Source organism: Gastrolobium bilobum, unplaced genomic scaffold, assembly GCF_033153095.1.
Source record: "Gastrolobium bilobum isolate Gb01-03AN ecotype WA unplaced genomic scaffold, APGP_CSIRO_Gbil_v1 utg26554, whole genome shotgun sequence".
In the NCBI taxonomy this organism is placed as follows: Eukaryota; Viridiplantae; Streptophyta; class Magnoliopsida; order Fabales; family Fabaceae; genus Gastrolobium; species Gastrolobium bilobum.
The window spans coordinates 34,220-146,395 of NW_026897614.1; the positions used below are offsets into that span (position 1 = coordinate 34,220).

General features: G+C 33.5%; 6 protein-coding genes across 6 annotated transcripts; 5 read left to right on the forward strand and 1 right to left on the reverse strand.

Moving 5' to 3' along the window:
• Nucleotides 1-39,990: 39,990 nt before the first annotated feature.
• LOC133308598 (uncharacterized) lies at nucleotides 39,991-45,100 on the forward strand. Its single transcript, XM_061509239.1, has 9 exons — nucleotides 39,991-40,180; nucleotides 41,104-41,184; nucleotides 41,289-41,678; nucleotides 42,192-42,327; nucleotides 42,489-42,651; nucleotides 42,905-43,033; nucleotides 43,207-43,401; nucleotides 44,750-44,872; nucleotides 44,993-45,100. Exons 1-9 carry the CDS (start codon nucleotides 39,991-39,993, stop codon nucleotides 45,098-45,100), a joined length of 1,515 nt encoding a protein of 504 aa, XP_061365223.1.
• Nucleotides 45,101-45,712: 612 nt separating this feature from the next.
• Nucleotides 45,713-47,644, reverse strand: LOC133308596 (LRR receptor-like serine/threonine-protein kinase FLS2). The gene has a single exon (XM_061509237.1). It carries the CDS (start codon nucleotides 47,642-47,644, stop codon nucleotides 45,713-45,715), a length of 1,932 nt encoding a protein of 643 aa, XP_061365221.1.
• Nucleotides 47,645-53,227: 5,583 nt separating this feature from the next.
• On the forward strand, nucleotides 53,228-62,245 carry LOC133308599 (pentatricopeptide repeat-containing protein At1g05670, mitochondrial). The gene is made up of 4 exons (XM_061509240.1): nucleotides 53,228-53,337; nucleotides 53,464-55,808; nucleotides 60,264-60,608; nucleotides 61,744-62,245. Exons 2-4 carry the CDS (start codon nucleotides 53,610-53,612, stop codon nucleotides 62,116-62,118), a joined length of 2,919 nt encoding a protein of 972 aa, XP_061365224.1. The 5' UTR covers nucleotides 53,228-53,337; nucleotides 53,464-53,609; the 3' UTR covers nucleotides 62,119-62,245.
• A 13,393-nt stretch (nucleotides 62,246-75,638) lies between these two features.
• Nucleotides 75,639-77,447, forward strand: LOC133308610 (glutathione S-transferase U17-like). The gene is made up of 2 exons (XM_061509251.1): nucleotides 75,639-76,001; nucleotides 77,051-77,447. The coding sequence occupies exons 1-2, from the start codon at nucleotides 75,684-75,686 to the stop codon at nucleotides 77,423-77,425; spliced, it is 693 nt and encodes a 230-aa protein (XP_061365235.1). The 5' UTR covers nucleotides 75,639-75,683; the 3' UTR covers nucleotides 77,426-77,447.
• A 2,867-nt stretch (nucleotides 77,448-80,314) lies between these two features.
• On the forward strand, nucleotides 80,315-81,723 carry LOC133308605 (glutathione S-transferase U18-like). The gene is made up of 2 exons (XM_061509247.1): nucleotides 80,315-80,648; nucleotides 81,124-81,723. Exons 1-2 carry the CDS (start codon nucleotides 80,325-80,327, stop codon nucleotides 81,502-81,504), a joined length of 705 nt encoding a protein of 234 aa, XP_061365231.1. The 5' UTR covers nucleotides 80,315-80,324; the 3' UTR covers nucleotides 81,505-81,723.
• Nucleotides 81,724-96,201: 14,478 nt separating this feature from the next.
• Nucleotides 96,202-99,665, forward strand: LOC133308600 (uncharacterized). The gene is made up of 3 exons (XM_061509241.1): nucleotides 96,202-96,667; nucleotides 96,885-98,581; nucleotides 99,264-99,665. Exons 1-3 carry the CDS (start codon nucleotides 96,338-96,340, stop codon nucleotides 99,409-99,411), a joined length of 2,175 nt encoding a protein of 724 aa, XP_061365225.1. The 5' UTR covers nucleotides 96,202-96,337; the 3' UTR covers nucleotides 99,412-99,665.
• The last annotated feature ends 12,511 nt before the right edge of the window (nucleotides 99,666-112,176 follow it).

A 112,176-nucleotide genomic window follows, 5' to 3' on the forward strand; every position in this document is an offset into this window, starting at 1 on the left:
TTGTTTTTTTTTCTCTCTCCACGTCAACAGACAGGTTCTGAAAAGTAAATGAGGAGAGAGAGAAAAAAAGTAATTTTTAATGTTATAACTATGTTTTCTTGAGAGAACATAGTTATAAAGGGTAGCTGTAGATAAGCTTATCTAAAATGGCTGCAGAAATGTTTACCCCTATATATATGTGGGAAATATAAGAATCATGTTGCAGGAATGACACTGTTCATTCTTGCAACAAGGATCCGGCAACGTATCTCGAGGATACGGCGCCGTATCCTGATTTTCCTGATTTTGTTTGACTTTTTTTTAAGTGTGGGACCCACACTTGATTTGTGTGTGCAGGAAAATGGTCTTGTCATGTGACATGACAAAAAGCGAACCCTATATATATATATATATATATATATATATATATATATTTATATATATATATATATAGGCAAAATGATTTCTGCCGCCGCTGCACCTGCAGCTAGCCAGGATCTGCGTGCGGATCCTAGGATACGGCACTGGATCCTTGTTTTTTTTAAAAAAAAATGCCGTGGGGCCCACTTTTCTGTGTCAGCTGTAGATAGTGTTATCTACGGCGCTGCAGAAATGATAAGCTCATGGGGCCCACTTTTCTGTGTCAGCTGTAGAGAGTGTTATCTACGGCGCTGCAGAAATGATAACCCCATATATATATATATATATATATATATATATATATATATATATATATATATTATTCACGGTGTTATTTGATGCAATGAAAACATATCTTATTTGATGAAAATGAGATAAAAATCATCGTTCAAATTTTAATTCAATTAAATAATTAATAAAAAAGTACTGTAATCAGTATCCAAAATTATAAAAAATATTATATATTTCAATAGATATTAGCAACTAAAAAAAGATATATAAAACAAGGGGATAGATTATATTTAGTATCACTTTTTTTTATCACTTCTTACTACCAACTTTGTTATTGTTGTATCAAAATCAAATCAACGGTTACAAAGTAACATCAAGCGAGAGCCGTTGATTTGATTTTGATCCAACAATAATAAAATTGAGAGTAAAAAAAAATGAAAAATATAATCTTCCCCTAAAACTAGAATCCAGGAGAAGGGACACATTTTTCACATATATATTTTATTATACTTCGACAATTTTGAAAAGCATAAATTAACAAGCAAAGGAAGAATCATTAAAACAATTTCAAAACCAATTTGCGAGTTTTATTTTTATTTTTTAAAACCCTATTAAACTAAAAGCCATAACAATTTAAATGTGGCCGTAATCCTTCAAAGCTTTATTTATATTTATCCATAATTGCTTTTTACTTAAAGTAATGTTTATTATATATTAGGCATAATCACGTCTTTTGACATCAAAATTAGATGATAAATATCGGTGGAGCAAGAAATTTTTATAAATGGTCTAAAATATGAAAACTCTACATAATAGGATCAATGATTGTTTAATCTCTTTTATTCAAGGGGTGATTGTTCACCCTAACCCCTCCATAACTTCAGCCTTTGATATTAGTAGAGTGTAAGCATTTAGAAGTTTTACTTTGCTGGAAAAGTGGTAAAGATATGGTAAAAATTATACAAATATAAAAAGATCCGTATAAAAAAAATGTGCGACTAACAATAATTTTTTTTCTTGTAAATGAGTTATTACAAAAAAATATTAGTTAATTGTTTAATTCAGTTAATTGTTTGCTTATATTAATGATCACTAAATCAATTTTAAAAAATAGAAAACTCCTGAATTGGTTTCCTAAATATTATACTAAATATTTTTTTTCATTAAATGTGTATATTAGAGATCTACAATATTACCATATTTGTTCTTATAGAGAACTAAAATAGTTGGGACAAATTTAATAATTATATTATACCTTAAAAAAATTGATTTAATGTAAAAAAAATGGAACAATCTTGAAAGAAATGTCTACACCTCAAATTTCAAGTCGTGCTTTCAATATAACTGTCGCAACCACATATTCTGCATGCCTTTACAAATTTAGTTAGAGCCAAAATGTAAAATGCGTTGTACAAATAAATAAATAAATAAATAGAATTTGCATAATTTCTCGTGCACATTTTTCACGTGCTAATAAGTTCATCAACAGGGAAAAGAAAAGCAAAACAAAAAAATGAAAGGCATTTATCAGATGGAAGTGAAAGAAATTAAAAAAAATAATATTTACTCAAAAAAGAAAAAGAAATGGCTTTATCAAAAGAAAGAGAAATACCTAGCTTTATATTTATACCAACAATATGAAAAAGACTAAACACACTATTCACTACTCAGTCAACATCTTGGCTAAGCTTCTTTTGTACTACTCCTATGCTTACCCTATTGGCACGTTTTTAATCTATTTTCTTTTCTAACTCTTCTTTAATTTATGTGTTACTCTTTCATTTGATCCAATTGAACTTGAAGTTTTGGATTTCATTCCTTTTCTTTTTCCCTTTCGCATTTGCGTGTTAGTTTGCACCATTGAAGCTGACCCAATTTGGTCCCTATAGTTATTGCAAAAGTACCATTTTGTCAAAGTGACATTGATTCATGCTTAAGTCACGCCAAAAACTTTGCCATATCTGATATCAAATTCGGTTAGACATAGATAATACCCAGAAAGTTACCTTTTTCCCTCCTTTAAATAACACTCTCCAAATCCTACTCGTGCACTCAATAAGTTTCGGCAGATGTAGGGTGATGATGGTTGCAATCTGTTAAATCCAATGGCTACCCATTTTCAGCACGTTTCACCATTGTTTACGTGTTTTTTTCAAAAAAAAAAAAAATGCATGTGCAAAATACACAACTTGTGTGTGGGGAAATTCACATTTAACATCGGGGTGTTATCATGTAAACACCCCATGTGCTAATTTTCTTCAAATGGCAATAGCTTCGCTCACCGTTGAGTTTGTTTCTAATAACAGTTTTGTGTCATTTTACACCGCAAATTTTCACACCCTTTGAGCTTGGGAAAAGTTGTGCTATGCTGCCTTTAGCATTTATTCTAGTAAAAGATTCTAACAAGTGCAGTATATAGTTGAAACGCGTGGCCACCAATAAAAGTACCTCGAACAATTCATAGCTGCCAGAGGTGTAAATAGGTTGAGCTGAGTTTTGGTTTAAATAGGTCAGATTTGTATAAAAAGTATTGGGTATGGTCTGGCCTATTAGCCTGTGTAGACTCCAAATTACAAGTCTGGCTAGACTTATATTTAAAAAATAAAATCTTCGACCTAGACCTGTTAGCCTGTTTAAACTTATTAAACATTCAACAATTAAAAGAATAACTAAAATAATATTATTTTATTATTCAAAATTATTAAAATAATAATTTTATTTATTATAATTTAAATAAATAATATGATATAAGCCGGCTTGTAGACTTATAGGTTAGACATGTACAAAAAAGTCTATGGCCTATTTTCTAAATAGGTATTTTTAAAAGTCTAAGCCTACTTTATTTTACTATTTATAATAGGTCAAGTTTGACCTAATATAAGCTAGGTCGTAGATCTCTATAGATCGGACTAGCCCATTTACAGCTCTAATAGCTACGTACCATCTATATTGAGCTCTTGGTGGAAGTTTCTCCGAAATGACCAAGCAAATGGATGAATCAAAGTACAAATGCACTATAGAAACCTTAAGTTATGGCATCTTTTTTTTATTTTTTATTTTTTTAATGTTTTCCTTTTTTTCCTATAGGATTTCCTTATGCCCATCTTTTTTCTTTAGTGACTAATGATGTTGTCGAGGCTCAATTATAATTTGTAGTCATAAAACTTTAATGGGTATATGATATCATAAAATCTACAACCTGTTAATGGCTGTGTCCTTAGCTTTGTAGTAAACCTTAATTTAGGTAGAGATTATTCTGTGATTGATACAAAGGGAAGTGACATAACAAGAGTGAAAATGTAACGTTAGGCAGGAATGATATTATTACCAATGACATTTAGGTACTTGAAAGGAAGCTGGTGAACTGCGCCATCTACCATTTATCGTCTTCAATGATAATGAACAAAGTTTTCTTAGCATTGAGTTAGCTGGCAGCTGTCCTATAGACTAACTCGTCAAACACCTAGCCAATGGTCAAAAAGGGTGTCTTGTATCTTAATTACAAGCTGGCGTCGGTGATATATACTTTTAGATTAAGTTACAGAAATCATTATAAGAAAATAGGGAAAAACTATATTTACAAATTTTTTGTTTATAAATTATACTATGTCTGATCGGTAATATATTTTTGAGTAGAATATTACCGGTCAAACATAATGTAATTTGTAAGATTATAAAAAAAAATTTGCAAACGAATCATTTCCCAAGAAAATAATAATGTAAGTTATGTTGGATATATTAGTAATATAGTCCAATAATATATATTCATATACAATCTCAATAGGTGAGAGCATGATTATTTAAGTTTATTTGAGTTAAAATTCAATAGTTTGTATTATTTCGAAGATTTTCTTTCAATTGAAAGTAATACTGTTGGACATTTCAAATTCTGAAGTCTCTTGATAGAATATTTCAAGCACAATCCTTTTCTCTCAAACTCATGACCTCAACAAATTACATGATTCTTATATTTTATAATTGTGTGTGTTCTTACAAACGTTTTGAGTCAAATTGAGTTTTGCTACTATATGTAGTTTTGGTCGATCTCATAATGCTACTTAGCTTTTTTTTTTTTTTGGAAATAATAATGCTACTTAGCTTGTAGTTTTAATTTTATCACTTGCTTCGATACGGTTAGTTTCGTTAGAATAAAGTTAAATGTGATATTATTTTAGGTTCGAAAATGTGATATTTCAGATTTGAACAGTGATTGGTTTTATGCTGTAATATTTCTAATGATTTCAGTTTTGAACCTAAAATTTTGAATAATATTACAAAATCTCCTTAACGGGTCTAACATTACTTACACAGTTGTTATTGGATTTAAGTGATCATAATGTTGGATATATGCTCTTTTGGTCACTAAAGTCCTATTGGGCTTCAGTGACACTTGAGCTCATGAGGCTTAGGGTTGAGTTATGTCTAAGACATAAGCGTATATATTCATAGTTTTCTCCTCTTGTGCCTCCAAGGTGAACAGATCATCAGAAACAAACCCCAAGAGGCAGACGTTCATCATCTGAACGGTTGCCCACACAACCATCTCATCCTCCTCGAGAGATAGTCTGGAAGATCTGCCACAGTCCAGCTTCAAGGAGGTTGTTCGTGCTGCGGTGCTGAGGTGAGCTGTTCGTGAAGAGGAATCCTACAAGGGAAGATTCTACACGAGACCTGCGCACCGAGAGGTAATTGTGAAACAAGGATGATTCGGTAAGCATACCAATATACTAGGTCCTAAACCGCTTCCGCATAAATCTAAGATTTCCTACAATTGGTATCAGAGCCTTGGTTGTACATTGATATGTGAATCTAGTTTCACTATTCATGTAATTAGTTTTGCTTCTTGAAATGTGGCACCTAGGGTTCTAGGATTATGGTATGAATCTAGCATGTGTATTTTATAATTCATTTTCATAAAAGTTTAAATTTTAATCGGTAAAAATGCTTTAATCCATGGTTAGGATCTCTCGTGTATTTCTCGATTTGTAACAAGGAGGCTAATCCCATATGATTAGGTTTCCTCCTTGCTGTTTTTGTTTATTTTTGGAATTTCTGTGTATTTTTCCAATATTTTGTAAAAGTTCAAGATCGAGAAACCGCGAGTAAGATGCGCAGTCAGTACTGTCGGAGACTTTTCGAGATCTTCCCGATCTCGGAATGATGCGATCTATATATGGTTGGAAAGAGGACGGAAAGACGAACGCAACGGTGGGTGGATCACCGCCATAGGAGACTCCACGCTCCACCACGCGCCTCCACAAGAGGCTGAGAGTGGTCTCCACTCTCCGGCAAAGAATTGGAGAGTGAGGGAGCGCCCGGCCACCTTTTTGGGTGGTTCCGGCGGAGGTGCACTCGTCTCTACGTGGCGGTCATTCCCCTTGAGTTTCAACCTGATTTTACTTCGGGTGACGGCGCGGCAGACCTGACGGCTAGGGTTCCTCTTTCGCGTCCTAGGGTTTCTCGCCAAAGGATTGGGTCTTTGGGCTTTGGGCCCATGGAAACCCTAAAGGGGCTTGAGAAAGATACTATGGGCTAGGCGAAAATTGAATTCCAAAGTTGTAACATTTTTTTTATTTTCTTTAAAATAGGAATGTCATGGATTAAAGTAATTATGATTTATTATTTAATGCTTTTATTGATTGGTATAAATTATATGATTGATAACATGCTTTATTGCGATAACATGCCATATAGAATAGGTGGTGCCATATTGTTGCATAACTTGTATGATTGCATGAGCATAATAGCTATTATGTCTTCAGCGACTAGTATGATAGTTATTATGGGATTATTTTGATTTTAAATCATCCTAAGAAATTAATTAATAATTATTATGATTTTTATTAAAAATCTAGATTAATAATTGAATTAATTAATTTTGGATAATTAACATCAAGACAAATAATCGTTATGGAAATTATTTTGATTTCAAATTATCCTCATAAATGATAATTATTATGATTGTTGCAATCTAGATTAATAATTAAGTCAGCTATTTGGATGATTTAAATCTAGAAAAATAATTAGAGAAAGTTTCCTAAGAGAATTCTTTTATTTTGCGAGTAATTTGTGGGTTTTCTGAAATGGTCATGGAATAACACACGCTGCATACAACATTCATGTATCATGATTGTTTGGAGCACACGCTGACGTAAAGTGACCGGATTTCAGGACCTTAATGCTTTCAAAATTATGTTAAGCTTAGTGCACGTTTATCGGCGCTCTTACTTATATAGTTTTTGAAATCAAACAAAGGATACTCTCAATTAAATAATTCTTGGAAATTAGAAAATGTTGCTTATGTTGAATGGAAGGAGATTTAAATTAAGAGATTAATTTAACCTTCAAGCGCATTATAGGACCATTAATAAAATAATCATGTGAAGTCCCATCGAATAAGCATGATTGGATTTTATTAGATTGGACTTAAATATCTATGGGAGGAGATTTAAATTAAGAAATTAATTTAATCTCCAGACGCATTGTGGACCTATCAATAAAATAATCATGTGAGGCCCCAACGGATTAGCATGATTGGATTTTATTGGGCCTTAATAATTTCAAAATTTTAATAAAGTATTGTACGGCCCATCGTCGATAATACTAAGTTATTAAAGATAATTTTGAAATTAAACAATGAATTCGACTGGGCTTATGAAAATTCTCAAACAAAAATGTTGAATGGGTGAAGGTTTTAAAAATTTATTAATTTTAAAACCTGCGGGCTCCATTTGTGGGTTTATTAGTGAAATGGTTATCGCTGAAGCCCCATCGGATAAGGATAATCAGATTTCATTAGATTAAATCTTAATAATTTCAAAATTTTAGTAAAGTATTGTACGACCCATCGTCGGCAATGCTTAGACACTAAGGATAATTTTGAAATTAAACAATGGTTAATTACATTCAATTTTGGTAAAATTGTTAACCCTCCCATCGAGGCTCTGGCAATGGCACTGAAGGCCCAAATAACAATTTTGGTTTTTACAAGTGACTTGCCCATCGTAAGCCTTGTAAAGATAAACTGAAGGATTGTTAACAATAAACAAGAGTAGTTATGAGAATCTACTTGCACTTCGTTTGTTTATTGCATTATTTGTTTGTAATTGTGTGCTTTATATGTTTTTCAAAAAATATCTTAGAAATGATTTTGAGTCGAAAACCTCTAGATGGTACCAACTATGAATAAGTGAAAAGCAAATCTTTGATATTGTTCTAAAACATGGAAGCTAAAATTTGTCCTGACAATGCGAGGGCCATAGCAACCTGCAGAGGATGCGTCTAAGGAAACTAAGATGCATTTCTCAGATTAGGAAAGGGCAAATATGGTAGTTCGCTACTATATTATTGTCAGTCTTTTCAAATACTTGCAGAAGCAAGTGTACATGATTAAGAGTGGAGTAGAAATGTTTCAGACTCTTAATGACATGTTTGCTGCGTCTAACAGCTCTGCTAGACAGAATGCAGTCGGTGCAGGTTTTGCTAAGAGTCTTGTTAAATCCAAAGGGAAACCCAAGGGTGGTAACAAGAACAAAATGACTTGGTTTTCAGTTGTCAAACCAGTTGCTATGAAGAAGCCGCAAGGCAAGTTCTTCAAGTGCAGACTGAAGGGATACTGAAAGAAAAATTTCCCAGAGGTGATGAAAAGAACCTGCCATGGGCATATCAAGGCTTGATCAGTGAATGAATTATTGATTCAGGAATCACTGATTATGTTTGTTACTCTTTGTAGTAGTTCAAACATGGCATACCTGTCAGCAATGGACATAGATATTTTAAGCTTGAAAATGGGAACTTGTGTCTGCATTTGTAGTAGGACAAGTTATTTATAAGACTATGGTTTTGGGTGACTGTTTATTTGTTCCAGATTTCAAGAGAAATTCAATTTTTGTTAGTTGTTTTGGTTAAAACACGGTTTGACAATGCAATTGATTCCTCAGTTACATTTCGAAGTTCATCTTCGTCTTGTTTTGTTCTGGTACATTGTTTAAATAGTCTTTATTACCTTTGTCCTATACCCCCTAAATTTTTGTGTTGAATGGAAAGGATGATGAACAAGGATTTTCACCAAAGAAATAAAAGTTTCAAATGAAACAACTTTGGCCTTTGTGATTGAGTCACATGATCTCAAGTAGCAAACATGTTTTAGTTAAAAGAGGGACTGAAAGTTCAAGAATCTTTTAACTAACAGCTACATGTTAGTCCTATTTGGAAGGTAAAATGGCCAAGCAATCCTACAAGGGTCAAAAAGGTTTTGTGCAACTATTCCACTGGTACTGGTACATACTAAAGTATGTGGACCACTTAGCGTTCAGACCAGAAGAGGTTATGAGTACTTCATTATATGAATGTTTACCCTGGATTTGGACAGATGAACCAAGTGCGCTATAAGTCTAAAGCTTTTGGAAATTTCTAAGAGGTTTAAGTCTGAGGCAGAAAAGCATGTAGGTGTTCAAATCAAACCACTTTGGTCTACTAAAGTATTTGGCTACCTGTCTGGTAATTTCAGGTCTTACCTGATTTAAGAGGGGATAGTTTTCGTAACTGTCAACTCTAAGAACGCGTTAGTTGAATGAAGTTGCAGTATGCAAAAATCAAACATTTCTAGACTTGGTGAAGATCATGTTCAGTTATTCATCTTTGCCAATGTTGTTCAAGGGAGATGCCTAAGAGAAGGAAATCTATCTTCTTAACTTGGTTCCATCAAAGTTTGTTGTAAAGACACCTAAAGAATTATGGAAGGGGTGCAAGCCCAGATCAAACCCTATTCGAATTTAGGGTGCTACGGCACACGTCCTACAACAGCAGTCAAATAAGATGGAATCTTGTATGGAAGAGTGCATATCTTTTGGCTACCCTAAGAGAACTAGGGATGATTTTTATTTAGTCTTAAGGACAAGATAATCTAAGTGAGCACTCACATGATTTTCTTAAAGGAGGACTAGATGAGAAATTATAGGCTCTTAAGTTAGGTTATTCTTGATGAGATTTATCTCAGCTCAAGAATTTCCAAAATCTCTAGAAGCTCATCCACTGTTCCCTTGATTGTTCAAGAGGGGATATATATATCTCTAAGTGAACAAACAAGAGAACCATGATTGGAAATTCAACATAATAATATATAAGTGAAACTAGTAGAAATATTAGTATCACATGTAAAGGAACAATATCAAGTATAAGCGGATCCTCAAGAAATTGAAGATCCATCATTTGACCCATTTTTTGTTTTACTTATAAATACACAAGGTCTAGTGCAGTACATTCGTAGTGGGAGAGAACTTTGTTAACTCTCAAGTTGTCTCTTGTTGAGTGATATTGATCCTACTAGTTACGATAATGCACTAGAAGATGTTGTTGATCAAGTGTTGCTCAGGCTATGAACAATGAGATGAAATACTTGTATTTCAACTCTGTTCGGTCCTAGTAAAGACACCAAGAGGGGTAAAACCCACAAGGTGCATGTGGACATAAAAGGCAAAGAGAGGATGGACAGAAAGGTGAATACCTTTAAAGCTAGCTTGGAGGCATTTTTTGCCAGACGCCATGCTTGAGTCTATCCAGATTCTCTTAGTTGCTATAAGTCTCAATTATGAGATTTCATTTTGGGAGTTGGATGTCAGGATATCTACATACAACAACCAAGAGGGTTTATAGCAAATGAGTAGGAACACACAGTATGCAAGTTGTGAAAGTCTATTTCATAGACTTAAGCAAGCATCCAGGTCTTGAAACATCAGTTTTGATCAGGTTATCAAAATTTTGATTTTGAGAGAACCTTGATGAATGATGTGTATTTGTATGTAAAGGATACAACGGAAGACAGTAGCTTTTCTGGTACTTTATGTAGATGATATGCTCCTTATTAGAAACAATGTGGAGGTAATATCAAGCATAAAGAGTTGGCTAAGTTAGTATTTTGGTATGGAAGTACTGGGGAAGCCAATTATATTCTTGGTATAAAACTCTTATGAGGCCGGAAGAATAAGTTGTTGGCATCACCTCAGGCTACTTACATTGACAAAACCCAAAATTCAACATGAGAATTCTAAGAGAAGAATTATAATTCTCAGATGTGGAATTCATCTTCCTAAGGAGTGACCAAAGACTTCTAAGAAGGAAGAATGCATGAGCAAGATATCTTATGCTTTGGCAAAGGTAGACTCACGCATATCACGTTGGGCGTTAAACCAGGCATCTGTCATGCAGTGGGAGAAGTGAGATAGTATCATTTTGAACCTAGAGGAATACTAGATTATTGTTAAGCATATACTCAAGTATCTTTGGAGAACGAGAGATTATATACTGGTATATTCTAGTGGGAGTCTTGAAAAGCTGAGTTTTCAAATATTCAGTTATTTCAAGTGGATATTGACTCAAGAAAATCAACCTCGAGCTATGAGTTTTTCACTAAACTCAGATAGCATTAGAGGTGGATCTTGCAGACCCAGTTACTAAGAGTTTGCCTGAACTTGTGTTCGAGAAGCATGTTACTTCTTTGGGTCTTAGGAGGATCCCAGACTTGCATTAAGCAAGTGAGAGTTATTGGTTTCATTGTGCTCTTGGAGTAAGACGATGAAACAATAAAATAATTTTCTGAATTTCATAAATAAGGTTTTATTTATTTATTTTGCGCACTATTTACAAACATAAAGGTCCGGATCAAATTGTGGAGTATATGATCATATGGATACGTTCATGGAGGACATGATCATAGGTTCACACAGTTGATGAATGGAGTCACAGCCGTTAAATAAAGTTGGGCACTTTATTCAGGCTGCAATATTTTATGAAATGATTTTGTTCGAATCATTGTAAAATATTGGTGTGAATTAACATTCACATTGAAAGGATCAAGGAGAGATTTGATTAAGGTTGTTTTTCTGTCATAAGGTATCAAATCTCCAGTTAACTATAGTTATTTGATTGCTCTTAATCCTGAGTTTATTATAAATAGGTAATCAAATAGTTTTTATTCTTTGATTTACCAACGGGTGAGGTTCGATCTATTGACGGCCAATAACTCGGTATTTTGGGAGTGAGATTATTTGATTATCGTTATTTATGAGATAAACAACATGGAATTTGTAGGATATGTCCCTTTGATATGTTTTGGTACTTGGATATTAAAGACACTGGCCAGTGCATGTAATCCATTAGAGAAACTATCATAGTCAAGGGAATAAATAATTGATTGAGTTACAGAAAACTTGTCAATCAATTATAGACATTCTACAAAGGGGCGATGCATATTCATGTTATAAAGGTCATTAATCTTGGAGTTCACGTTCGGGCTTTTAGTGGAGTAGCGCCGAATTAGATAATCTTTCAAAGATTATCAGGAGCCTTGATCAATGACAAATGGTAGGTCCCCAGGCTAGCTCGAGACAAGGGATGGGGTATATTATCAGATGATGATAGCTTATGGGCTACATGGCCTTGGGTTTACGAACTCAAGTTTGTATCTTAAAGAGCAAGTGGGAGATTGTTGGATATATGCTCTTTTGGTCACTAAAGTCCTATTGGGCTTCAGTGACACTTGAGCCCATGAGGCTTAGGGTTGAGTTATGTCTAAGACCTAAGCGTATATATTCATAGTTTTCTCCTCTTGTGCCTCCAAGGTGAACAGATCATCAGAAACAAACCCCAAGAGGCAGACGTTCATCATCTGAACGGTTGCCCACACAACCATCTCATCCTCCTCGAGAGATAGTCTGGAAGATCTGCCACAGTCCAGCTTCAAGGAGGTTGTTCGTGCTGCGGTGCTGAGGTGAGCTGTTCGTGAAGAGGAATCCTACAAGGGAAGATTCTACACGAGACCTGCGCACCGAGAGGTAATTGTGAAACAAGGATGATTCGGTAAGCATACCAATGTACTAGGTCCTAAACCGCTTCCGCATAAATCTAAGATTTCCTACACATAATTGCATAAACATTATTTACTTTGTTATTATAATTTTTTTATTAAAATTACAATTATGTATATGAACACACTTCTTGTTTTAGGAGTTTAAATTTGATCTCCTGTCAACGTAGGATTTGTGCTTTATTATCTTATAGTGAATTTGTTATGAAACTAAAGGATAACAAGAATATAGTAAAGAGAAGACAAGTAAGAGAGGAAAAATTAGGACAAGATTAAATAAGGATAACTTTCCACTTTTGTATATATCTTGATTTCTAAGCTCTCAATACATTGTAATTACAATGAAAAAGAATTAATAATTTTGAGAAGTTGCAGTTTGGAATAATTTCTCTAGGGTTTATGGACATCTAAACAGATATATTATTTATAGCACTCCCCTTTTGGATATCCATTAAAATAATATACCTCATTAAAATCTTAGTAGGAAAAAAACCGTATGCGAAAAAAATCCTAGTGAAGGAAAAAGAGTATATATTTCTAGTAATATGTACCACAAGTTGTCTCATTAAAAACCATATCAGGAAAATCTAATAGGACAAAATCTTGGTGAAGGAAAAAATAGTGCAACACATATTTTACTCCCCGTGATAATAACATCATTTGATATCTTTGAGTTTGTGAATCCCAATCTTATATAGTAGGCGATGTCTTAGTAAATAAATCTGTCAAATTCTCTACTGAACAAATTTGTTGAACACCATAAAATAGGTGTGTGTTGTGCAATTTCGCAATCAATTAAATCACACAAGTACGCAAGTGCACGTATCAACAAGTAATAAAGTGGATGTGTGAGTCCAGATATCGTTCCCACAGAGATTATATAATGCTATAGCTTTCGTGAAGCAATCAAGGTAACATAGATGATTTGTTGAGAAACTAATGACTAAATTAACACTTAAGACGTAAAATAAACTAAGACTAATGATTAACTAACAAGGATTCAGTAGCAAAAGAAGTGTTTCAAATGTATCAAGACAGATTGGGATCAATTTCCCCATTTTTGCAATTTCACCAGAATGCAGTAACCATGCTACATCAATTATCCAAACAGTAATCAGAACACCAATGCATGCAAGGGCTCTCACCAACAATACATGTATACTAAGTCCCACATCTCTATGGCCAACAAAGTTATAAATTTATTAAGTTCAAGTTCCATTTGATTTTGTAGTGCAAGTGATTTCTCTACCCACAATTAACTAATTTTACTTAGTTAAACCACAATGCTTAATAACATTCCGGAATTACCTATATCTCTATAGCATAAATCCTAATTACCTTGCAACCCTCTCTCGATGAATCAACAAGATTAAGAAAATATAACACTTTATTAAGCAACCGAAAGGAAAACCATGCAACAAAGTTTAGGCAATACTGTTTACATCACAATAAGGGTACTCTATTACCCAATCCTAACAAGTTATCCCATAATTGGGTGGACAGAAACAACAAGAAAGAATAAGACTCCATAAAACTAAAGTAAAGAAAACAGGGACGTTGCTGTAGCACTGCTCTCGCAGCAACCATTCGCTCCACCACCATCAACCTTTCCTCAGCCGCCAGAATAGTGCAGCAAGTTACTGGGTTCAATGATCTATCAATTGAACTTCAGCTCCCTCCTTTGATCCGCGAGATTTCTCCCAATGAACCCTCAAATTCCTCCCAAGTGTTTCCTTCACTTTCTCTCTCTAAAACTTCCTCCAATTGGGTGTCTCAAAACATATCAGCCTTGTTTTTCTTTGTGTAAGGTTCGTTCTTTTATAAGCTTTGATATTCTGGGCTTCAATCATCTCTTTCTGTCCATGCAAATCATCACTCAAATCTGTCTTGTGATCAATTGAAATTGCTACTCTATTTTGTTGTCATGCTGACAGAGTATGCTGTTGCATATCTTACAGGATTCTTTCCAGATTTACAATTCAGATTCGAATCCGATTTGTAATCGTTGATTTGATGAAGATTATCTTGTGATTTGTTGATGATTTTGAGCGTGTATCCAAATCAAATCTTTTCGTACACGTTCAGAAGCTTCTTCCATCGATGGCTTGGATCCATGGTTTATTGGTGCTGATGTCAACAATATGCACTGCTGACCTCATCTGCATTGCTACAGCACTGCTTCTCGATGCTACAACATTGACCTGCAGTAAAATAACAAGTGCATTTAAAGTTTTCCAAGTCCTCAATTTATGTCCAAATACTCATAATTAACATAATTCTCAATTAAATCATGAAATCATAGAATTCATGCATTAATCATATAAAATTAAGAGAATTATGTGTAATCATAACACCAAAACATCACAATTAAGCCCAAAATAACTCTCTTTTAGAGAGTTATCAGTGTGCTTCCACTTGGGAAAAAATCCTCTTTGGGAATTGGGATATGATCAGTATATATCCTGCATTATTCCAATATCTTCGTGTTGAAAAAGTGTTAGATCCTACTAATAGACTTATAGATAAGAAAGAAAAGATACGAGAATATAAAGTTGAACATCAATTTTATTAATAATTTCATAGCCCCGCTTGGATATATGTTCACCCTTTATTATACACTAAAAAGATTGCCTCAATAAAAACTTTTCCAAGAAAAACCTAGTAGGATAAAAACGTAGTGAAGGGAAAAAGAGTGTAATGTGTATGACTCTCCTTCTGAAAATTCATTCTAGTTATCATATTATAAAAATGCCTTATGAGTACATATCATCGTTAATAATATCTTCCTTTTAATTGAGCCATATAACAACTATTGAAACTAATTAATTTTTTCATTGCGCTATACATTACTGCCTTGATTGAACTGAGGTATAACACTTCAGGACCAAGATATTTTTCATTATTTTTTATTCCCAAAAACTCTTTTCAAAACATCATTGTCAAGATGAGCTTGATTGACATCGTTGCCTCAACTTGGAGGGGGAGTGTTGAAAATATTAGTGGAGATAAATTATAGGATCTGATTAATTGTAATCATGTGTCAAATATAGTCCATAAATAGGGCAACAAATCATTTGATTTTTTTTTATTATGGGCAAAATAATCTGACCCAATTATTGTATCACTTATTATTTATATTGAAAGGAACCCCCTCCTTGACCATCATTGAGAGGGGGAAAAATATTGGTGTGGACGTAGGCGTAATGGTTGAACCACGATAATTTACGTGTGCTTTTTTTTATTGTTTTAACATGGTATCTAGAGCTGGTTAAAATACTTGTTTGCTTTATCTATGTAAAATCTCTTTAAATTATTCTCTTTACAATTCAACTGATAGATAAATATTATATTAAGGCGATTATACACATACACATTTATTTCTTTATTCCATTTGAAACTTACAAATATCCTGGGAATTTTAATACGTCTCAAGCAATTTTAATTCTTCTAAGATTTTTGATACTCTCTGGCAAGTATACCGATCGCACAAGTAATATAGAAAGTAAGTAGAGTATCGTCTCCACATGGATTGTAAACCAAGTACTACAATAACCAGTCCCCTTAAGTTGGAAAACTCGGTTTGTTGTTTGGAAAAATTGCGAAATAATTTTTAGTAACAATAAGAAATAAATGTAAAGACTTGTTTTTGAATTTTTATTCAAGAGAAATAAAACAATAACAAAGAGAATTGATTTTAAAAATATGAGAAAAGCATTGTAGTTAGAGCGCACTCACCTTATGATCCCCATTTCTTACTTTGGATTGATTCACAATACTTATTCATATAATTACTCGGATAAATTATTATCTAAAAATATTTATTAGTTAACCCTCAATTCCTTGCAAGGTTAATCCTTTAATCCCCAATTGGAACCCCAATTCCTTGCAATGTTCCTCATGGTTTTAAGCAATAAATGCAATAATTTAAACATCCGCAATTAAATACACATCTATTCCTAGCATGCATACCAATTGTTATCCTACCCCCTTTCAAGATCAAGACTCCAATATTCCTATCTAGGGTTCTAACCCTCAAACTATTCTCAACTATCAGATTGATCAGTTTTAATAAAGAAAATAGAAAATACGCACAAGGAAGAGACAAAGATAATTATATAAATGAGTAAAACTAAATCAATCCATCGTAACAAGGGTTCACATAGGGCTCGTGACCCTAACTACAATAAAAGATAACTAGCCAAGCATAATCATGGCTAAAAATTCAATATTCGATAAAAGCATAAAATTACAGAGAAATAGATGAAGAAGAAAACTGTTGAAGAATCCTCCTGAGCTCTGCCGTCGGCTTCCTTCTGAATGGAATGAGATATCTCTAGGGTTCTGTCAAGAGGATATATTTATAAACCTCTTTTTCCTCTTCCAAAAATACCCTCGTAACAACACGGTACAATTTCCCGCAACTCGGCGCTAGTTGGCGCCGGTTTGGCGCATGTTTGCGCCACGCTTCTGTCCAATTCAGAAAAGTTGGAACCAAATTCACGTAAAGTGGCACTAGTTGGCGCCATCTTTGTTGCTTTTGGGCGCCACTTGGCGCCATTCTTCCTTGACTTTGGGCGCCTAGTGGCGCCATCCATTTGTGTTATTCTGGCGCTGGTTTGCTTCATGGCGCTAGTTTGCGCCATTTTGGGGCCAACTAGCGCCAATTCTCTGGACTTTGTACTATTCAACATTTCCAATCTGGCGCTGGTCTGTGTCAACAGGCGTTTATAATTTTCGCTTCTTTTCCCTGTAAAAACACAACCAATAGGTAAGAAATATAATTGAAAAGAAAGAATCAATATAATTAGCAAATATGTAATTAAGTTGCTCTTTTATGATTCAATTCTTATCAATTTTAACACAGAAAATCATACTTGCCAGAGGCACATCAATTTTCATATAAATTTCACTATCGGTGGGATAAGCCATATAAATAGCTTATAATAACATCCATTAGATGCATGTCGACTTTTTATGAACTGCCAGACTAATAAGATATCTGAAGGTGATTACATCAACCACGAGAGAATATATTTTCATATAATAAATGCTCAGCTTTTGCAAAATTAGACTCTTATGCATTATGTTATGGATTATTATGAATTGTTATTTCTCTCTATGGATTGTTATGAATTATTATGCTTTAATCTTTGATGTTCTCTATTTGGATTATTATGCTTGTTGAATGGATCTCTTTTTTGGCTGCATTTTTTGTTGAATGGTATCATGCTTTTTGATGTTGCCAAAGGGGGAGACAATGTCTAAATTGAGAAAACTGTCATTATATGAGGAAGGCACATATTAAGGTAAAGAGGGGAGAATGAACTTTAATGAACTTGAAAAATAAAAGTGAGTTATATGTTAGATCCTCACGTTTTATATAGATTAAGGGGATTTTCAATACTATCTTTGTCAAGATACATGCTATGCTAATCATTTTCTCAATTTGAGTTTGTCATCATCAAAAAGGGGGAGATTGTGGAATCAATGCACTATATGAAAAGAATATAAATGTTCAAGAATTTTGATGATAACTAACAAGTATGGAAAGAAAGCTTCAAAGTGAAATAATCAAAAAGAAGCTTAAAGAATCAACCAACATCTATCAAGTTCATCAAGTCAATGAACAAAAGATCAAGACTCAAGCTTCAAAAGAAGATTCTAAGTCTAAGCACCCTCAAAGTAATATATCTTAGGACTTAGAATTAATTGTAAGGGAAATTGATTTCTTGCATAAACAAAGCTCAAAGCATTTTTCAAACACATGCATTAAATCATCATTTACATTTAAATTCGTTCATAGCATGAAAATCTATTTTTTAAATATATATCAAATGATTAAAAGTAATTGAAACTGATTTAGAACATGAGAAAACCATTTTGGGATGAAATCAAACCTTTGGACAAGTTGGTAATTGATTACCTTAGCAATGATAATCGATTACACTTCATGGTAAACGATTATCCACTGTGCAGAAGACAAAAATAACGGCCATAAAACGGTTAGTTTGTGAAAATGGCTGTAAAATCACTCACGGAGGGTCTCTATAAATAGGAATCATTGTTCCATTGATTCGACAACACTTCTTGATCATTGGACAACACTTCTTGATCATTATTCTTCATTTAAATCATATTATTTGTTTATTCTCATTCATCTTGATCATAAACACTCTTTGAGCTTTATTCTTGTGAAAGTGTCAACACCCATAGTTCTTTAACTTGTATAATATGTACTTTGAGAGTACTTAGCCATTGTTAAACACCTCCATTTCATATCTTGAATAGTTAGGGGAGTGAACCCTTTATACTTAAGAGGTCACCAAATTCCTAAGAAAATTTGGAGTGAAAAATTGTAAGGCATCAAAAGTCCGAAGTCTTCAAAAGTTGTAGTGGTTTGTCAAGCATCCTCACAGTGGTGGTGACCGAATCAGAATATATCTAGTTTGCAATTTTTTAACCTTGAACCCCTTACTTTAGTCTTGAAATTGTATTTTTAGATTGTGTTTATTTATTCGCTTACTTAGAATCGGGAAACTTTAGCCAACATTTATGGTAATATTTTTTGGCCTACCAAACAACCTTTTGGTCACATTCCTGAGAATTTCAATTTCTTAGCATATTCTTGATAATCATGATTTCCAAATATAAAATAATTTATCCTCTACCAAACGCTCCCTTAGGGATTTTTTTACAACTTTTTTTGAAGTGTCAAAGACTTAATATAGGCCAACACAATAGAAGAAAAATGGTGTGGTCTGCCCAATATAGTTCAACCCAATGCAGGTTAGCGCCAAGTGGGCTGAACCAACCAGCAAGCCCAGAAATATAATTATTAAAGACAATAATTATTAAGAATTTTTTTTTCAGTTTACTTAAATGTTATTTTAAGTGATAGTAGATTTTAAAATTTTTAATGTAATTTAATTTAAATTTTTTTAATACAATTTAATTAAATAAATTATTTAAGATTAACATTTTGTGAAGCTCTCTTTATATAAATAAGTAAAAGAAATGTGAGATATTAGATCAGCCCAAATAGCTTACATAGGGTCAGGTGAGACTAACAATTTGTCGGCCCAAACTTTAAAATTGTCTAATACCGAGACATTTTGTACAACACTTGCCCTGTCCTCTAGATTATAGATCCCAAAACAAATTATTTGATATAGATTGTCCCACTACTAAAAAACTGGTATTAGGGATGGACAAATTTCTCCCCTAAAAGCTATAAATTCGTTCCTAAATTATTTAGGGACGAAATTTGAGACGGAACAATTTTCTTATACAATATCATGTCAAACGCTGGATATTATTAAAATTTAATCAGGTCTTATACAATCATGTCTTATACTATCAGGTCTTATTCTATACTATGTACCAAATATGCCCTTAATGTTAGAAAATTTGTTAAGTAGCACTGCTTTCCCTAGTCAAATAACTCAAATTTTTCAAGCAGTGGATCCTCTCATGTGGAGTTTTAACATGACCTGGTCATGTTAAACTATCACAGTCATTTATTTTTTTTAACAATAAATCTACGGTCATTATTTTTTTACCATTTCTCTCTCTCCTCAACCACTATCTTAATTTTCTCTCTCCCACTTTTGCTTTTTGGTACACAGCTAAGACACAATGACCTATTTCTCTGACTTCACCTAGACCCATTTCTCTTCGGCGACCATTTCTCTCCGGCGAAGTTGCATCTTGTTCGGTGGAAGTTTGAAGACCACCCCCCGTCTACATTTTCTCATCATTATTCCTTGAGAGCACCATCGTTGAAATAGCACAAGGTAAAAATGCCTTATCCTCTGTAGATCTCTAATCTTTGACCATGATTGTATCTCCTTGAAAAAATCATCTCGTGTTCTTTGGAAAAAACATTTCATTCTTGGATGAAAAATGTGTGCTTCTTCTGTTTTTTTTTCCAGAAATTTCCATTGAAGAAAAAAATGCATAACAAAATTTTTTTGGCACTTGAATGAATCTCATAATGAATTATATGTAAAAGTAGGACTGCTGCACACATACTTCTTGATTATTAGTATTTTGCTTTTTTGGTAAACGATTATTAGTCTTTACTTAGTAATTTTTCTCTTTATTACTAAGTAATACCAAGTCTATTTCAACAAAATTGCTAATAGAAATTACAAATGAAACTAACATAAGGCACCATCGTAATGTTAAAGGAAAATGAAATAAGAGAAATATTAGAACACTATACGATTTGGGACTTATGTTATGCCTGGTTATTTAGGCTAAGTGATTGCTACAATTCCACAAAAACACAAACACAACTCCTATGTTATGTCTTTCTCTTCAGTTATTTGGTTTGGGTATAAGGCTGTATGCTATTGAATAAGAGACCACATTTCCTCTACTGTCTAATCCAAATCACGACATAATTTCTGATATTTTATAGTCATTGCTTAAGAAGTTTAGTATTCTAATATTTCTTTACGTAGTTTTATTTGCCTTTGATGTGGTATTCTTTTTGTTATTTATCATCTGGGTTTTTGATTTTTTAATTTCATCATATGTCCATACAAATTATGTTGTTACTTCGGCTTGTTCCCACTACATGCTGGCTTCCTGCAATTACAGCCGTGAATTCTAAGAAGAATCCCTAGAAAAAAATGTGAACCTGCAATGCATGGTGGTTTGCTTGCATCTCTTCCCTAACTATTTGTCAAGAATATTCAAGTGAGATTCCAGAGGTGCCGGAAGGTTGACGGATTGCACAGCTCCTATTTTTAGGCCATTTAGTGTTGCTTCTTTCCTGAGTTGACTGCAAATGACTGTGTGATATAAAATATAGGCTCCTCTATTGTACATAAATGTTAAATGTGGCAATGACAATCTTGTGTATTCATGTTTTCATATAACATTAATGTGTGAAGTAGTCCAGTTTCCCTACTATGTTACTTGATGAGAATTATCATTGTACACACCGTTTGGTTTAAAAATTTTGATTGACAATATTATGAGTTGCAATGGTTTAAAATTTTTGATTGACAATATTATGAGTTGCAAATGTATTTTTATTCCCGTTTGTTTCTCAATTATTTTTACCTGGTTCCAATTGCTGTCTAAATTTGAAACAGTACACTTACACTTTTATTGCCTGTGTATCATGTTATCAAGCATATATAAATGAAATCTATTGACTAGCATGTGAAAAGTAAAAATTACATATCTCGCTTTTAGATTTCCCAGGACAATACAAATTTAGAAATAATTCCAAAACTAATTGCATGATAGGACAACTTTCATGCAGTACAATATTAATTCCATATGTACAACACAACAAATCTCAAATAAGTGTGTTAAAACTGTCTGCATCACATAGCATGATGGCAGAACTTTCATGCAGTACAATATTAATTCCATACAACACAACAAATCTCAAATAAGTGTGTTGAAACTGTCTGCATAATATTGCATGATAGCATAACTTTCATGTAGTACAATATTAATTCCATACAACACAACAAATCTCAAATAAGTGTGTTGAAACTGTCTGCATCACTTGACATGCAAAAAACAACAAAACCAACACTTTGTGTTGAAACTGTCTGCATCACTTCACATGCAAAAAATTCTGGTTGCTCATTAAGCTTGATACATCACTCAAAGAAACTGATACATGGTTGAACTTGGTGTTTGATGATTGTAATCATGATGTGGCTCCTGCTAAATAACACAATGCAAATTTATTATAAAGACAATATAGAGATTATTTAAATAAATTAAAAAAATTGATTTTGCTTCAAAAAATATATTTAAAGGTGTCAAAGCTCTTACCATTAAAAGTCTATTAAAACCATGGTCATTTTCATGAGAACTTGTAATGTCAGGTATGCCACAAAAAATAGTGTTTTCCTATGCAAAAGCAACAAAGCAAAGAATATGGAAGATGATATCAAATTTGGCAAAGCTAAAACGTTAAATAAAGCAATACTAAATAAAGTACTGAATCAAATAGAAATACCTTCAATTGTTTATTTTGTGAAGCATTGATTCTTTGAACCTTTTTTGTCTTTTTGGGTTGGTTCTCAACCCAACTCTTTGGACGCTTTCTACAATTTTTTATACCATCTTTCTTTTTCAGACCTTTGACTTGAAGGGAATGAGGGTTTTCATTTGGGAAAGAGATGAAAGAATTGACATCATTATTTTCTAGTCCCAAATTTTTATTGCAAATATCATCAACTTGCTTTCTTAATTCTTCTATAGCCTTTTCCATAAAGATGTATGCTTCCTTATAATCAGATGCTTGTGTGGCTATTCTCACAAATTTAGGACAAATTTAGGACAAATTTGCCTATATTGTTGTGTGCTATCTAGATTAACATCTTCTTGAACATTTCTGCCATGTGTATCATTCACAAGTCCATTCTTTGCTTCCCTTGTCCACCTTTTCAAAATATACTGAATGGAATGTGATTTAATATCTTTGACATCAAGAACCTTAATTGCATGACAACACAAAATGCCAAAAGTTTTAAATTTTTAATTTTTACAACTACATGCAAGTGTGTTAATGGAAGGGCAAAATGAAACTTTAAATTCTCCTTCCTCATGCACAACCCAACTAAATATTTATGGCTTAATTCACTCTCATCTTCTTCTTTAATATAACATGCAGAGTATTTGTCATACTCTTTTTGAAAAAGATCAAACAACGGTAAAGTATATAATTGTGCAACTTGTTGCAATAAAGGTGAATTTTCCATCTTCAATCTTGGTTCTTTTTGCCTAGATTCAAATTCACACTGCAACTCGTTATATCTCTTGTCACTGACCACTACGGATACGCATGGAGCGGTTGGGTTTGATTTTTTTTTCAAAAATCAAACCGAACCGATTTTAAATGATTTGGTTTTCAAACCGAACCGATTTTATATTTTAAAAACCGGTTTTAATTTTTCCAAACCGATTTGAAACCGGTTCCAAAACCAGTTTATGGATTATAACCGGTTTTGAACCGATTTTAATTCAAAACCGGTTTTGAATCAAAAATCGGTTATCAAATTAAAACCGATTTTATAATAAATTTAAAACTGATTTTTTATGAGTTGCATTTTTTTAAATAAAATAAAATAATTAATAAAATAAAACATCGAATATTATATCTAAACATCGTTTCATACTTAATAGTAAGTGTCTCTTCCATATTTGAAATGATTTCCATATCAATCATAGACACACTATATTTGATACTACTAGGGTAAAAAAATATATTATTGCATATTCCGATAAAACATTTCTCGACGCAATAGAAAAATGCTTTATGATACGTTTATTTATATAAAAAAGTATTAATTTCCATTTTTTTTGGTAAACATTAATTTCCATTTATTTATTTAAAAGTCTTTTTGTCGTTGCATAAAGCTAAAACAAATATGTCATATATAGTAAGATATAATTCCCCATTAAATGTAAAGGCTAATTATGTTAAATTATAAATAAGTATATTAATCTCTGAAAATCGCTCATAGTAATATATTTTTTTCACGGTCTTTGTTAATTTTGAATAAATTTTTATAGTAATAGTAATACATATCATATTTTCTTTTTTTCACGTTAAAAAAAAAGTAATAAAAAAGTAGAGAGAGAATACGACCCAGTGTCACACAGAGAGGACTCTCCGAACAACGAGGGAAGTGTGAATCACAGCCGCACGTAAACGACACGTGAAAATGTCAAACTCAGCGGATTCAATTGCAACGGTGCAAGACCGTGAGCATGAGCAGAACAAGCAATCACAAGAATGGGAAACCAGGGCTAGAGCATGGCTGTGCTCGTTCCCAGAGGCCAATCATAGATCCGGGTCGAAGTGTTGAAGAGGTGAGATTTGGAAATTTGAGAGCTAGGGTTAGAAATCAGAATATTGAATAGGGTTAAAACATAAAATGATTAAAAAAATGAAATGGATATGATTTGGTTATCCAATATATCCAAACCATTTGATAAATGGATAACCAAACCATATTTAAAATTAAAAAGTGGATATATTTTTTAACCGGTTTTAAAAAAAAATTGGTTTTTTAATTTGGTTTGATTTGGTTTTTGGTTTGGTTTGGATCAATTGGACATTTTGCACATCGCTACTGACCACCCTTTCAAAGTGTTTGAAAAACTGTATTATATTCAAGTCTGGTTTCATGCAAGTTTTCAAATCTGCATTCAAGCTCTCACTAAGCTGTGTACTTTGCATGCCAATAGTGAAAACATTTTTCATGTAACATTTTGCCCATTTCTCCTTTAGTTTGTACACACCTATTAACCATCTATTATCTTGAAGATTATAATCACACAACAATTTATCCCAAGCTGTTTGAAAATCAACTTCCTCTAAGCATTGGTACATGCAAAATTTAAAATCTTTCAAAAAATGAGACCCATTCTTCATCAAATTACCAAGGTGTTTTATGCCATTTTGCATCAAATGCCAAGAACATAGACCATGATATGTTTCAGGCATTACCTCAAGTAAAGCTTTAGCCATTGCATGGTCTTGATAAGTGAAAAGAGTTTGAGGCTTCTTGCTTTTGTGCGCCTTTAAGAATTCTCTAAAAAGCCACTCAAATGATTCTGTAGTTTCATCATAAAGAAGTGCAGCTCCAAAAACTACCACCCCTTTAAAGTGGTTAAATCTTGCAAACACAGCTAGAGGTCTATATACATTATTGGAATTATGTAGTGTCAAGAGTGACCACATCACCAAAAAATTCATAATCCATTAACATTCTTGCATCAGCCCAAAAAAATATTTGTGATTGTTCTTCAACATTTAATTAGACTGAATGATAGAATGATGGGTTTTCAATCGATTCTTGCTGAAAATATCGTAATAAGCTGCCTGCCTCTCCATAAGCCATATTTCTCAATCTTTTACTACGAATATTTTTTTTTTGATCCAAACGTGTGTAACCAAGGTTCTCTCTTCCACCAACTTGCCTGCTCATTAATTCAAATGAAGTTCTTGGCTTAATTCCTGAATCATTAGCTAAATCAATCTTATGAGCTTGAACTTGAGACAATTTCCGCTGACATATTAGCATGTGAATTGTCTCTGGAAGATGCAAAGGATGGTTGTGCTCATCAATAAAATCATAAATTTTATACTTCTCAATTTCATGCATGTACTTCAATCCTAATCTTACAGGACAATTAGTTCTTGTTTCCAGTCGAGGATTAACAGTTAAATAATCTCTTTTGTCTGCTTTACGAACACCTTCTTTGCTACATACATATCAAATATTTAAAATCTTTCCATCTTTGTTTTTATTAAAATACTGCTTTCGGACATTAAATCCAATCTTCCCACCGTAGTCAATCCAAAATTTCCATGCCTCTTCTAAAGTATTGAATGTCTTGTCTATTCTCGGTATCCAATCTAGTTTTGTATCTATACATGGTACATTTGGTGGAAGAATTGAATCATTTCACATCCTAAAATAGGAAAATAATAATTAAAAAATATTAAAAATCTAATTAAAAAAATCAACTTCATCATCAATTAACTTCCAAAATACCTACGATATAAGAAATGTACTTAAATTTACCTAATAGCATTTGATTCCTGTTTCAACCATGGACGCTGAACAAAGTATGTCATTCTATGCAACCTGCATTTTAATTATATATCAATATATAATATTTCAATTTCCAGATTGAATAAAGAAAAATAATCAAATAAGAAAAATGTGAAACATTAAAAAAAAAAAAAAATGCATTCACAGGAAATAAATACAAAATATTTTGTGCAAGTTACAAAAGGAAACTTGTAGATAAATATTTTTGTCAAATGTCATTTCGTGCGCCGATGAGACTCAACATACAGTCATGCATCTATATTGAATCAACAATGTCATTCCCTTAACAACAATGAGACTCAACATGCAGTCATGCAAGTTAGTCTTCCAAAAAAAATAAAACAGAGCAGTGTTTGATGTTACTTTTCTTCACAAGAGGATAAGTCATTTTTACCTTGTGTTATTTCAACGATGGTGCTCTCAAGGAATAGTGATGAGAAAATGTAGAAGGGTGGTTGTCTTCAAACCTCCACCGAACAAGATGCAACTTCGCCAGAGAGAAATGGTCGCCGGAGAGAAATGGGTCTAGGTGAAGTCAGAGAAATAGGTCATGTCTTAGCTGTGTACCAAAAAGAAAAGTGGGAGAGAGAAAATTAAGATAGTGGTTGAGGAGAGAGAGAAGTGGTAAAAAAATAATGACCGTAGATTTATTGTTAAAAAAAATAAATGACTGTGATAGTTTAACATGACCAGTCATGTGAAAACTCCACATGAGAGGATTCACTCCCAATTTTTCATGCTCTAGACTTGATTTGAGAGTCAATTATTGTGATATTAGTATTATAAATCACGTATTATTGCTTTTTTTAATAGATATATCCAATGTACGTATATAATGTAGCAATAACACATAAATACAATCTTAGTCCCTAAATTTTTCCTAATTTGGTGTTGGGAAATCGATTCCCTCAAGCTCAACTCAGAAGCCTTTCGCGGAAGTCAGTCAACAACATCCTGGATCTCGAATCTCGGCAATATTACCTCGGCCTGAACTTCACCAAGTCGGGCAGCGCAGCGGAAAAACGAAAAACACAAAAGTGAAGAAGGAGAACACAAGCAGTTTTAACGTGGGAAAACTTTCTTCAATGAAGAAGTAAAAACCCACGCGACCTAGTCCAGATCAAACGTCCACTATGAAAATAATGGATACAAAGAATCAAAATACACCAATGTGGTGGTTAACACAATCTCTCCAACAATGGTGATAATCAAACTACCCTAGAGATATTTCACTCAAACTCTCTCCAGAGATCTCTCAAATACCAAGCTCAAAGCTTTGCTCACAAATCCCTCAAATAAAATTCTCTCATTCTAACCTAGCATCCACCCACAACTAATGAATATATAGAGGAGGTGAGATCTAGGGTTTAGGGTTTAGAGTTTTTAAGAAATCCCTCAATGGGCTTGGGCTTAGCATTGAAGGAGGAAGCCCAACATGTCAAATTATTTTTTATTTTTCATTCCTATTATTAGGGACGTAATTTGTTCAGTTTTCCATCCCTATTAGGGACAGAACGTTTTTCGTTCCTATTAGAGACGAATTTAGGGACTCCCTATTAGGGACAAATTTAGGAACGAATTTTAGAAACAACATCCTAATTCTATCCCGAGTTGAGACGGAATATTGTCTGTCCCTATTAGGGACGGAATCAGAGACAAATTACAAAAATTAAAAATTTTCCGTCCCTAATAAGGACAGAATATTTTTTCATATCAAAATCTATCCCTATTAGAGACATAATTTATTTCATCACTAGTTCCGTCCCAAATAGGAACAAATTTTTTTTCCGTCCCTAAATTCGTCTCAATTAGAGACGGAATATTTTCCATCTCTAAAATCCGTACCTAATTAATACTTTTTTAGTAGTGTCTTATAAGGTTTTATCAATCGATTTCTAGAATATATTCTCTATGGCATCGTTGAAACCCTGCAAAACTGTCAACACTTGGCCCCCCACCAAGCCAAAACATTGCTCCTTCTTGGGAAATTGGATCACTTTTGTCTAGCAAAAAAAAAAAAAAGAGATCACTTTTCACTTTTTTTTAATCGGCATTGAGCTACCTGGAAGCTGTCCTACAGACTAACTCGTCAAGCACCTTGTCAATAGTCAAAAAGGGTGTCTTGTGTCTTAATTACAAGGTCCAAGCTCCTCGGTGATAGTTTTAGCTTAAACTATAGAAATCAGAATAAGAAAACATGATGAAAGTTACATAATTATTATATTTATAAGTGTGCATGTTGACAAGTTACAAGTACGTCTACTATGTAGTTTTGGATATCATGGTGCTACTTGTAGTTTTAATTTTATCACTTGTTTCGTTATGGTTAGTTTCGTTAGAACAAAGTGCTTAAAAAATATCAAATATAAAAAATAATTATTTTTGAGATAATTATCTTCTATTAAAATATTTAAATACTTTATTAAAAAGTTAATAAATTATCACTACGCTCTATCATGTTATGAGTTTGTTAAAATCTGATTTTTTTTTTTATTTAACAATGATTAAGTCTTTTATTTTTCCCTCTAAAAGAAACTTCTTACTTTAGAGAATTCAAATCTACAATTTCAATATTAGTAAACACGAAAAATATTTATACTTAAATGAACCATACTTTAATATAGAAAAAATAAAAATCTTCACAATCATGCTGCAAATAAATTGTGGTCATTCCAAAAGAAAGAAACATTCTAATTTTATATCGTGACACACTGTAATTAGAGGTTCTAGTTAAATTGGATAAAATATCGGCAACCTTATTATTATGCAATGTTTAATTCTTATTTTATTCATTTTATTAATAATAATTTTTATTTTGACTTCATTTTAAACAATGTATTTTTTTAATTATGATAATTTTCTTACATTTGAAGGTATTTTATATTATTTTATAAAATTCGGTCTAACTTATCTTTTAGAATTTTACCGTGCTTAAACAAATGACACATACCAGTTTTCACCATTTCATAAACAAAGTTCTTTGTTTGAATCTTGGGCCCATCTTCTAACCCGAAATATTGGATGAATGTGGGCTTGGGCTTGGGCTTAGATAATTTGGAAGATGATGTCCAGTGCCCACCATTTCATCATAAACATTACCTAACCCAAAACAAAAAGGCCCAATAAAAGGAGGAACTCTCTTGACAGTGTCTCGCTACTCGCTTTTATGGAGTATATCTTCACTCTCACTCAGGATGCTGCTCAAGGTGTGTGCATGCACTTTATGAAAGATAATATTGTCTTTCATTTAATTTAAATTATTATATTTTAATTTATTAAAATTTACAAATAAATTTTACTTATTTACTTTGAAAATAATTTTGTATTAAAGGAGCTTTTTTCAGGTATCGGTCGTTTAATAATTTGATATATATTTGTATTTTTTTTGTTTTCTCCTTTTGTTGAATTAAATAATGACGTAAGAGAACTGTATATCATGATTCATGGGGAAATAGCGAGGAAATAATTAATAAATGAAAAGTAAATATGATTTTGGATCTGAATGGAAAATACGGAATCTATTTTAATTTCTTAGGAAAAAAAATTAATTTATGATCTCTCTAAAATTTCAATTTTTTAAAATTGTGGTTCCTTAAAAATTTAAATAAAATTTATATTAATCTCTCAAAAAAGATTAATATAAATATTTTTTTCTTCTAAAGAATTAAAATGAATTCCATGTTATTTGTTGAGGATAAAAAAAATATTCATTTATAAATGAAAAAGGTATGAGGCATCGGGTCAAATAAATTAATGCACTGACTAATTAGCCAGTCCACGCATTTAAGAGAAACTTTATCATAATTATGTCCAGGAAGTAATGATGAGAGCTTGCATAATAAATTGAATGTGAAATCCAGAATTGAATGTGGTGAGAAGAAATAGAGGGCTATAGTCATAGTCTCATAGATCAAATGCTTCAATAAAGATTCTAGGAAATTTAGGTGTGACTTGGAGATTCAAATTGAGTTGGAGAAACGTTATAGCTTGCAGCCTGATATTTTATTGAAGGTGTAAAGCATCAATTTGTATCCTGAGTCAATAGTAGATTAACCATTCCTGTTCTTTTTCCAAAGGTTTCCCATCCATCCATGCGCATCTACTATTGTTTTATGAATAATAGGTTCCGTTGTTTTATGTGAAAACCTCAATGTATCAAACTTGCTTCCCAAGTATATATTTGTGACTTATTTTAGGAGTTAAGAAGCATGCCATTCACTTACTGTTCTTTTAGAAAATGTTACATTTGGTAATCTATTAGTTAGCATTCCTTAAACTGTTTTTGGTTTTAACATGAAAAAACCAATTAGTTAGCATTTCTTAAAATATTATTACTCCATTAATATATATATTTTTTATTTCTCAACTGATTGATCAATTGAATCAACTAGTTTAATTCTGATGCTGTTGAACTTATATCGGAAACGACTCTCCAAGATTTTTTTTTTTTTTTTTTTTAATTTTCAAGATTCGAACTTTTTTAATATTCCTTTTCAAATAGAAGAAGACACTTTTTCAAGACTCCCCAAGAAGACACTTTTTTAATATTCCTTTCCAAAATGATTGAAAACATATTTATCAATTTTTTAAAATAGAATTTACAAAAAAAAATTATTGTGTACAAATAAACAAATCACATGTATAAAATGTAATTGAGAATAAAGTTTTCTATACTCAACTAAACTAATTTTAAAAAGTGATTTGATTCTTGAACCGATTTGGAGAAAATAATTTAGTTCTTAAATTTTTTTGGAAAGATGTGATGTTGATTGGTTTCGTTAACAGTTCATTTAATTTTTTTATATTCTTAAAATAGGTATGGTTCAATTTAATTCGAAACGAACCAAATTGGTAAAGTAATTCTGAACCAAACGAATTTTAACAAAAGAATCAGTTCTTGAATCAATTTAATTAAAATAGTTCAGTTATTCAACTAGTTTAAAAATACAATTCTTTTAATTCAGCTTGGATCAATTCACAATTCTATTGATTTTGTTGTTTTTCTAATTGGGCGCATTTAATGTATTACATGATGGTGTGTGAAAAGAAGACACATGTTTGAACTGAGTAATGTTCTCAATAGCTTTTATGAATTAATACTACAAAAGTATGATTAATTTCATCTAAGCCCTCACTGCCATTTAAGAAATTCAGCAATCTCATTTGTAATAACTATTAGATTTATACGGAAACGATTTAAGACTTAGTACATTGGATGTTTATCGAATTATCATCATTTCATGAACACACAAAACATATCTCTTGAATTGCATATCTATGAGCAATCTCTTTGTATGTAACTCTTTTTTACGAACTGATCTCCTCTGTATTGCAGCACGGACGATCTTCTTATAGATGTTTGCTTATGGTAAACCTTCCAGACTATGTTTCAAGGGGGAATAAGTGGCGAGTGAACACTCTCTCATTTTCAGAAAGATAACTTTAACTTAACCTGTACAATCGTCAAGTGAAATCCTACGAGACTAATGATTATAAGTATATAATATATACGAGTTTCAAAAAACTCTAGCCCAAAGTTGAATGTGTTATAGGTTTTTTGGACTCTTTTTACACATTAAATCCTATATATTGAGCTTTAAAAAAGAGAACAATCCAACACATTTGATATTCTAACCATCGTATCTCTATTTTTGAAAAAAATAAAACAGGCGTGCCATCCACTCCTCATCCTAAACTTTATTTACTTTCTAAAAACAATAATAATTAGAGATAGACGCTAGTTCGTTGGCCTAACATTTAGAATTCCTAACGCCAAAGACAGAAAATAATAAAAAATAATTAAAGCACTTTGCATCACTTATTATTTTCTTGTTATTGGTATACAACTACACACCCGTTTTGTCTTATTGGTTGGAATTCATGATAGAGATGGAGATTTCTTTCTTGTATTTTCTTTTGTGGGGACCCATTCTCAATGATTTCTCACATTCTTAGTTGCTATCGTCAATGAAATTGAAGACCTTTTCATATATGATATATCCCACGATCGTTTTCCCGTACATTCTTAGTTACTGTCCATAAAGTTTGTGCTATTACGTTGTTGTTAATTGTTATTATGGTTTGGGTCCCTATCATCTTTGTTAATCACCACATGTATTGCCATTGCTGTGTCACCATTCATAGCTGTAGCTTTTGATTATACATATATCAAATTGACTCTGATTCCCACATATTGCAAAGTACAATATATAATATATGGTTATCGTACCGTCTTCTTCAAAACTTGTAGATTTCAATCATCCAAAGATATGACAATATCAGACAAATATTTTCATCTTATTTATATTTTCTCATAAAATATTTAAGTAAAAAAATTTGATTTTTAGTCTAAACTTTTATTTTATATATATATTACCTGATCAAAGGTAAATGTCAAATCATCTTACAGTGAAAAATATGAGTCGTCCATTATTTAGTAAATAATAGTTACCAAACAATATTAATGAACTAACTATAAACGTAATCTTAAAATTTTATCGAGGTTAACAGTTTTTGAAATTAAAATTTAAACCTAATTATTCAATATTGCGGGAAGATATCTAACATGACATTAAAAAACAGTATTTTATCTTTTATTTAGAAGTAGACAAGTTAGAGATAGTTTAATAGTGATGTAGATTTATTTATTTAGTGTACGTTACTTTATCTATGTATATGTTATCCATTACACATCTAATTATGACAAATTGCGTTTTCTGAGAATTCAGATAAATTTTATTAACCTTTATTTCATTTTCAAAATTATATTATTTTTCCTTTTTATATATTTTTCTTATGTGGGCATTCGATGGAACGATGTGTAAGACTCTGAAGATATGAAAAAAAATTAAAAATACAGATGTGTTTTTGGCTATGTAAACGTGAGAGAATAATATAAATCAGAAAAAAAAATTCTCATCCAACGCTTTAAGATTTTAAGTTGGATTAGTTCTTTACATGATATCAGAGTTTCAGTGACCAGAAGATCATGAGTTCGATTCTTGTTACCCTCACTTGTGGAATTAAATAAGTATAAGGTAAAAAAAAATAAGTCTATGCAATATCCATGTTTCAAACCCAAAGATTTCTTAGGTAAGAGTGTATGTTAGAGAATTCATGTAAAGAACTACTTTAACTCAAAACTTTAAGGTGTTGGGTGAGGATCATTTTAAGTAAATTTTTTTGTTATTTCGAAACTAAAAAATTGATTGTAAATTTTAATAAATTTTAAATTAAAGCGTGATTTAACCTACATTTAATTAGAAGTTGGGCGATTAGAATTGACAATTTCTAACTATACGGGGTATTAATATGTTGTTGTTCATCCAAGGTAACTTCGTAAATTTAACTAGCAAGTAAAAAATCAGTTGCAGTCACCAAAACATGCACAAATTAGGTATTAATAAATTACTGTTCGTTCCTTTTGACGAATAGGACAGTCAAACGAACCTGCTTGAATTCAATGTTGATAATTGATTTGGCGCACCACCTACTTGACTAGACTACTTCAATGTCGGTTTAAAATCAATGAAATATTCTTCTTCCTAATATGTCTCTCTCCTCAATTTTTCTTATTCTAATCTTTTGTAGAAAATAGTATATATGCTTATGGAGTAAGAACAGCATTAATTTGTATCCACAATTAGTCAATTTGTAGGCATCAAATCAACTCAAAAAGCTTATGAGACAGTGAGATGAGCATTTCTGGATCCTTTTGGTTTGCTTAATTCTGCATTCACTAGCACCACAACCGCATCGTCATATCATTTTCAAATCCAGTATAAAAATAGAAATTTTATTTTTGAATATAAGTGAAAATAACATAAAAAAAACAGTGTAAATATATTACTTTTGTCATATTTGATAAATGATGCATTCAATGTTTGGTACTTCTCTAATACTGTAAATATTTGAGAACATTTTCAATGCCACAGCAATACCTACTCCCTTAACTAAAACAGAAAAAAATTAAATATTAGTGAAAACAATAAAAAAGAATGGGAGTGTAAACATATTATTTTTTGCCACATAGCCAAAAATAATGGCTTTAATATTTCTACGTAGATAAGTTATCTATATTCGCTCCCAAAATGACATTATTTTAGATTGAAAAATTAAAAAATTATAAATTATAATAAAAAACTATTATAACCTTAAAATAAATTACAATTACAAAAATACCTTGATTTCCATCTTAAAACTATCGTTATTTTAGGCTTAATATAGATATATTATCTTCATTGACAGTAGACAAAGAGAACCCATAAGTAATTGTATATAACTAGATAAATCTATTAGAAGGTTGGTTATATACATTATTCATGACATTTTATTCAATAACTCAAATTAATTTTTTTGTCGTTTTAATTTTCAGTATAATAAATTAGTTTGTAACCAGTGAAGAAGCCACTTAGGGGTAGGATGGAGCCTTGACCCGGATTAAAATTCAAAAATTAATCACCTTTTTATCGTGATCAGCTAATCGTGACTAAATTTCTGAATAAAATTTGTATTGATCCTAACTCAATAAATTAACTGGCTCCGCCACTATTTGTGAACAATGCATCAATTATAAATTTCATTGTTGTTACTCTTGCTTCTTAAAGATTAAACTATATATTAGAATAAGATATATAAAGGGACACTATTAAAACAGAAATATTTTCGAAAATGGTTTTATCCGACAGCTAAAATCATTATTTTTGTTGATTTATTTCATAAAAAAATATTAACATTTTCATCATTGTTAAAATACATGCACGGATAATGTCAAAATATTTTGGTATCCTCATATTTAATTAAATACATGGATAAATAAAAAAATATTAACACTTCCATAATTAATTTAATTTATTTATTTTTAAAATCATATAACTTAATTAGTTATAAATAATGTCAAAAAAATTTATTTATTTTTTTAAATTTTAAACTAGCCTGACTTCGATTTAATCATTAATCAGAAGATGAACAAACTAAAACTTATCTAAAAGATTGATGTAATTAAAATATTATATCAACATCACCAAGTTAAACGTGGCCCACTCACTCAATCATGAGTAGTCCTGGTATTAAACATCAAAATTATATATTCGGCTTGAGGTTCACTTACCTCAACTTAACCCAAATTACCCTGAACATAGGTGTGAGTGTGACAGTGACACATTGCACCATCTTTGTCAGGAATTATATATATATATATATATATATATATATATATATATATATATATATATATATATATATATATATATGATGTAGGATCTTTTGACACTAGTGTCAAATTGAAGTTTGACACCTCACCTGAGAGCCGTTAGATAAAAAGAGATCAATGGTGTCACATGCTTACAAATCAGAGTCGTCGATCTTTTTTTATCTAACGGCTCTCAGGTGAGGTGTCAAACTTCAAATTTGACACTGGTGTCAAACGATCTTACCTATATATATATATATATATATATATATATATATATATATATATATATATATGGATTTTATAAGAGTTATGTTGTAGGAAAATTGATTGTGTAATGTTATAGAGATTCGTTTTGCGTCCCTTAGTTTTTTTTTGTTGCTTTAAAAAGTGCGGGCTCCACAAAATGTTGTATGTGTAGGAAATTTTTTCTTATCATGTTAAAGGACAAACTAAAACCTCTATATATATGGTAAAATCATTTCTGCAGCCGCTTTACGTACAGCAACGACATGTGTATGATTATGATTCCCCACATTTAATGCTTTCATCCTTTGTATGGTTATGATTCTCCGCATTTAATGCTTTCGAGTATATATATGACAAGTATTTGATTGTTGCACGCAGAGGGGGACGTAAGGCAAAGAGAAAGGGGGCACGTGCCCACCCTTAAATTTTGATGAGAAAATACCACAATACCCTTCAATTAAAATTCAAATTTCCTCTTATTTTATTTTTCGCTTTTTCTCCTCCACGGCTCCACCCATGACCAGCGATTTGACCACCTCCATTAGACTAAATCCAAACCTAACTACCAAACAACAGAAGCAGTCATCGGAGACGGAGACCCAGACCCAGGTTTATTTATTTTTTCTCTTTATCTCTTGCCTTGCGTCTGCCTCTGTGAGGGTGGCATTGATTATTAATGATCTATAAAAAATATGTGGTGCCTCATAAATAGTAAAGTTTTAATTTTTTTAATAAAAACAGAATTTTCGTTTGTTGGCATATAACTTATCCTGGTAGTGAATGTTTTTGTGATGATTCATGGTAGAAACTCAAGGTTATGAGATTTTGGTTTTCATCTGAAGTTAGAAAGGCTACGATATGTGTCAGTGTGTTTGTGTGTGTTAATTTGAGGGGAAAAAAGTGTTAAATTGTTTTATGTATATGAAAATATCTCATGTAATTCTTTCTTTTTCTCTTGATTCAACGCGGAATACAATATCTCCCATGTGTATCATGCAATTCCTATATGTTTTTGAGTTCTTGTCTGTTTGCTTTTAGCTTGTTTAATAATTGTTAATTGTTAATTGTTTGCTTTTAGCTTGTTTAATAAGTCGTTGATTGCAGAGGCGGACGCAAGGCAAAGAGAAGGGGGGCACGTGCCCACCCTTAAATTTTGATGTGAAAATACCAAAATACCCTTCAATTAAAATTCAAATTTCCTCTTATTTTATTTTTCTCTTTTTCTCCTCCACAGCTCCACCCATGATCAGTGACCTGACCACCTCTGTTAGACTAAATCCAAACCTAACTACCAAACAGCAGAAGCAGTCATCGGAGATGGAGACCCAGCCCCAAGTTTATTTATTTTTTCTCTTTATCTCTTGCCTTGCGTCTGCCTCTGTGAGGGTGGCATTGATTATTAATGATCTATAAAAAATATGTGGTTCCTCATAAATAATAAAGTTTTAATTTTTTTTAATAAAAACATAATTTTTCGTTTGTTGGCATATAACTTATCCTGGTAGTGAATGTTTTGGTGATGATTCATGGTAGAAACTTAGGGTTATGAGATTTTGGTTTTCATCTGAAGTTAGAAAGGCTACGATATGTGTCAGTGTGTTTGTGTGTGTTAATTTGAGGGGGGGAAAAGTGTTAAATTATTTTATGTATAATAATACTTTGCACATCAACTTCAGTTAGCTTGTGCTAAAAAGGTTTACGCTTTGACTGACTTCTTTAATTTCATACTGTTGTTGTGTAATGCAGTTGGTGCTTCTTGCAAAAGAGCATATATTTTGAGAGAAAAGCAATTTGATGAGATAGTCAAAAGTATTGCAAGCGATGATGTTCAATCAGGGAGAGGCTTGAATCAAGAAATGAGTTTGTCACCACCAGGGGACACACGTTGGAGCTCACATTACCGATCATTGGTAAGTCTGTGTACATTGTTTGATCCTGTGCTTGATGTGCTAGAAATTATAAAAGACGATACAACCCTTATGCATGCAAAAAGGTCTGAAGCCTCTGGCCTTATGATGCGTATGCAAACTTTTGAATTTGTATTACTTTTGTACCTGATGATCAAGGTCTTGGCAATAACTAATGAGTTGTCACAATCACTTCAAAGAAAAGATCAAGATATTGTAAATGCTATGACTCTTGTAAAAGTTTCAAAGGTGTTATCACAGAAGATGAGGGATAATAGATGAGATAATCTATTTCAGAAGACTTCTGAATTTTGTATAAAACATGATATAGATATCCCTAATATGGAAAGTGTACTTACATGACCAATTACTCATCTGCATCACTTTAAGGTTGACATATTTTATGCAGTGACAGATACTCAACTTCAAGAGTTGAATGATCGTTTTAGTGAAGTTAGTTTGAATTTGCCGGAATGCATGGCATGTTTAAATCTGTGCAACTCTTTCTCGGCATTTGACAAGAATAAGTTGTGTGAATTTGCTGGCTTTTATCCTTTGGATTTTGATTTGAATGATTTTGTCATGCTTGAATATCAGCTCGACACGTATTTTTTTGATATGCAAAGTGATCTTGATTTTTTGAATTTGCAAGGAATAACTGATCTTGCCAAGAGGATGGTTGAAAAGAAAAAACATATTGTGTATCCTTTGGTTTATTTACTTGTAAAGTTAGCATTAACTTTGCCCGTAACAACTGCATCTGTGGAAAGAGCATTTTCAGCTATGAAATACATCAAGACTGCACTTTATAATCGGATGGGGGATGAATGATTGTTTAGTGCCATATATTGAAAAAGATGTATTTGATAGCATTGATAATGAGACAATTATGATGGAATTCCAAAAAATAAGGCCTAGAAGAATGACATTGTAATTATTTTTATTATAATATACTTTTGTTATTAAAATATATTTATTTGAACATATTGTGTGCCCACCCTTCATCAATTTCCTGGATCCACCACTGCTGCACGTACAGCAGCTGCAGAAATGTAAACTCCTATATATATATATATATATATATATATATATATATATATATATATATAAGGGTAAACATTTTTACAATCACTTTAGATAAAGTTATCTACAGCTACCCCAAAAACTACGTCGTTTTGATTAATAAAAGGTGTTTACGTAATTTTAGGTGAATTAACGAAAAGTATTTCAGTAAAATACTTATGATAAAAAGATAAACAAAATTACTGAAATAATTTTGGATTATTGCTTTTTCTTTAATTGAACAAAAGGAGATAAAGTTCAAAACTTTATCAAATTTTGTTTTCTGGGTACATGTTATTCGAGGAATAATAAATGAATGTAATTTTTTTTTCTAAGTTTTGTTATTCAAAATATATATACACTGAGTTGATAAGCATATAATGCCATAATGGTATTCATTAAAAAAAATAAAAATTTCTTATTAGGCGATGAGTAGCCAAGAAATTCTCACACTTCATCTGACTGTTATTATCTAGCATCACGGAAAAGTGTGTTTTACCTGAAAATGTAAAAATTCAGAGCCTCGGGGAACCAATTGTATTGACAAAAAAGGTTGTGAACGCAGCTTTGGTACTATAAGACATTTTTGGATTCACCACACGTCCACACCCATGTCCGAACGTTAATTAAGATATTGAAACCTTTACATGAGAGTGTTAAACGACGTCAGATAAACGCCAAAAGTACAGTAGCCACCCCCAGCAACACGAAAATATTTATTATGCTAACAAGTACTCTCAAACAACACACTCGAAAGCTGGTCCACAAAACTCTGCATTAGTCTTCCATACGTTTGGTCAATCGGTTATCTCCACGTGGCATGTGCTCCACTACGTGGACCCTCACCTTCTCGAACAAATTTTTGGTGCTACTGTAGCACCAAAGATTCAATACATTCCATCAATAAGAATATTACATGATAGCTAAAGTTTTATTTTCTCTTGACAATTTTTTTCTCTCTCATATAATATGTAATGCTCTCATTGATGAGATACACTGAATCTTGGTGCAATAGCGCCAAAGATTTATTCCACCTTCTCCAACCCGTGTCACCAGTTTGATGCCTTGAGCTACCAACATTCAACAACTACCCTGATTGTATAAGAATTTTGGGTTATTGCTTTTTCTTTAATTGAACAAAAGGAGATAAAGTTCAAAACTTTATCAAATTTTGTTTTCTGGGTACATGTTATTCGAGGAGTAATAAATGAATGTAATTAACTTTATTTTTTTTTGTTCTAAGTTTTGTTACGAAAGTCTATTCAAAATATTTATTATGTCATTAATGGACTTCATTATGATGGGTGCTGAAAAAAGTTGAACTTCTTTCTGCAAACTTCAACAATTTAAACAAAAGGTTGCTAGAAGGTTTGTGTCTTTTTTTCTTTTTTCCTTTTCTTTTTTAATGTTCTTGTCTTTTGTTTAACCAACCTCTATCTATATGTTCTTGTGTATATCAGAGTGATCAGAGGCAGAGATATTTATGTTATGGGGGCATGTGTGTCAACGACTCAAGGGTGTGTGGGAGGGAGGTTGAGCTTCTCCAAGAAGAAGTTTCGGAAGAGGAAGAGATATGGACTCAGAAGAAGAGTGTATTCTCGGTTTTCCAAGGGATCATTGGACAAGGTTGATATGCTTGGCTTGCCTGATAGCTCCTTTGTCAACCCCATTATCCAAGGTTCATACTTTTATTTTTTGTTTTTGACTTACATTTCTGTGAAATGATTTTTTGGATGGGAGGTTTTAAATGATATAAGAGAATGATGTTTGTGTTTTATAATTGCATTTTGCTATTTGATTTTATGCTTTTGGTTAGGAATTGTTGTAGGCGGAGACAATGAAGTTTATCTCTAAGCATGTAATGGAATAGTTATGCGATGTAGAAGACTGAGATAACTATTAAGTACTTTAAAAGTTATGATCATTGAATGACTAATGAAGATAGATGTTAATAATTGTGCTGCTTAAGCATAGAAGTTTGCAGCAATTCTGTTTGATTTTTTTTTGCTTTTTTTTTTGTGTGGAGACATTCTGTTTGATTTTTAGTTCTGATGATAGCTGAATAATTGATTAAGAGGCTGTAGTAGGACGAAATCATATTATTAAAGTCCAAGTTAAAACCGAAACATACTAAATCACTTCCTTTCACTTTGATATAATGTCTGCATTTGTGCTTATGCTATGTTAAAAGGCTTAGCCGGGTTTTTAATAGATTGGATTAAACTAATGTTTTCTTTTCTATATGGAGGGAGGTGTTGAAATGCAATTTTTCTTTTACCAAGAATGAACATAATAAGCCTTCTAGTGGAAGTGGTACTTAAAACTAAGCATTGGTTACTGGATTAGGTCCTTATCATCACAGACATCAAGTGTTTGCTGAATCAGAATGTTAGAATAGTATTAGTTTAACCCTCTGAAGAAGTTTAAATGTAAATTTGGAAATGGAAACTGAATTAACAAGTTGATATCTATTTCTTTGGATTTCATTTCAGTTCTCTAGCCCTGTAGATCTATTCCATATTGCCATCAGCTGGTATTTCCTTTTTGTACTTCCTTTCACAGAATTCTGGATGTTATTGGAATGTTAATCTATGGCTGCAGGAACTATTGAAGAGGCATGGTTTGATTCAGCTACGGTATTTGACTCTGACTGTGACGATGACTACCTTAGTGTTCCTGATGGTATTTTGATGTTTTTTAAATTTAGATATGTTTTAATTTTACTTTCTATGCTTTCACGGATTAACCTTTGCCAATACATGGTTAAATACAATTGATATCTGCAGATGTGGTATCTCTGAATGGGATTGAAGCCAACCGCGGAGTTTCAACCGATCAGGTGCATAAACCAGGGGAGTTATCAACTGGATATTCTGTACATATCTCCGAGGCTATCAGAATTTCGGATGCTGAATTTTTTGATCTCGATGTCATGGATTCTCAATGTAAATGTGATGGAAGTGTAAATGAAGTAAATGAACCTGTTTTTCTTGATGAATTTTCCATAGTTGGAGCAAGCTCCGACAAAGATGATGGACTTTTGGACAACTGTGGGATTCTTCCAAACAATTGTTTGCCATGTCTTGCATCTACCCTTCCTTCTAGTGAAAAAAGGAGATCAAGTTCTAGTCCTTATAATTCAAGGAAGAAGGCTCCTCCGAAACTTTCCTTTAAATGGAGGGAAGGACAAGGGAATGCTACTCTATGTGAGTTGAAATTCTTGAAACAGAATTATTACCATCCATGAGACTCTCTCATTTGATATATATATATATATATTACATTATTAGTTATGATTCAGCTTCAAAGTCTTGTCTAACAGCTACAAGAAAAACTACATTTTGTCATATAGAATGTAGATTAAGGGTCTGTGTGTTTAAGCTTTATTATGTTTAAAAGAAAAAAAAAAACTTTTTTAATCAAAAAATATGTCTAAATTTTTTATGATAATTGGATAACTTTTTTAACCAATGTTTGGATAATTGGATAAATTGGAAAAAAACTCTTAAAAGAAACAATGTCATAGCAATTTTTTTCAAAGCTCATCCAAATGCACCCCTAATTTCTCCTCACAATGCTAAAAGATGGTTTTGTGGATTCTTGTTTTTTCCTGAAGAATTCATCATATAGTGCAACAATGAGTAAATAATGTTTGTTATCCCTTTTTCTTTTGTTTTTATTGTTTTCAGTTTCCTCAAAGACGCTTCTACATAGACCAATTGCTGGTTCCCAGGTACCCTTTTGTCCAAGCGAGAAGAAAATGCTTGATTGTTGGTCATACATTGATCCAAGCACTTTTAAAGTTCGAGGAGTAAATTATTTTAAGTAAGATTCTGTCTGTTATTTGTTTTAAGAATACATCAAGTGTAAATAAATGCCTTAATAGTGTAAACTATGCAGTTATATTTAGATTTTTACATGCATATCCATGGACCAAATTATGTTTGACTTGGCTTTTTTTTTTTTTCAAATTATTTTTATTGCAGGGACAAGAAAAAAGACTTTGCTGCAAACTGTTCTGCATACTACCCAATTGGTGTGGATGTATTCTTATCTCCACAAAAAGTAGACCATATAGCTCGGTTTGTGGAACTTCCGGTTATTAGTTCTTCTGGGAAACTTCCATCCATACTTGTTGTAAATGTTCAGGTACTCCTATTTTTCTACTAAAATATAGCTATCCTTTTACCCTTGTTGCTAAGAATTGTTTTAATACCAAAAGTGGACTCCTAGCTACATTCTAATCCATATCTATCTATTTACCTTTGCCTGACCGTGGCACATTGTCACTAGAAATTTCTATAAACCTCTTCTATGTTTTTATCTACAGATTTTTATGTGATAAAAAAAAATTTAATGGTTCTTTTTTTCATATGTACTAATGTTTTTGTGGCTGCATCAGATTCCGCTTTACCCTGCCACACTATTTCAAGGTGAAACTGATGGGGAAGGAATGAGTTTTGTGTTGTACTTTAAACTTTCTGAAAGTTACTCCAAGGAACTTCCACTGCATTTTCAAGAAAACGTGAGAGTAAGATGGAGCATTTATGCACTCAGTTTATCCTTTAATATCACAGAATACATCCTCTTCAATTCCTTGATTGTTTCTGTATGTCTGTTAATTTGGTGGAAGCTCAATCACTTAATGTGGCTGACTTCTTGTGTGTTTCTGATGAAGTAACATGTGTCTATGCCTTTATACAGAGATTGATGGATGATGATGTTGAGAAGGTAAAGGGTTTTCCTGTAGATACAGTTGTACCCTTTCGGGAAAGGTTGAAAATATTGGGCCGTGTTGTCAACCTTGAAGATCTTCATTTGAGTGCAGCAGAACGGAAGCTTATGCAGGCTTACAATGAGAAACCTGTTCTTTCGCGGCCGCAACATGAATTTTACTCAGTAAGTTTCACTGTCTTTATACAATGGTTTCTTTCAATAGACCTATAACTATGCTGATGATGAACAATACTTGACATTATTCTAGACAGTGCAAACATGCATTACTATCACTAACTGTCATTATGGTTCTTATATCTCCATTTATTCACACAATCTCATATATGATACCATCTTTAATATCTCCAATGAATGATTTATGTTGTCTTAATTATAAAATGGTCCTTTGATCCTGTATGTGTCAATATCCATGTCAGTTCTATGAATTTTTATGACAATTAGTGCCTCCAGGATATTTCTTCAATGTAAGAGTTGATCTAGGAGTTAATTCTCAAAAGGATCATCAAACCTAGAAAATGAAATTGTGTATCACTACTTAAAGATTTAAAAGTGAACATATTTTGGCCTGTTTGGATTTGATTTTGTTTTTCTATTCTTAAAAAATGTTTTGTAATACAAATCTTGAAAACTGATTTTGAAAATTAGAGAACAAGAAAACTTGTTTAAATATAATTGGATCGAAAGCTGTGTTACGATAATTTTATTGGGAGTTTTCTTGATCATCTCTCCCCCTATGCTGTAACCATTGCTGCTGATGTGAGGCTTCAATTCTCAAATGACAAAGGAACCATTGGATTAACAGGGTGACGAAGACTTCAATCTAAAGTTGAAAAGAAGTTTGCTTTATTTACCAGAATGACATTAATGAACCTTCGTAATCACAAGACTGCCTCCACAAAAACAATAAAACCAATAAGGGTTCATCTGATACATGATATAAGATTTTGTCACCTTTTATAACTATGTATTATAAGGAGTACATAATAATAATATTAAAGTTGTTTTTTTTTTCTCTCTCCATGCCACTCGACAAGTTTCTGAAGAGAGAAAAAAAAATATTAATATTATAACTATGTACTTCCCAAAGTACATAATTATAAGGAGGTGACCGGACAAAACCTTATATCATGTGCAGTACAACCAATAAGCAATATTTGAGAATGTCTTTAAGCATTTCTTTAATTTTGGTTTTAAAGGCTAAAAAACCAGTTATTATTTTGAGTCATTTTCATAAAACAAGTTATTTATTTATTTTTTCTTAAACCTAAAAAACTGTTTTTGGAAATAGAAATCAAAGAGGCCCTTTGTACTTTCTGTGGCCTCCTTCCTCTGGTTTATTCATTATAATACAATTTTGGTTGTTTCTGTATGGTACCTTTATCTTTGGCCCGCAATTTATAGTGGTGTCATCTCATTCAAAAGATACTTGATATCCACATGCAGATGCAGTACCTTATTTTCTAATCTTCTTTTTGAATAAAATAACCAATATGCTTCTTTTTTTTTTTAGGGAGAAAATTACTTTGAGATTGATTTGGATATGCATAGATTCAGTTATATCTCAAGGAAAGGTTTTGAAGCTTTTCTAGAAAGATTAAAGATTTGCGTTCTAGATGTTGGCCTCACTATTCAGGCAAGTAGTTTTTCTAATGCCAAAATCAAATACATTTTCCTTTCGATAAATTTATGCATAGAAGCTAAAAGTTCTGAAGCTCCTACTGATCATTTTTCTCATATTTGCATCATAAAATAGGGGAACAAAGCAGAGGAGCTTCCAGAGCAGATTTTATGTTGCATTAGGCTAAACGGCATTGATTACATGAATTACCAGCAACTGGGGCTAACTCATGGTCCCCTTTAACATAGTTGCAAAAGCATTTGTTATCTTACTATTATGATTAATGATGGTCATTTCAAGATGGGTTTATGTGGCATCTGTTTGTGTTGGTGTAGAGGTTAAACTTGTTTGTCATGAATGATGGGAAACAAGCGTGTTATTATGATGGGTCACTGGCACAAGAATTCAAATGTGGACCTACCCTTAAATAAAGGACAGGAGGGTCCATCCACACAATTACTCATTTTTTAAACAAATTTATTCTAGCTAGGAAATTAAGATACTTTTTTAAATATCAGGTTTTTAAATGTTTTAATGATCCACAATTATCATTAAGTTATTAGTAAATTTTATGATACTTTTTATACTCAGCTTCTAAAGCACCTAATTTTTTTTCCATGTTTTTTGGGGAATGAGATACACAATAATCAATAATGCTACTTGCATACAGAAGATCCATGTTTCTAGTTTCTATTGGTAGAAGGGAACGTGGAAGAATTAATGGAAATAAGAGATATAACATATTCCTAGTGAAATAAGTGAATGCTCAATTTTTCTGGTTTTACACCAAACAAAAAGCAAATGCTTCAGAATGATAGCCAGACTAGTTTTAAGTGGCACTGCATTTGACAATACTCAAACTTTACAAGGACTCAGAGGCTTTCCACATAAACCTTTATTTCCAGAATAAGAACTCTCAGGAAAGTCAATCAAAGGTTTACCATATGGAATTTCCCCTTCAAGAAGATTGCCAGATAAATTCAATTCCTTCAGCTTTATCAACTTGAGAAATCCGTTTGATATATTACCAGTGAAGAGATTTTCCTGCAGTTTCAACCTCTCCAATGAGGTTAAATTTGCCAGCTCCTCTGGCAAGTTAGACCCTAACTCATTGAAGCTCAAATCCATACTTTGAATAGAGTTCAGTCTCCCAATGGAATTTGGTAACCTACCTTTCAGAAGGTTATGAGACAAATTCAGAAACTGAATATTACGTTGCCCTCCTACACCAATTTCCTCAATTCCACTTGTGAAGTTGTTATCAGAAAGATCAATAAACGTGAGTGATCTCCCAGAATTACCTTGTTCCATGTCAAACACTCCAGCTATGGAGCCTGTTAGCCTATTTGAGTGAAGATCAAGAACACCCAAATCTTGCAAATTCTTAAAAGAATCAGGGATGTATGAATAGAAAGAGTTTCTTGAGAGATTTAACATGTAGAGTTGACTGAGGCTTCCTATCCATGATGGTATGCTTCCACTCAGAAGGTTCATTGACAAGTCCAGTTCCTGTATTGGATTATTGGTTGTTTGGAAAATGTCTGGAATTTGACCCTGGATTCCACAACCTGCTAAGTAAATGCTGGAAAGTGATGACATGCTTGGTATCCAATCTGGGATGGCAGAGAGATTCAGATGGTTGAAAGAAAGATCAAGTGTTTGAAGATTTTGAAGGGAAGATATCTCTTGGGGCAATGGCCCTTCAATCAAATTTCTAGAGATGTTCAACATTATGAGCTGAGAAAGTTGGCCTATTGATTTTGGTATTTGGCCAGATAAGAAGTTGGCACTGAGATAAAGCTCAGTCAATGATACCAAATTGCCCAAACTAGATGGTAGTGCTCCTTCAAATTTGTTGTTTGATAATGAAACTCTTTCAAGAGATACCAGATAGCCAATATTGGAAGGTATATTTCCAACAAGGTGATTATTATGGAGTCTTAAGAATCCTAGGGAAGACATTTCACCAGATCTTGAGGGAAATGGGATGGTTCCCTCAAGATAGTTGGTGTCAATGTACAAAACTGAAATGGCAGTTAAGTTGGTCAGTGAAGAAGGTATCTTCCCGCTTAACAAATTGTTTGAAAGATCAAGCTTTTCAATAGCCTTCATCTCACCAACTCTATTGGGTATATTACCCGTAAGAGCATTGTCATGAACATCCAATTCAACCAAATTTATCAAATTCCCAAGTGAGTCTGGTATGGTACCTGAAAATTGATTTGAATAAAGCAGCAACCTTTTGAGATTCTTTAGGCTTCCAATGCTCATAGGGATAGACCCAGAAAGCCTATTTTCCTGCAGAGACAGTTCTTGTAGGTTTTGCAACTCTCCAATGTTTTCTGGTACTTGGCCAGTTAAGTTGTTGCCATAAAGGGAGAGCTTGTAGAGCTTTGGCAGGTGCAAACCAATGTTCTGTGGAATTGTTCCACCAATACCAACTAAACCACCAAGATCAATGACTTCAATGGAGGTGAGGAGAGTTATAGAAGGTGAAAGCCACCCTATCATCTGTGTTTGAAATAAATCATTATCTGTGGAAATTAATCCTGGGAGATTGATCTCTATCACTTTAGAGGTTGCATTTTCACATACAATACCTTCCCAATTGCAGCATTTCTGACCAACCCACTTTGCTATGCGACCAGAAGTGTCCATTTGAATTCCATTCTTGAAACTCATCAAAGCTTCCAACTCATTGGGACTACAAGCTTCAATGGACCAACTTGTGTCTCCAAATGCTATTACAGTCAACAGTGCAACTACCTGTAGCAGCTGATAATCCATGTTGCTCTAGCAAATGGAGGTGGTTCTGCTCTCTTAAGAATGTTGGCTTGGATTTCATTTTGAGAAATAATTCATAAGGCACAGATAAGAACAAAAAAAAAAGTATTTGCTCAAGATCTAACTTTTTCTTTTTGATCACTTTTCCCTATTTTTTTATGCTGAAAAGCATATGTGTCGCTGGGTCATGATGTCCTTAATAATGCTTGGAGCCATTGAATTCAAAGACTGGCCCATCCCACCTGATTAACTTGATAAGTGGCAGAAATCTCGTTCTACAGGTTTTTTTAATATTGAACTAAACCTGCTCCAATGTGTGTTCCAGAGATGTAGGAGCCATTTGTTGAAAGAATGAAGCTGCATCTCGAACGTAGCAGTTGTAAACCAATCTTTCATATTTTAAAGGTTATAACCTCACTGTCAATATTGTATAAAAAAAAGAATAACAGGTGACCAAACCCTTGCTATGGTTTAATCTGTTGATGGTGGCAGTTTCGTAGTTGTTCACTTTGGAAGTTTGTCAACTTTCTGGTTATTTTAATATTCTTCCTCTACGTACTTTGATGTTGTGACCTCAGAAGACGGTTCCTTTTTTGCAAATTTTATGTACTTCAAGACTTAATTTATGTCCTTGGTTTGAAATTCCAAGAGGTATTTTAAATTTGTCAGCCTTATTTACTCCTTCACTGCACCCTTTTATGCTTTTTTTTTTTTTGTGGTGAATACTTTTATGCATATTATTGCAATTTAGAGTACCAATGATATTAATAGTGACTCAAACAAACACAAACACAAGTCACAAGCTGTTAAGGTTAGACTCGCGAGAACATGCTTTTTATGGAAAAGATCAAAATGATCAGCATTTCTTTCTAGCTCATAACTTAGAAGAAGTATTCGCAGGTTCTTTTCTTCACCAAATACTGTTAAGAATCTGTTGCTGCTGGTCAAATGGTTGAAAAGACAAGCTATCAAAAGGTAATTGTGTATGCTCCGCAGGACCACAATCACATGTTATGCTGCAACTTTTCTTGGTAGAATCAAGTAGCAATGTAAGCATAAGCACATAATCTTACCGTTACAGAAAGCAAAATCATTGTTATCATTAATCTAACCAATGTTTGGTTTTAGTGCCCCAAGTTAACTCTCTTTTAATAAACGATTTCACTTCAAATCAAACTTCAGGAATTAAGTCATGGAAAAAATTTCAAAGATGTAAGTTGAGAAGGAGCTACACTTCAAGGCCTTTTTGGTGTGACGTATAAGGCCTGATAGTATAAGCTTATATTATACGTTATGACATTTTCAGTTGTTTGGTGTGACCATCGTATAGGATAAGCTTATACAGCAGGATCCCTTAATACATTGAAACGATGTATAACTTAATCCGACCTAAGAGAGATGGATAAGGCCTGATAAGAGGTTGATGTATTAATTTCGTTGACTAGTGTAATTCTAAAAAATTAATATATTATTTTAATATTAATATTTTAATAATTTTTCAATATATTAATTTTTAAAATATTGAATATTTTTATTTTTATAAAAATTAATTTGTTTTGGACACTGATCAATAAATTTTTTATAAAAATTAATATTATATGATATATTTTGAAGAACTATATAAATTCATTATTAAAGGATATTTTTATTAAAAATTTATTTTTATACTATATAGTATTATACAGTGCCTTACCAAATACTAGATGATATTATCTTATACAATATATTATTTTGTACAATATTATATCAAACGCTGGATAGTGTTAAAATTCAATCAGGTCTTATACAATCAGACCTTATACTATCAGGTCTTATCCTATACTATGCACCAAACATGCCCTTAGGGAATGATGTTGCGGGCCAGACGAACCCGCACCCAACTCAGCAACCCACGTTCGACGGACCCAATGAGAAAAGGAAGACTGGGCAGCCCAAACATTTCTCTGATTATGTGATGGGTTAAGTTGCACACTTGGATTTCAAGTCCTTTATTTTATTCCAATTATTATTACACTTAAGCCCAATACTGAAAATTGGGGTGTGCATAGTGGTGTAAATAGGTTAGGCTTTGGCTTAAATTGACCAAGATCGGATCTGGCCTGATTTGTTAGCCTGTGTATGTCCCAAATTACAAGTCTGGCCTGACTTATGTTTAAAAAATAAAAGCGTTAGCCTAGATTTGTTAGCCTGTTTAAGCCTATTAAACATTCAACAATTAAAAGAATAATTAAAATAAAATTACTTTATAATTCAAAATTATTAAAATAATAATTTTATTTATTTATTTAAAATAAATAATATGATATATGCCAGCCTGTAGGCTTATAGGTCAGATATGTACAAAAAAGCCTATGACCTGTTTTCTAAATAGGTTTTTTAAAAAGTCTAGGCCTATTTTATTTTATTATTTGTAATAGGCCAAGTTTGGCCTAATATAGGTTAGGTCGTAGGCCCCTGTAGGCAAGCCTAGTTCATTTACACCCGTAGGTGTGCATGGATCGAATTGAACTGAATTTTTTGAAAAACCGAACCGAATTGATTTAAACGGTTCGGTTCGAAAATGATTCGATTTGATTCAAAACCGATTCGTTTCAGTTCAAAACATATTCGGTTCAGTTCAAAAATGGTTCAGTTCGGAATTGGTTCGGGTCTACCCTATTCTAAAAAGAAAAAACAAGAAAAATTAAAGAAATAAAGTAATAAAAATCAGTTCGGTTCGAAAACGGTTCGGTTCTTGAACTGGTTTTTAAAAATGAGTTCATGAGGGTGATGGGAGCGTAGTTCATTTCTGAATTCATAAGATATTATAGGAACAGTCAAGAGGGTGAAAATATTGATCCCAAGACGTACCATTCTTTTCTATTGAACTTATCTATCTTAATCATCATTTTACCAATCATTTGACACATTGAGAATGCTACAATTGATCTTGTTTCCTTTGCTACACTACTTTTTGTGCAATGTTCCTGACGAAATTTTTTTGCTCTTAAGTTTGTTGTTAATTGTTCACGTTCCAATTCTAATCCTCTTTCAATTCTATTTAGATTGGTTAACTTTGTTTAACTAGCTGATAGCAAGTGTTCCTTGGTGAATCCTGACTTAGAACGAGTGCTCCTTACTTTTAGCCATTCTTTAATTTCTTTATTATCTTTCTTTTAAACGCAATTTTTACATTTGTTCTCTGAAGACGATAATATGGTGCTTATATGAAACCCTATATTACTTGATGCGTACGCTTACACAATTTGGATAGATTTGTTTTTTTTAATGATTCATTGCTCCTCGTAGAAAATAGTTGCTCCCCACGTATTTTGCTCCCACATTTCCTCGAGCATATCTCGGCCCAACAGTAACCATAAATCTCAGGTTGGTATTCTTCATTATAAATACCAAAAAGAAATTTATATAAGGTTGGATACTACGCTCAAGGAGCAAACCAATGTTTTATAAATTTATGAAGTAGAAAAAAATGGTACATAAGCACAATAAAATGAATTTTTCTGCTTTGACTTCATGTAAAGATCTCATCTATTTAATGTTTATCAAAATAAATTTTAACATGAGCCTTTTCTGAGGAAAAAAGCTACAATACTAATGTCGTATTTTTAACCCACCAGTAGGAGCATAATACATTAGCTGACATGTTTTTTAAAAAGAGAAATAAAAAAAAATAACTTTAATATTATAACTATGTATTTTTTGAATTATATAATATGTAATTTCATTTTAAATGATAGTTTCGTCGACTAATTAGTACGGGAGTAATCCTGAAAATGCTCTCGAATATGAGAGGGGTGGGGGATAGACTTTGACACAAAGCTTGCTAGGGAAGTTTTGCCTCTATTCGGGGAAAATATCTCCTACATTCCCGTCCGTTTATCAAAATTGAAAAAAGAAATAACTAACTTTACTTATTTTATCCACATTTGAGTCTCAATTTTTTTCCTTTTCAAGTAAAGGAGTATTTACCTACGTTGTATCGACACCGATACGGGATACACGACACGATACTACACGTTAATTTTAAAAAATTAAATTTTGATACTTCAGGATATATTTTGATATTAAATAATATTTTTAATATATAATATAATTTATATTTAACGTGGCAGTCCATAATAAGTCATGTAACCAATCAAATATTTAAATTCCACAATATAAAAATACAGCAAAAATAATTTTTCATGCCTCGTTAAATTTTCATGTCAAATTCTATAATAGAAAAATATTTGATTTATAAATTAAATTTTCATATTTAGTTAAAAAGATAAAATAAAATAAAATTTGGTTCTGCATAAATGTTAACTGTATGTCAAAATTTGTCAGAGCATATCAGTATCCGAAACATATCCAACATGCATTTTTCACAAAAAAAAAAAAAAAAACTGGTATCCGTACTTCATACATAGTTACTACTCGTTTAATATCAAAGATATGTTGTGTTGGTGATTTTTTAATTGATCACTGTGCCACAAGTGGTGTCAACTATTTATGTTGTACCGAACACTGACACGAGATACGATATGATACTTAGATACATTAATTCTAAAAAATGTTAAATTTTGACACGTTAAAACACGTTTTGATATTACATAATATTTTTAATTTATGTAGTATATATTATATTTAATATTCAATAATTTGACAAAAAAATGAAGCTAAACTTATAATATTCATCAATTTTGTAAATAAACATAAGATATCTCGTATATTTATTTTAAACTCAATAGAATGAGAATCATAATCTAACGAATCTAATAGTTAGAATTAAAAATACAATGTAACGCAACCTTCAAACCCTTTTTTGAGTATCTGCAACGCGTATTGGAGAGTCGGAGAGTGTTGAGAAGTGTCAGACACTACATGTTAAGTAATTTGAAGTGTCGGAGCATCATAGTCAAGTATTACCATTTCTATAAATAATTTCTTTTGTGGTACCAAAAAATATTATTTGTTAACACTCTATCTTGTCCAAGTCATTAAAAAAGAGTCAAATAATTAATTGAGATGAAAAAGATGATAACAGGGCCATCGTATTAGAAATTGTTACTTGAAATTGACAGGTCCAGATGGAAAAGGAATAATAGGAGAAAATGTTTTTAATATTATAAAAGATAATTTTATCTTTTACATATATATAAAAATGTATAAGATGTATTTTTTTCTATTCTCTTCATATAGGGCCTATACAATTTTATGTGTATAATAAAATTATTTCCTAATTAATTCATATATTATTATTTGAGTTTTAGATTACTTCAGAAAGTTATTAAATAATGATAAAATAAAAAGTAAAAAGAGCGTTGAATTCGTTTTTGATCCAATTAAATTTTTCTTGTGCTTTTTAAAATCATTTTTTTTATATAAAAAATAAAATAACAAAATATATTTAAAATAAATTTTAAAAGTGAAAATATTTATTTTGGTTATTCTATTAAAAATTAATTTTATCAATTTAATATTTAGTAAATTTTAAAATTAAATTTTATTAAAAATGAAGCAAAATGAATTACCAAAAGGTTAATTTTATTATTCTTTAGGACTTTTATTGCAGTGGGGCCTTTGGTCCTTCTTCCCCAAACACTGAGAAGTTCTAAGCTTCGATACCGTGAGAGTAGCCGCGTCCACTAGATAGTTTTCAAATTGAAGACGAAGGAAAAGATAAGATCTTTTTCTCAAACACCACCACCTCTGAGGTTTGCTTGCACCTTATCCTTCCTCAGAAATTTATCTATTTATTTATTTATTTTATTTATTTCATTCTAATCCTCATATTTTCCATTTGTTAAAACACAGTAATTATAATCCTCGTATTGTGTTAGGTTTCTCGTGACAGAACCACACCAAAGGTTGTTGCTTGAGTAGTTATAATCCTTGTAGATTTGAACTAACGATGAAGAAGCATCACCCCATCCACATCACTGTATTGGAAATTTCAAAACTTGGGTGATGGGTTTTTCTCTTGCACATGAAGAGAGCAACAATATCCTCCTATTTCCATTATTTTCATCATCATCATCATCATCATCAACGATGCTTGAGTGTGAAATTGTTCTCTTCTTCTTCTTTGGGTTCAAGTTCAACCAGTACAAGACCTTTTCCTGATTACTCCCCAAGAAAGCCTGCAATCAGAGACACTGAGCTTGTGCACCACATATCCACAGCCATCAAGCAACGCCGTTCCGAGCCTCTTCGCCGCATTCTTAAGCCTTATGAATCCAAGTTTAGGCCTGACCATCTTATCTGGGTTCTTATGGACATCAAGAATGACTATAAACTTGTTTTGGATTTCTTCAACTGGGCACGCTCTCGTAGGGAAACTACATTGGAAGCCCTTTGCATTGTGGTTCAGATTGCTGTGGCTTCAAAGGATCTGAAAATTGCACACAGGCTGATTTTTGAGTTCTGGGCAAAGCCCCATTTGGATGTTAGTCATTCTTTTGCTCATTTTACTGAGAGGTTGATATATACTTACAAGGACTGGGGTGCACATCCCCATGTGTTTGATGTGTTCTTCCAGGTACTTGTTGAAGCAGGGTTGCTTCTAGAAGCTGGAAAACTGTTTGATAAGTTGTTAAGTTATGGTGTTCTTGTCTCTGTAGATTCTTGTAATTTGTTTCTGACTAGGTTATCTAGCAATTTTGATGGGATAAAGATGGCTATTAGGGTGTTCAATGAGTATCCGGAAGTGGGTGTTTGTTGGAACACCATGTCTTATAATATTATTCTTCATTCTCTTTGTCAATTGGGTAAGGTAAGAGAAGCACATAGTCTGCTCTTACAAATGGAGTTTAGGGGAAATGTTCCTGATGTTGTAAGTTATACCAGTGTTATTAGTGGATATTGTCAAATTGGACAGCTAGAAAAGGTCTTGAAGCTCATGGAAGAGTTGCAGAAAAAAGGATTGAGACCAAATCAGTACACCTACAATAACATAATTGTCCTTCTTTGTAAGACTGGTGAAGTAATTGAAGCGGAGAAAGTCTTGAGGGAGATGACAAACCATAAGGTTTTTCCTGATAATGTAGTCTATACAACTCTCCTCAGTGGTTTCTGCAAGTCTGGGAATGTTTCAGCTGCATACAAACTCTTTGATGAAATGAGGCATAAGAAAATAGTTCCTGATTTTGTGACATATACTTCCATGATTCATGGGCTTTGTCAAACTGGAAAGATGGTGGAAGCACACAAACTGTTTAGTGAAATGTTAATTAAAGGGTTGGAACCTGATGAAGTTACCTACACTGCCCTTATTGATGGGTATTGCAAGGCCGGGGAAATGAAAGTGGCTTTTTCTCTTCACAACCAGATGGTTGAGAAGGGTCTGACTCCAAATGTTGTCACTTATACTGCATTAGTTGACGGCCTTTGTAAACGTGGAGAGGTAGATATAGCGAATGAGCTTCTTCATGAAATGTCTGGAAAGGGCCTTCAACCAAATGTCTGCACATACAATGCAATTATCAATGGTCTTTGTAAGATAGGAAATATAGTGGAAGCAGTAAAACTTATGGAAGAAATGGATTTGGCAGGGTTTTATCCCGACACTATTACATACACTACACTCATGGATGCTTATTGTAAGATGGGGGAAATGGCCAAGGCTCACGAGTTGCTGCGAATTATGCTTGATAAAGGACTTCAACCTACAATTGTTACATTTAATGTGCTAATGAATGGGTTTTGCATGTCCGGAATGTTGGAAAATGGTGAAAGACTGATCAAATGGATGTTGGAGAAGGGTATAATGCCAAATGCCACAACATTCAATTCTCTTATGAAGCAGTACTGCATTAGAAATAACATGCGTGCCACTACTGAGATTTATAAGGCGATGCATGCTCGAGGAGTGATGCCTGATAGTAACACCTGTAATATTTTGATTAAAGGGCATTGTAAAGCTAGAAATATGAAAGAGGCATGGTTTTTGTATAAAGAAATGGTTGAAAAGGGATTTAGTCTCACGGCTGTGTCCTATAATGCTCTTATAAAAGGTTTCTATAAGAGGAAGAAATTTGTGGAGGCTAGGAAGCTATTTGAGGAGATGAGAATGCAAGGGTTGGTTGCCGAAAAAGAGATATATGATATTTTCGTTGATGTAAACTATGAAGAAGGGAACTGGGAAATTACTCTTGAGCTTTGTGATGAAGCAATAGAGAAATGTCTTGTTAAGAAAACTTAGTTGACTTTTGTCTATGCCAGTTTATGATCGAATTATCGGGGCAGCAATCGTTGTTTTTTGTTGCTTATTCTCTCTTGGTGGTTCAGTTGAAAGTAACTTTATTACACCAATTACTCTCATCATTAAAAGAGTGACATTTGAATTCCAGGTATTCTGCAAAACACTGAAACAGATTATCACACAAACACACAAAAACAGAGGGATATTGTGTTGGGATATTAACATCCTCAAATTCAAAAGGACACTTCAAGATTTTTTTGAGGATATTGTGTTGGGATTGCGCAGGATGGATGTGCTGTAGCCTGTATCCCTTGTTCCCCCTCACTATAAGAAACAATTGTAATAGAGATTTTTGTTTTAATAGAAAGATGTAAATAGAGATTTTAAATTAAATTTTGCAACCTTATTTTTTTCTGGTGTAGTTTTGCCATCTGTTATTATAGAGAACTGTGATCAATGATGATGGACTACATAGTTGATTTAAGTGCTGGAATTTTAAATTCCTTTAGGGGGCGTTTGGTTGAGGAGAAATTTTTTGAATACTAGAAAAATGTAATAGATAGGGAAATGATTGGAAAGTGAGATAAAGTGAGATAGGTAAGAAAATGTAAAAAAAAGTTGTTTGGTGAGAAAAAATTTTACTGGAAAAATTAGGTAACTTTTATGAAATCAACAGTATATTACCCGGTTTTCCAAAAAAACCATCCTCAAATTTGATTTCTAAACAGTGCGGATATCTATCTTTCTCAACAAAAGTTGATAAAGCCATACAAATTGCATAGATGGAAATTTGGTGAAAATCTATTCAAACAAACATTGTGTTTCTAAAAACCATACTTGATTTTCCAAGGAATTTGTTGAAAAGAAGGGAACCAAATACCACCTTAAAGAATCTGACCGAAATTTCTATCTTTTGTTTTACTTGAAGGAAGCACTACAGCTGATCTAAAAAGTAAAAAGATTATATTTTGTGACAAAATTTAATTTAATTTGTTTGAATCTATTAAAGTGATTTCTAGGTAATTTAGTACAGGGAGTAAATTTAATTGCAAGAAATTTTAGTTGTACCTAGCTGATTCAAACTGTTCATCAGAATAATAATAAGAGTAAACCCTCAACTTGGTTCTCCAAAGATTAGGGTGTTATCACATTTGTCCTCTAAAGAATTTTGTGATAAAATTAGTCCCTCAAACATTTAAAATGTCACCACATTAGTCCTCTCAAGATTTTGTCACCAAATTATTCCCTCATAAATCTAATTCGTCATTTTGTTTTGCCATTTTAGTCTTCCATAAGGACAAATATGGTGGTGTTTTAAAATTTTGAGGGACGTATTTGGTGAAAAAAATCATGGGAGGAATTATGTGGTAACAGTTTAGATATTTGAGAGTCTAATTTGGTGACAAAAACCTGTTGATAGTCACCACTAGGCACTAGCCCAGTTGTGGTGGCTTTCTTTCTTTCTTCTTTATATATATTTATACTTAGGCCTGTTTGGTTTTCTAAAATTTGCTTTCTATCTGAATGCTAAGAATTTTCTGTCATGGTAGCATAGATACCTTTATATATCCATCTTGACGTTCTTAACCTTTTCTATCTTAGTTCTCTGCTTTGATTATTTTTCTTACAGTGTTTCTGATACTTGAAGAACATAAAGGACATTGTGATTACCGAAATTATCTCACTAGTCTCAACTCTCAGTTGCCTCTGGAGATATACTAGAGGCAGAGGAAAAGTCAAGTATGCTTCTTTCTCAGAACTTTTGTATAAATTATTTGTACATTACTTCTCATATTACTTTTATTTCTTTATTGACAACTTCAATATTTGATCATTCTATTTAGCCACGTTAATATTGTTTGAGGGGACTACTTTCAGCTTATCATATTTTGTTAGGCCTGTCTACTTTTGACAGTGATTGCATCATTTTAGCCTCAAACCTAAAGAATTAAAACTTGTTAGTCCGTTCATCTGCTTATAGTGATGATGCCTGGATAAAAGCTGGTTTAAAAGGTGAGATATGTTGATGGTTTTGGTTACTGTTAGCTGCTGCTGTCGCATGTTGTAATATACTCACTGGTCCTCTCAAAAGAGATGCTGATGAGCTAATGAAGAGTGAAACTCTAATAGGAAAACTGAAATCAATATAATGGCATAAAGCTGGCATTTGGTACCTTCATTCCTCCTTGGGATCCAATTTTTGCTATTATAGCGGCTTTATCTAATTTAGTGTCGATTAGAAAGGTTTTGGTAGGCTTTGCTCATTTTTTCTCTTTGTTGAGTGAAAAACCATATACCCATATGTGTTTGTGAGAAAAGCTTGAGTTGTTTTTTTTTTTTTTGGAGGAATGTCCCCACCCATTTGAATGAGACTAATCTCCTTCGTGGCGTAGAGCATGAAGCTTGAGCTTTTTTTTTTTTTTTGATAACAGAAGCTTGAGCTTTTACCTTTAATGTTTGTGGGTTTTGGCAAACATTGAAGAGCAATGGATATAGCTATAAAGATTTGGATTTGAGTCTCTTTGGCATACTGACTGCTCAGAACAGTGAAATTAGTTCTGAGATGAGTCAAGTAGTAGAGATTTTTTCTCTAGTACTTCTATATGATTAGCTTTTGTAATCATGTAAAGGGAAAAAGAAATGTATGCAGAATGTGAGTAGGATTTATGAAAGATATATGTAAATGGTGGATTTTGTAACATCAAGTTGTAGTCTTTCAATAATTAAGTTGATACTTTTCTGATGTTATTGAGTATAGATTAGATCTCCTTTCCCAAATGGGGTGGGCTAAAAGCTGAGTTTTAATGATTGTATTGAAGGCAAAATATATCTGCGTTGCTTCTAATATAATACGTGAAAGCCACTAAAAGCTTATGCTCATCTCTGTCTTTTTACGTATACATAATTCCTAATCTGGCACCATTCAAAGTTAATGTTCCATTTGGTGCAAGTAATTTGTTTATATATATTTCAGCAAAGCTGTGGACACCAATCACGGCTTCTAAATGAATATAATATCAAATTTTGTTGCTTTTCTACCTCCTCTCTCTTAATTAGTTTCGGAAATTTTAAAATACTTTGGGTATGGTATGATACATAACAATGTAGCTAAATATTTTAGGAACATTAGTTTTTTTTTTTTTTGGTGTGGTTTAGGAGCATTAATTTATTTGTCGAATTTATTTATTTTTAAATTAAAATAGAGAAAAGTTCACCAATGCCCCCGTGATTTACTTCAGAATCACTTGTGCCCCTATGATTTTTTTCTTATCACATATGTCCTTGTGGTTTGTAAAAGGGTATGTTTTTTATCACATATATCCCTGTGGTTTCTTATTTTTTACAAAGCACAGGAGCATATGTGATAGGGAAAAAATCGCAGGAGCATAAATGATTCTGAAGCAAATCACAGGGGCATTGGTGAACTTTTCCCATTAAAAATAAGCAAAAGTTACTCTTTATTGAGATTACATTATTATCATTTGATGACTGAGAAAAAATAATTTGAAAACTAATTTGATGTAAAATTGGGGATCTACTCTTTCTTATATATATATTAGAGAAAAATATTTCTGCAGTTAATGCAGATAAATTATCTGCATTTACTTCCAAAACTTTGGATTGAAAGATTAGAAAATTATAATTATAAAAACTATAATAACCCTGAAATAAATTAAAATTACAAAAACATTATGATTTTCGTCCTAAAACGATGTCGTATTGAGCTTATTGCAGAGAACTTATCTGTAGTAATTACAGAAAAAATGAACTCTGTATATTATCCATATCACATTTTAACACAATTGCACTCTTGGGACTTGAAGTCGAGACTACTGATTATAAATGGGAATAACTCTTTATTAGTTGATCCAAGTGTTGAGATGGGGATCTACTGTTATTACATACAATGCAGATAGAATATCTAAGAATTTACCAGCGTGGTAGACGGATACAGCTACCTCCAAAGGAGGATTGATTCATGTGTTAGCTATTGGTCAAGCTACTTTTCTCAGACATTTAGTTGGTGAAAATATTTTGAAATAAAGTGCAAATACCTTAATAACGTCCTCGAGTATTAAGAAGGTCCCTGCAAAAAAAGTTGTGTTTTCTTCACCAAACTTTCATGTGTCAAATTCGTGAAACATGAAGATATCAGCATCGTGTAACCTTCTGAGCCACAAAATCTAATAACCTTTCCTCGTACCATGATGTACCATGATGATTATGCATTTAAGTACACTTGTGCAGTTAATAAAAGTGCACAAGCAAGTAGGTCTATTAAAACTAGTGGTTGGTAGTTTGGTACCACAACTTCATCTATCATTCCATGTTTTTGTTATGAACTAACTAACCTCTTAAAACCCCTACATCAACTAATCTTCTTGTGGCCATTGGTTCATTCTTCTATTTATAGTCATCCATGTATCAACACCAAGTTAGAGTTGTAATTTTATTCATGAAGAGATCATGACAAAGAGTGAGGTGAAGCTGTTGGGAACATGGGCAAGTCCTTTAGCGTTGAGGGCTCGGATAGCTCTTAATATAAAAGCAGTGGAGTATGAGTTTCTTGAGGAAAATATGGAGTCCAAAAGTGAGCTTCTTCTTCAATCAAACCCTGTTCATAAGAATATCCCTGTTCTCATTCACAGGGACAAACCCATTTGCGAGTCTTTGGTCATTGTGCAATATGTGGATGATGCCTGGTCCTCTGGCTCCCCTATTCTCCCTTCTGATCCTTATGACCGCGCCATTGCTCGCTTCTGGGCTAACTATATTGACGATAAGGTATAAATTTTTGTTAAGCCCATGTCAATGTTCTCTGACTTTTATATATGTCATTGATATTTAGTAGTTGAAAATCACCATCATTCTTCATTCATCAAACCAAACTGAAACTAGAATCCAGATATAACCTTTGTCCATTCGCCACTTTTAATATGCCTAGGAATGTTTTTAGCATAGTGAATGCAAGAAATAGTGTCAACCAAAATTGCTACTAAGCTCACAAAAGGATCATTTATTATGTGAGTCTACTTTAGATTTACAATATGCTAATTACAATAGTCAAACATGTGAAGTTTTAGTAACACGGAGGTAATACCAACAATTGTGTCAAGGTTTCTATATTAGAGATATAATAAAATTATTCATTGGTCTTTCTACAACAGCTTTTGGGGAGACTTGGTTATTAAGCGGCATTTGATAGAAGAGAATTTTTTTTATTATTTGGGAATCACTATTTTTTGAAATATGGTGGAAAAGTGAGTTTTTCATAAATATTAACAAAAAATTGTTTGATAGACCAAAATATTAACTTAAGTTTAGTCTATATTTTTCATTTTCCTGAGAAAGTGAGAATACCATCTTTTGGATGGTATTGTTGGATGGTATTTTGTTTACATTTTACTCAAAATAAAATTCCGAATTTTTTTCAGAAATCTTCTACCAAACATGGATAAATTGAATTACCACCCTCACTATCATAGAAATCTGAAAATAAACTCTCTACCAAACACCCCCTACACCCCCTAACAGGAGGATTAAAGTATGGGCTTTCAACTTCATTCGTAGGGGGGGAAGTTGGTGATTTCTTATTGAGAGAGAAAAAAGGTGAAACTCACCTTTAAAAAAAAAGAGTTGGCACAAAAATTGAAGTGAGAATAACATGGAAAAAAAAAATTCGCGTAAAAGGAGAAGTAAAGTTTATGACGAAGTGATTTAGAATTTAATCATTGTTATGTCGTTCTTATAATAAGAGGTTCAAATTTCAGCACAAGGTAATAAAGGGTCTTTATATTATCCACGCATGCATCAAAACCAAAATCCAAAAAAAATAAAAAAAAATCATTTCCCTCCCTTGTGTGTAAGGCGCAAGCTATGAAATATGAAATTTTAAAAGTGGAAATTGTGTGACTTGCAGTGGCAACCGACCATGAGATCCATTAGAGGAGCAGAAGGAGAGGATGAGAGGAAGAAATTGATACAAGAGGTGGGAGAAGGATTGGCTTTGTTGGAGGATGCGTTTATAAAAAGCAGCAAAGGCAAGAACTTTTTCGGTGGTGACCAAATTGGGTTCCTGGATATTGCATTTGGTAGCTTCTTGGGGTGGCTTAGGGTAACAGAAATATCCAATGGGGTGAAGTTTCTTGACCAAATCAACACACCTAAGCTGGAGAAATGGGCTGAAAGGTTCTGTGCACATGATGCTGTCAAAGATGTTACGCCTGAGATAGGGAAGCTTCTTGAGTTTTCTAAGATGCTAAGCGCCAAGATGGCTGCTTCTACTCCAAAGTAAATGTTCTTTTTTTTTAACAAATTAGCAGGGCATGCATGCATGCATGCAGTGTTGCTGAGGTTTTGAATTTTGTAGTTGGAACTTGAATACAAGTCTTGTCACTCTTGTGTGCTTCGTTGTTTTGTCGTAGAGCTAAAAAAAATTTGGTCGGCTCTTGGCCGTTTTTAGTTTGTCTTCTATTTGTGTGATGACAATTCCATATTATTAAATACAAGTTAATCTTTTTTTTTTTTTAACAAATTAGCAGGGCATGCATGCATGCAGTGTTGATGAGGTTTTTAATATTGTAGTTGGAACTTGGAATACATGTCTTGCCACTCTCGTGTGATTCGCTCTTTTATTATAGAGCTGAAAAGCGACTAAGAATTATTAAATAAAAATATGATAAATATTTTATTACCCGTGGACTTAGGGGTGTAAATAAGGGTATGATAAATATTTTATTACCCGTGGATTTTGGCATGCAAATGGGGTCAACCGGCCTTGTTAAAATTCACAAACTTGATTTAGGTCAATTGGGCTTATTTGTTAAATGACCCAATATTTAGAAATACCCAAGAGATGTTTAGTTCAAATTCTAGAATAATTCAATCTAGATATCTTCATAAAAATATCTACAAAATAGTTGTATCTAGAAACCACCATCATAAATAACTAGCCAAAGAGATTGTAGAGAATTTTAGAGAATGATTTGTAGGTATTAGATGAGAATTGTGTTGGCACAATTCTAGCCATTGATTAAAGAGATACCACTAATATAAATATGTGTGTTCTCCACCATTTTGTATTAAGCCAAAAGAAAAAAGAGTTCAGTAAAGATAAAGTATTCTTATACTCCAAATCTTTCTAAAATTTTTCTTTTCTCAAATATCCTCCTTCCAACAGGCCTACGACTCGACTTATATTAGGTCAAGTTCGGCCTATTACATATAGTCAAATAGAACAGACTTATGCTTCAAAAAAAGTTTATTTAGAAAGCAGGTCATAAGCTTTCTTTCATATGCCAGTCTTATAAGATTACAGACCGACTTATATAATATTATTTATTTTAAATAAAATAAATAAACTATTATTTTAATGATTTTGAATAATAAAATAATATTTTAATTATTTTTTTAATTATTAAATGCCTAATATGCTTAAACAGCCTAACAGGCCCAGGCCAAGGCTTTTGTTTTTTTAATATAGGTCAGACCATATTTATAATTAATAATTTTGGCATTTACAAGGCCAGACCAGACCTAAAATATTTTACACAGGTCTGGCTTATTTATGCCAAAATATAGCTCGGTCTAACCTATTCACACCTCTACCCGTGGTGCATGCTTTTGCTTCATTTTTTTTAAAGACTATTCATGTAACATCTATATATATATATATATATATATATATATATATAAAATAATAATAATAATAATAATAAAGTAATATAATTTTTTTTAAACTGAAGGGGCTAACATGGGATCATCTCCTCCAGATAAAAGAATAATATTTTAATAAAATATTATTATATTATGTATTAAAAAATACAAAATTCCATCTATATAAATCCCTTAAGGGGACAGGTAACTCACGACAAAGTGAGAAGAAAAAATAAAGAGGGAGAGAGGAAGAAAAAGAGAGAGAATGAGAAAGAAATAGAAAGATAATATTTAGGGTGCGCATGACAACCTTCCCGGAATCAATTTTTTTTTTTAATTTCTGTTCCCGGGAACATAAATGGATAGAAAACTCGTTTAGTAAAATCGGTTTATTTTTTTGTTCCCGGATGAACCAGATTAATTTTTGTGCTGGGGAACAGAAAAAAGAATCAAAAAATTTCTGTTTTTTTGTTCCCGGGCACAAAATGAGAAACACTTATATCTCTTAATTACTCTCTGTCTATACCATCATCCCCACCACCATCATCTTCCCAACACGACCACCGCCATCATCGTCGCCGCCGCCGTCATACCATTAGTGCTGTCGTGACCACCCCCACCCCACGATGCCACCGCCACCATCACCACCACCTTCACCCATCACTACCACCATGCCACCATCACCATCACCACCACCACAACAACTACCACCGCTGCAACCACCACCACCACCACCATTATCGCCATCACCGTCACCACCACCATCACCACTATCGCCATCAACCACCACCACCATCATCGCAATCACTGCCGCCATCGCCACCACTACCATCGCCACCATGCCACTACCACCACCACTACCATCGCCACCACTACCACCACCACAACGCTGCCACTACCATCACCACCACTATCATTGCTGCAGCCACCACCGACACCGACACCGCCACCAACCACCACCACCATCGTCACAGCCACTACCGTTACCACCACCACCACCATCGTCACAGTCACCACCACCACCACCACTATCACCTACCACCACCGCCACTGCCACCACCACTACCACCTCCATGATGCCATCACAACCACCACCACCATGCCACCGCCACCAATGCCACCAACCACCATTGTCCCAGCCACTGCCGTCACCTCCACCACAACCATCTCTACCACTACCACCGCCTCCGCCACCATCACCACCGTCATCGCCACCATTACCACCGCCATCGCCACAGCCACTTCCATCACAACCACCACCACTATCATCACCATGTCACTGCTTCCACCACCGCCGCCGCCACCGCCACAACCACATCATATGGAAAGGAAAGTGATGATCCGAATTTTTTTTTACATTTAATAGGAATTATTTTTATTATGTTATTTGTTATGTTATCAAACGTAATTCTCATTCTCGGAATAAAAATAGAACATGTCGTGAAACACATTTTTTTTCTCAGAGATTTTTCCAAGGAACAGAAATAGAAAAGAATTGTTTCTTTTCAGAAATAGTGCTAGGGAATAGAATGGTTGTCATGCACACCCTGAGTGAACTTCATTTTGTTTCACTCTTTTTTTTTATCTATTTCTATGTTTAAACTTTTATCTTTTTTAGTATCGGGGAACATTATTTTTTCTAAAGTTATGGAGGCACTATTACTATGGAAAACCATTTTCTCATATGTTTTTTTACGCTTTGATTTTATGAATTTGTTGGATCTGCTCATATTGGTTATGAAAATGGTACTGGATCAAGATTATGAAACATATTATGAAACTATTGATTTGTTAAATGTATTTACAATATTCCTTTGGTACCAAATAAATATTTAAAGAATACGTAATTTTTAACTAGAAATTCTGATGTGAACTGACCAAGGAAGTTCGAAATCAGACAATAATGTTGTAAGGGACACCTTACTTTGGCTATGAGCTCGGCTTCTCAATAACCTTTCACATTCAGAGACCCTCAGAGGCTTGGCATTTCGTAGTTTCAATTAAATATTGCACGTTCTTTCTTATATTTATTATTACAATTATTGTTGAAATAAAGATTTTTATCATAAACATACTTACAAGGAATGATATTTTCTGTTATAGCAGTTGGACTTGTTATAGTTTGAAAACCTCAATATTACTAAGATTTATCTCACTTTATGTATATTTATGGTAACATTTCCATAAAGTAAAAATGCCTAGTCTATGTTTGACAGTTGATAGATGGGGAATAACAGTCAACTGTTATGAGGATCATATGGAGTTTTATGTTGTGCTTGGAGAAGAAAGAGCGTATGTTATTCTACCATGACAGAATAGAAACTTTTGTGTATAGAACGGACTAAGTGGGACTTAATCAACACATCTACTAATTGTAATAGTAAATAGGTCTCATATAGTTTAGATGTTTGCACATCACCTTTGCTCATATAATCTAATCTAATATAGATGTAATAGTGAGATTGACTTTACATCTAATGTATAATTATCTTTAAGGATGTTATGTCATTCGCCTTCCTTTACAACCATTTTTTTTAGTATCTCATATCCCTTTATTATTTTATAATTTTTTTTATACTTTTATTTAAATTATTTTTTGGATTAATCATAGGTATCCTCCACAGGATGCAATCCTGTTCGGGTGGGTCTAGGATTCAGACTTTAAACTCCTCCCAAAGATGGTACCGGGAAGGATCGAACATGATTACCTATTATTTAAAGTATTAATGTGATATTCTCTATGCTAATTAGTTATAGGGGGCATTATAATTCAGATAAATTTCAGTTACAAAATAAGTTGTACTTAAAAGAACAAATTCTTATAGTTCGGATGACCAATGTTTGGTACAGAGGACTCTTAAGAAGCATTACGTACCATAGCTTGATGAGATGGTATATCGCAAAATTCTCATATACACAAGTCTACAATTATACTTTTTTGATAGATGTCAATGTGTTGAAAGTGTAATGATATAACTTATTTACTTTCGAGTTTAAATCTTTTCACGGAGAATTTGAGCTCTAACATCAGTTTGTGATGTTTAACAAATAATAAAGTGATAAAGTATAATTTGATTAATGACAATTTTAAATATCTAAAAAAATAAAAATGATGAGAAAATAATAAGAAAATTAAATTAAATTAAAAAAGAAATAAGAGTTATCAGAATAGTTTTAATTGATGAACTTCTTCTACAAGTGATTTGATATAGCTTTAACCAATGAGTCTTCACTGGAACAGTATGTGAGTGTATCTACAAGACATTTTGATGCTCAAGTCTGATTTTATGTAAGTAGGCTTATTCATATAGAAGAATATGCATACCCTTGGTTAACACACTTGTATTTATAGTGTAGGGATTACCAGCTTTAGGGGATGCCCCTGATTGCTTCCTCCAAGTGGTGAGGCAACAATGTCTCTAATTGATCCTTGTGTAGGTGGCTTGAGATGGCTATTCTAGAAGAGTTGTAGAAGTAACATAGCAAAGGTATGTGCCAACCTTTTTGACTAAAAGCCCTTCTTGCTTTGAATTTCCCAATATGTCCTTCTTACTCTTCAATCTAGGCTCTTGTTCAAGAATAGCAATAACATTATCATTGAAAGACAAGTTGTTAGTTACTCTTTTATTTGTTATGTTGATAATGAGTAGATAGTATAAAGGAAAAATACATTCTCCTGTTGCTGGAGAAAGTAATCTCCTGTTGTCCATACATCAAAAAATGTGCCACGCTTTTTTTTATAAAGGTGGGAATTGAAAAAATTCTTCCCCTACTATTGTAAACATTTGATGAATTGTCTTCTCTTTTATTATGAATCCCATGCCATCTTCTCTTCTTTGTATGATATATGGGCTTATTGTATGTAAAGTAAAAGAGTCAATAGAAAAGTAACCAATAGGATTAAAAATGTAGTGTGTTCAAAGTCAAAAGTTGTAGGCTAGTTGTAAAAGTAGAAAACTAAGTAATTTTGTGATATTTTAACAACCAAAAGCAATTCTTCTCCTGTCCAAAATGGTTCAGCCGAACCTTATATGTAGGAAGAGAAGTATGTGGACCAATAATATTTAAGCCTTTGTTGACAAAATGGAAAAGCTAACAAGTTACTTAAACTAAGTTAAAGTAACTTAGATATTTCAAGACAACCAAGTAGGTTCCTTTTCTTTCTTGAAGCTCCATGAAGCTTTCTTTCTCTTCCTCTCTTCCTTGTGTTTTCCATGGCTGAACTTGGGCACTTGAAAAGGGGTTAAGTCACATCTCTTAAACTAAACACTTTTAGGTGAAAGTTTCTACATGAAACTTATAGTTTAGGAGCTTGTGAATCCAACCATACAATTTGTTTTCCAAGAGGGGCTGTTTAAATGGTATTTTATCCTCTCCAAAGTCATGGATGTATGGATGACTTGGTGTGAAAAGATGATGATTTCAAGGGTTAAAAGTGTGGAGATTAACCTAGTGTTCTCCTAGAAGCTATACAAGGTAATCTACTTGATTTCTAGTGGTTTAATATTGAGATATCTTTGTTCTTCCTATTTTAAGGCTGAATATATGATGTTATAATATTAATATTTGATGAGGTTTTGACGGGATTAAAACTTGGTTGTTGAATTAAAAGAAAACTAAGCAAACTAGTCTAAAGAAAAAGTGGCAAACCCTAATGGAGGCAATCTGGCCTCTGTTTTGAAAAAAATTTAATTGGAGTTGTAGAACTCCAAACGGAGTGTGGTTTAAGCTAAAAATTAATGATATGTAAAGTCTAGTATAACATATCAAAAATTCAGAGTAATCCAATCAGAATTAGAGATTTCGTGAGTTAAAGAGTGAAGGTTGTTCAGGCTATAATGAAATGTTGTTTACCTTTAGCCCAAATTAAAAAAGGCATATCTCACTCATTCTTTTATGAAATGAAGTGTGTGAGACATAAAATTAAAGTTTAAGGTGTCTAGTTTCTTGTCAAAAAGACTGGATTTTTATGAGATCTGGATCATGCCTAGAATGTGAAATGGTGGACGGTGTTTGAAACTGCCCTGTGTTGGCAGCATGTTACATGGAGTTTCGAAAATTCATAAATCCTTCGTTTCTTAACGAAACGAGACTAATCTTATGTAAAATTAAAGCCCTAGATGTCTAGTATTTTGAATAAAATTTTGAGAATAAACTGGGTTAGATAACATTCCAGAAAAATATTAAAGTGTCTGCTGTCCTGTTTCTGACAACGGGTTTAAGCAGTTTGCTTACGACGGACGTATCTTGAGTTATACTTATCGAAACGAAGCTTATAATACACCGTTGTAAAGCTTACGACATCTACATTAAGATGTTGAAGTCTCAAAATTTTATAAAAACAATTCAAGTAAAGTGGTTTAAAGAATTGGATAAATCACTTAAGTAAATTGATAAATTAACATGTTAATGTTAATTGTTTGAATTACAAGTAACACTTAATCAATAATTGATAGTTTCTTGTTTGTGATACTAGTTGTATTCAGGAGCAATATATTGGAGAAACAAGTTGCATGTGAGTAAAGTTTCGCAGGTAAGCTCTTTATTTAAGGAGTTTTCTTCTGATTTATTGTTCTACCAAAATCCGATGAGATGATGGTTATTGTTTGTATTAATAATGTGGTTCGACATTGAAATAATGGTATGCTTATATGGTAAATAAAAAAGTGATATGTGAGGTATGTTGTTATATAATTTAAATAATGAGTTTAAAGTTGATGTATCTGTTAATATGTGAAATGACTGACGTTTTTGTTAATATGTAAAATGATTGACGTGCATGATAAAATGCGGAATAATTGATGTGTTTGTTGACATGTAAAATGATTAACATGTTTGTTAATATGCGAAATAATTGATGTGTCTGCTGATATGTGAAATGATTGATGTGTCTGACGACTTGTAAAATGACTGGTATGCCTAATAAGTTTAGAGATGTACTGAGTTTGAAATTCTAATGAATTTTTATGTCTGATAAATTTTATGTGTGAGGTTCAGATACTTTGATGTTCTGATAAATTTGACAGTAAATTGGTTGTATCTCAAAAAGGAAAAAGTAATGAATACTAAATATCTGCGATAGTTTGTACGGGTAATTATCAAAAAAAGAGATGCTTTGTAAATGTGCTAAATTGAAAGTACATAATTCAATAAGGTGATATATATATATATATAAGTGAATTTCGTACGAGGCCAATGAATAAACTGGTCGTACAAGTTAACATCATTCGATTAATGGATAACTCTGGTGGAATGTGATAATTTATTATCGTGAACACATCCGGTCCTCGAGTGGTTCCAGCTATTTATAATATAAAGATAAGTATATCTGTGAGTGTAGGTATAGGTTTATCTTGTATTTTTGTGATGTATTATAATGTGTAGATTGAATGTGTGTGTGTTGTAATGTTTAATGTATTTGTTTAATTGATGAATTATTTTGTGTGATGACGTGTTTTATTTGTTAATTGTTGTTATCTGTTGTTTTTTATTGTATTTGTAAGTTTTATTGATATTATGAAAATTAATGAAATTGTCAATATTGATTTTGAAATGAATATGATAAAGTAATGTGAGTATGTCTGTGAATGCTATGATACTTGAAGATATTATTTCGAGAGTATCAGGTTATCAGGAGAAAGATGAAAACTTCCATAAGAACTGTAGCATTGAATTATATGGTAAATTCTGTAAGGTTTTGGTAAACTGTGAATGGTTTACTAAATTAAATAAAGTTGTTTGGAAGTGGTTGTGTGTTTACATATTTATTATTTACCGTAGTGTGTTTACAAATTATTGGTAAATTCTATTTTTAAATTTAAATATGTTAAAAATTCCTTCTCAAATTGTAATGATTACATGTAAATTAATCATATGATATAATTGAACTAGAATTAATGGTATGGAATTTTGTATGTTGTGTGTTGTATATTTTGTCTGAAAATTGTATGCGTAATCTGTATGTTTCTGCTATTCCGCGTGTGGTGACCAATTATGTAGGAAGCAAGCTTAAGAACGAGAGAATATCCTATAAACTTAGAGTTTACTGGGATTTTAAATCTCCCCCCGCGTTATGGATACACATTTCAGGTGCTCTCTCGGATGACGAGTTTTCAAAGAACTAATGACGCAGAAAAGAATGAGTAGCAGAGATATTAGGAGCAGCGCGATTGACTAACGTTCGGGATTATGCGTATATGCCTATGTTTCGGATAAATCATGTATTTAAGTTGAAGATATTGTTGGTACAACAATATAATTGATTTGAGATTTTGTAGTCAAAGGTTTGGATATGTTACGTACAACAAAGCATGTTTGTATGTTTCAAATTTGTTGAAAGTAAGTAGGAATCCATGGATAGATTCTGAAGATATTAATATGAATTTGTTATGTATTGGTTATGTCTGGATATCAAGTTTGAGAATTTGAATAGTCCGATAAATAGAGGTTATGTTGTCCATTTTTACTAAATTGATAATTGTTACGATTTGGTGTTAAGTTTTAATTCTATGCAGTTATGGGGCTGTATAGTTTATTACAATGATACGAACATAAAGGATACAAAGGAAAATTTTTAATTAGTCACGTAGTTTCAAGAGAACTATTGTGATACTTATAGGAAGTCCTCTGCTATTCTTATTAAATTAAGTGCGCATATATACCATTTTTGTGTAGTATTCCGGTTAGGTAAATCGGTCGGGTGTTACATGTTGGGCATTGAGAAGCTTAGTCCGACGAAAATAATATTTTGGATTCCAATGGAAGAATAATTACCCTTGCACAAAGGGTGGAAGAAAGGAAGAAGACAAGGGAATGTGTTGGGTTTGTGGCTGGACGAAACAAATAATAGGTCAGGATTTAGAGGGGTGAGTCCTACAAGGGCAATCCTACCTAATCAGGCCTTAGAAAATACTGAAGTATGACCTACTAATGGGAATAATGAAATAAGATATGGGCAAGGCCCACCTATGGCTAAAGGGCAAAATGGTAATTTCACCCTAGGTTCACTTAATTTCTTATTAGTTAGAGGATAAGTATGGAATTTTGCAAACAACCAAACTTAAGGGCTTCAATCTGAAGGGATTGCCTCCAAAGATAGGGGAACCACAATGACTAATCAAAACCTTAGCATAGTGATAGGGAACAAAGGAGTGAGATTCCGACAGCTGTTGCTCGAGGAGCGGAACGATAAAAGACAAAGATACTTATGCTTTGCTATGACACACCATTTTCACCTGATCGTATATGTCAGAATCAACACTCAATGTTATGTTCTTGGGGGTGGGCGAACCTACGTAAAGAATGAGGGGTTATTCAAAGAAGGAGTAGACAACGGTCACAGGGTGCTTAATCAAGGAGTACGCAGGGAGGAACATGCAGGGCATCGGTCTTGAGGAAAACATTTTAAAGGGCAAGTACGATAGAAAGGTAGAGCATCTTTAAGAAAGACTCAACCTTTGTGTATGAATATAAGTTCTAAAGCTCTTTGGTCAGAAATTCAAGAATTTGCAATAGTCGAATATGAGTTTGGAGTGCCTAAGGATGCAAGTTCACTGGTTAAGAAAATTTCTATTATACACAATCTCTGTTAAATTATTGGTATAACCATCGCACTTTGAAAATATGATCTTAATTCGACCACATCCATGTGTCTGGTGGTCAAGCATTCAATTCCAATATGTTTAGGAAATTGAACACTCTTGCAAAATAGAGGCAAGGTGAGAAAGGAATTCGGCAATGGCAGTTTTTTCACTTCAATCATAACTTGGTCTATATGCTTCGAACAATAGGATCCCAATGGAAATTCTCATATTACCTATCTTCTTTCTTCACCTTGAGGACAATGTGAGTTTTAGAGGAGTATTGATGGGCTTGAAAAGGAGTTAGTTAGTTAGGAGATTTTTCTAGATATTCTTAGATGATAGGATAAAAGAAAGGGGAATGGGTGGAGTGGGGTTAACATGAATTAAGTGAATAATGGGGGAATTGGAGATCTCTTGGAACCTAGGTGTGTTGGTTCTAGGGTGAGGCAGGGTCTTTTGGTTTATTTCTCCGCAATTAATTTTGTAAAGAGCTAGTCTCCATTATTTTACTCTAATATAATTTTTTAGTTTCATCATTTGACAAAGTGATTGAGCCTATTTTCCTTGTCTTTTTAGTTTTGTGCTTTTGATAGGTTTTGAATAACACTTGCAATTTGGAAAAGGCATTAATTGTAGTTTTTGAATTTTTTTCTTTTGGCATTGAAGTTTCACTTTAGTAAAAACATCCAATTCCTAGGAACTAAAGTTGTTAACTTAATTCAAAAAATTCACAAGGTAGACTTTGGATGTGTAGAAGACATGGTAAACCTCTAGCATTTCAGATATGTCGAGTCAATTTGTAGTGAACTCTGTAAAATGCTTATATATAGCATATTCATGTTTCTGGGTGTTGACAAACATTAGAGAGCAAAATTCACCAAAAGTAAAAAAAAGAAACATTGGAGAGCAATGGATAGAGCTATAAAGATTTGGGTTGAGTCCCTTTGGCGTGATGACTGCTCAAAACAGTTAAATTACTTCTCACATGAAACAAGTAATGGAGAATTTTTCTGTTTTACTTTTATATGTAGCTTTTATAATTGGCTTTAATGTTTCTACAGTGAATGTAGATAAGTTGTCTACATTCACTCCATAAGCGATGTTGTTCTGCATTGAAAAATTAAAAAATATATAATGAAAAATACTATTATAACTCTGAAATAAATTATAATTACAAAAATACCTTAATTTCCGTCTCAAAACAACATCATTTTAAGCTTAATGTAGATAACTTATTTACATTGAGTGTAGAAAAGAGAACCCTTTATAATTATGTAAAGCGAAAAACAAATGTATTCAGAATGTGAGTTGGATTATGGATTATGAAAGGTATACGAGTGTGCTGGATTTTGTGACTTAAAGTTGTAGTCATTCAATAAATAAATTGATACTTTGGTGCTATGATTGATTACAGATTAGATCTCCTTTACCAAATGTGGATGGGCTAAAATCTTATTTCTAATGATTGTATTATCATTTTTAATCTATTAATTTATTTACCAGCCTGCCACAACAAGTGCAAAATCTAGGTGCACAATCAACTGAATGTCCTCACAATAAAGTCTAAAAATGTCTCATAAAAATCTTAATTATTGCGTTTTATTTAATAATTTTTTTAACTAATATTAAAGAAAAAAACCTTTTTATCCTGAGAAAATAACTTTTTAATTAAATCGGCATGCTTTTATAGGCTATATATAGAGTATATTTATAATTTATACATAGAAATGATTAGCAAAATGGGATTCATGAATTAAATGGATTTTTAAGCGAGTTTGTACGTTGAAATGAAGAATACATATTTGCCGTAGCTCACCGAAAAACCCTAATATTCGGGGTGTATAGTATGGTACATAACAATTAATGTAATTAAATATAAAGTATAAGATCATTACCTAAAAAATTATAAAGCATTAGATGAATTTAAAAAAGTTATCAAAATAATTAGATTGAGTAAATTCTAATGTTCGTCAAAAGATTTTCGGAACATTAATTTAGTTGTAGAAAAATAATTTTCCAAAATCGAACTATTCAAAAGTAACTGTTCATTGTGATTACAAAATTATTGTTTGACGACTGATAAAAAAAAAATTAAAACTAATTTGATATTAAAATTGGTGCTCTACTGTTATTACATACAAGAGATATGATCTGGTTACAAATTTTTTTTACAAATTACACTAAGTACGACCGGTCGTACACTGCATGAATAAAGTATAACCACTGTCGTACTTAGTGTAATTTATAAGAGTTTGTAAACAAAAAATTTTGTAAAAATAACATGTCCCTACATATAATACAGGTAGGATATCTAAGAATTTACCAGCGTGGTAGACGGATACAGCTACCTCCAAAGGAAAATTAATTTTCCTCACCAAACTTTCATGTGTCAAATTCGTGAAATATGAAGAGATCAGCATCGTGTAACCTTCTGAATCACAAAATCTACTAACCTCTCCTTGCCATTTTTTTGTCTGAATGTCAGAGACTCCGAATGATGTACCATGATGATTATGCATTTAAATACCCTGGCATTAACCACGAAGCACATGAATCCAAAAGTAAGGGATTGATACATAGGGTTGGCAAAACAGGCCAACCCGGCTCGACCCGGCCCAACCCGCATTCAGCCCGAAAAAAATGGGTCGGGTCGGGTTGGCTCGAAAAAAAAACGAGCCAGAAAACCCAACCCGGCTCGACCCGAGCCGGGTTAGGGTTGGCTCGCGGGTTGGCTCGATAATCAGCTCGCGGGTTGGCTCGTAAAAAAGCTCACGAGTTAGCTCGAAATGATGCTAGTGGGTTGGCTCGCGGGTTGGTTAGCTCAAAATATTGGCTCACGGGTTGGCTCAAAAAATTTAATTTTTGTGGTTTGTTCTCCTGTATAAAATTATTGTATTTTGCAGTCCAACTACAAGTAGAGTAGTTTACAAAATCCAAAAACATTAAATGAAACACAAACCACTCCACGAATCACAGGAGTCATTTATCATGATTTTCTGAATTACTCTAACTCACGATAACCATAAAACGTATGTAAAGCCAAAAAATAAAAAATAAAAGAAATCCATTATATATTTCAATGATAAGCATCTAGAATCAAAAGCCAATCATGAAAAAAAAGGACCTGCAAAAGCGACCAATATAGTAAAGTCCATCAGTGGAGAATCCAACAGTAAAGTCCATTGTATTTTATTAAAAAAAAAAAAAAAAGAGTAACCCGCGAGCTGGCTCATTTGAGCTCGGGTTGGCTCGGGTCGGGCTAAATCGAGCTGGCAGCTCATTTTTGCCAACCCAACCCGGCTCGTTTTGTGCGGGTTACGAGCCAACCCGACGGGTTGGCTCATTTTTGCCATCCCTATTGATACAACTGTGTTAAATATATAGTGCACTTAATAAAAGTGGACCAGCAAGTAAGTCTAGTAAAACTAGTGGGTGGTTGGTGGTTTGGTACACAACTTCATCTAGCTAGCATTCCATGTTTTTGTTATGAACTAACTAACCTCTTAAAACCCCTACATCAACTAATCTTCTTGTGGCCATTGGTCCATTCTTCTATTTAATTTATAGTCATCCATACAGCAAGACCAAGTTAGAGGGTTATAATATTATTCCTGAAGAGATCATGACAAAGAGTGAGGTGAAGCTGTTGGGAGCATGGCCAAGTCCATTTGTAATGCGGGCTCGGATAGCTCTTAATATCAAATCAGTGGAGTATGAGTTTCTTGAAGAAAATTTGAGGTCCAAAAGTGAGCTTCTTCTTCAATCCAACCCTGTTCATAAGAAAATCCCTGTTCTCATTCATAGGGACAAACCCATTTGCGAGTCTTTGGTCATTGTGCAGTATGTGGATGATGCCTGGTCCTCTGGCTCTCCTATTCTCCCTTCTGATCCTTATGACCGCGCCATTGCTCGCTTTTGGGCTACCTACATTGATGATAAGGTATAAATTTTTGTTAATCCCATGTCTTGTTCTCTGACATTTATATGTCATTGATATTTGTTTGCTGATTAGTGGTTGAAAATTACTTTCATCCTTCATTCATCAAACCAAACTCAAACTAGAATGAAGAGATAAAACCATTGTCCATATGCCACATTTAATAAAGGGATAAATAAGAGTTATGTTGTAGGAAAAATAATTTGGTTATGTTAAGATAAGACAAAACCAAATTATTGAACAAAGTGTCTTATCATATTTTTTTATTATTTTTATTTTTTGTCTTTTAGTGTTGCATGACATCATGTAACATGATAAAATAAAGACCCTTTAATAAATCTAAGAAAGTTTTTACTTTTTAGTATAGTGAATAGAAGAAATAGTGTCAACCAAAATTGAAAATTACATTCTTTCTCATGTGCAAGATAAAAAAAGTGGCAGGTTAGTCCTACTAAGCTCACAAAAGGGTCATTTATTATGTGAGTCTAGAATAAGCAGTATTTAGATTAAAAATATGCTAATTATAATACTAAAACATGTGACCTCCTAGTATAAGGGCAATAATAACAATTGTTGCGTCAAGGTTTTTATTTAAAAATATAGAGTAAAATTAATCTTATCTTGCATAAGATATTGTATCTCATGTTGTGAAATAAAATCAAGGTGAGATCCACTAAAAAAGAAAAAAGAAAAAAAATCAAGAGGGGATCCACCTTAATTTTGTTTTACAACATAAGTATATACTATCTTATGCAACATAAAATTAGTTTTATCCAAAAATATAATAGAATCATTCATTGATCCCTTTAACACCTCAAGATATTTTGGGAAAGTTGATTCGTAACATAATATTAAAGTATATAACCAAATGGTTTAGAGTTCAATCATTAATTTCCTTTCTACAAATAAAAATTTAGAAATTTCCGCACAAGATAAAAAGGGTTCGTCCATTATCCACACATGAAAAAAAAAATCATAAAATAAGTTCCCTCCATTGTGTGCAAGTTATGAAATATGAAATTTCAAAGGTGGAAATGGTGTGATTTTTGCAGTGGTACCCGGCCATGAGATCAATTAGAGGAGCAGAAGGAGAGGATGAGAGGAAGAGATTGTTACAAGAAGTGGGAGAAGGATTGGCTTTGCTGGAGAATGCTTTTAAAAAAAGCAGCAAAGGGAAGGACTTTTTCGGTGGTGACCAAATTGGGTTCCTGGATATTGCACTTGGAAGCTTCTTAGGGTGGCTGAGGGTAACAGAGACATCCAATGGGGTGAACTTGCTGGACCAGACCAACACACCTAAGCTGGCAAAATGGGCTGAAAGGTTCTGTGCACATGATGCTGTCAAAGATGTTATGCCTGAGATAAGGAAGCTTCTTGAGTTTTCTAAGATGCTAAGGGCCATGATGGCTGCTTCTACTCCAAAGTAAATGTTCTTTTTAACAAATTAGCAGGGCATGCATGCAGTGTTGCTGAGGTTTTTAATTTTGTAGTTTTGGAACTTGGAATTCAAATCTTCTCACTCTTATGTGATTAACTCTTTTGTTGTAGAGCTAAAAAAATTTGAGGGGCTCTTAGTCTTTTTTTAGTTTGTCTTCTTTTGTGATGAATTGCGTATCATTATCAAGTTAATCGTTTGCCTGGATAAATCTAATGTTATATCAATGTTATTAAACCGGACTAATCATCAACTCAGTCGTGAAATCTAGTTAATAAATCATTGGTTGAACCGTTTGAATTAAATTTATATTAAAGACATATAATAAATATATAATAGGACAACTAAAATGATTTAACTTTGTGATTAACGTATCACTTCCCTCCCCTTAGGTCGAATTAACCTCGGTTGAATCCGATTTATAACCGGTTTGGTTTTAATAAAACTAGTTATATGATTCTCCCTTTCAAGGCAAAAAAAAAAATCAATAATAATAAATATTGCAATTTAAATAATAAATTACGGTATTAATTTCGTTTTTAAATATTTTACATCATTAATATAATTAGTTGAGCATGAACCTGGCGCCCACTAATTTGACAGAAGAATTATGTGCAACTATCCTATGACAAGTTCTCGTGGTCGTGATACCGTTAATTGCGTAAAATATTTGGAAGCAATATTAATATCGTAATTTATTGTTTAAATTACAATATTTAATTTTTTTTCTCTCCTTTTGAGCAACTTCTGCACTTCACTTTGATTTTGACAATCCGATTGGATCTTAACAACAAGGACTATGCACGTATTTTTTCAGTAAAAATTTAATTGTTATATTTATGTTATGAAATGAAATTGTGGATGTTTCACCTCCTACTTTTTCGTCTCCTTGTAGTTATGTATTTCAATTAAGAGTAGTGTAACCACTTATATCATCTTTATGGTGATTAACCATTTATCTATTCTTCTTTAATCTATAAATACATGTTACTGTATGTAAACTTATAAAGAGATACATGAAATGGAATAAAGTCTCACGCATATTCCCTTGACTCATATTCTCTTCCTCTATTTTTCATTTCTATATTTTTTTCTTATATCCCCTTCAACTGTGAATACCAACCACTCATCATTTCCAAATACTTGATAGGTCATTAATCATCTGCTGCTGTCGGGTAGCAGCCAAAGCCAAAAAAAAGTTCAATTATGAGAGATTACCATTCACGTAGAGTACCATCTATACATCAAATGAATCTAAGGGGCCGTTTGGTACGCGTCATTCTCTAAGATTTCTAAGAATCTGAATTTTTATAAATTTTAAATTTTCAGATATTATCGTAAATTGAATGTAAAAATTATATTTTTGAAAATCGAGATTCTCAAACAAACAAAAATTCTCCCCTACCAAACCTCACGAAGAGTATTGTCCACGTCAAATGAGTCTGAGCAAAAAACTTACACTAAGGGTTTTGACAATATATCTCAACTCAAACCTTAAAGTATTGGGTTTACGAGTCTTGCTACTTATATGTAATATATTTAGCTCATTTCGTCCTAATATGAGATTTTTTCTCACTCACACTTAAATTCTCAACCGTATGATTAATAAAAAATGGAAATTTGTGAGAGAGCAGGCCACGTGGTGGAATCCGTCCCTCTTTGTTCTATGTTATAGCCATGTTAATTAGGACTGTTACACTAGCGGAAAAACATAATAATAAGAAGGGGAAAAAAACAAAAATCCGTGACCATGTTTGTGAGACGGAAATTCCAATGAAGACTTAGATTAAAAACCCAATTAATAGTAGCTCATTTGGTATATGGGTGTTGAGTAGTTGAGGTGAAAATAGATGTTCGATCCTCTTCAGTATCACCTTTCGAAAGAGGGTTTAAAACCTTAGAGCTTGTTTGATTGTCTTCTTGTTTTTTTTATTCTTAGAACTGTTTTGTAAAATAGTTATGAAAACAGATATTTTTTATATTTTTTCTTTTTGAAAGTTAAAAAACAAAACAGAAAACAAAAACAACTTAGACATGTTCTCTAAATTTGATTCTAAAAACAAAAAAACAATTATAGTTTTCAAAATGTTTTTTACAAAACAGGTGCCACCAAACAAGTTTTTTAATTTTTTGTTCTGAAAACTAAAAAACCATTTTTAAAAACAATAATCAAACATAATCTTAATCTTCTGAATTGAAATAATCGTAAAGCGATAAACCGATAAAATATTTTAAAAAAAAAACCCAATGGACAGATGTTATAAATTGATAAATTAATATATAAATAACTTTACAAGATGCAAAGTACTTCTTGTCTACTCACAAAAAGTTAGTTGACACAGTTTTAAAAGGGAGATGTTGCGGTTGATAATTTAAAGAGTAAATATTATTTTTAATCCTCAGCAAACGATGTCTGTTTTAATTCCTAACAAATAAAAAAATTATTCGTGGTTCTAAAGAAATTTAAAATGAATCCATTTAGTTGAAATCGTGATCCCTCATAAATTCAAAAAAGATTCATATTAATTCCTCAAAAAGACTAAAATAGATCCACTTTGAATTTTTTAAAGACCACGAATAATCTTTTTATTTGCTAGGACTAAAGCGGACATCATAAAATCTACAGAAGACCGAAAAAGATATTTACTCTTTAAATTACCAAGCGCAACATCTCCAAATTGTGTCAACTAACTTTTTGTGAGTAGACAAGAAGTACTTTGCATCTTGTAAAATTATTTATATATTAATTTATCAATTTATAACATCTGTCAATTGGGTTTTTTTTTTTTTTTTAATATTTCATCCGCTCATCGCTTAAAAAATGAGAATATATTGATACAAACGATATAAATATCATTTAACACACTTTGGTTAGAGCATCCTTGATAGCCATGGCGAAGAGTGAGGTGAAGCTTGTTGGTAAATGGTCCAGTCCTTATGTGATGAGGGTGAAGATTGCCCTCAACATCAAATCTCTTAAATATGAAAACTTTGAAGAGACCATGACCTTAGTCCCCAAAAGTGATCTTCTTCTTCAATCCAACCCTGTATATGGCAAAGTCCCCGTTCTCATCCACCATGATAAACCTATCTGTGAGTCTCTGGTCATAGTTGAATACATAGATGAAACTTGGTCTACTGGTCCTTCTATCCTCCCCTCTGATTCTTATGATAGAGCAATTGCTAGGTTCTGGGCTGCTTACATAGACGATAAGGTGACTTCTCTTTTTGCTATTTCATTTTTTGTGTTTGCCATTAATATAAGTTTAAAATGAATTTATTTGATTTAAGTTTGAAACTTGTTACAGGGACGAATCAGAGCATTGATAAAACTATTTTTTCATGACTGAAAGGTCATGTGTTCAAATTTAGGAAACAGTCTCGAGTTTAACGGGGAGTGATTTTTAAGTTTGAAACTTGTCATACAATAATAAAAATAAAAATCTCATTTCACATGGGCAATGGTTATCATTTTCTTGCCATTTATACTAATATTTTTTCAGAACTGTTAGATTTATCCATGAACGACTCAGATTGACTCACATGATCTCATGTTGAAACAGGATGTCCAATAAAAAAAATTGAGGTTTCAATTAACTAAAGAATTAATTATTATTATTTTATTTTTTTTGAGTTTATGCAATTGAAATTGGTTTGATTTGGTTTTTATTTTGTGTGGAAATGGGGCAGTGGTTTCCTCCAATGCTAAACATTATAACTGTTGAAGGAGAGGAGGAAAGGAAGCCATACTTTGAGATGTTGGAAGAAGTGCTTGAGAGGATAGAGGGTGCTTTTGGAGAATGCAGCAAAGGAAAGCCCTTTTTTGGTGGAGATAGGATTGGGTTCCTTGATATTGCTTTTGGGAGCTTCTTGGGATGGCTCAGTGTCATAGAGCAAGAGTACTATGGAAGTAAACTTCTAGTTGAAGCAAAAGCTCCTTCTTTGGTGAAATGGGCTGAGAGATTTGCTGCTGACCCTGCTGTGAAGGGGCTTATACCTGAGACTGACAAGCTTATTGAGCTTGGCAAGTTACTTCAGATCAAATGGAGAGCTGCTATTGGCAAGAAATAGAATTTGGGATTTGCTAGTGCATATGATCCTTATTGTATGATGAATTGTGTGAAAAAATAAAATTCACTTTGTGAGATGGGTTTTCTAAGCAGTTTTATCTTTCTTCTCTCTGTGTTCCTTTTGGGTTGTCCTCTCATTTGCTTTGATGCTTTAGGGACACGTAATTGTGCTGTTCAACAACTTCTTACATTCACTTTAAAGTGTCATCACTTGATTTCATCTATGACAATGATTTTGAGGATCTTAAACCAGCAATAATACCAAAAAAGAGAATTAGGACCTGAATGAATTTGATTTGGTTTTAGTTTTAAGCATCTAATTTTGTCCTGGTCATTTTAAAGTGATAAAATATGGGGTTTGCATTTACCATTTAACATGACACAATAAAGTTTCTTACACACACAACATTTTATGGGCCCACACTTTTTGAAACAAAAAAAAAATCCACCGCACTCAAAACGAATCTCTATAACATTACACAATCATTTTTCCTACAACATAACTCTTATAAAATCCATAAAATATAGAGCCCAACAATTGAAAAAAATTTAATTATAGAAAAGATGTGAAAAACAATTCAAACAATTAATGGATAGATAAAAAATTAAAAAAAAGAAGAAATTAAGAGAAAGGAGAACATAAAAATTTACCACGTTTACAACTAACTTAATCATTGTTGATTTTCGTCAATCTAACAATTATAATTTATTAGATTTATTGAAAATTAATAATTAATTAATTAATGCGACCAAATAATTTTCAATAAAATATAACTATTAAATTGACAAAAATCAACGGTGATTAAATTTGTTGCAAAGGTGTGATAAAAATTTTTTGTGATAAATATATTCTTTCCATGTTGTAGCGTCTTATAAAAAACTTTAAATATGAGAAATAGGCAAAGATAATAACAACAGATTTTGTTGGAATTTTTATCTTTACAGTAGCTATAGACTATAGCTGTCGATAAATGCACAAAATTAGTGAAAGATAGGCACGCCGCAATCACGGAGGGAGCAGAGATACAGGACCCGTTTGAATTCTGTTTTTAAAATTATTTTTTAATTCTATTTTTAAAAATATTTGTTAAATTTTCAGAATAAAAAATTTAAAAAAAAATATGTTTGATAATATCTGTTTATAAAAATAATTCTATAAATTGTAACTGTTTTTTAGTTTTTAGAATCAAATTTAGAAAATAAATTTCAGTTGTTTTTATTTTGTGTTTTTATTTTTAACTTTCAAAACAAAGAAAATATAAAAAATACATATTTTATTGACTAGTCTACGAAACAATTTTTAAAAAAAAAAAAGCAGAATAGAATTTAACAGACCCATAATAATTTACGTTTTCACTTTAACTTAACTAATCTGGTTTAATAATACAGATTACAGACTGACATGTATTTGCTAAAATAAATTATAAACGCTAAATCAAATTAATTTAATTGACTTTCATCGGTTGTATTATGTTTTGACGAAAAAGTTCACACAGTTATTACACTCTGCCAATGTAAAATCGAGTATTTTGTAATTATGAATACAAGTTTGTCCTGTTGTCTCGTGAACACAAAAAGCGAGTGAGACTATTTTTTCTTTTTCTTTTTAGTGAATGACACCCACTTTTTTGGATGTATACAAGATAATTATTTCATGTCACGTAAAAAATGTATTCCTCATGAAATAAATACAGTTTTTTTTTTATTAAGAATAATGGTTCTTACATTTTGTGGCTTGTGCCGTCTAATTCGGAAAGTTAATCATGGAACCATAACCATACAGAGCAGAAATCAATGTTGAAGAGAAGCTTAATAAGAGAGCTAACTATAACCAATATATAGGAACTCTGGCTAACAGTATTTGAAGTTTTACAACAGTAACTCTGGTCGTTTTCTTTAGTGACTCTGGGTATGAAGGAATACACTTACACTACATTACTTAAGGTATTTATCTTAAGCTATTCGAGTTATCATAACTATACCAATCACAATTTAATTTAAATAAATTAAATAGGGAATGATCCGTTTATAAATTTTTTTGACAAGTTTTTATAAATTACATTATCTTCTTTCGGAAGAAGATAGGGGAGGCTCCTTACTTCAATTAAGATAATAAAAAATCATTTCATCTTTTTAGTTGGAACTTTAGGGGGTTCTCTAAAAAAGATAGCGAAAAAAATGATTCCTAAAGTAGAGATTAATAGGAATGTATAAACCAATGCTTCCATAGATTTGATCGTGGTTTACAATTATAGCTTTCATGCCTGTTTATTTAGGACCATATCCCGGATAAAGAAACCCTTTCCTGTTTTTCTCTCTCCATTACTTCAAGTAATTGCATTAGGTTATAGATGAGACTTCTCAAATTGGTCAACGGGCCTCATGAAATATAAAATAACATATTAAGCCTAAAAAATAGTGTTTTAAAACTCTGCCCACCTCGGGGTCAACTCCGCCGGGTCACTGACCCCCTCTCTTTGAGGGCTCGAGTTAGTAGTTTGATCATATATGCACGTTGACCCCTCTAACCCTCGAAACCCCCCGGTTGAACCAGTGACTCCCGTGTCAAAGGGGTCATTATACTTTTTTTTTAAAAAAAAAAATTATACACGAAATGACATCGTTTGATGTATAAAAAAACAAAACAAAAACTAGTTGTTGCTTAGATTTAGAACTATATCTGAAATATAAATCGTTCTTCTTCTTCTTCTCTTCTGATCTTCTCTCCCAGACCTAGACCTAGTCTCCTTGATCCGGTGACCTCCTCAACTGTATTGGTTCTTCTCTCCCCACCGTTAATTTGTCGTGTCGTTGCCTCTCCTCCGCTATTCTCTATTAAGTAAGGGATCTCATTTCACATACTATTGTAGGTGCATTAGAAGGACAAGAAGGATTTGACTTTGATGATATAACTTTTCATTAACTCTATTGGAATATGTGTTATACACTTTGCTTAGCTTGTAAATATTGACTTGTGGATGTAATTGGTTGAATTATGTTAACTATATTTTGAATCTTTAATGATTGGTAGCTTGATTTTTTTTCGAATTTTTCATATAGCATATATATTAATTTTTTTAAAGTATAAAACCGAGTCAGTGAAGTGACCCATGATCCCCTGGTTTATCCTGTAACGACCAGAAATTTAAAAATTAAAACAAATGGAGTCGCCACCAATTTTATTTACTTTGGAAAAATTGGAAAACCCTTCATTGCAAACTGGTCTATAAAAATCAAGGTTCGGGAGTCTAATTATGCGTAAGGAAGGGTGGGAATTTAATCCCACTGCACCCCGGACACATCCGTTTAAAAACGGTTACCTTAAATTAATTGTGCGAATTATTAATAGCTTTTAAAAATATTTGTTTTATCCCTTAAAAAAAATGATTATTTAGGAAGTAAGAAGACTAAAATATTAAAATTTTGTTTTAGCTTGACGGAAAGAGTTCCGCTCCGACGTATCCTCCGGTACAGTGAGGAATTCAAAGCTACGTCGTTCTTTAGAATATTTGTGTGTTGATTGATTTTAATTTTGAAAAAAAACATTTGATTATATTCGACGTTCCCGGATTATCAGGTTCTCCCAACCAAAATGATCCGAACGAGACGCAGGATTAACAAGCTGTCTCAACTCAGCTAATCCATATATAATGATTTTAATATTATAATTTTATTACGAGTTATAGATCACCAAGCTGTCTCAGCCAAAATGACCCAAAACACAAAAGCTTCGGGTTAACAAGTCGTCACGGCTCAGTTGACTCCCATTTTATTTAATGATAAATTAATATTTAATCTTTAAAATTTATCCTCAAATCAATATTTATTATTATTAAGCGTTTTAAAATCATCATATTGTCACAATAGAAATGATTCAAAAAAAAAGCTATGAGATTAGCAAGATGTCACATCTCAGCTAAAACCCTTTTTACTATAACTTACGATTTATTTTTCTAAAAATCAAACACATTTAAGAATTAAATAAGGTTCTTCATTATAAAGAAGAATGAACTAGTTGTTATAAAACGGCTGTGAATTAAAAATGAATCAGCTAAAGTACTCAGATCACGTTTTTTCTTTTAAAAGGAACAAGAAATTAAAAATAAAAATAAATTAAAGATAGTGACGTTGGACCGTGAAGTGCATGGTTAGAGACAACAACTTATGTTTGCTAAAATATTTGTCTTCATAGTAAACATTGAAACTGTGAGTACCCGAGATCTACCAAAATATTCATTTTATAAGAATCAAAGGTGGATATCAACATTGCAAATGTTAAAATATTAATATATTAAAGGTTGCAACACTGCATCGTGAATATATGAAGTTTGCTAATATATGATATGTTAACACATTTATTCCACGAGAAGTACATCAGCATAGCAAGTATGGAAATATTAAAATATAGAGAAAATGTACACAGACCAAGGAAAGTTAGAACTCGCTAACCTAATAATATTAAAATATACCTTTCCAAAAAAAAAGCAAGAATACGTTATATGATACAACTAGTTGGCGAAAATGCTTTGTGGGAAACTCCAATGCAATGTTATATGACCAAATTATTTTAATCATTTCTTCAGCACATTAAATGAAACTACCCCATATTACAATAGTAACAAGAAGACACAGACCACAAGTCATGCACCGACATCAATATGCAGTGAATGGATAAAAAAAAAACTCATACATCCTCATTAGCATACGGTTGGAATCAAAAGATGATAGTCTAACAGCTATGTGATCCAAAAGATAACACTAACAGTCATATGATTCAAAAGATTATGTCAGTCAACAAGAGATGCAGTAATGGTATTTTAACACAGCACAACTCACAAGCCTTAAGTCGCGTGAAGGTTGCACGATGGTAACAACAAGGTGATATGCAAGCTCTGGGCGATGAAGTACAATGATGGGCGGTGGAGTAGACAGAGTCTATGTGGCAGTGAGCAACATCAGAAATCCTCTACCATGGACACTTGCAGCAATTCTCCTCGATGACAGTAATAGCCGGACTTGCAGTGATTGGTGACTGAGTGTAAAAAAAAAAAGGGCTATGGTGGTGCGATAGTTGGCAACGGCGGGGGTTACAGCAAAAGCTTTTTTTTTTCTTAGAAAATACTCATTTTTTGGCTTGGTTCGTCTTCCTTTCTTTTTGCTTCTGAGAGGTGTTCTCTTTTTTATAACCTGAAGTTAGCTAACCAAAAAAATCCCCTCTTTTCCCGTTCAGTCTCCCTTTTTAAACTTCTTCAATGCTCCCCCTAAAAACCAGCGTCCCTTCCTTTGTTCTGTATCTTTTCGTTAGCTTTATAGGATAAAAAAAGAACCAAATTTTATTACATTATCTGAGAGGTAAACAGAAGAAGCCTTGCTGAATTGAGCATGAGTCTTCTCCAAACTCCATTTTAGTGCACTGCTCCTCTGCTTCTATGTATCCATCTCTGAACCATTCATATTTTGTCTACCTGATATCTTACTTTTATGCAAAGTATACAACGTACACCAGTGAAGTAGCTTTGTGCCCAAAACGTATGCCAGTGGAGAACTCTTTTGCAGTGGCGGTCTCTTGTGCAGAGCTTTTCCTCTTGAAACGACAATATGACTAGCTTAGGAAAAGAGAGAAATGTAGTTGCTCTGCTTACGATGCAAGTAATAGTTAGGGGTAGTTTTCTTCTTTTGTTCATTTTTTTATATTTTATTTTATTATTTAATTACTACTTTTATTTTTTTATTTTTTCTTTTTAAAATAGGAGTCCACAATAAATTTTTTTTTTTTAAAGATATTTGGGACAAAATCAGGTGTTCACAGTTGCCCCTCTTTATTTGTTTCTTACTAAATAATATGACAAATTGCATGTGGCATATTATCATTGTAAGAAACAAGTAAAGACATGAATCCTGATTTTGTGCAAGTGAGTAGAAGATATATATGGATAAGATGAAACTAAAAGTTAAATACAGTGAGCTTGTGAGCTCGAAGATGAAAGGCATGAATTTTCAATGCAAGGCCTCTGAGCCTGAAAGTTAAATTATAATGAGCCTCTGAGCTCGAAATTAAATAGTTTGAATTTAAAGTGCACGGTCTCTAAGCCGAAAAATTAAATTACATTGAGCCTCTGAGCTCGAAATGAAATGATATAAATTAAAATGCACGGCCTCTGAGCCGAAAAATTAAATCGCAATGAGACTCTAAGCTTGAAACATGAATTTAAATTGCATGGCCTCTGAGCCAAAAAAACAAATTGCAATGTGCATATGAGCTCAAAATTAAATGACATAAGTTTAAATTGCGTGGCCTCTGAGCCGAAAGATTAAATTGCAACTAGCCTCTGAGCTCGAAAATGAATTTAAATTGCATGACCTCCGAGCCGAAACATAAATTGCAATGAGCCTCTGAGCTCGAAATCAAATGATATAGATTTAAATTGCATGGCCTCTAGGCCGGAAAATTAAATTGCAAGAAGCCTCTGAGCTCGAAATTCAATGACATGAATTTAAAATGCATGGCCTCTGAGCCGAAAAATAAATTGCAATGAGCCTTTGAGCTCGAAATTAAATGATATAGATTTAAATTGCATGGCCTCAGAGCCGGAAAATTACATTGCAATGAGCCTCTGAGCTCGAAATTAAATGACATGAATTTAAAATGCATGGCCTCTGAGCTGAAACATAAATTGCAATGAGCCTCTGAGCTCAAAATTAAATGACAGGAATTTAAAATGTGCGGGAGCCGACTTGATAGGAAGTTTGAAGATGCAAGAGAGTGGACTTGATTTTAGCCGAAAATGTAAAGGTGCAAGGTAGACCGAAATTATGCATGAAAAATGAACGAGTGTGAGATGGAGATCTCAACTTGAACAACTGTGGGCAATGAATGCTTGGAGAGTAAGGAACCATGGTGTTTGTCACTTTTTGTTGTTGTTGAAGATGATGCAATATGCAATGCATGTCATGTAATGCAAAAACCTTTGAGATTTTAAAGTCTGGAGATTCCTCTTCTTTTTTTCATGATATGCAGAGATTAGGAGAAATGTAATGTATGCAGAAAATTTTGAAATCTTCAAACTTTGAGTTTTTTTTTTTTTTTTAACCCAGTAATTTTTTTGATTCATACTGCAGTTATTTCCTTTGATTTTCTTTTGGCTTAAACAAAGATCCACATGAAATGGCTACTTGAAAAATCTATGGTCAATCAAACCTTTGTTCACACCATAAATAATGGACTCAATTTGTCCCTTTCTTCCATATCACCCATTCTTTTTCTTTTCCATTTTGCTTTATTTTTCTACTTTTGTTTTCTTCTTCTCCACCTTCTCTCTCTTTTTTTTTTTACTAAGGATGTCCCCGAGTGACCCACGCAAAACCAAAATTTGCCCCAGTTTTAGTGACTAAGGCGGCCACAAGCTTTATCTCATCATCCATAAGTTGAAACCCGAACGTGAATTGTTCAGTACATAACCAAGGTGGACTATTTTTTTTCTTTTTTTTCTCTTTTTTTTTCTTTTTTTTTACGCCCTAACTTTTGCTCAGGCCGCCCTTATGGGTTTTCAGCCTAACGGGCTTTTTCTTTTCTTTTTTTTTTTTGATTTCTTTTGATCCAACCCAAAAACTGAAGGATTACTACCATAAAGAAATGTTAAGTGGTACTCTTGAACATGAATTTATTTGCTTGAGACAAAACTTTACGAATATTCATGGGCAGAAAAGGAAAAAAAGAAAAAATTGATGGATGACCCAACACAAAGAAATTGAATGTATTTGACATGAAAGTTGAAATTACAATGTAGGAGAAAAAAATGATAAGAATTATGGAAGAGGGAAGGGAATAGTAAAGGAAAGATTATGAGAGAAATACAAAATTTTCCCCAGTATTAGTTCTTGAATTTTTACCAAATTAATTTTGTGTGACTACTTGATGATTCAACCAATGTATGTGTTGCTACATTCATCGTCATTGTTGTTCGACCGATCTTAGTCATGTTGCCCCAGTGTAGCATTGAAATAAAGTTCTGCCCAGTGTCTTCTTTAAGAGCTTCCTGAGAATACACAGGTCTATTTTGCCCTTATTTTTGCTTAGACCGCCTTTTCAGGTTTTCAGCCTAATATGTTTCCTTTTTCTTTTTCTTTGTATGCCCTGAATTTTGCTCAAACTGTTCATTTGGAATTATGATCTAACAGGCTTCTTTGATTTTATGTTTTTCTTTTTTTTCTGATATATTTTTTTTTTTTTGAAATCTCTTGTTACTGTCAACATTGATTGGTCTAGACAAAAGTCTATAATGTTGACCACAAAGAGTGGTATTGCTCATAAGATGTGAGAGCATTTGCTACCAATCCTTGAGCTATTTTTCTGACACCTTCGCATGCTACTTCAAATGCATCGTTCATCTGACAATTGATTGGAGTTAAATTGTGATGATTTAGTAGCGCGATCATCTTCTTGTGCTCATTTGATTGCATCTATTAGCTTATCAAATTCAAGGTTGATTTCATCAAGGGATCACACTAGAATCAATTTTTTTTTGTACTGTGGCAAAGTTTTTGAAAGGTTTGATTTTTATTTATTTTTTAAAAAAGAAAATTAAAATGAAGACAACAAGGTAAAAGGCATGAGAAACATGAATGAGCAATTGGATTTGAAGCAAAGGTTAAGAATAGAAACAAAAATAAGAAAGAAGATGAAAGAAAATGCAAATACTTATTTCAGATAATGTCTCAAGAAAATAAACATAAGTTCAAAATAGTACAACTAAACAATAACTTCGAAGTAATCACATCAGATATTAGATTGAACTTCCACATGATTCATTCCAAGCTCTCATTTGTTGGATTGATTGTATTATCTATGGATACTTTTCTAACCTTAGCCAAAATTTCAATCCTTTCTCCGGCAGCTCAAGGTCAGCAAAGTCTTGGTATACAACACCAGCCATTGACTCAACATGGAAAGGCTCCAAAGTTCCTATGAAGTAAGAACACATTTCTGATAGTGTCAATGGTGGTTGGACTCGTGCTGCGAGAGTCCTCCATCTTTGGGCATATTGCTTGAAAGTTTCCTCATTCTCGATTTGCAGGGCTCCTAACTGTTCTCGAGTCGGAGCAGTATCCAAGTTGAATCGATATTGATTCATGAACATGTCTGCCAAATCTTTCCAGCAAGATATCTTAGAATGATCTAGTTGGATATACCATTCTAGGGTTGGACTAGTCAAACTCTCATGGAAGAAGCCAACAAGAAACCTCTCGTCCTTAGACCATATTGCCATTTTGGTGCAATAGGTTTTCAAATGAAGAAATGGATTGGTATTCCCGTCGTATTTGGCAAAATTCGGGACAACAAAGTCTTTAGGAATAACAATATCCATTGGGGAGCATAACTCTTCTACCCCAAGAGATCCATAAGAACATGACCCTTGGATGGCTTTAATCTTTTCCTCAATTTTCTCTATCCAGACTTCCTTCTTCTTGTCTTTATGAACTAAGGCAGAATTAATCCCCGAGTTGAACCCTGTCGATGCGTGAGTGCGTGCTTCAGCGTGAGCATTCCCTTCCCTAATAGGTTGGATCATTAGGGAATTGAGGAGTTCTTTTATGCCTTTCAATGTTTCTTCCATCTTATTCAATCTCTCTCTTATTTCTTCTACTTCTTTGAACATGTCTCTCCCCTCTTGATTGTTTGCCTCCATTATGATCCTAGATTTGAAGTTGTGAACTTAGATTTGATTGGTATAGTCTTTCCTTGATCAAAAGTTTTGCCAAAAATATTATTATCATTTTTTTTTTGTAGAGATGCAATATGAACAAATAGTGAAAATGAGATGCAAAATGCAATTTTTTTTTGAATTTTGGAAACCTGAAGGTAATGCAATGTCTAGCATGTTTTGCTTTACAAAATGCATGAGTAACTAAAAGATAAATGTTTCAATAATGTTGATTTTAAAAAATGTTAATATATACATCAATATGCTATATGCAAGGATGAAAATAAAGAGTTAGAAGGAAAATTGCCCCCTTTTGTGCACTAAATTGGTTAATAATGGATGGTCAATAGGTCATTCTATACAGTGAATACTTTCATTTGATAGTTGAATGATTGTGATAATTTTGACCACTAGAGTTAATATCTCATTTCGGAAAAAATAGTCAAACAGGATGTACATCCAAAATGACTATAATTACGAAAGAGTCACACTCTAGCCGAGATTTTCGCGATAACCAAACAGGATGTACATCCAAAATGGCTACCACTACACAACCTCTCTCTTATCTTAAGTTTCACTCAGACCCGAGAATATGGCCCCACTCATAGTGTGTGATCAATGTGTAGGTGTTGTGTGTAACCCAATCAGCAAAATAATTGAGAGCAATAATATAATAACACAAAAAGTTCCTCATTCTAGAGTTAGAGCCAATCATCACATCTTTCACACACATATCAAGATATAAGAAAAAAAAATTGCAAAATAAAAAGAGAAAGACAAAATGAAGCAAAATAACAAACTAAAGGTAAGTAAAGCAAATATATAAAAACTACTATGAATTCGCACAATTAATTAACACAGGCTTGACTCTCTAAAATCCCCAGCGGAGTCGCCATCTGTAACGACCAGAAATTTAAAAATTAAAACAAATGGAGTCGCCACCAATTTTATTTACTTTGGAAAAATTGGAAAACCCTTTATTGCAAACTGGTCTATAAAAATCAAGGTTCGGGAGTCTAATTATGCGTAAGGAAGGGTGGGAATTTAATCCCACTGCACCCCTGACACATCCGTTTAAAAACGGTTACCTTAAATTAATTGTGCGAATTATTAATAGCTTTTAAAAATATTTGTTTTATCCCTTAAAAAAATGATTATTTAGGAAGTAAGAAGACTAAAATATTAAAATTTTGTTTTAGCTTGACGGAAAGAGTTCCGCTCCGACGTATCCTCCGGTACAGTGAGGAATTCAAAGCTACGTCGTTCTTTAGAATATTTGTGTGTTGATTGATTTTAATTTTGAAAAAAAACATTTGATTATATTCGACGTTCCCGGATTATCAGGTTCTCCCAACCAAAATGATCCGAGCGAGACGCAGGATTAACAAGCTATCTCAACTCAGCTAATCCATATATAATGATTTTAATATTATAATTTTATTACGAGTTATAGATCACCAAGCTGTCTCAGCCAAAATGACCCAAAACACAAAAGCTTCGGGTTAACAAGTCGTCACGGCTCAGTTGACTCCCATTTTATTTAATGATAAATTAATATTTAATCTTTAAAATTTATCCTCAAATCAATATTTATTATTATTAAGCGTTTTAAAATCATCATATTGTCACAATAGAAATGATTCAAAAAAAAAGCTATGAGATTAGCAAGATGTCACATCTCAGCTAAAACCCTTTTTACTATAACTTACGATTTATTTTTCTAAAAATCAAACACATTTAAGAATTAAATAAGGTTCTTCATTATAAAGAAGAATGAACTAGTTGTTATAAAACAGCTGTGAATTAAAAATGAATCAGCTAAAGTACTCAGATCACGTTTTTTCTTTTAAAAGGAACAAGAAATTAAAAATAAAAATAAATTAAAGATAGTGACGTTGGACCGTGAAGTGCATGGTTAGAGACAACAACTTATGTTTGCTAAAATATTTGTCTTCATAGTAAACATTGAAACTGTGAGTACCCGAGATCTACCAAAATATTCATTTTATAAGAATCAAAGGTGGATATCAACATTGCAAATGTTAAAATATTAATATATTAAAGGTTGCAACACTGCATCGTGAATATATGAAGTTTGCTAATATATGATATGTTAACACATTTATTCCACGAGAAGTACATCAGCATAGCAAGTATGGAAATATTAAAATATAGAGAAAATGTACACAGACCAAGGAAAGTTAGAACTCGCTAACCTAATAATATTAAAATATACCTTTCCAAAAAAAAAAGCAAGAATACGTTATATGATACAACTAGTTGGCGAAAATGCTTTGTGGGAAACTCCAATGCAATGTTATATGACCAAATTATTTTAATCATTTCTTCAGCACATTAAATGAAACTACCCCATATTACAATAGTAACAAGAAGACACAGACCACAAGTCATGCACCGACATCAATATGCAGTGAATGGATAAAAAAAAAACTCATACATCCTCATTAGCATACGGTTGGAATCAAAAGATGATAGTCTAACAGCTATGTGATCCAAAAGATAACACTAACAGTCATATGATTCAAAAGATTATGTCAGTCAACAAGAGATGCAGTAATGGTATTTTAACACAGCACAACTCACAAGCCTTAAGTCGCGTGAAGGTTGCACGATGGTAACAACAAGGTGATATGCAAGCTCTGGGCGATGAAGTACAATGATGGGCGGTGGAGTAGACAGAGTCTATGTGGCAGTGAGCAACATCAGAAATCCTCTACCATGGACACTTGCAGCAATTCTCCTCGATGACAGTAATAGCCGGACTTGCAGTGATTGGTGACTGAGTGTAAAAAAAAAAAGGGCTATGGTGGTGCGATAGTTGGCAACGGCGGGGGTTACAGCAAAAGCTTTTTTTTTTTCTTAGAAAATACTCATTTTTTGGCTTGGTTCGTCTTCCTTTCTTTTTGCTTCTGAGAGGTGTTCTCTTTTTTATAACCTGAAGTTAGCTAACCAAAAAAATCCCCTCTTTTCCCGTTCAGTCTCCCTTTTTAAACTTCTTCAATGCTCCCCCTAAAAACCAGCGTCCCTTCCTTTGTTCTGTATCTTTTCGTTAGCTTTATAGGATAAAAAAAGAACCAAATTTTATTACATTATCTGAGAGGTAAACAGAAGGAGCCTTGCTGAATTGAGCATGAGTCTTCTCCAAACTCCATTTTAGTGCACTGCTCCTCTGCTTCTATGTATCCATCTCTGAACCATTCATATTTTGTCTACCTGATATCTTACTTTTCAGCAAAGTATACAACGTACACCAGTGAAGTAGCTTTGTGCCCAAAACGTATGCCAGTGGAGAACTCTTTTGCAGTGGCGGTCTCTTGTGCAGAGCTTTTCCTCTTGAAACGACAATATGACTAGCTTAGGAAAAGAGAGAAATGTAGTTGCTCTGCTTACGATGCAAGTAATAGTTAGGGGTAGTTTTCTTCTTTTGTTCATTTTTTTATATTTTATTTTATTATTTAATTACTACTTTTATTTTTTTTATTTTTTCTTTTTAAAATAGGAGTCCACAATAATTTTTTTTTTTTAAACATATTTGGGACAAAATCAGGTGTTCACATATCCCATGACCCCTGACCTCGGCCGAGTCAATGACCGGGCCGGGTTTTTAAACACTGCTAAAAAGTAATTAATATAAGTCGTTTTATACTCACTAGCTCCCTAATCCGCGATTTGCTCCAACTACTAAAACTTCAAGATTAAGGAAACACGATCTTCTCGCATATGTATAATCCCATAGGTATATTGACACATGGCATCAGTAGCTTGATTCTTTATCGCTACATGACGTCAACAACTTAAGACTCTACAACCACCCTGTTATGAACCTACATAAGGCCCATATGCCTAAAAAGTCCAATAAAGGGAAGACACTTGACAGCTATACAAGAAGACAACTGGGCACATGAAGAAAGGAGTCCAGATTGTTCAAACCCTAAGGTAAACTCTGTAAATAAGAGGTAAAGACCACATGTATGGACTGATCTCTCTCTTACTATTATGCTGTCATTGTGCACACATATCGCCCCATTGGCTGAAGCCTTATAGTTGTGTACGGTGATTTGCTACCCCCAAGGTATCTAATTCATAGGTACCTAGAGAGAGCACAAAATTCCATTTTGATCTACTAGCCCAAGGCAAGACATTTCTATCACATAGATAGAACACACCCGAATAGTCAATGGCTAAGAGACATACACTTGGTTCCAACTACACCAATGAGGCATATCCCACAAATAGACATCACGCACGCGAGATGATCTGCAAAAGTCACTTTTGTGCACCAATGAGGTTTCGTCATACTAAGGCGACATAAGTAGAACAATCAACCACTATATAATAGAGGCTTAAAGCATAGGTATGATCATCTATTTTTTCTTAACTAAAGTTCAACACTCATGTAATGACTTAAGCGTTGGAGTGTTTTGTGGGTACCCTCCATTTATCCTAGCCAATCAATACATCAAGTCTCAAATCCTTCATCTCACATAGCATCTCGCAAAGTTACAAAATATCCTACAGAATCACGATCCTACAACACCCATTTTGGCAAAGATGCAAATAATTATTGAATCAAACTCAACCGTGTGTGATCTAGCTCAATCATTATTGCACTGATCAAATTCTAAAATCTAAAATAAAATAAACTTGTAAATAAAATAGTATATCACATATACATGTGCTAGTTTTATAAAATGTGCATTTAATTTTGAGTTATATTTATCTCATTCAACATGAGATAACACATCTTCTTACACACATATAATAAAGGTGGATCTCACTTTTATTTTATTTTTCTCCAATCATTTGTGAGTCTCTTTTATTATTTTATTTTACTAATATAAGATAACTTATATAATTGATGAAAGTTACTTCGAATCGGATAAGTAACATAAAAAACGATTTCGCTCTAATTTTTACTTAATCTACAAAATGCATTCATCTTCATACATACAGCTTCCTTCAAGCAATCCAATTGGGCAACGGCATCGTTTTGTTTCAGTCTTTTGTTTCGTTCTGCTGACAAAGTGAATCTAACATCGTTCTGTCCTTCTTCAACACTGAACAGCTTAATCGATACTGCAAATCAAAAATCGAAGACTTGAAACCCTAACAATGGCGTTCCAGATGCCATTGGATCAGATGAAGCAGTTACAGATCCTGCTACGCAAAGAGGCCAACCTCTCATGGTACCAGCCAGAGAAAGAGGACAATCTCGCGCTCCCAAAGCTACCTTCGGTCACAGAAACCATAGCGAAACTCGATCCATCGCCACCTTACCTTCGCTGCAAGAATTGCAATGGCAGGCTCCTCCGCGGGTTGCAATCCTCTATCTGCGTCTTTTGCGGCACAAATCCCCACAAGGACCTCCCTCCCGAACCCATCAACTTCAAGAACACCATTGGCTATCGATGGTTACTCGAGTCCCTTCACCTCGATGGATCGGTAAAATCTTTCTCATCATTTCAAAGTGCTTCCTTATTTTTTATTTAAAGTAATGTTATTCGTTTTTCCTTTGTTTGTGATGCAAAAAACAAAAAAATTGTGGTAGTGTAATTATTTTTTTTTTTATAATTTTGATAGTGTCTTTTATCAAGTCATGATTTTTTTATTTTGGGGTTTGACATATTGTTGTGTTAACTCTGCACACATTGTTTTGCAGGAGATGGTGGCACCAGTGGAGGAAGAAAATGCATCAAACAGAGGGAGGAGTGAATCAAAAAATGAGATTCCCTTATCTGAACTACTAGATTTGGAAATTAGATGGCATTCGGAGGCTGAGAGAACTGCATCAAGTAATTCAGATTCGGCAGTGTTTCAGGGGAAAAGTTCATTGACTTTGGCTGGAGTTGATCTTGATAGTTTTTTCGATCGGAGGGAATCTGATTCTGATGCTTTTGAACAGAACTTGGCTTCGGGAAGACAAGTGGGTACTGCTTCAGATAATACTTTCCAAGCTAATGAAAATCTTAGTTTGTTTCAGAATGTGCAAGCTTCAGAAGCCGCCTCAGGGTCTGCGGAAGATCAGAGTGGTGATTCTTTTTCAGGTTGGGAGGCCAACTTTAAGTCTGCTAGTTCTGGTTCTGTTCATGAAGAGTCCAAATCAGTTGATCATTCTAAAGTTGGTTTGGATGTGGTATCTGGAGACTGGAAAGACTCTGTTGGTGTAAAGAAGAATGATGATTTTAATCCTTCAGCATCCACAGAAGATGATTGGTTTCAGAGTGATGGATGGAGAACTTCCAACTCAGAGGTACATAGCCAGACTGGGAAATCAGAATCGACCATGGATCTTAATGATACAAAGATATCAGAAAGTGCTAATGCTTCTTCTAATAGAAATTTTGACTGGATGCTAGATGACCAATTGCAAGGGAGTAATAACAAGACAACTGGTACTGTGGCTGCTGATGAAGCTGATGATTCATTTGATGCATGGAATGATTTTACTGGCTCAGCTAGCACACAAGATCCTTCTAGTAGTTTTTCCAGCTCAAAGATAAGCCAGGCTGGAAAATCTGGATTTTCTGCTGATTTTAATGATACTAAAACAATAGAGGATGCTAATAGCTCTTCAAATAACGATTTTGACTGGATGCAAGGTGACCATTGGCGAGATAACAATGACAAGACAACTGATACTTTCGGTACTAATGAAGCTGCTGATTCATTTGATGCATGGAATGATTTCACTGGCTCAGCCAATACTCAATATGCTTCTAGTAGTGTTTCCAACTCTGAGATAACCGGCCAGACTGGGAAATTTGAATTGGCTAAGGATCCTAATGATACAAAAACAGCAGAAAATGCTACTGGTCCATCTGGAAATTTTGACTGGATGCAAGATGACCAATGGCAGGGGATCAATAACAAGGAAACTGGTATTGTGACTACTAATGAAGTTGCTGATTCATTTGATGCATGGAATGACTTTACTGGCTCAGCCATTTCACAAAATCCTTCCAGTAGTATTTCCAACTCTGACATAACTACTGATCGTAATGATACAGAAACAGCTGTGGGTGCTAATGCTTCTTCTGTTAAAAGTTTTGACTGGATGCAAGATGATCAATGGCAATTCAGCAATAACAAAACTGATACCGTGCCTACTAATGATAGTGCTGCTTCATTTGATGTTTGGGATGGCTTTACTAGCTTGGCCACTACACAAGATCCTTCCAGCAATATTTGGAAACAATCTGTAAATCAGACTTCTGCTGAAACGATCTTTGAACCGAATTTACTCAGCTCATCAAACAACTCACATGATATGGATGATTTATTTTTAGGACAGTTTAGTAGTCCACTAAGTTCTCCTGCAGCAACCATTGCACAGCCTGCCACTGCTTCTTCAAACAGGTGCCTAGATATTATGTCAGTTGCATTGTTTTTTTTTTGAAAAATATACATAGTTGTATTCAACCATTTTTTGAGTACCAGGTGATCTTTAGTGTATTTCCAACATCTTTAGGAGCTTGAGTTCAATCGTTCACTTTACATTTAGTGATAATTGAATAATTCAACTAAAGGGATGTCTATACAGTTTTGAAGTCCTGTAAGGAAACTGATGCATCTAGGTATTAGCCAGTTGAATTTGCTAATTGAAAGGTGGGTGAAGGGTATCTGTTGTAAATAATAGTTATATATGGATGGACAAGCTGAATGGGATTCTGACTGATGGCATAATTCTTTGCTTTGCATGTTGTGACTCAAAAAGGATTTGCTTCTTACATGTGAATGGGAGAAAGGATGTCGAAAGGAATAAACTGGAGGATCCTGCTATTCATATTTATCTTTTAGTAGAACTTCAATGTTCAAACATCTTTATTCTTCCTAGTTCCTACTATTTATACTACCTTGAAAGCCGTGGAGAACTTGGAAGTTCTTCATCCTTTAAACTACTGCGTTGGCCTTGAATTTTATCATTTAATGCTCTGGTTATTTTTTATTTGGCTTCGTACATTCTGCTGACTAACATTGATCTTTGTTTGACATTTTATACTTTCAAAATAGAAATTTATGCTATTTGTTTCATGTTCAGGGTGGCTGATATGGATACCACGAGAGGAGACTCTAGAGATGTTTCCACTGCAGTAGTAGGGGCAAAAGATGATGTAGAGATGTTGATATCACAGATGCATGATCTCTCCTTTATGCTTGAGAACAATCTTTCAATTCCCCCAAAGTAAGATGGACCTATGTTATTTTCTCATAATTCTTCGCTTATATTAATTTTGTAATCTATGGCATAGGCTCTTCTACTTTCTCTATATCTGTGTTCTTTAACTAATGGGTGGGGGATACGTCTTTCGTCTACGGTTATAACCTCACTCTTCTCTAAATCATTCTTTTTTGGGGGTTTAATTCCCTAAATTTTTTTATTGTAGATCAGGCATGTTGGTATTGTGTTGCTTAGTATTATGCAACTACTGCACATTAGCAGGCAGTTTATCTTGGGGTGATGATTATTATTTGGTTAGAAGCAATGTCCGATGGGAGGGATGCCTTTAATTCTGTTGCGTTGAGAATGATATGACGTTACCTGTTCCACTGCCAATTAATCTGCAGTAGATTCTTCACATCTTAGTCTTTTCTGGGTATTTGGGCCCCATGAATTTTTTTGGCGCAAAAAAAACCTGCAGAAAACTTTCTAGTGGTGATTGTGTTGATTTAAAAAATAAATAAAAGAAAATTGAATTGAACCCGAATGATTGGTTCAAGTGACAATTTAAGCCCTAAATCCGAAGGACGAATGAATTACTGAGCGTGCAGGGGTTCGAAATTTGGAGAGGACCTTTCAGGCCAGAGCTAAATAATTGTTATGCTACTCAACTTGGAATTTGTCTCATATATGTGCAAGTTTTTTTCTCCACCCGAGTCATGAGGACACTCGGAAAATCTGATTTGCTCCAAAGGGATAATTAAGGTTATGGACTAAAAAAAATTGATTTATATAATAGAAGTAGTTTTAACTTCTTCTTTTTTCGGATATTAGGGAATGTAAAACAGCAACACAGACTACCTAAGGATCATTCTGGGTATAAACAACACCCATTAGATCCTTTTCTAGAGCCCTGTTACAGCTCAAAGGAGCATTAGGCAAATCAACTAACTCCCAAGCTCCATGATCTACCAACCGAGCCAAATAATCAGCTACTGCGTTACCACTCCTGTTAATATGACTAAACATCACCTTCCACTTCTTGTTTTTCATTTCCTGTATGCGATCCACCACTTGAAGCAGAGGGTGATCAGGAGAGCAACCATTTTGAATTAAGTGCAAAGCTTCAAGAGAATCTCCTTCCCATTGGACTTGTCTAAATCCATGATCCCAGGCCACATGAAGACCCATAAGAGCACCCCATAATTCAGCCTTCAAAGCATTGCCTTGGCCAACCTTCTTCATAAAGCCAACAATCCATCTGCCATTACTATTACGCAAGACCCCACCACATCCACTAATCATACCATCAAGGGAGCAGGCCCCATCTGAATTAATTTTAATCCAGCCCTCAGGAGGAGACTGCCATTTCACAATACAATCCTCCATTTTCCTTACACTAACATCAATCACATCTAAGGTTTTTTCAACATGAATAATATTATTGACATAAGTTCTAACCTTAAAACAGAAACTTTCAAGAGAGCACACTTCATTTCTAAAGACTAGATTATTTCTAGCTTGCCATAACATCCAGCAGGTGGTTCCAAACGTGAGGCTCCATCTCTGCTCAAGAACCTTCCCCTTTTTGTTCTTCAGGTTGCTTCTAAGCCATTTTGAAAAGCTGTTATCAGAGTTCAGGATTCCATTGGACTTAGGATTTAAAATCACCCAGACCTGCTTAGCCCATGAACATTCCCTCATTACATGTTTACAATCTTCATAAGGATGAAAGCATATGGGACAGTGAGCCTCTCCACCCATATGTCTTCTACTCCTTTGCTCATTAGTCAGGAGACTATTCCCTAGAAGGAGCCATAAAAAATGCTTTATCCTTTCAGGACCCTGCCACTTCCAAGCACAATCCCACAAATTATTCTGATTTGGCAGGTTAACTGCCTCATCTCTGATGAACTGGTAAGCAGACCTGACAGAGAACAATCCATTGTTATAAGGCCTCCAAATGACTTTATCAGTGCCATCCTCCACCTTAGGAGCCTCAATATCAGCAATGACTGTACAAACTTCTGCAGAAAGGTACTTATTAAACTTATCCCAGTCCCATCCACCATTCTGGGTCACACAATTAGAAACTCTCCAGGTTTGAGCATTGGCAGGAACATGAGCAGTGGCCTTGTCAATGAGCCTCTCAATTCCAGGAACCCAGCAATCTAACCAGAAATTTATGAGCCTCCCATCCCCCATTAAGATACTAGACCCAGCCAGAATGTGATTCCAAGAAGAACACAGACCCCTCCAAATATTACTATCTTCTACTGATCTTGAAATTCTGGGGACCAGACCCTCTTCAACTTTATATTTATTTCGCAGAACTCTGGCCCATAGAGTCTCCTTCTTGGTCAATAAACCAAAGCCTACCTTCATGACAAAAGCTTGATTAAAAGCTTTAATATTTCTCAAGCCAGCACCTCCAGACAGTTTCCTAGTGCACATTGTTTCCCAATTAACCAGATGCACCCTTCTCTTATCTTCAGTGGAACCCCAAATAAATCCACGAGCCTGCTTTTCAATATTTTCACACACAGTTTTAGGAATCCAGGCTGTTTGCATAGCATAGTTTGGCATTGCAGAAATCACTTATTTAGCCAAAGTCAGTCTTCCAGCTAGAGATAAAGACTTGGAATTCCAAGTACTCAGCCTACTCTTGACCTTGTCCATCACATGACCAAAGGAAGCTTTAGTAACTCTAGAATGATTCAAATATACTTCCAAGTATTTTCCCAAATTAGGAGTACTCCTTATACCTAAGCAGTCACTGATCTCCGTAGATCTGTTGGAGCTAACATTTCTAGAGAAGAAGACACGAGTCTTATCAAGGCTTATATTCTGACCAGAGCTCATAGCAAACACCCTGAGAACTTGGTTCACCACAAAAGCCTGCTCCAAAGAAGCCTCCATACACAACAAGATATCATCAGCAAAGAACAGGTGTGAGATTGGAGGTCCATTTTTCCTAAGCATAATAGGTTTCCAAGCCTCATTAGCTACTTGGATCAGATGGGCAAGTCTTTCAATGCAAAGTACAAAAAGGTGAGGGGAAAGAGGATCCCCTTGCCTTATACCTCTGGAAGGCTTGAAGAATTTAGTAGGTTTCCCATTCCACAACACATTCAGTTCACTAGTGCCAATACATTTATCAATAATAGAAACCAGGTTGCTAGGCAAGTCCAAATCTGTTAAAGTAGCATAAATAAACTCCCAGCTTAGCCTATCATAGGCTTTTTCAAGATCTACTTTAATGACCATCCACCCATGCTCACCCTTCTTCCTTTGCATTGAGTGAATGATCTCTTGAGCCACCAGGATATTATCAGCACTATTCCTTCCTTTAATAAAAGCACACTGATTCGGGCTAACCAGTTTAGGCATCAAAACCCTTAATCTATCAGCAATAATCTTTGTAACCAGCTTGTAAGAAACATTACACAAGCTTATAAGCCTAAAATCTTTCATACATTATGGATTGTCTTTTTTAGGAATCAAACAAAGATGAGTTTGATTAACATCCTGGACCTTCGAAGGATCAACAAAAATATTCTTGATCAAGTCACAAACAGACTTACCAATAATGTGCTATTGAGTTTGATAAAAGGCAACATTCAAACCATCCAGCCCTGGAGCTTTGAATCTACCCATTTTAAAAACACTGTTCTTAATCTCCACCTCATTAGTAATTCTGGCTAACTTATTCATCTCAAAAGCCTCCATCTTAGGGAAAGCACCCTTGATAGGATAATCCTCAATAGCCCCCTCCTCAACTAGAAAGAGATTCTCAAAGTATCCTACAGCTGTTTCCACAAGATCATTAGAGTCAGCAGTCCACTCTCCCATCTCATTCTTGATGGCCAGCACTTTATTGTTTCTTCTTCTAGCAATGGTAGTCGAATGGAAGAACTTTGTGTTTTTATCACCAAATTTCAGTCATGAAACTCTAGATCTTTGGAACCAAGACAATTCCTCTCTCAGCAAGATAGTCTCCAAATCCTTCCAAAGATCACTCTGCAACCTCACAAGCTCCCTATCATATCTAGATTCCAGCTCCATATCAATGCCCTGGATTCTAGCATATAATCTATGCTTCTGTCTCGTCTCCTCTCTAAACACATAATGGTGCCAATTGGAAGCTTCAACCTCAAACTCTTTCCTAGCTTCAGTCCAATCCCTTTTCTTCTCCCAACAATTTTTGACAATATTCCCCAATTATAGATTTGTCAGCCATGCAGCTAGGAACTTGAATTGCTTCACACCATTCAACTCTCGGGTAGTTTGATAATTGCTAACCAGAATTGGTCTATGATCAGAATTGAAGAATGGTAAATGACCAAGAAATCTGTTGGGCCAAGCCATATTCCACTCCTCATTTGCACATGCTCTATCAATTCTTTATTGTAAGTTACCCCTCTTCCAAGTATAACTAGGACCCTTGAATCCTATGTCAGAGACCCCACACACATCAAGGCATTCCTGGATCTCAAGAATACTCCTCCAACATACCTCCATACCTCCAACCTTCTCAAATTGCTTCAGCACAGAATTGAAGTCCCCAAGAATAATCCAGGGAGAGACAATTCCTCCAAATTCTCCCAAAGGATCTCTCTCTCACATCTCCTCGGGCTCCCATACACAAAAGTGACTAACTCCACTCTACTATCCTCCAAATAATGGACTCTAGTATGAACATACTGATGATGGGATTGAATAATCTCTACCTCTACATCCCTATCATCCCTCAACACCCAAATACCTCCAGAAAACCCCACAGCCTCCTGCTTGAAGTATTTAGAAAATCCAAGCTTCCTACATATAGCTTCACCCCTGTCACCATGTATTCTGGTTTCCAGCAAAACCATAACTTTTATTTTGAACCTATACTTAATATCTCTAATCAGAGCAGGAAATGATTTTTTCCCCACTCCTCTACAGTTCCATGAACAAATATTATTATTCATAAGCATAACTAAACAAAAGTAAATAGTTCCAATCACCAAAGGCTGGGACATCAGGAAATATTTAAGATTTTGGCCCTTACCAGACCAGAACTGACCTGTTCAATCTCCATACCATTCTGAGGCATAATGCCAGACTTCGGGTTACTCAGAGTTGCCTCTCCTTTTAATCTCTCACTGCCCAGGATATTTGGATTCTGGGAAGGTTGAAGGACTCCACCTTCAGCAGCTTTGTTCCTATTATTCATCTTCTGGCTTCCCAAACTCAGAGAGTTAGGGAATTGATTTTCTGAAGACTGCACTCTACTCACACCACCTTTAGTATTCGGCTTGCCTTTATGAATCCCACCAGAACTCACAACTGATCCTTTAGGAAGGCCAGCTTTAATTCCTCCTTTTTTCTGCTTTTCAGGGCTAGTGACCTGAGAACTAAAGTTAGGACTCCCAAATTTCCTCTCATTATCCCCATTACCATCTTGTTTGTTCAACCTCCCCTCTTCCTTGCCAACAGCTGCTTCCAGAGCAACTTCACCCATGAGACTATCAGTAGCCATCAACTCATCAACCCCACCTTCAACATTCACAATTTTCTGCTTGTCTTCCTGCTTAAAGTTACTAGTATTTTTTGTGGCATGCTGATGCTCTCCGGCAAGTATACCTATCGCACAAGTAATATAATGAGTAAGTAAAGTATCGTCTCCACAGGGATTGTAAACCAAGTACTACAATAACTAGTCCCCTTAAGTTGGAAAACTCGGTTTGTTGTTTGGAAAATTGTGAATTGAATTCGAGTAACAATATAAAATAAAAATAAAGACTTGTTTTTATATTTTTATTTAAGAGAAATAAAATAGTAACAATGAGAATTGATTTTAAAAATATGAGAAAACTATTGTAGTTAGAGCGCACTCACCTTATGATCCCCACTTCTTACTTTGGATTGATTCACAATATTTATTTATATAATTACTCGGATAAATTATTATCTAAAAATATTTATTAGTTAACCCTCAATTCCTTGCAAGGTTAACCCTTTAATCCCCAATTGGAATCCTAATTCCTTGCAATGTTCCTCATGGTATTAAACAATGAACGCAATAATTTAAGCATCCGCAATTAAATACACATCTATTCCTAGCATGCATACCAATTGTTGTCCTACCCCCCTTTCAAGATCAAAACCCCAATATTCCTATCTAGGGTTCTAACCCTCAAACTATTCCCAACTATCAGATTGATCAGTTCTAATAAAGAAAATAGAAAATACGCACAAGGTAAAGACAAAGATAATTATATAAATGAATAAAACTAAATCAATCCATCGTAACAAGGGTTCACATAAGGCTCGTGACCCTAACTACAATAAAAGAAAACTAGCCAAGCATAATCATGGCTAAAAATAATCCAATATTCCAAAGCATAAAATTACGAAGAAAAGAGAAGAGGAAGAACTGTAGAAGAATCCTCCTGAGCTCTGTCGTCAGTCTCCTTATGAAGAATAGGTCTGAATACCTAATTCTGTCATAGGGATCCTATTTATAGACCTTTTTTCCTCTTCCAAAAATACCCCCGCGGAAAGACGGTGTAATTTTCTCGCACCCGGCGCCAGTTGGCGCGGGTTTGGCGTAAATACGCGCGGAGTTACTGTCTCGAATACGAAAAGTCGGACTTGATTGCGTGGACTGGCACCAGTTGGTGCCACCCTTTGTATCTTGGGCGCCACTTGGCGCCAACTCCTTCCAATTTTGGGCGCCTAGTGGCGTCATATTCCTTCTTGTTGGGCGCCTAGTGGCGCCATGATGCTGGTGCTTAATCTGTGTGGCGCTAGTTTGCGCCAATCTGGCGCCAACTAGTGCCAATCCTCTGGTATTTGGCCTGTGCAGCACGACGCAACTTGGCGTGGGATTTCTTCACTTTGGCGTTAACTTGCGCCAACTCTCTGGAGATTGTACTGATACTAATTTCATGAGTTGCATCATTTAACTTTTTATACTTTTCAGTTCTCTTTCCTGTAAAATTACAATCAATACGTGAGAAATATTATTGACAAGAAAGAATCAATATAATTAGCAAATATGTAATTAGATTGCTTTTTTGTGACTCAATTCTTATCAATTTTAACATAGAAAATCATACTTGCCAGAGGCACATCACATGCTTAGCTGGGGCAGCTTTCAATTTACGCCTTCTTCCTGATTTTTGAACCACCATCCAAGTTTCAAACGCATCCTCACTCTCCTGGACCTCCACTATCTCCTTCCCCTTGACCTCCTGAGTCTCATTATTAGTCTCTCCCTCACCAGAACACTGCTTATGAATAACAGAAGTAGGACAATAGTCCTTTCTATGCCCATATAAATTACACGCAAAACAGATCATATGTAATCCCTCATATCCCACATGATATGTTTTCCACCCAATGTTGAATTTCGACAAGAAACTCTTCCGAAGATCCACTTCCACACATATTCGAGCAAATCTAGCTCTCTCTGTAATCTCCCCATCACCCACTTCGTTTCTCCTCAACGAATGCTTATCAATCTTCAGTGTTCTTCAAAATATACTACCAATTCTCCAAAGGTTATGGGTAGTATAGAACTCCAATGGCAAACCAGGGATTCTGATCCAGACAGCCAGCCTCTTAACCGTCTCATCATACGGATCGAAAAATGGCCTCCACCTCTGCACTGTCAAGTAATGATCTGCCACTATCCATGGACTTTCATGTAGCACGTGACTATAATCACTGTCCTCTTGAAATCTGATGACAAGATATCCATTGTCCATGTCAATAACCTCATACACACCCACTAGGTTCCAGAATCTCACCAGTCTGGACATTAGAGATCTCGCATTCAACTTCTTCCCCAGAAGTTTGAGAATGAGCGCTTTCCTCCATTGCTTGCAATCCTCCTTGTGCTGGCTTTTGGAGAATTTGTAGGTAGGGCATAATGGATCATCCATTACCACTTCTGGATTCTCCTCGAGCATATCCTCTTCTTCCTCTTCTCTTCTTACATTAGCCAACCAGTTTTCATCATCGCTCTTAGACATCTCCTTCGTTCCATTTAGACGCAATAATTTGTCCTTGTAAGACTCAACTCTTCGATTCGGACCACTGTTTTTCCTTGATGAACCACCAGACAGGTGTTCATGGCCACCCTTCTTCATCGACTCCAGATCCTTCAAGTCGCAATCCACTGCTTCTTTCCCCCTTTCGCTCGAAGCTGGATCGATTGAATCACCTCCTTGCATGTGCTCATCCATCACATCATCCTGAACCTCCAAGCCTTTAGGCTTCTTGATACACCGATTCAGGTTATCCTCCTCCTCCGTCGATGCCGGTCGTGTTTCACCCATCCCCAACGGAAAATTTCCGAGAAAAAAAACTCAGGCGCGTAGGATTCACTCGCCAATAATCTAGTCGAAGTAGTTTTAACTTTTAAATAACTGCATAATTATCCACTTGATAATTAACTTACAATTACTTTTTGTTGAAAAAAAAAAGTAGAAGAAAGAATTCAATAACTCCCACTTACCACATAGGATAAGGTTTATATCATAGGAGAGACACCACACAAAAATTAGGATTTGGCAATTTCATAGTATAGGTAGCAAACAGACAAAAATGTAGAGGAGGATGAAGATTGAAGAGGAGGGCAGTGTCAGCTTTTTTTAGTAGTTGACATTTTATAAACATTTCCGACGGCTATAACCTTCACCGTCAATTCACACTGATTATTTTTTCTCTCTCTAGATTCTTCGAACAAACAATCCCACTGGGAGAGGTAGATGTAGATGGCTAAACAAGTCAGGGTTTTCTTCTTGTAGTTTGGTGCTATTGCAATTGGCTATTGAAGTATCGGAACATTATAGGGGGCCACCCTGGGTAGAGGGGGTAAAATGAACCTATTTATTTTGGTGGGTTCGGTCGTATTAAAGTGGGTTAAAGTGAGTGAATTCGTGCGTAGGGGTGGGTCAATATGTGGATTAGCTTCTTCTTTTTTTAATGTCAAGTAATATTTTATTTTTGATGTCAAGTTTTTGTAATAACCAAATTTTTTATCTCAGCACTTCTCTACAAAAAAATAAAAATAAAAAACATTTGATTTATGACAAAGGTTATTAATATATGGAGGTAAAAATGAATTTCTAGCTATTGTCAAACTAAATATTAACATATATTTAAATTTGAGATTGAAAAAAATAAATAAAAGTATGAAATGGAATTAAATAATATTACAAAATTCATAAAATGATATTTATTTTTAAACGAATTTATCTGCCAACCTGCTAAAAAAATAAATACGAGTATAAATAAGACGGGTTGATATTTGCAATTCACTTTTACAAGATGGGCTAACTCATCCTGTCCTATTTTTGGTGGGTCGAAGTTGACCCACTGACTTTGTAACTACTAACCCTGGAGTTGTTGAAGCGAATGAGGGCATAGTGGTTTAAAATTTTAGAATAAGATTTTTCATTTGATTAACAATGCATCGTATTTTAAATAATCAAAATTTAAGAATAAATAAGTTTTATAGCTATTGTTGTTGAGTTTATTCTATTCTAGCTTCCGTATCGCATCATTCTTCCAATTAAAACATGCTTTCATATTTTTATTTTTTTAGGTGTTATCATCCTTTTTACTTTTATTTTATTTTAAGAAAAAACAGTGAGAATAAAATCATTGTAAAAAAATTATTAATATTGTATTTTTACACTATATATATGTTAATATTATTATAATCTTTAGGAAGAGATATATTTATAAATTTTTTGTTTACAAACTTTTACAAATTATATTATGTACTCTCGGAAGTATACTAGGTTATACTATGTACTTCCAGAAATATATAGTGTAATTACTTCCGGAAGTATATAATGTAATTTGTAAAAATTTGTAAAAAAAAATTGTAAATAGATCTATCTCCTAGTTTTTATTTTAAATTTTATACGTCCTGTTGTGCCGTTGTATTGTTCAATTATTAATCACGAGCAATGAATGAGAGTTGGTTCAATTAGCAAGATTAAATTACATCGACGCAAAGGTTGTAGGATCGATTTTACTGGTGATCCTTCTGACGAGGCTTGAAACATGTACTGAGATGTGGAGTACTTAAGGTAGAGATATTCTTTAAAAAGTACATAATTAATAAATGGTTGTGAGAAAATTAAAGATATCTCGTGGTTGACCTTGAAATAAGATAGTTTATCTGAAGAATTAATTTAACCTAAATCTTTAAGGTGTTGGGTGATGATTTTTTTAATGATTTATATTATACTCTAACACATTTCAAAATTTTAAGATATTGGGTAAGAGCTTTTATAATAGTTTATATTATTCTCTGATACACCCCCTCATGTAAGAGTCCTCCACTTTTTGTTTTGTTTTGTTTTTACCTTGTGCTGCATATGCTCATTTTTTGGTTTACCTTGTACTTTTCTTTCCATTTGAAAGTGGGGAACAGTGAGGATCGAACCCGTGAAATCGTGGTCACTGAAGTTCTGATAACATGTGAAGAACCAATTCAACCCAAAGGTTTAAACTGTTGGATGATGTTACATTAATGATTTTATATTTCTCTAACATTTCCTCTCCTCTAAAATACCTTATTTTGAATATTTTTTAGATTAATATCCTTAATAAGTTATCAAACACTAATAAGTTTTTTGAACCCCCAAATGTAATGCTTGCTTGTGGATTATTGGCCTCGAGCCTTGGCTTGGATATTTTATGGATGAGAGTATGAGACTAGTCATCCATAAGATTAAAAAGATATTCTCATCTACCATGTGGAATATATGGTGGTGAGTTGTAAATAATAAACCTAACACTCCCTTTAAGGGGCAGGTGAGGGTTGGTCCCATGTCATTCATGCCACCACTCTGCATTCCCATTTTAATGTTAAATAAAAAATAAAAAATCAACCTATAATTAAGTACAATTAGCTAGGTAAGTATTAAGAATTTATCATCTATTCATTTTCTCAAAGCATGTATAATATTAGTAATATCTTCAAATATTGTTCCTAGTGAAACAATAAATCAAAATTAATAGCCTGCATGTAATCTGTATATAGGCTTCAAACTCAACGTATTGAACTGGCTACACAAACCAGTTTTTGGATTTGTACCGAAGACGACAAAAGTAAAACACCCCTTTATATATGTAAATTAATATTTGAGACCTAGCTAGGTGTAATATACTAAAAATTTTCCTTGCCTCAAAATATTTTCCTCTTGCCGTTTGATTCTTTTCAAGATCGCCACGTGCAAAAATAAGAAAGAAATCTTCCAACCTTCTTTAGCTCCCTTCAATTAGAATCTCCTATTGCATTTGAGTTGGCACTTTTCCGTTTTTTAATTTCCACGAAACACATAAGAAACGCGAGTTGATTTGTATTATTATTTATTTAGAAGATGTCAAGTGCGAAGACCAGGTTGATGGTTGCCAGCAGTGTTTAAAAACCCGGCCCGACCATCAATCCGGCCGAGGTCAGGAGTCATGGGGTCACGGGTTCAACCGAGGGGTCACGGGGTCACTACGCTGACCCGATTTTATATATATATATATTAAAAACCACCAATCTTCAAAGATTCAAAATATACTTAACATAATTCACCAATTACAACCACAAGTCAATATTACACAACATAATTAAAGTATCAAGATACCAAAGTACAAAACTCATATTCTAATAGGGTCACTACGGTGACCCGGTTCTGCCTCTTTTGATAAGGTCTCTAACAAAGGAAAATTTAAAGGAAGTAAGAATGAGTTTTTGTTTTCCATCAACCGCTGTAAAGATTTTATTTGAATGAGAAAAAATTCTTACCTTTTCTAGAAGATTCACGGAAGCGAGGTGAAGATTGAAGACATCTAGGTCACTGGGAGAGAAGAGAAAGATTAGATTTAGGTTTGTAAGCATTTTTATTTTATTTTTTTAATAAAACGACATTGTTTCAGGGAATTTTTTTTTTTAAAAAAAAGCATGCAGTGACTCCATTTGACTCCTTTGACCCGGGAGTCACTAAAACCCGGCCAGATTTTGGGGGTCGGAGGGGTCGATGTGCATATAAAATTCAACTTGTGACCCCAACCCTTAAGGGAGGGGTTCAGGATTGACCCGAGTCAACCCAGGAGATGAGGTGGAATTTTAAAACACAGGTTGCCGGGTCCTTCGCTGCCTCATCTACTCTCTCACAATATCCTTTGAAATATGAATACTGCTTGCTTACCTTCTAGACGTTGATTCTTATTGATCTTTCAAGGAACGATCCAGGATATTTGGTTATTCATTGATCCACTAGTAATAATTGAGAAAACTTGAAATGTTTCTATTCTCATTAAAAAATAATATTACGAGACTAAACATATAAATATTAAAAATTGACCAATATAGGCTTGTAACACTTTAACAATGCAATACTATTTTGTTGTATTATTGCAATTCATTAATTAGTGATTTATTTTGTGTCATAACTTATAATCTCAATTTGACAAACAAATATTTTAAATCAGATATAGATTTATTTGTACACTTGATATGGGTATGGATTTGATTATAGTGTATTGTTTACGTAACACTAAATTTTAAAAACAAGTATACATATGTATAAGAGTCGTTGTATTTGGTATTATTTTTTTCATTGCAGTTAGAGAGTTTTCGAGCCACCTTATTCACACCTTAACTAATCACGTTTTCAATGGGTTTGATAAAAGAAAAGTCATTCAAATTAAGATTAGAAAAATAATATAATTAAGCTACTGAGATAGGTCTAGTGATAAGGAGGTTTGGTAGTTTGTATTAGGTTATGTGTTT

What these genes read in the sequence shown, in the direction of transcription:
- LOC133308598 (XM_061509239.1), top strand. Translation starts at nt 39,991, where the DNA reads ATGGGGGCATGTGTGTCAACGACTCAAGGGTGTGTGGGAGGGAGGTTG. An exon ending in TCCGAAACTTTCCTTTAAAT is followed by an intron (nt 41,679 to 42,191) that starts GGAGGGAAGGAC and finishes TATTGTTTTCAG; the next exon opens with TTTCCTCAAAGACGCTTCTA. An exon ending in CGAGGAGTAAATTATTTTAA is followed by an intron (nt 42,328 to 42,488) that starts GTAAGATTCTGT and finishes TTTTTATTGCAG; the next exon opens with GGACAAGAAAAAAGACTTTG.
- LOC133308596 (XM_061509237.1), bottom strand. Translation starts at nt 47,644, where the DNA reads ATGGATTATCAGCTGCTACAGGTAGTTGCACTGTTGACTGTAATAGCA.
- LOC133308599 (XM_061509240.1), top strand. Translation starts at nt 53,610, where the DNA reads ATGAAGAGAGCAACAATATCCTCCTATTTCCATTATTTTCATCATCAT. An exon ending in AAGCAATAGAGAAATGTCTT is followed by an intron (nt 55,809 to 60,263) that starts GTTAAGAAAACT and finishes ACACCAAGTTAG; the next exon opens with AGTTGTAATTTTATTCATGA. An exon ending in CTAACTATATTGACGATAAG is followed by an intron (nt 60,609 to 61,743) that starts GTATAAATTTTT and finishes TGTGACTTGCAG; the next exon opens with TGGCAACCGACCATGAGATC.
- LOC133308610 (XM_061509251.1), top strand. Translation starts at nt 75,684, where the DNA reads ATGACAAAGAGTGAGGTGAAGCTGTTGGGAGCATGGCCAAGTCCATTT. An exon ending in CTACCTACATTGATGATAAG is followed by an intron (nt 76,002 to 77,050) that starts GTATAAATTTTT and finishes TGATTTTTGCAG; the next exon opens with TGGTACCCGGCCATGAGATC.
- LOC133308605 (XM_061509247.1), top strand. Translation starts at nt 80,325, where the DNA reads ATGGCGAAGAGTGAGGTGAAGCTTGTTGGTAAATGGTCCAGTCCTTAT. An exon ending in CTGCTTACATAGACGATAAG is followed by an intron (nt 80,649 to 81,123) that starts GTGACTTCTCTT and finishes GAAATGGGGCAG; the next exon opens with TGGTTTCCTCCAATGCTAAA.
- LOC133308600 (XM_061509241.1), top strand. Translation starts at nt 96,338, where the DNA reads ATGGCGTTCCAGATGCCATTGGATCAGATGAAGCAGTTACAGATCCTG. An exon ending in CCCTTCACCTCGATGGATCG is followed by an intron (nt 96,668 to 96,884) that starts GTAAAATCTTTC and finishes ATTGTTTTGCAG; the next exon opens with GAGATGGTGGCACCAGTGGA. An exon ending in GCCACTGCTTCTTCAAACAG is followed by an intron (nt 98,582 to 99,263) that starts GTGCCTAGATAT and finishes TTTCATGTTCAG; the next exon opens with GGTGGCTGATATGGATACCA.